The sequence below is a fragment of the Anas acuta genome, chromosome 1 (genome assembly GCF_963932015.1).
Source record: "Anas acuta chromosome 1, bAnaAcu1.1, whole genome shotgun sequence".
In the NCBI taxonomy this organism is placed as follows: Eukaryota; Metazoa; Chordata; class Aves; order Anseriformes; family Anatidae; genus Anas; species Anas acuta.
In genome coordinates, this window is record NC_088979.1 from 64,419,509 (window position 1) to 64,533,718 (window position 114,210).

Below are 114,210 nucleotides of genomic sequence, written 5' to 3' on the forward strand. Positions count from 1 at the left end.
CCAGACCCAAATTCACTCAGTAATTGGGCTTACACTGGGGGACTGAACATGTCACGAGTGCCCAGTATAGACGGGGCTACAGACAATCGTCTTTTGTACATGGTGTTTTTACAAATTAGCCCCGACCTCTGAATCATGCAAACAAAAAATTGGCCAACATTAAAGGCTGAGGCTTTCCAGAGCTGTCCAACCATATGTCCTAACTACCACATTTTTGCTACTTATACAGCTTTTCATAACTGTTTATTGTTCTGGGAAATGAGAAAGGACTGTTTACACAGTAGCTACAGGAACATGTGCCAAAAAGCCATTAACTCTTGGATGAACAATATTTTCGTCAAGAAACTGTGGGATAATTCTCGTGTCTCCTTTACCTAACTCTCTAAATTGTGCTCCTAGTCCCTGGTGCTTGGAAGCTGGGAGGCTTTGCATGGACAAAGGCAGATGTCGCTTGTTCCAGGAGACTTGACTCTCGCTGTCAAGTTATGTTGCTTGGCAGGAGCTGAGGACGTGTTGTTATGAGCTTTTTGATGTCAGGATGAATCCTCCAAATGCCAGCTTCTGACTGGCTTGGCATTAAAAACATAAAACCTGACTGGGCTCCATATCAAATGGTAAATCAGTCTGTCATGTCAGAAAACCTGGCACGGGTTTTGCTAGTATCCAGGCTCCATGCTTTGACCCACGTTTGCTCTTCAAATAAACTGTTCGGAGAAGAGCTGGGAGGTGACATGATCTCCTAAAGACTATTGATCCACCAACACTTTGAAAAGAAGAGGGAGGTGGGGAGAATGGGACATTCTTTGGGACTGTGAAAATAATAGACAAATCCATCAAAGAAATTGAATCCCATGGCAGATACTCCTGCTTCAGCCAAGAGGAGGAACAACAGATAATCTCAGTTTAACAGCATGGTATTTCTCCTGAGATGTGTGTTGCTGTGTAAAAGAGAGTTATTTGCCTGCATGTAGAGGTTGCCCAATGTTATTTCTTCACCTGCATGTATTAAGGAGGATATCCTTTTCCTCCCCTTAAAAAACACCTTAAAATAGTTAAAAGTGGTGGCCAAGGACCATGTCTCTGCTGCATCTTGCCCTGCAGAATCATAGCAAATTGCAGACATGGGCCCAACATTGGCAAGGAAGGAGGCTGTAATCCTAATTCTGCTTGGGCAGGTTTTGCTCTGCAGCTGAAGAGGCTGTGGCCATGTGAGCTGCTGAAAGACCTTTCTTCCATCTCTAATCTCTCATTCCTTAGATGTGTGAGTGCCCCCTGAACCAAGCACCACACCTCCCTTACAGCGGGCAGGAAGCCCGGAGAGGAGAGCTCCCTCCTGAGTTATGGGGCCCCTGCCCACACCCACTGACTTGTGGCCTCAGGCTGGTCCCCAACTTTGTTCTGTTCTTGCTGGGAAGTGTCAGCACCGACACTGCCTTCCCCCAGATGAAGTACTGAGGGGTGAAACGGGGCAGAACGAGGCAGACAGACTGCCCTGTAATGAGGCTGCACGCCTGGGATGGACGATCAGATGGATGGATGGATGGATGGATAGATGAAGGAGAGTTGGGACATCCACAGAGCAGTTGGCATTTCTTAGGGCACTTCTGGTAATCCCAGAGCCTTGGGGGATAATCTGACTGAGAAGCTAGAGCTGCTCAAAGCTCAGCTAAAATACCAAGCCATGGAATAACGCTGGTTCTTTGAGGGACCCGTGCAGGAGCTCCTGGCAGTAGGTGAGGGTATTTTGAGAGCTGGCAGTCCCAAAGGGAGCAGGCCAGGAGCACGGCCGCCCTTTCCATCGGGGCCTCGTGCTGCCCTATCTGCGATGCCTTAAAAGGCTGGTGGCACAGAGGTGCTGCGGTCCTTATCTCCTCCGGGTGGCCAGGGCTCTGGAGATATTATATTTATAGCTCATCTGGAGCACGGATGCCTAACTGCCTAATTGCTATATACATAGTGTGGGTAACCCAATAAAGCCGTGAGTCTCCGCTTTTGTCCCCGTCCTCTCTCACTCGCGGGCTCACGAGCAGAGGCACCACCAGGCTGCAGCAAGGTAAGGCAGTGGCTTGTCTGGCTTTTCACCGTCATTTGGCCCCTGTTCTCCTTTTCACCTTCCCTTTACAACAAGGGCTGGAGGTTTCTAGGGGCTCTGTTTAGACACCATAAGGGGAGGATTTCTTTCTTATGGAAAGAGGGGATTTTAGGATGTTTGTTCATTTCTTGCTGTCAGGACACATACAGAGTGTCTCACATTGTATTTCCAGACTGCTGTTAGGAATCAGGTGCTAAATAGCAGCTGCTCTTTAGTTTCCGCACTAATAATATGCTGTCATCTTTCCATGTTCTGAAGGAATACAACCATGTCTAACTATAGACACTTTCCTGGTTTGAATAGGAAACTGAGTGACTTCAGGCAGAAAATTTCTGATCAGTTATTTTGTGTTTATTGTGTGATTTCTTCCCCCTCTATCAGCATTTTCTTCTTTATGATGAATATTTGGAAAATGAATAGAGAGCAGGGAAAAAAGAGGGCAGAGGGAACATTTTATTTTTTTTTTCCTTCTTTGAGACCATTTCCTAATGGCCTTGAAATAAAAAAAAAAAGCCAAATTACGAGTGATGCTTGCTGATTTCATGTTTAAACAATTGCTTGATATGGATTACAGCAGCTGTGTGAAAAGGGAAAAGGAAGAAAAGCACTGAAACATATCTGGGTGTCAAAGCAGGAATTGTTCAGAAACAGACTGTAAAATAACATTAGCAATAACAACCAAATGCCAATTATCAGACCATTGTTATATTAAATTACTTTTAACCTCATCTCATGAGAGCATTAATTTTCAAATGAAGCTAATAAAAGAAAACCTCTTGGAAAAATAACATTGTTTGTGCATATGTGTACATGTGTTTAGATGCATCTACATACACAATTTTAACATAAACATCCCTATAAATGAAAGTCTCTTCCATCCAAGGACCTTAAAGTATGATACAAAGGTAAGAAATATTAATTTACTTGTAGCACAAGGACTAAAGCTACCGCATTTTACACAAGTATATTACTCTGCTAGGCAATTGAATGAAAGGAGGTTTTCTTTCAAATTGCTCAGTAGGCTTTGATATGACTACAGATTGCTGTAAGCCCTGGAGAGCAGGACTCAGACCTGACACAAACCCAAGTCTTGTATGAATGGTCACCTCACTCCAAAGTATTTAGGATTGGGCTCAATCCTTAAATGAAGTTTTGAAAGAAAAAGGACAGGCCTTTAGATGTTCCAAATTGCTGGGATCCACTGACTTTAGCTGAGATTTAGGTATTCACATCAAGTGTTGACTGGGCCAACAATGTGAAGTTGGACCCAGTACCAGGGTTGTGTCTCTGGCCCCACCACACAAGTACATACAATGCACCCTGCAATGCTCTTGGTCCACGTCCATGCCATTACACGCTCCTTGCTTCTAAAACAAAGTGACCACATCCAAAACAAGTCCGATGGACGGGGCTCACTCTCAAGCCATGCCGAGGTGGGAGAGCCCTGGCTGGAGTTTGGACAGCTGGACAGTGTGGTCAACTGAGTCTTTGTGCCCAGGACTGTCCTGAGGTCCTCTCTGATTTATGACCATAGATGAAGGCTCTGGGCATGCCTCTGCATGTCCAAACTCCAAACAGTATGTTGGAGACCTGCTTACAGGGTGGACATCCCCAGCTGGCATGTCTGGTCTGGCTGAGCTGTCCAGGCAGGGGCCCGTGACCGTCAGTGTAGACAGTGTCGAGACAGCAAGCTTAGGAACAAACTTGCTCTGTCTTTTATGTGAGGAACAGCACATAATTTAAACAGAAGGAAAAAAGGAGTGGTAAATACCAAACAGTCTGCACACACATCTATCTTATCTAGAGGCTTACTGAGCCCTCAAGGATGCCTTGGAAGGCTTAACTTCTTCAAACACCACTGCTGTTGCCTCTGCATGTTCCTCTGATCTCTGAGTTATGGTCTCACCACCAGACTGTGGTCTCTTCAGTTCAGATCCATACAGAGCTCTGATCTTCTCGTCCCCAGCACTAGTGAAATGGGTGTTGCAAATTGATTGGAGACCAAAGGTAGCACCTCTCACTGAAGAGCAGAGCATTGGCTCTGAGAGCATTGGCCACCAGGAGGTGTTGGGATCTGCCCCAGACCTACAGCTCCCCTTGGACTGTTTTTTTGTTGTTGTTTTTTTTGTTTGTTTTTTTTCCTAAGGTCCTGCAACTATGCTTGACTGTTAGGTTTCTGCAGTAAATTGTGCCATAAAGAAATTATCACAAATTATGCACAAAATTATCAGTTTTTAATAAAGTGGTGTCCTTGTTCTTTTCCCTTTCCCTCACTTCCCCCATGTTAAAATTTTTCCTGTGTCCTCATTTTTTTTGTCTATCATTCAAGCCTTAGCCTAAAACAATAAGAATAAAACAATTATTCTGGTTGGGCACTCAAATTATCATCACTGATGTATTGATGGTATTCCCTCTTAAAAAATAACAAGTAGAAGTAGCATTCCAATTATGTGCAGGAAAACATTTATTTTTTTTTTAATACTTTGGCCAAATATATTTAGCTTGAAAAAATTCATGAACATGAATACTAGTGCAGTGATTTTTCACTGGATTTGAATTTAAAAGTGAAATAAAACGAAAAGACCAAAAGCCTGTTCCCAAAGTGAACCCATTTTAAAAGCAGTCTTTCCAACAATAATACTTTGTTCTTACCTAGCATTTGAAAATATGATTAATGCATGAATATCTTTACTTTTTCCTTTCCAAACAGCAAACCATTAGAACAAGGCAGACCTTTGATTGCAGCTGGCAAGGGGCTGGGAGGGGGCAGACTCATTCAAACACTTCTTTAATACAGAAAATGTAAAAGGCCATTTTTACGAGGAAGAAAACCAGAGAAAGAAGGGAATGTGAATACTTATTTGGGGGTTCAGTTTTTGTCTTTTTTATTTTTTTTCTTATTATTTGTATAGTGCCAAACTTGTGTAGATTTTTATCAGCAAAGGGTTTTCACATTTTTCCATACCAGTTCTCCTTTTTTTTTTCCTTTTTATTATTTATATATATATATATGTATATATCTATGTACTGTTTAAGCAGAGCATAGGCAATCTGAATGTTTCAGACACTGTTGCACTGTTGTTTTTCAGTTAGATGAATTATTGCTGGCTGCAATATTTTATCTCTGACTTTATATCTCAGTGAGTACAGTTTCATACTGATAAATCTCAGGCAGTTTCAACAATGTTCATCATATAATACTGATTAGCTCAGAGAAGCATAGATCATATTACAGAGTCCCGTTTTTTCTGAAAGTAGTTTGAGCAATCCTGCCTGTTTTCACTCAACTCATTCTGACACAAACATGGAAGGAACACTAACAATACACATTTTAAAGGGATTCATCAACTTCACAAAATGTTTCTGCTGGAAGTTGATTTACTGGCTACCATTACAAATGCCACTGAGAAGTAGTGAAACTGAAAGAGCAGGAAGAAAAGATATTTTCCATCTATTCTGCTTTATATTTTGAGTAACATTTTGTGTGAAGCCATACAGGTTTTCTTTCGTAGTCATTATTTCCCGCTGCCTCAGTGAAACTTTCATATCAAAAAGAATGAGCAGAAAATGTTCTTTAAAAAAGGAAAACAAGTACATTTTCAAACCCCATTGTCATGGGAGCAGAATGGGCAAAGACATAGGAACAGAAATTGTTTCAAACAAATAGCAAAAAAGCCAGTGAGCGTTCAAATCAGCATATTCTCCTGTGAAGCTTAAGGGATTTTCACCAAAGTCTTACTAGAAATTTGCATATTTTCTTTTGGAGGGAAATAGGTAACAGTGACCCTTTTTGGTAGTCTGCAGCTAGGGAAGCAAAGCCCTGCTTTCCTAGAGATTACCATACGAAAACAGGAATATCTGCAATCCTCAGAAGCCCTCCCACCACCACACAGAAGCCCATTATTCTGTCATCTACCCCATTTTTTAAATTCTGAGCATCCTGATTTCCTATGCATTCCACTGCCTGTCTCAGTGCAACACTCCCCATGCCACTGGTGTTGGGTGTGTTTGGAAATGCAGGCAGAGAAAGCAACATGTCACTCCAGGGGCTAGGACACTGTTTATAATACAACGAGAAAGATGTGCTAACACTGGCATGGCACTCCTGGTACAGAACAATAAAAGACGGGAAGCTATCAGAATAATCCCTATTTGCAGAAAGTTTCAAATTCTGGGCTTAAGCCCCAGGTCAGGAGTTTGAATGAGCACAGGGTAAACACGCTCTGTGTTGGGTAATCATATGGCTCACTTTTCATACTGTCGAGTTGCTTCACAGCCTTTGTTTTATTTCATCTCACAACATCCTTTTAGGGGAGAAAAGTAGCACTTTTTTTCCTAATTTAGAAATGAGAAGTAAGAGCCAGGTCCAAAAGTAGACTCAAGTGTCAAAGTGCAGTGAGGATTGGCAGGCTGTGAGACCCAAATCGGGGCTGCAGTGACCCAGGACTCCAAGAAAAAAGTCTTGGTGAGAGAATATCCCTTCTTTTCCTCTCATCTGAATGAAAGTCAGTGTGAGTGATGTTGTGTCCAGCTCTGCACAATTCAGTGAGGAAAAATACAGCAGATGAATTCAGGTGTATGAATTCCACTCCTGGACATGCCTGCTTGAATTTGGCTACCCAAGGTCAGGTGTCTCCTGAACTAGACTTCTAGGTTCCCTCTAGATTCAATGAGGAAAGAAAAGTACATCTATAGGGCAGTTCATTTCATCCTCTATAGGTGTCTAATGAATCAGCCATTGCAAGTGCCTCTCTTTCCCTATCCACTATAGTGGGATCATAGACAGACATAGATTGCTAAAGTTTGGTCAGTTAAAATTTGGTGAAATGGGTACCACCATAAACTATTTGTACAGGTTACAGAGAACATTTTTTTTTGATTGAGGAATGGGCAGTGTTATCACGAGTCCCTGACTAGTACCTACAAACCCTCTCTCCCTTTCTACTTTTACAAACCAGAGTGCTGTAGTAATATAGACTGTAACAAGAACCATGTTAGGCTTACTTTTCATCTTTCTCCTTTGACATGTTTACTTTCCGTATTTCCCTGTATACTGATGAGTTTTGGGACACTTTCTGGAGATTCACGAGGCTATCCTGGTGCTGTAGAAACTCTTGAAAATCTGATTCCAGACTGCAAACTGAGACCCTGAGCATAGGAAGGAGCATGTCAGATGAATGGAAAGTGCTTCTGGTGGAGTCAGGAACTATTTTGGAAATATTCTGTTAAGATTTTTTCCTAGCTTTGTGGGACTGTAACAGAGTGCAATATTCTGTGGTAATGACTTTGCCTCTCAAAACAAGAAGGTGTAAGAGTTTATTCAGGAACAAAGGGTTATGAAAGAGAAGAGAGACCTAGAAGCAGAGACTGAATGGAAATGATTTTCTAGATCATTCATTCCACTAGCCCCATTATCTGCAGGGAGAAAATGACACAAACCTATTCAAAAACGTGTACTGACAATAGTTTTTTCAGCCAACATGTCCTGAATCTTTTTTAGTCCAATGCATCTCTTTGTTCAAAGTCAAAAGTCTCTGAAAAATTCAAAATTATGGTGAAAACATTAACAGCCCCTTACAGAAACTTTGAATGGTGATAAGAGGTTTTGCATGATGGTTGGTGTTTTCTTGACTGATGGTATGTGTCAGATTTGCATTCCTAATTATTTTTACTGATCTTCTCAAAACAATGTGACTACAGTACCAATGACAACTAGTCAGATAGGATACTGGAGTCTCTTATTTAGACTGACCATTTAAAATAAGAAACAGTATAGCACTTGCCTTACTCATGGATACTGCATATGCAAGTTTGTTGGTGAGAGAGTTAACAGGAAAATATTCAAACATTATAACTAATCTATTATAAATGACATTTGTCATTTCTTATTAGCACTAATACCAAAGCCATTTATTTTTAAACTGTTCCACCCTCCACCCAAAAATCTCATCAGTTTTACTCTGAGTGAGACCTCCAGGACTGGCTGCAGAAGCATTCCTGAGTTTCACGGTAGTAATGTTAATGTTTCTTTGTACACCACAACCTTAAACAAAACCACAACATTATTTCTAATGTTATCTTATTAAACTGTCATAGTTCAATAACTTGCAGATTCATAACCTCAAGATGATCTAGATTTATTAGTGCAGTTGGTGTCTTCTGACACAATTATTTGTTGCTGTGGAATACTGGTAGGTAAGCATAGGGTATGGTTATATGGACTAGAATATATGAACGTAGTATCTAATGCGATCACATAGTATGTAGTCACCCTGAGTTCTCCCTGTCATTGGCACAGGCAGAAGATTGCAGAATGCAAGGACAGTTTGTTCATCCGTCCTTTTCTTCTTAGCAGCTATCTCTTTGCTTCCAGTGGCAAAATACACACGCAGAGGTGCCCTCTCCCCTCACCACAAGCAGGAGCACCCAATGAGCATGCTAAGGATGCCTTGGGATTCACGGCCAACCTTCATCCCAACTATTCCTCCCCCTGTTATCATCGCTTCCTACTGGAGTTTGCCCCTTCTCCCAGCTGCCTGCTTTGGTAATGGTTTCCTCGTTTGTTGAATCAGAGCAGCAGGGGTAGCAGAGACCTAGAAGCCATACCTTCTTTCTGCCTTTTCCTCCTGTAATTACAAAAGCAAATGTAGGGTGGATATGCAGCTTAAAAAATAAAAAAATAAATAAAAAATTAAAAAAAAAAAAAAAAGAAAAAAGAAAAAAAATGCAAACAGCACTGGGTTCAAATACAAAGCCAGGAAGAGAAGCAGCATGGGCATGGCTGTAGAAGATCAATGGGCACCAAAGCACAGCAGTCGGGTTTTCCTCTGCCCTCTCCCATGAGAGAAGTTTTTGCTGCCTGTTGATTCTGAGTTTGTTGACAGACAAGCCAGCCCTTTCCCCCCTTCCCCTCTTTTTTTTTTTTTTTTTTTTTTTTTTTTTCTGGATATCCAAGTGTTAAGAGTTCTTCCCTGCAAATGAGCAGTTTGGATTCATGAAAATCCTCTGGATATATGGAAGAGCCAGCACCACTGTGGACAGGCTCTCCAGGAAGCAGCCAGCCAGCCAGGCAGTGCTCAGTCATGTAAGAGAGCAGCCCAGCAAGGACTCATTGGATTTGAAGGTTAGAAGTTGGGGATGAATGAAAGGACTAGTGCTCCTCCATAATGTGATTTCTGACTCCTCTCTGATAGTTCAAAAATTACTTGTCCTGCAGCGTGCAACGCATTGTCTTCAAGACAAGCCACTGTTATATGGCTGTGTTTCATTTTACTCACAGCATTTGAATTTCATTCACATTAAGACAGCAACTCCACCAGAAAGCTGTGTGAATACAAACTTGCCAGAGACAAACACAATCCATATGTCTACCAGGCTGACAATGGATAATATATTTTTTTGAGCTCTGTGTGAAGTGTTAGACATGAAATTCACATCAGCAACCAAATGATTGCTTTAATCCTATTATTTGAAGGGCCTGAACACTTATAGGGTTCAAAGTAAGCACAGGCCTAAGAGGATCAATAGCGAGGACTCTACTTCAAAGTGCACAATCTAAGCTCATATTTTGAATCATAATAAATGTCTGAGCCTACTTCTTTGACCCTCTCAGAATATGTGTCGTATATAGAAATGGAGGTTGAGCCGAAAAATATCTGTTGCCATACAAAAAGGATCTTTCTGCAAAACGGTGTGTTCCCAGTCATATTCAAATCAAAAAAGGGTGGCTGCTTCTACTTACAGAAATATATTAGGATTCTGAAGTAATATGGAAAGTGATTTGCTACCATATGCTTCTTTTGAATTCAAGACGAGGGGAATGGTCTGGGGAATGATGGGGCCAATAGATAACCAGGACATAAAAGGAGTCCTCAGGAAAGAGAAAGCTATAACAGGAGGGGAAAAAAAGGGGGGAGGGAATGTGCTCCTGTATTCATATTCACTGTGAGGAACTTGGAGAGTTTCCCACAGCAGAACACTACCCTGTGGGGATCATCAGAGAATCTATTTCAAGATGAAGTGTCTGTAAAAGAGGTATGGACCAAATAAACAAAATAAATAGGAAGGAAATGTTAGAACAACATGATGTTCATGCAAGACATCTGAAGGGACTCAGTGATGAAACAGCTGAAATAAGTATAATGCATGGCCTCTTATTCAAAATAAAACAGGCTTAGAAATGAGCACCTGAAAGTAGCTAATACAGTGCCAGCTCTTAAAAATGATTCCAAGAGAAACTGGGGGAATTAGATCCTGGAAAATCTGATAAATTTAGTAGAAATTAATACGCAGGATAGAGAAGAAGGATAAATATTATACATTGAGAGAAATTCAGTACAGCCTTGTAAAGGGAAATCACGCTCTACAAATCCATCAAGTTCCTATAAGACAGTAAGAAACATGCAGATGCAAGAGTCCTTTGGTTGGCAGTATCTTCCTTACTTGTGCTTTTCCACGTATGCAATAAGACCTCTCACCAAACACCTTTAAAAACCTGTAAGCAGCCACAGAATAAGAGGGAAGATCTCTCACAGATTATATAAAGTTGGTTGAAAGGTAAAGAGGCAGCTCTTGCAGTAAAAGGAGATCAATAGTGCAATTCTAAAGGCTGAGAAGCAGAAGGATCTTAGGAAACAGGGTGATAGGACACTGCAGTAGCATCTTAAACTGAATGTTGATGAACACAAAGCAGCACACATGAGGAAAAATACAACTTTATCTATAGAATAAATTTTCTGAGCTGACTACATGCTCAAAAACAGCCAAAAAACAAATTGAATGTTCTGGTCACATCATCTGAGAAAGTAAATTGTCATAATAGAAAAAGTTTGCAGAAGGAAGATAAAACATAGGGAGTGGGTTTCATAGAGTGACTACATAGCTTGGATCTCACCAGCCTGGGAGAGAGATAGCTGAGGGGAGGTACAATGAAGATGGATAAAGACATCAGCAGCTTTTAGAGTATGAATAAAGATCAGATGGTGATTATTTCTGCAAAAGTAAGACCTAGGGTGAATCAAATTAAGCTAATGGGTACTATGTTGAAAACAAACATAGAGATGGTTCTTCAACAACATAGAGAAAAACCATCTGTTACAGGAAATTGTAAGTACTGAAGGCTTTGAAGGCTTCATGGGATCAGGAGGTAACTGTGCAAGTTCATGGAAATAATATTCTGTATGGATAGTGACTCCAAATTGAGAAAACCCTGAACCAACCATTGCTAGAAGCATTGGGGGGGGTATTAATTGGAGATATGACTACAAGCTATTCTCACTTTCTTCCTAAAATATTTCTTAGACCTGAAGGCTAGGATAATGAGTGAGAGGAGCCCTACTATACAGTTATTCTCATATTGCTACAGCATGATCTTAATATGTGCAACTTACAGGCTCTGCCCAGTACTAGTCATTAGGCATTCATGTTAGACTGCAAACTCTGGTCTGAATGCTGTTTCCTTTCTCTCTGTGTTTTTACATCTATGGTGGATTATCAAAACTTATTTGCATTTGGCTTTGGAGGTCACGGAGGTTAAAGAGTCCCAACCTTAATCATTAAGGTCAGACTAGTCGACGATCTGCCAGGAACAAGTTAGGTGTTGTCAATCCTGCCTTGGCAATGGGTTAGATGAGTTCTCGAGGTGCCTGCCAGCTGCTCAGTTTTATGAACCTCAGTTTGCGCAGAAGCTCCCCTGGACTCTGACTCGCTGATAATGGGAAGTGGCAGCTACAAACGTTGCTGTTGGCTCTTCCTAGAGGGTTGTAAAAGATGTCAGGGACACAGGCAGAAAAGGCATTCAGGGGAGCAGGAGGAAATTACTCACTCAGAAGCAACATTCGGAGGAGAAACCTTGAGCAGTGGAGCAGTGAGAGGGGGGAGGATTCTGGAAAGGGGGCTTTTCCTAAAAGCACTGTAGCATGCTGGGTGCACTGAGGGGACTACCCAGATATGTGAGGTATTTCATATAGAATTCCTCGTCTCTTGTGCAATCAAAAACACAGAGTGATGAGTTATTTGGAACAATCTTGCTGTTCTTGTTTCGTGTGTCTGAAACAAGGAACTATAAATCATGATTATACTAAAATGAATAAATCCTAAATTAAGGGGTAGTATTTGCCAGTTCAGAAGACCAGCAATTACTGCAAGCTCTGTAGCAATTTGTCAGCTCGGATTCCATCCACAGGGGTAGGAAACCCAAAAGCCTCTTCCCATCTGTCATACACAGGGCGCTGCATAGCAATCAAGCTGAATTGAGGGGAAAGGCAAAAAGCAACAGCTCCTCCACACAGGGCTCTGTGATATTACCTGGGTCTCCTCTACAACATACAGAGAAAATACTTTGAGCAACAAAGCAGAGAACAAATGCTTTCTCATCTTCATTTCTAAGATGGTCATTTTAAATAAGGTTCTGTGTCTAGGAGTGACAGAAGAGTTGCATGTCTAAAGACCACCCAGCTCTTGTCAGAAGCTGTAGTCTTGAATCTGTGACATTCCCAAAACTCAGTCATCATGAACCAGGGTTTGTCTTAACAGCTACCAGATTCTTTAAACCCTAACCTACTCTTTGAAGCTTCCTCTGGTGTGCACCATCCCCTCCTTCCTTGAGCACTGTGACTCTTCTCTCCTCTGATTCCCTCAATTCATGCACAACCACTCATCGGTGTCAAGAGATCTTTGTAACCACAGCTGAGACAGAGTGAGTGCCAGCAACAAGGACATAGCTGCTTTCCTGTCTGTGTCATCTGCAAACATCCCTACATCTCAACAGTCCATGGAGAAAGGGTAACTAATACAGAGATGGAGGCAGACCACATGTTGGCCAGTGCCACATGGCCACATTTGTTTTGAGGCAACTTTTTCAGGAGATAGGTTTCTCTGAATGAAACAACAGCTAACTAGGTAGAAAAGAAGGTCATAATTAACTATAAAAATGGAGCAAAGTCTTTGTCTAAACTGATCATAAAGATCTAAACATAAGTAGTCTAAACTGCTCTCAGCACCGTCACAGACTACATTATCACAGAGTTAGCCTTGAAATTGAGTCAGTATCACCTATCTTATCACATAACAACGTCATCTTTCTGACGATAACATTTCCTATAGAAAAGCAGAAGTTTCTCAGTGCTACTGAGCTATGGCATCTCCCTCTAAATTCACTGCAGAAAATTGTTAAAACTGTCTGTGAAAACAATTAAAAACTAAAACATTCTTTTTTTTTTTTTTCAAATTAGTTTGCAATTTCTAAAGTATTACACTTTTCGCATTGTTTTAGAATAAACACCCAAATAAAAATAGAAGTTTTGCATCCATCCAAAGTAGACAGATTTCCAGCTCATGTAAAGGTCTCTGTTTGCTTTGGTTGCAGTGGACTTAATGGATTGTCTAAAAGTATCTATAATTTCTTCAGAGTCTCTGAAACTCTGACGCTTCTTACTCACTGGGTATTTCTCTTTCATCACCCAGGAAAAGGAAAATAAAAAAAAAAAAAAAAAAGATCAGAATATTGCAAAGAGACTCATGACTGGGATACTGAATGGGGAAATAAAATGTAGACTAAAGCCAAGCCATTTACCCTTTGTATATTTGTCGTGTGCTTGAGAATAACTACATATTTGAAAATATCCTATAAGAATGAAATTTCAGAAAGATTTAATATTGCCTGGTTGTTATTTCAGGTTTAATGAACTAAAATGCAATGTCTACATGAGTCTATACTACTTCCTAAACAACAGTGCCAAGAACAGCAGTTCTCCTAAATGCACCCTCTCGTGTTCAATGGAAGCTTGTGTTACACGGGTTCCAGCATCAGAAGAGGATTTGCTGAATTTTGATAAAGTAACATAACAGTTGTCAGATAAGATTGTGATGGGAGAAATCAGTCAGTAGCTTAGCCATTTTCAAGCTTTAAAGCATAGTTTTCCACCTCCCTTGCCCCCTCAGAGACATTAAATTTCTCTGTGACTCAACTTTGGGGAAATAGGTATATTACACTTCCAGACACCTTTTTCCACTATTTTTCTTGGTTCATTCATTTCAGCCAGAAAAGGAGATAAGTGTTGAAATGGTGGTTGCTGAGGCATCAACCTAGTAGCTAAAGTGAGATTTCTGAGGGATTAGTAAAATCACTGAGAAGTCCCAGTATGAGAAGGATACATTTTCCATCTCATTTCCTATATGTGAGGTATGCCCTTCTCCATATCGCATTTAAACCTGTTAAGGCACACAGTCAACTGAAGTACAAACAATAAACTCCACTTAAATGCTACATCTATTATGAATATCTAAGCCATAGGGTATGCTTCTGAATCGCAAGATGGCACTGAAAGGTGTTTGTGTTTTCAACCCTAAATGCAGGCTTCCTTTTAGAGATATTGCCTGATGAATTCTTCATTGAATCGTTTGTTGAATTGTTTCCACTGAAGCCTTGAAGATGGCTAAGATGGCTAATCAGAGAACCAATGAAGTTAAAAAAAATAAATAAATGTCACTAAACCGCTAGATTTGCCAATGGGGGAAATAGATGATAGATTAGATAGATAGATAGATAGATAGATAGATAGATAGATAGATAGATAGATAGATAAACTTCCCATTCCCTTCCCATACCTTTCCCACTGTCTGCCTGGCATTAAGGAAATAAATTTTCTTTCCTCACAATGGATTTAATACTAGTGGGAGAGAAGGTATGTGACTTTTTGCCAGTGAATAAGAGGTCAGAGGTTCCTCTTGCCATCTCTGGTAGTGCTTGGTGGAGAGCACCAAACTGTGCTGTCTGGTAACTCTCCCTCATCCCTTTTCAGTTCCTACTGAGCATCAGGTCCAATTGTGAGCACACAACCCCACAGATCATCACGTTATAAATCAGTAGAGGCTCTTCTGCCTTCAGGGACTCAGAGATTTGATTAAATCAGACAAAAATGATCTTATCTTCCCAAACTCAACTCATGGCCTGCAACAGTTAAGCTAAACAATTTCAGGTAGAAACAGTATGTATTTTTAACTTGTAATTGTGGAAAACACTACAGTGTATAACAGCAGGTCATGTCAAAATATCTCTGACAGAGTTGCTGTCTTGGCTGTTAGTGGACAGATAGGGAAGTGAAAATATCATGGAAATAGAAAAAAAAAATGTATTTAATTTGTTTGAATATTTAATTTGTTGAATATTTAATTTGATTTAGAAAGGTCTGGAAATAAACTGACTCAAATAGCCCAAATCTAATCACCTTCAGGGCTCATTTTTCTTCTTTACATACACTTCTAAAACAGAAGTGAGTTACAAACTACATCTAAGATGGAAATTAACAGTTTTTGTCACCACTGTGCAGTAATTTAAGCTAAAATAGAGAAAGATCAGGATTATTATTATTATTATTATTATTATTATTATTATGCATTAATCAAGGCTTTGTAAATTTCCTAACAACTCGCACAAGAGTGTATTTGTCCTGAAAGCTGTATTTACTATTTATATTAGGTGAAACTAAAGACTAGAAAGATTCAATGTCTTGTCCAAGGGCATCAGGCAAGTGATAGGACTGGAAACCCATCCAGCAGCTCTCCCAGTAAATGGTTACAACCCCATGGTAGCTCAAGGGCTCACTGAAAATTACTCCCTGTCTGGTTTAACTCATCTGCCAGTGCCAGTGCCAATGCAAGGGAACAGCCAGTGACACATGGCTGGGGAGAGCAGCAGCTTTGATTTAAATGAGCTTTAATTGCCATGGAATCAAGCTCCATAGTCCCTTACAGCTGTGGCTGCTCCTCCAGGGCACAATGCCTGAGCTTTGAAAATACAACTGTAAGGGCTACAGCAACATACAGACAGACCTTTGGGCATTGATGGACATCAGAATAACTCCCAATTGTAGAGGAGAGCTAGGAATGGCCCTTTCTTACCATTTTATTCTGTCTGTGCTTTTGGTAGATTTCAGGTAGAGCCAGGACATACTAATACATTCCACATCATTCAAAATCTGCCTGCCTTTCAGGTACTCAAGATGAGAGCGAGTATGGGTCGGGGTTCTGGCACAAGGGGGTGGTTTTTTGCTTTTTTTGTTTGTTTATTTGTTGTGTTTTGTCAGTTTGTGCTTTGTTTGGTTGTTTGGTTTCAGGAGAGACACTTAGCAAACCCATCTCAGGAAGCACTTTTTTACAGTGCAGGTGACTCAGATTGCCCAGAGAGGCTGTGGGGTCTCCTCCTTGGAGGCCTCCAAAAGCCGCTTGGAGATGGGCCTGGGCAGCCTGCGCTGGGTGGCCCTGCTGGAGCAGTGCTTGGACCTGGTGGCCTCAAGCATCCTGTGGTTTAGTGATCTGTACAGCTGCACCACTGCCCAAGCATGTGCCAGGACCCAGTGTCCAACACAAAAGGACACAGGATTATCTTGCATCATCTGGATGCAGAACAGCAGCAACAATATCTCAGGCTAATGGGCTTTACTTTCTCATCCTATTAGTTTCTCATAAGGCTGAAAGCCCTGAATTTAAAGCACCTCCTTTTGGCGTGCACCAGTCACTACTGCGGTAGCACCCTGGATTGCCTCCCCTCTCTGCCCCTCACGTGGCAGAGAGCAGACATCCCCCAGGTGCTTCTGATCCAAATTCTTCCCTCCAGGAGGTTTCCCAGGACCCTCGCTGTTTTGATTAACAGAATGTGTTTCTGCTACAGTGGTTGATATATGAAATTGGATTTTGTAGCAGAAAAATTAGTTCCTGGTTATAGGAGGATTAATGGCTCCCCTCTCTTTACTGTGTGCCCACTGGCAGGGCTCTCTGCTGGGTCCTGAGCATGTACCGAGACAATCTGTTCCCTTGGCTCGCTCTTACACAAGGGGCTTGTGGTTTCACTAATTTCCCCTGCTTTTCTTCTTTTTCTTCCTCACTACGGGGGGAGCTCACAAAGAAAGGAGGGTGGAGAGAAACAAGAAAAGGCTCCGAGTGCTCGTAGGAAAAGCCTGCACACTTGCTCCTCGTAAAAATGTGCACCTCTCCACGAAGGGGAGAGACAGCTTGTTTCACTCCTCTCTGGGCGAGGCACTGTCACAGCAGGCAAAATAGCCAAAGTGAATAAAAACTACTGATTTTAACCCAACGCTTCGCTTTCTCGGCCAGGTGAAGAGACTTACAAATGCTTGGCTTCGACTTGCTGTAAAACAGGATCCCTCGGCTTTGGCGAAGCCGCGTTATTAAATAAGCATCAGGGGTTTAAAGAAACAAAGGCTGGAGGAGTTGGTGGGGGGGAGCCTTATTTTAGGAAGGGGGCCAACAAAGCTGAGATGTTTAGGAGGGGGAAGTATCTACACCCTTGGAAGAGAGCAAGTGCCGGGTGCCAGCTGCAGAGAGCCTACAAGAACGGGTGTCTCCGATCCTTTTGTCTCCTTATATGGTAAAATGATAGCGAGGGGTTTCGCTGGGCTGGGGAAGGCAGCAGCCTGCTTCCACACCACGCTGCCTGCGGAGCTGAAATGAGAAGAGCTGCTCTGGGCAGGCACTAGGAAGCCCCGGCTGGCTGTACCGCTCTCCTCTGCAGGCAGGCCGGTGTGCTCCTCACCCGTTTGTTAATGGACGTGACCCCCTGCCCCTGCTCCGGGAGGTGACACTAGCTGCCCGCTGCTGCTCTGTAAGTAAATATCCCCTTTTTCCACCCCCTCCCTCCCCGCTACCCACTGCCTGTGCCTTTGAAGGCGCCGCTGGAAACAAAGGGTGCAGAGAGATGGAGAGGGATGCGTGATGTGGTACCCAGTGGGTTGTTGGGTAAGGAGGCAAGAAGAGGGATCGCCGGTCCCCCTTTCTCCTGAGCGCACAGCCAGGTTTGTGAAGAGGAGAAAAAAAAAGATGAATTCCTCATCAGAGCAGTTACTGCTGCGTGTCCGAGCTGATGAGGCACCGGGTCATTTCGTGCGTACCTGTTTTTAATGACTGCATTGTGCTGTGGGTGTAAGCCGCTGGGGAGGTCAGAGCAAGTCAGAGCCGGGCTCTTGGGTTTCGCACACCTCTGTGCACACTTCCTGCTTCCTAGCGCAACAAAGGATCATTTTTGCACTCCAGCAAGAGCAGATGCACATGAAACAAAGGTAGCCTTTCCTGATTGCAGGCAAACACTGTGGACGGATTGTGCATGGGAAAAACGGGGAGCCATCAGCACCATATTTCTTCTTTTTACGTGGTGAGAATAAATTAGAATGCAAATCCCAATTAATAGCTCTGAATCCCTTCCTTTCATGCTTCTCTCTTTGTGCCTGTGTGTGCAGCCACGATCATGTAGGTGCTTACTGTATGCCACCGAACATGGATTTCTCTGTGTGCATAATAAAGGAAATACTAACTTTCATTGTCTGCATTAGTGGCTGCTCTAAACTTCCTACTTCCCTAAAGAGATATGGCTTTTGTTTAGTTCACTCAATGCCGGCGTATTTCAGCTTTGCTCTGTACAGAGGCACACAAGAAAGCAAACCTTGTAAAATCTATACAGCAGCTGCCGTTGTTACTCCCCTGATGCCTATCTGGGGGTATATTAACTGAGATTGCTGATTGATCATTAGGTCCAAGGTCAATAGCTGTAACGTATATTGTTGGCTATACATATTTGTACACTGTCTTAAATAGGAGTTGTCCTAGAAGCGCCAACAGAAGGGTATGTATTATCAGACACTCACACAGATCACAGTGTGAAGGAATTCCGTAGCTAAGGTTGCCATTTCTGTTATGAACCTTATTTTCGTCTGTTCATACACTTACAGAACTCCCTGCTTTCTGGCTAAAGTCTTCTGTGTCTTTTATCAGCCAGATGGAAAACTTAGAAATTGATTGCTTTGGGCATTTGGATTTGAAAAAGAGAGAAAAAAAAGTCTTTTTATAAAAAAAAAAAAAAAAACATAAAAAATGTGCTTGTTTTCTGTGTCTGTACATATAACCGGGAAAATATGCACCCAAAAGACTGAACTCTCCATAGAGCCCATGATCACATCTAGATCATGTTTTGTGAAAATTTAAAAAAAAAAAAATCATATGAGGTGCTGTATCTATTAAAAAAGCAGCTCCAAACACTACCTAGTAGCACTACCATATCCAAAAGCTGGCCAGAGCTCTAATAAAACTGTCTTTTGCACTAGCCATAAGACAGATATTGATGGTTTGGGGCTGTCCTTTGGTGTCAGAACTAACACATGGTTGGGATGAGGTGCCAGCTGGAAGGTCAAAAAAAACTGCTGTTGCTGAGAAATCATGTTTGTGGAAGTTACCTGGGGTTCCCACTTGACACCTCCACCTGACTAGTGAGCCTGAGGTTGGGAGATGCACCAGTGCCTGAGGCTTTTCCAGAATGCTTAGAAGATCCCAAAATGGCAGAAGCATTTGGGTAGAATTCATTTACTTTTGGTTCTTACCACTCTGCTGAATGTGCTCCCAAGGGAATCAGCAGTGCTACACATGCAAGCACCAAAAACTCACTTCCAGGTGGTTGTTTATTTTATAGGACATTCTCATTATTTTCTGTGAGATCACTGCTATCGTATAGCAGCAGCTGCGTTGTTGGACATTATTTATGTAAAACTTCCACCATGAAGATCATGCAATGGCAATTTAGTCTTTATCTATAACTTTTATCTATATCAAAGTACTCAGATACAGATAAAGCCCTATTTCCTACCTAAGATAATACAGTCTCTTAAGGAAGTCTCTTTCCCTGAAATCACATCTTTCCTATCCATAAGGACAAACATCGGCACTCCCAGAGATCACACTTTGCACTAAAAAAGGTTTAGACAACTCCTTCAGTCACACTCAATGTAGTCCTGCATGTTCCTATTATGCTTTAAATATCAGGGGATTAAAATAAATAAATAAATAGATAAATAAATAAATAAACACAGGTCCTGCAATTGTAAGGGTGGATGTGATGTTTTTTGCTGCATTTCCTTGCAAATTCAAGCTTTCACCCCAAACGAAAATGAGGGGAGTGGGCTGTAAAGACCTATACTCACATGAGTGAATCCTGGCTCTGTTCCACAGGACACTGAGTCCCAGGTCTGAGAACCAAGCACCAATTTACCTGCTGTCATCCTCACCTCCTTGCCTTGCAGTGTGCAGGACATTCAGAACTCAAGGGGGGACTGGATTAATGTTAACACCAACAGCCAGAGGACATGGCTCCTCTATGAAAACTGGGCTGAAAACTGAATGATTGCCTGTTGCTGCTGGCCGTACACCACCGCTCATTCTAGGACCCTAAAGGCGAGCTACAAGCAGGTCTGAGGTGCATTTGTGTTGGAAAAATTGATCCTCAGTATCATCAAAGAACCTCTGTATGGTGTAGTGTTGTAGACAGTCACCTTACCGCATTTGGGTACTGCTGCAGAGATTGTGGAACTCATAATTTGCATTTTTAGACTGATTAATTTTAATTGTGTGATTTTTATGGTTCATTTGCATATGCACAGTTATTTGTGATGCAGATTCTTCCCAAGTGAGAGTGTGAAATGGCAGGGTAATGAAAGTTTTCATGGAAATAAATCTTGGATAAATTGACTGCCAATGAAGCATTAACATTAAAACAATGCTAATTAGATATCCACATATATGTAATCATAGAAAGGTTTGGGTCTGAAGGGACCTTAAAGACCATATATTTCCAACCCCCTGCCATGGGCAGGGACACCTCCCAGGGAACCAGGTTGCTCAAAGCCCCATCCTACCTGGCCTTGGACACTGCCAGGGATGAGGCAAATGTATATTTTGATTAGAAAATACTAGAGGCTTATTTTAAAGCTGAATACAATAATACGTCAACTCAAAAAATTAGTCTTCATTTTTTTCCTTTTTACATACCCTTCTACATTATATTGGCTAACTAGGATGATAATATTTAGTGTATATATAGCAAAACACTGTAAGAGGGATGTAAGTGAATGTAACACTGACATAAAAATTTTCACCTCTCCCTTTTCACAGCAAATTTTCAGTTTTGAAGTTGCAAATATATCAACCACAGAAGAGCAAGCTCTAGGGCTGCACATAAGTTTGGCAGAAAGCAGTTCTAGACCCTTGGCAAACATAGGCACGAGGGTTCAAAACTCATCACTCTTTACTTCGTCTTGCATAATAACAGTACTAAGTTGCATAAAAGAGTAAGATATTTGTAAGCATTTCCTTAGCCCTGTTTTCTCGTTGTTCTAAGGAACTCTTGGGATTTAGACCAGAAGTATCTTCAGAGACTAGGTCCCATCACTGATTAATTCCTCCTCCATGTTATGCAGTACATCTCTCCACAGTCCACCCAACATCTTCCTTCTTCAGTTAGGAAGGATCTCACCCACAAAAGGATTACCTGTGTCCTTGTCCCCAGGCTCACTTTGTCTTTCAGTGCTTGTTCCCAAGTCTCTCATGCACCACAGACACTTTGACTCAACATTAACAGCTGATGTGAGCTTTGCTCACTATGTCCAGTCCCTATCCCCAAACCCCAGCCAACAAACTGGACCAAACTGGTTTCACCAAGCTGTAACCCACCTATTTTTCTAAAATATGTCCATCTGAATGGGCATCACTAAGACTTATGTAGCCTTTTTTTCCCACATTTTGGAAAGCCAATGGCTCAGGAGTTTAGCAGAGAAGTATGGATGCCTCACAGCATCGAAGCATTCATTGCTACAGTAGTTTCACACAGCAGATGAAAGACGTGCATTAACTGTCCTCCACATCACCATGTGTGCCAGTTATCTTAGACAGAAAGGGCTTTTGTGGTCTTGACTTTGTAAACAGAAACAGAGAGAAAGAGACGGAGCTGCTTTACTAAAGTCCAGGACAAATAACAAAGCATTCTTCCTGCATAGGATCCTCCCAGTTTTGTTTCCATACTTTCTAGAAATAAATAAACATTATATATTTGGGGCAGTGTCCTATTTTTGTGTTCTGGATTGTTTTATACAGAATTTCAAAAATATAGAAAACTCAGAAATTTTGTTGCATAGTAGAACGCGATTTTTTTCTGGATATTTTTATCTTGGAGTCTGATTTCCTTGACATTAACAGTGCTCCTGTCAATACAAGAAAATGATACTTTTCTGGAAAAAATATACCTCTATTGGAGCGTAATAGCTGCAGTCATTTAGCTTAAATATTTTTTCCATAGGGTAGAGCCAGAGATAACTGCAGGTTTTATTAATTTTATACTATTTTTCTCCTTCCTCGCGTTCTGTTATCTGCTTAAATGATCTTACTAGAAATATGAATTTCTATGCTTAAGTAATGTCAAGTATTTGGCCTCTCTCTTTGGAGTAAGTCTTGTCTTATTCCACAAGAGAAAGAAGGCAGACAGCAGTTTCAAAAGGCTTTGAAATACAACATAAGAGCAAGCCTTTCCGCTTGAGCTGTGCTCTTCCTTGCTATGGTAGATGTAAGAGTCATGCTCTGTGTTATTTAAATGGGCTCCTTTTGTAAATGAAATGTATGCAGGAATGTTTGTAAAACCATACATCCTCTAGTCACTTCAATATCAACCTCAGTTAATCATAGTGTAAATTGTGTGGGGTGCACTGTCAAAGTACCAGTGCTCATTTCTTCTGTGGGATCTGTACTTACTACCACTGCTGCTTACTCCACAGCTGCAGGAATGGCTCTAAACCGGAGCAGATCCTTACTGAATGCCAAACACAACAAACCACGCAGAAACCACAACTGGAGTGCTCCTGCTCCACCGTTGTGACTGTACTCAGGCAGCGGCATTGAGAGCCCTCCCACACAAGAAACATTTTCTGTTCTTTATTATTATTATTACTTTAATGAAAGCAATCTTAAATAGCAGACTTTCCACTTTCTAATTCATGATGGGCTGACTGTGCTATCCAGACAGGAACCAGGTATGCTTTGGTTATCTGCACATGTTAATGCCGTCTGTCTACTCAGAAAATTGCTCTAAACTACTTAAAAAGAGACACTGGAATGTTATACCATAAGCAAAATAAGTCACCCGTGTACAAGCAAGGTGAGTTGCTGGAAAAAACTAAATGTGATTCTGAAGAATACTTTCAGGTAACTTTAAAAGGTCCATTAATACAGGTTTTGTTTGTTTGTTTGCTTGTTTTAATATTTAGTATGTATATAGAAAAGACTGGGTGGGATATTTAAGATCTGGGTAAAACTTTTATTTATTTTATTATTATGTTCAAATAGCAAATCAAGTTTTCCCTGCTTTTGCAAGGTAACTCATAGGAGATCTACAAATACCTTCTCTGAGCTTAAAATCCTCAGAAGCAGCAAGGGACACCTCTGTAATCAGATATTTCTGACATCCTAACCTTGACTTGGACACTGGTAAGGGCGACGAAGCTGGTGAGGGGCCTGGAGAGCAAGTCCTATGAGGAGCGGCTGAAGGAGCTGGGCTTGTTCAGCCTAGAGAAGAGGAGGCTCAGGGGTGACCTTATTGCTCTGTATAAGTACATTAAAGGAGGCTGTAGCGAGGTGGGGGTTGGCCTGTTCTCCCATGTGCCTGGTGACAGGACGAGGGGGAATGGGCTAAAGTTACGCCAGGGGAGTTTTAGGTTAGATGTTAGGAAGAACTTCTTTACTGAAAGGGTTGTTAGGCACTGGAACGGGCTGCCCAGGGAGGTGGTGGAGTCACCATCCCTGGAAGTCTTCAAAAGACATTTAGATGTAGAGCTTAGGGATATGGTTTAGTGGGGACTGTTAGTGTTAGGTCAGAGGTTGGACTCGATGATCTTGAGGTCTCTTCCAACCTAGAAAATTCTGTGATTCTGTGATTCTGTAAATCAGTCTGGACGTTGTTAACAGGGCTGATGTGGGAGAGCAATGACATGTTGTGTTACAAGGCCTTGATTTCTTGAAGACAAGGTGCCAAATCTTTTGATGGGTTTACTACAGGATTGCTCTTCCACAGCAACAAGAGAAAGAAGCTTCCACTTTTTCCTCAGCTTAAAAATGTCAAGAGAAAGAAAGACTGAAGCCAGATCTGTCTGAGCATCCTTGTCTCATTTACAAGCTGAGCATAAGCCCCAGACTATGGGATACAGGGACACACAGCAACTCATTCCCTACAGTAATTATGCCTCCCCTTTTCAGGGACATGCACAAAAGTGATGTTATGAACAGCTGCCACAGTAATAAGCTTCAGTGTCTCAATATCTTTGCAAAAGGATAACTCTTTTCTTCTCTTTAATGAAGAAATTCATCTTTACAGAGTGGTAGCCCAACAGCCACTGTCAGGGACAGAGGGCTTATGGCAGGAGAAGAGCAGATGGCTGAGCTTTCTATAGGATGAGCTCTGTGTCACTTGCATCTCAGCATCTGTCTTAGCTTTTGGAAGCTAAGGATGAAAATGTCCCTCTGTGATCCATGGAGAGACATTTACCTGCTCTGCATCAGCTGGCTTGGTTCCCCATGGCCAGGAGCCTGCTGCTGGAGGGTCAGGGATGCAAGCAACACAGAGGTAGCACTTGTCCCATGGCCAGCTGCAGATCCAAGCACACAGGTTTCCTTACAGGATCTGCCATCAGGGTGTCTGTGGGCACTCGTCCCACAAAGCAGAACATAAGCAAGCCAAAAGAAAGAGGGTTACTGCCCCTAAATGCGAGGCAAGTAAGGTTTAGGCAAGTAAGCCTAAACATGAAGGACTGTTTTGGATGTTTGTGGTGTGCATCTGTTCCAGCTAACTTCCACCCACTGAAGTTCAGGTGGATTCTGACTGCATGTTACATCTTTTTTCCACTTGCCAGTGCTACTGGCAAATGGTCATTTCTTTACTTCTCCTGAAGTAAATTCAAAAGAAATACACACACACACATATATATATACAGCCCTTCTTCTCTCCTGCCCCCCTGCATGACATTATTGCCTGGTGTGGAAAAATGATTAGCACTTAGAAGAGTGGTTTGCAGTTGCTGCAGTAAGATTGTAGATAATAAATGTGGCAATAGCTGCTAAGTTACAGGAAAATAATCACCTCTTGCCAGAAAGACCAGCACAGTTTGAACTGCTAGTTCATAGTCGCAAAGGATATCATAAATCTTTGCAATTTAGCCTTTGGAACATTAGCATAAATTGTTTCCAAATGCTCTGGACCTGCATGGCTTATGTCACTGGAGTTGCCAGACACAAATCTTCCTTTCTCAGGGGAAGGAAAATAAACAGATCAAAAATACTCCATGTGCACAGTTCTTCTGGGAAAAAAAAAAAAAAAAAAAAGTCAGGTGGGAGAAATGTGTGTATGTGTTGGAAGAAGATGGGTGTCTCCAAAGACCTTTTATTTCATGTGCAGGTGGCTGAGAGAACATCTTGCTCTTAGGGGCATAGGAAAACTCTAGCCCTATAGATCTGACCAAGGTCAATAACAAACCCCTCTTAGGCATCTACAGGTGGTTTAGTTCAGTATCTGCAAATACCAGTAAAGAGATCAGAGTTTCACTTCTTTAAATAAACTAAACTCCTATGTTTTTTAGACAATTTAGAGAACATCTCTCATTAGGCTTGCAAACATTGCTGGAAAAGGCATACATGGTCTGGGGCAGCTAGTCCCTTCTTCTAGTAGCAGATCATGTCAATTGATGGGGGAGTGCCACATAATTCCTTAATAAACCCTAATTTTTATGAGATAGTATGATAACTTCAACCATTGCTTCTAGTAAAATGAGCCTGTATGAGCAGAGAGGGGAAGAAGAGGAAAGAAGCACAGATTTTATTTCAGCCTACTACTTACTTTTTGGTAATTTTCATGCCAATTCTTACATCCTGGAAGACACTATCTGGGTAGTGCTAACATTTAGCATAAGCTGGAACTTCCCTTCTGGGCATGCAGGGGAAAGCTGTTTTCCTTTTGGAGATGTACTCGTTATGTCTAATGCTGTAGGAGGGAGACTGTGGCAGAAAAATCAATTTCTCCCTTATGCTAATGTTGAGAGCAATCTGAAATTGCATCAGTGTAAAATGACTACTGCAATAAAATCTAAAGACCTTGTGGTACTACAGAGAGGCATAATAAAGATGAGCTTCTGGCCCACAGAGCTCTACATTCAACAAGTATCAGCACAATAGGAAGGCATTAATCAATGGCAAGAAGGCTGAATTGCAATTTGTGCCTGTCCACAACTGCGAAAATAGACTTTTTTCTTTTTTTTTTTTGACAGGCAAAAGCATTGCTCAGTGTGATTTCACGTTTATTTGTAAAGCAACAGCGAAAGGATTCATTTGGCATTCCTACTAATATCCCGCAGATAGGCCCTCTGATTATTTTATATTTAATTTCTTCTCTCCAGAGAAGAATAAAACTGCCAAAATATCCTCAAAATATCACATAGTGGGTTGTGAGATTCAGTCCAAGACTCAAATCTAAACAGCCTGAAGCTTGGGATGCTTCGCGCTGAATTCCAGCTTTCTGAAGGAAACCATATGAACCTGAGTGCCTAACTTTAAGAGATATTGGGTCTGAAATTATTGCCAGATCCAGCAAAGAAGTCACGTAACTAAAACCAAAATGCAGATCTTGGAAACTTTCCTTTCTTGTCATTTAATTTCCCAGACCACTGGAGCTATGCCTCTAACCCTAACCAGAAATATCCCTTCAGGGTCTTCTCAGAGTGGAGTTCACCCCAAATCTATTTGGGACATAGGAATTGGTTCTGCCTCTCCCTGCTCTGGGAGGGACCTTGACAATCTCAGAGCACAATTAACAAAATCAAATCCCTTTCAGGATGTGTCTAGGTATTTTCCAAAATAGTGGCAGTGACTCTTCTTATAACAAGCAAGCAGTAATGCTTGCCTGTGTTCCTGTGAAAAAACACCCAGAAAATAATAGAGCACACAGGAACACCCCCGCGACATCGGAACATCCAGTTCAGATGTAATAGTCTTTGCTTCCAGTCACAAACCACTTCTATTTTACATTTGGCAGCTTTGGATGAAGAATAGAAATGGTATAAACCTTTAAGGGAATCGCACCCTGTATTTTTCACTCTTACACGTCTTCACCACACCAAGTTTTGGCTCTGTGGTATTGCACACCTAATTCAAGGCTAGGAAAAAAAAATAAATCTGAAGAAATGTGAAAAATGCAAGTCCATACACATTTCCTGCTCAGATTTCAGATTTTTAATAATGCAAATTGACTGTGCAACCAAATCCTATCATTTAAAAAGGTGATAGAGTCTGGTAAAAAGCTACAGATTTATGTCCTAAATACCTACCTTTTACAGAAAGCTATCACTCCTCTCAGACTCAGTCATACACACAACTTTATAATAGCCTGACTCCATTCATTTACCTGAAATTACTCCTTGAAGGGATTTGCTTGAAGCAAGTTAAGTCCTTTCTATTTCTTTCATGGGAAGTACAAATGTGTTATGTAGGTTGGGAATGTAAATGGGCTCAAAATGGAGGGGAAAATAAATCTACCAACACCGACTAAATGTTGTGGCAAAGACTTCACCTCCACTTGAAGAGGAGACTAACCTGCAGGAAGCAGGTTATGAAGGAAATACAGCTTTGTGCCAGCCCTGTTTCTTGCTCTCTTTCCTTCTGCTGTCTTTGCTAGCCACTGCTGATGAAGATGGGCTACAGGTGAACTTCGGGTAGTCTCTGCACTTCTTTCTCCAGTGTAATTCCTCTGATTTTCCATCGTTTCATTATCAATCCCTATGGTCCTCTTTAATCTCCAAGGACCAAGAGCACCTAGCGTACTCCCAGCTTTCCTTTTGGATAAGGAAGTTAACTAGTGCTTCCCCACAGCTTCTGTAGGGTGAAAACAGCTGCACTACTGCTCCTTTTGAGTAGGTCATAGCACGGATGACCGGCTGCCAGGATTTGTGTTCCAAGCACTTTGGGGTGTTCAGTAGTTTCCCTGTCCTTTTCCTTTAGCAGTCACCTGGAGCTCAAAAGGCTTCCCAGCAGCTGAGACATCACGTACCTGCACCACACATACAAAAGCTCTCACCTCTTAGGCTTAGTGAATACCTACACAATTCAGCAGCTGACAGATCATCAAAAATAGAAAGCCTTCTAGCCACCAAATCCACCTTTGCCCATTCGGACCACCCTACAACCTTAATCAAACACCAGCCACAGGGGATATAAGATAATAAGAACTGAAATCCTGGAGGAGAACTAAGAATTTCAGAATGCCCTAAGGGTGGCTCCTCCAGCCAAAAGAAGAGGAAAAACTCCAGGATCAAGGAACCCATGCCAAGAACACTAAGCAAGTAACAACTTTTTGTTTAAAAGTGAGGGCTAAAGTTGGCAAAAGCACTGCGGCTGCTGTGAACGTCACTTGTGTGTGAAAGACAGAGATAGCCACTTAAACCATTAGTACCCGAAGCATTTAAGGCTTTATAGACCAAATCTGGCTTAACAGGGAGCCCAGGCCTGGCAGGTAGTGAAGGTCATGCAGTATAGGTGGAATGTGCTTTCTGCCTTGGAAATTCCCCTTCCTAAACAGGCGGCTGTGTCCTGCTCCAGCTGTAACCTCTGAGCAGATTTCAGGTGTAACACACACTGAGAGCCTCAGGCTAAGAAGCTGATGATTCCAATTAAACCCAGACCCAAAATAAATTGTCCCAGGCAGTAATGAACATTCATGCAAGTAATCAAAGACATTCATGTCATTGTTACTTGTGTGTGCATCCAAAATATACTGGAGACATAACAAGACCAGAGGAAAAAATAGCAAGTGACCCTGATTCAGACAAGATGACCTTTTGCATTTTCTTCTAGTGGCTTTTTTCCTTCCATAAACATTACATGACATTTGGTTTAACCAGGGTAGCTAGCTCATGTTCGTGTCCCACTAAACCACAGCAGCTGGATAACTCATTCAGGGGCATCAGAGAAGACTCAGACACAAAACTGCTGCTCCCCCCAGCTCCTGCTGCTAAGAGCACCCACAGTCCCACATGTTAGCAGAGATGGAGGGGTAATGGCTCTCTGCAGAGCAATGACTGTTTGCCATGGGCTCATAGAGAATACAGAGAAGGAAAGTGCAGAAGCACATGGCAATGGTGTTAGATAGCCCCTGCATGACTAAAGTCTACCAGCAATGCAAAACTTCTCACCTTACAGAAGAGATGCTGGTCCTTCTGGAGATTAGCTGATTCATCCTCTTAAGATTCTTGGTTTCCTCCATCCCCTACAGAGACAACGTCTTGCATTGGGTCTGTAGGTCAAACTTACTCGATATTCCTTAGGAATCACATGTGAATTCTTCACAATCACGACTTACCCATTTTCCTTTCTCTGGTCTCTAACACTAGCTCTGGTCAAAGACATGTCAATGGTGGTTAAAATAGATGGGCTACAGTCTTTGTCCAGGGCCAAAAGATTTATAGTTTTATTCTATTGTGTTGATTTATCCGATTGAAATTTGAATTTGATAAACTGGAATTGATAATAAAGCCTTCTTGGGGGATTGGGTCAACGTGCTTAGTCTGATAAATGCCTGTTTCTTGTCTTTGTGGCAGAATAGCTGGACTCCAGACACCAACATGACCGAACGCTTTGACTGCCACTACTGCAAAGAGTCCCTGTTTGGCAAGAAGTACATCCTGAGGGAGGACAGCCCCTACTGCGTGAAATGCTATGAAAACCTCTACTCCAACACCTGTGAGGAATGCAAAAAACCTATTGGCGCTGACTGCAAGGTACGACAGAGTTGTGTCTCATCATGGAAATCTTGGCAGAGTAATATATTACCCCACAGCTGCAAGGACATCCCTCATGCTACACAGAAATGTTAGGCTCATCCTTGAGTGCTTAATTCACTGATGTAATGAATGAACGATTTGGTCCTCAAAGTACTAGACACTTCTTTGGAACCAGCAGGAATGGAGGGTGCTTCGCACCTCTTAAAACAGAGTTGAGCAACAAACTTTCAGATGTTTGTTAATTCAATTTGGAAGGGTGCCCTGAATGCCCAGGGCCTTATACAGCTGGAGGGCATAATGCACAGGTTGAGAGGAGTCCTGCTCTGAGCAGCAACAGACCCAATTTAAAGTACCAGAAGGGTTTTCAGGTGAAAATATTTGATGTTAAAAACACATGTAATCCTTCAGTATTCCCCAAAGTTAACAGGTTAAATTTAGTGACCTTTTTCCAAAGGTAATACAGCACTGACATTTAACTTTATTATTTAGGATGGAGAACACTGTCTTTATGTGGGAGCCTTGTGTCTGAAGCATGGTGCTATTAGCTAGAAGGACCCATAAGTTTATCTTGATGGTTATGTAGGGTTTTCTTTTGGTGAAAAAGTGTTTTTTTTCTTGACCCCTGTGTCTGTTTTTCATCACTTCCAATGGCAAGACTCTATTATAAAACATGTTAATAGAAATTGAAAAGCACCTCTCTTCCTTTAAGCCATGGGATGATCTCATGGCAGAAAGTCTCCTTAACTCATTAAGAGAGCCCAACTGGCCTTGGGACCAGGTAGGACCTTTAAAGGTGGCAGAAACCAATTTTTCTTGCCTTTGGATGGGACAGAGCTAAGCTGCTGCTGTCTCTGCAGTGACCACAATTAATTGTCATCAAGAGACAAGACACACTCAGAAAAAGATGCCAACTCATGGACCACAAAAATCTGGCTAACACTGACCAAAGTAATAAGTCAGTCAGAACAAAATTAGACTTCTAAATGGAGAATAATGATAGTGGAACCCAACTAAAGATTACATAGGAAAGAGCAGAGGCCTCGCTTGTTTGAGCTATGCACCACATGGCAACACGTACCTGTTCTAAATGAGGTGTGACTGCCTATTTTCCTTTTAAATTACCCCAAAGAAGTGGAGTTCACACCAGTTTTACTCTGACTGAATGAAGACAGATGATATTTGAGGCATCCAGTGAAGTGATGGTTGGACTGCTATGGATGGATTTCATCCCACGTACACCCTCCCTGCACAAATTTGACCTGTTCAAAGTTGGCCAAGAGTTTCACTGGCAGCGTGGGTTTACATTAAAACAGTGATTTACGTTGCATGGCCATAGGATTCTTTTATTTCCTTCATTGCCGATCCATACCTCTAGGAACATGAATTAATTCATATTGCTGGTACTACCACACTATCGTTACTTCAAAGGCTCAGAAATATAAAAGTATATGCTTATCCAGATCAGGAAAATTTGATTTCTTCTCTCTTCCAAACTTATCTATCCTACCCTATTGGAAAATGGGTGGGAAAGCCCCTTTCGGAAGCCTTAAAATGGTGAAAATGTTTGGCCATCATGACAGAGAACTGGCAATAACCCATAAGAGGCTATAAAACTGCCAGTTTCCCTACAGCTCATAAATATGCAGATTAGAGAAAAAATACAGCTGGCCTGACCTGGAAAAGCAAAATATTTCTGCCCCATTCTAGAATGTGCTTTTGTTTTAAGGTCTCCTTCTAATCCCCTGAGAAGATATTTCCATGTGTTGATATTCAAGAATTTCAAAACTTGGACTGGCTTCAACAAATCTCGGACAAAGTATTCAGGAATTAATCAGGCTGAACTTTTCAACCCAAATTTATGTATTTAGGGAGTGTGGGTGTTATCCGATATACTTCATTTCTGTATTTTTAAGCAAAACACACTCTAATAGCAGATAAAACAAATACAACAACAAAACAATAATTTTCTGCAATACAAGAATATTTTTATATGTAAAGGACCAAAACTATATGTGGAGAACCAAAACGAAAAGATAGTAAATAAAGATTTCTTAAAGAAATTAACTGTGTACCAGAAAAAAAAATGCATCTTTTTGTTGTTGTTGTTGTTCGTTTCTATGACTGCTGTGTGTGCTTGCAAATAATCCTCTATGCTATAGCCTTTCAACCTGCTGACCAATTTTAAGCAAATTTTAACAAATGGCTAAATGTCCCTAAGCTCTTTGAGTCTTCTGAAAATGAAATATGTTGTGAGTATTAAAAAAGAGATCTGAATTCCTCCCATTGAGAGGAAAACTAGAGTAGTTTTTCAAGTACAGTAACAGACTCTAGAGAATACATTTAAGAGAAAGCCCTTAAAGGTTTCTCAGCCACAAGTTTCAGTCAAAGTTTGTCTATGATTGAGCATAATTGAACCAGGAAACACAAAGTCACAAAAATCACGCTTCTTCTCCTTATTAAGCTATATATATACACACATAAGCATCTAAACACATAATAGATATATACACATTATACACATATACATATATGTATCTTTTCACACACTGCATTTGCAGTACAGTCAAAACATGTCATGCTTGTGAATAAACCAGTACTCTTACTACAAGAACAAAGTAGACTCCATACATATTAGCTGTCCTGACGTAGCCTTTATTCAGCTGTAAATTTTAGAACTAAAGCTTTATGAAGTGAAAGTGTTATCCAGAAGGGTAGCATCCAAGCCTCTGTTTCCTCCAGGGGCACCCACCCTTACATCCATCCACAGGACAGACTGAAAAGCCCCAACTAGCTCCCACCTCAGATCCTCCTTTGCAAGTCCCTTCTTGGCCACCGCTGTTTCTCTGCACTGAGAAGAGCTGAAATTAGATCTCATCTCCAGTGGGGATGCTCCTCATTTCACCCTGCAAAGAATTACTTCTTGTGGGTGGCTTGGCTGTTTCTTAGGACCTGCAAAATTTGAGACCAAAGACTAGGATTAAGATTCTCAGAGCTCCCAATACCCAAAGAATGAACTCTTATCTGCAAAATTAGGTGCAAAGCAAGAATTAGCTTTGATTAGATTGTAAATGATTACTTATTGTTGTGAAAACTACTGTATGAAAGACAGCAGAAAAACAGTGAACAGAATCTCCTCTTAGTGGACAGGAGCAATCCCCTAACCAGCCCTCCCACTCAGGAGCAACCCTCCTGCAGCTGAAAGGGCTACACCAAAGCAAAACGGGTGGTGACAAAGAGACAGCCAGCTCTCCAGCTCCAGCACTACTGCGGTGTCTTTCTTGCTGTGTTTCAGCACTGGTGCATAGCATCATCTTCCCTGGGTTACACTGAAGCTTCATATACCGAGTGGTGGGAGGCACTGGCAGACAGACAGCCGAAAAACACGATGCCATGTCTCTCACAGCTATTACACATCCTCCATATGCCAACAGGTCCTAGCAGAAATTTGCTCCTTTTAAGCAGAAGAAGTTGGCATTTTGATGCCCGTGTCCCTGGTGAATGCTCCCTACGCCCACTGTTTCCTTGCTTCTTTCTGGAAATCCACCCATAATGTTCTCATTTGCTTAACTGCTTAAACGTGACTTTTGGTTGATTTTTGCCTTTTTTTAATAGTTTCTTTGCAGGCCCTCTCGCACAGAAACCATCACAAATACAGGAAATACCTCCAGTAATCAAGTGCTTAATGCAGACCACAAGCTGGCCTTGGCAAGCAGGAGAGGGTGAAAATTTCCTCCACAAAATGTGAGAACTAAATTAAAAGTGGAGCATGAGATAAACTACTTTGGCAGCACATAGGCCAAAAATGAGTCAAAAGGGTCAGTCTTACATATAAACTCAACAAAAAATATAGCATCTAATGACGTGGATCAGGAAAGGATGAAAAGTTGTCCTAATTTTTAAACTCTCTTCTGTGTTGCAACACTTCCTCTGTGCACTGCTGAATATCAGACTCACTGTTGTGAAGAGGAATGGTGACAGACCATTAGTCTCTTGTCATATCACTATGGTGCTGGCTTCAGTAGAGTGCTGCTTAATTTTACCTTTTCTAAATGCAATCTTGATGGGGAATTAACCAAAATTTTATGTTAGTGTGTGCATGACCATAATTTGTACAGATATTTATTGTAGTACCACATTTTCCCTGCTTATTCTTCTGAAAATAGCATTGTTACTAGCAAGAAAGTCTGATGTGTGCTTTTCATTTATGAACAAACATATACAGTTATTCTTCTGGTAATGATGCCTCTAGTCTCCTTCTTCTTGTTGGGTCCCTGTTGAGAGACAGTTCAGGAGAAAAGGTAATTCATAATGGCTTATGGTTGCTTAGACCTACAATGGTCTAAGACACGATGTATTTGTAGGATATGAGGGACTGAAAACAGCTATCCTGACAAAGTTCTCTTTGGAGATGGCACGATGAAAGTCAGGGAAAGTAAAATTGTTTGAAAAGCACCTGAGGTCTTTTCAAAACTGTAGTTTCAAACCTATTTTGCAAGAGATGACCAAAACGCTTTGGATATAAATAGGGTCCACATTAATGTTTCCTTATGCCATGTTCCTACTGTCAGTCATCTGCATGTGTACAACTCTTAGCTCACTCTGATGTGTCTTGGAGAAACATCCAAGCATTTGCCACTCATTTGGTCCCCCCAAGGAGAACTGAGCTGAAATTTTCAAGAAGCAGATTCTCAGATCAAGCTGAGAGATGTACCCATTCAAATCTGAGTAGCTTCAGGTCTCGTTAATCTAGTTATGCTTATACTCACGCAAATCAGATAAGGGAATTATTATTTTTCACATTCAGAAGAAATATAACTGAATGAAGTGCTAAATATTTCTTCCTGCAAATTCAGCTGCAGGATTTATTGTAGCTCTTCAGAGGCAGGCATTGCCCTCCTCCCCCTCTGTTTTCACTGGGAGCACATCTGGAACTAGTTTGCAGCTCTCTGCTCCTCAGCTGCAAAACACTTGCCCGGGACAGACCAAGTCCACAAGCATCTGTGTGCATGCATCTCTCTGTATGTAAACACACTTCCACTTCTGAAATGTCAATCTATGGTAATTCTTCAGGCTGTTATCTGTGCTTGTGTGTGCTTTATCTGACGAGAGCACGTGGCTGTCAGTTTTCATAGCCAGATGCACAGATTGATGGTAAAAAGTCATTCTCCAGATTTCTTTTAGGAAACATAAGAGGATTCATTAAAAACTAGTTAAAATACGTCGCATCAGGGACTCATTTCTTTCAAGCTGCATAAAGCAGCTGAGAAGTCACACTCATCAGTATTTTAAGGCTGCACTCTAGTTGTGAGTCCACAATAGCAAATGTCTTTATTAGTTCTTCCTGGAAATCCATGCAATAAACAGTAATTACAAGTAAATCACTTGTGTCTTCCGCTGGAACAGATTTGTTTATGTTCCTGTCAGCTAGCCTAACCTCGAGTAAATCTAATGCTCTTTCAGCTTAACTGAGCACCAGCCTAATAGTCAGACAAGCTTGAAGTCGTCTTTGCAGATGCAGCTTCTCCAGTGTAGAATCTGATCTAGATCGATAAATCTGTAATTTATGTGCACACCAACAGCTCCAGTTGGATATGCAATGTACTGACATAGACAAAACCTGATAGCCACCAACTTCATAGCACTGACCTAAGAACAACCATGAAACAACTCACAAACTGTTTCATCAGTACCTTGAACTTCCCTGCTTCGGATGGCAGATTCAGAGAAAGAAAGCAATAACCATTTCACCTGGCCAATGCTCTGCTGCAGGCATGTCCAACCCAGACATCCTAAACATCCCCCACATTCGATGACACCAGCTGTTGCAATCATCCAAGCTAGCTAAAGATTATTTGCACCAGTCTGGATCTTGCTTGCTTTGGGTTGTGGCTGCGACTCATCACTTTGCCACGATGAAGTGTCTGGTACTGTGACCTGCTCCAATAGTGTCCATACAATCTGCCATCGTGATCGATTCAAAGATTAAACATTGCATCAGCAAAAGCTAATCCTCTTCTTCATTATTCCCCTGCAACAGGAAACAGACCTTCTGCATGGTATAATTTTATTGATTCAACAAGGCAAAATGAAAGGAAATATCAGTGTGTGAGTTTGGGATATAAAAATTAGCTTGCAGAATATTGCAAAATACAGAGAAAGGCAGAAAATGGGAGGAAAAAAAAAAAAAAAAAAAAAGGAACCTATCCTGTTACAAGAGAAAGAAAAACAGATCTGTTGTCATTCTGTTTTCTTGCAGGCAAATTTCTTATTTTGGAAAACGCTCTTGGCTATATGTTATATTTCTCCAATGAAAATATTTTTCTCCTTTGAGATCAGATTGAGGCTATTCAACTTAATTTAAAGAAGAAAAAAAGTTAAATAACTTCTAAACAAGATGTGGTTTTTGTTTGTTTGTTTGTTTGTTTTTTAATTTTGCTATTAGAAAAGTCTAAGATTTTCTGGTCAGAAATCTGGGTTGTTTCAAAAAGATTTCCTTGAAATAAATAGACAACCTGAGTAAACAACTGTCAGAAAGCTGTACAGTAGGAAGCTTAGATATTCTCTCTCGGGCTGCATTCTCAGAGACAAAAGACGTATTGGACACTACTTGTTACTCACAGTGACCTAAGAAATCTAGGTGAGCAGCTCAGTAGTCCAAAGAGAGATTCTTCATTTCGCAAATTCTTCTGAAGTTACTATAGTTTAGCACATTACTACGCATCCGCTGAGCTATGCAAAAACTATTTCAGTGTTTCCTGTTAGCTATTTTTGAGAACAAGGATCCTGCTGACATAACATGTTGCTATTTTAGGCTAACCTAAATCCACAGTATTTGTTTGCTCTGGGCTGATTGCGTGTTTGGAGTCACCTGTGACTATGCTTACATGGAGCAGAGTAGGTCTGACACAAGCTATTGTTTCCATTCTACTTTATACAATTAGGGGAAAAAAATAAAAAGATATAAAACTCATTCCTTTCCTTCAGTTAACCAGGGCAATTCTGTGCTTCTAATTCATATATAGCAGATCTCAAGCTTGAACCTGACAAATTATTTCTGCTGAATTTTTATATTTCCTACTCATGACAACATGAACACACCTCACAGTCCTGCCTCAAAATGAAGCCTACAAATTTAGGGGTAGATATCCTTTCTTGCAATGATCTGAGCTTCATTTTGTCTGAATTCCCAAAAACACTGTTTAAATGTTACTTGATTAGACTACTTTGAATTTTAAAAGACTCAATGTACTACCCCTTTAAGTCATAGTTCTTAGAAGAACTTTTTTGGTGTTGGTTTGTTTTGTTTTAATTTTAAAAAGTACCACTGGGGAGATATTTTAAATACTTAGGTGCTCCAAGGTGCTAATCCCTTGGCCAGGAGTGTTCTGGATCAGCAGCTACAGGTACGGTGTGGTCTCATCTTCCAGAGCGTTCGTTCAGTCTCCAACAAAGCACCTGATTTACATTTGAAACAGAAATATAAGACTTGGTAAAAATCAGTCACAGCACACACACGTGCACACCTTGGTGTAAATCTGTTGAACTATCAGAAAGGGAAAGGGATTTCAGTCCAGAAACGAACAGCTATAAAACGACCTAGAAATTGGAAATACTTAAGACAAATAGGGGGAGTTGTAATATTGCTAAAGTTAACAAGTTCTAACCTGACTCAAAACCAGGACTTTATTCTCAGAGGAAATGCCTAACTGAACTGAAATTTAATTCAATTGACCTTCAATTGAGAGAGGGTTGACAGTTGTCATCAGCTGCTTTTGGTAATCATGGCAAAATAAGTTCACCTTCATTAGAACATGCTGTTTTCTTGAGCTGTGGGAATAAGCCCTAACTCCTGGCTGTGATCCAGATCCGAACACGTTTACATGCTCTGAGCTTCCAGTTGTGCAAATTGTTCGTTCTGTTTACTCTGTGGTTTTGGATTTCTATAGGATCTGTCTTACAAGGACCGCCACTGGCATGAAACCTGCTTTCACTGCTTCCAGTGCAAGAACTCATTGGTGGACAAGCCTTTTGCCGCAAAAGAGGAACATCTACTTTGCACTGACTGCTACTCCAATGAATACTCTTCCAAATGTAATGAGTGCAAGAAGACTATTATGCCAGGTTAGGATGCTCACTTTTGGGACTGAGGAAAGATCTGGTTAAATATCAAACCCAGTCTTGGCAGTATTTGTGGTGACAAATGTTTTTTTCCATGACTCTCTCTGCTAAGACACGGTGAACTTTGTAAGATACGGTTGAATCCTAAGTTATTTCCATGACCAGAACCCATAGTTTTCATAATGCATCTTGTTAGAATTTTTATATGTGTGAAATGGATTGTTCTTGAAAACTAGTATCAATTTCATTTAGTAGTTTTATTAATGGGATTTACAATTCTCTTTAGAAGCATTCATTGAAAGGCTTTTGATGGGTGGACAACTCTTCTGTCTAATCCCCCCTTTGTACTCTGTCTCAGTTGGCTTTCCATGCTTGAAGATCAGAGGACACTCACACAGTTTACTTAATTCTCAGTTTAGTTGTTTTAGGTAAATACTCTAAATTTAGATTCTGCAATAAAAAATGAATAATTGGTCAAAATATCTGTAAGGTCTTTCTTGAGCATAAAAGGTATAAAAAAACAGGAAAACAGAAAAAGACTCACTTGCACATGACAATAGGACAGCACTTGATTTTTAATTGATTTGATTGATGATTTGAGGGCTTAAAGTGGAAGGAATATTGGTCCAGCAATAAAACATTAAAAGGCAATTTGAACAATCCATATGCATGCTCCATAAAGATTACCAGTTACTTTTTGCAGTAAATTTTTTCCTTGGCTGATTCTCGCACCAGTCATCCTAGACAAAAGCTCAAAACCACAACTTTCTTTGCACACCTAAGGTGTTTTGATAAGGGTTTGATGAGAGCATAGGACATATAAATAAGAAACAGCAAATATTTATAAAAACAGATAGACGTCCATTTATCAGTATAAACATCTTTATCTGAGATGAGAAATATTTTATTTTTATTTTTTTACTATTTTTAAAGTTTGCTCGTACAGCACTCCATGTTACTCTGATCACCAACTGGAATATAATTCGTTTTGAAAGAACCAGTAAGAGGCTGGATACCCTTCATGGAGATTGTTGATGCTACTCTTGTCCTTTGCTTTGCTCCACTAAACATACAATTTAGATTTAATAAAGCATTATAATGACAAGCCCATTAAATACTAAATAATTACAAGCTTGATCTTTCAGGCCTTCTGCAAACTGAGCTCCCACTGACTTCAATCTAGCGGGTAACAAACAGGGTTCCCCCTGCCTTGTGTTTCAGTGATAATACAAACCCAAATAATGAACTGCTAAAAACGTGTATATATAATTCTTGGCTATTCCAAAAATATGCATCTATATCTTTTCCCAGGATGCCACTCCTCCAAGAATTCCTTTTGGTATGATATAAAGAGTTACCAGCACAGGGAGTGCATAATTCTTAAAAGGTGTCCATGAACAAAAAGGGTCTGCAATACTCAAGGCAGAAAGATGAGTAACAGTGCACTTACTACATTGCTGCAAATGAGATCTTTAAAAACCAAAATTGCTGAAGTATGGGCAGAATTTAATGAGACCAAAAAAAAGAAAAATAAAGTTATGATACTGGTAAACAAAGGGGAATTAAAATTTGAGAAAAGGAAAATGGTAAAACTTCACCCTGTGGTGACTGGGATGAGGAGAGTCGGCAAAGGAATTAGTGTGGTTCATCATTAGCCAACACACGAACAGCTCGTTAGTCTCCTAAGAACTTGGTATCGTGTCAACAGACAGAAAAGCGGATTAGCAGTAAACGTCTCTCTTCTTTTAAGGAGAACCTCTTACTGTCCAAAATCTTAAACTGGTACCCCATACCTTGAGAACATAGGCTAGCCTCTGTCTCATAGCTGCACTGCTTTTTCCCTGACAGTCAGCCACTGAAGTAGAGTTAAAAACTGCATTGGTCTCAGCCAGGAGTTCAGTTTGTGTTCTGGTCTCATTACAGGCACACGGAAGATGGAATATAAAGGCAACAGCTGGCACGAGACTTGCTTTATCTGCTACCGCTGTCAACAGCCAATTGGGACAAAGAGTTTCATCCCGAAAGACAATCAAAACTTCTGCGTACCCTGCTACGAAAAGCAGTTTGCTATGCAGTGCGTCCAGTGCAAGAAGGTAGTGCTCTTATTTTCTTCACCTAAAACACAAGGGATTGAGCTCCATCACATTTTAAGTCCAATTAGGTAGAACATCATATTTTTCTGTGCGTGGGAGTGAGTGGGTGAGTGTTAAAAGATTCGAAATCAACTGATTTCAAGAGATGATATAATTTCAGCTCCCATCCTGCACCAGGGACAACATTTACTCAAGTTTTCCTTTCTTCTGTCTGAATATAAATCTAATTACCTTTACTACCTCGTAGAAGCTTCAAAAAATTGGTGAATGGATAGGAGTTTCATACCTTAAATCTCCCTCCTAGAGTCTCATTTTAACTCCGTTTGAGAACAAGCTCCTAAATACTTTGGAAAGAGGCAAAGACAGATGAATGCACATATTAAATTGCATGACCACACAGAAGATGGATTTACCAGGGAATCTCCCCTTTGTGAAGGCAGGAAATGAAATTAAAGTCACCATTTTTACAGCTTTTTAGGAATACTCAGGAGTCAAAAGAAGTTTGGTTTGTCTAAAGTCAGGGGAGCTGTTATTATAGGCAATGTCTAGTTATAAGGAATAAGCCCAGACAAATTATGGAGAATCAGGAAGAAAAGATTTCAGGTAAAATTGAAATAAAGCAATCTTTGCCAAGGGAAATAAGGGGAAAATTAAAACACACAAGGTAGTTCTTTCACTATGAAGAATGGGACAGGTGAAGGAACAGAAATGAGACAAATCCTTGCACATGAATTTAAAAAAAAGACCTACAAAGACCAGCTTCAAAAACAAAGAGCACAATTCAGAGTGATACATAGGGCTTCTTTGTATAAATGGGGCAATTACAATGAATCACTTGTATGTTCTTCTCAAGGTTAAATTCAGCCAAAATTATGCTTTGCTGCTGTTAAGCCTTTTTTTCCTTCCTCCCACCCACAAAAACCTCATCGCTCTTCCTCTCTACCAAAGATACAAAGCTGCCACCCTCAAGAAAACACTTTGTCTTACTTCTCATAAACAGGCTATCACTTCAGGAGGCGTTACTTACCGGGAGCAGCCCTGGCATAAGGAGTGCTTTGTCTGCACTGGATGCAAGAAGCAGTTGTCCGGACAACGCTTTACCTCCAGGGATGAGTTTGCGTATTGCCTGAGCTGCTTCTGCAACCTTTACGCCAAAAAGTGTGCTGGATGCACAAACCCGATCAGTGGTAGGTCCCTCGTGGCGAGTCACTGAAAAACTATCTCATTTTTTTCTGATGAACTGCTGCTAATATTAAAAATGGTTCGTTAACTTATTGTGACTAGCTTGAGAGAATCAAGACACTACACAATTTAGGATTCGTGAACTTAAATACTTATCATGCCTTCCAAGTGCCTAATAAAAAGTGGAAGAGGTCCTTAAATTGAAGTTTTCTCCTTTCCACCTGACTTTCATGAACCATGGTGGATGCACAGTAACAGAGTTATGCAGGTAGTGGGATATCCATGTTCTGTACGGCATTTCACTTGTACTCGGGAGAGGGATGGATCACTGACCTCAGTAACAGTCTCTCTACCAGTAGCTTCTAACTGGGTTATACCTCATGTTGTAGCAAAGTATTGCTTCCCAGGACAGCAGCTGGGAAATTACAAGGCTTTCCAGTACAATGGTAGTCAAAAGATCAAGTGCTTACGGCTTTACCTGTGAAATACGTAGCATAAAATTGTAATCTCCTACATGTAGTAATCAGCATTTAACACCAAGGTTGCATATCTGAGTTATATCTGAATCATTTTCGCATGATAATATTGCTCTGCGCCACAATCGTAGATGCTGATTTGCGTATCTCCTAGAAAGGTCAGTGCATAACACCTTGCTTGTTGTTACCTGTTCACTTCAGAGGCACTTCTCTTCTGAATATGGCAGTCCTTTTTCATACGCTGTTTTTTTCCCAATGTTATTACAAATGGCAACGCCCCCCAAAAAACCCTCTCAAGTAAGAGAGATGCCCAACCGAGTCCTTTCATTGACTTTCAGCTAGTCAATCCCTCTGCATAATATTCAAATTGCTTATCATTAAGATTAAGCAATAATTACTATTACAAGAGACATTAGCCCATTTTCTTTTATTCTATACAACCTCTATATTTCCCATGACAACCTCCACAGCCTCACACTTTTTTGTTTTTTGTCATTTGCTAACCTTCTTTTCTTGAAGCACCCTCCCTGAAATCTGTGAACCAAGTCGTGAAGTAGCCTTCCTAAGTAAGGAAAGGAAGTAAGACTTCCGTTCTAAAGAACTTAATGCATTTTCACAAAACAAGATTAACTTACCCAGACATCATAAATGTTGTGTAAATAACCACCAGACTTCTGTAATTCAGATGCAGTTGCTTTTCTTTTCTTCTGCTCTGCATTGTAGTGCCATCCTGCTGTCAGCTAAGGGCTGAGCCTATCCTTAAATGTTCATTTCTGCCACCATCCATAACCACGCCAACAGTCTAGCTCACGAACTCAGCTGAAAGCAACAGAACTGCTTAAGGATGAAAATCCTTCTTGTTCCAGAGCAAGGGTGACAAAATTAGCACCGCAACAAACAGAAATAGGTTCAGCATAATGGCATTTTTCACTGCTGTATGTCAGATGTCCACAGCTACCCAGAAGTGGAGTCTGAAATAGCATCACTTAATGGCTAACGCGCTACTCTTCCCCTGTAACAGAATGCTTTTGGTTTCCAAACAGGTCTCGGAGGAACCAAGTACATCTCGTTTGAAGAGCGGCAGTGGCATAATGATTGCTTTAACTGTAAGAAGTGTTCTCTCTCGTTAGTGGGCCGTGGCTTCCTAACAGAAAGGGATGACATCCTTTGCCCTGAATGTGGAAAGGATATTTAAAGCTCAAAATAAAGAGGCAGGGAAGAGAGGCAGAAAGCCGCGCTTGCAATTTATAGCCTGAAACACACAGATGTTTGGAGCTAGCTTTGCCCTTCCGTGTTTCGCTATACTATTAACATCACTTAACCTTCTTACTCAAACTCTGCAAGTACAGAGGGAAAACAACTTCGGAATCTCTAGTAGCAGTGATGGTGTTTTCTGTAGCTAACTAAAACTAATGCAAAACCTGAGATATAAAACCATTTGGGTGTTACTGACATACTACACTTTTTTTTTTCCCATTAAGTATTCCAGTTTAAGCATCTGAGTTAAGTTATGAGCAAGTGAAACAGTCCAGTGATTACAATGGCCGCACGCAATAAATTCATAGATGGGTATTCAGGGTGAAGCCCCCAGCCTGCTGAAATTAATGGCAACCACCACTCAATTTCAATAAGGCCGTGGTCTCACCTCAGTGTTCTTGAGCTATGTGACTAGTGTGTGCTGTCAAGTACGTAGGAAGACTACAGGCGTAGAGGGTGTGTTAATGTACAAGGATTTGTGCAATGTCGTAAAGAGATAACGATAAAACAGTTGAAGTGGGAGTGCTTCATAACATACACATTTTATTGCATGACTAGCTGATCATCGTGTGAAGTACAAGCTCTGATTGACAGTGTCAGTATTACATTTAGTCGACATTACACCGCACATTGTATTTTTCAAAATAAAGTCATTTAAAACAAAGCTGTTGCCGTGGTTTAACTGCATTTACACACCAGATATTTACAAATAAATTGCTTTCACAGTCTTAAGAAACACAATGTAAGAGCCACACAGACACAACCCTTTTTGCATGCCCAAGTCACTATGAAATTGTGGAGTTCAAACAATCCCTGTACAAGCCCTGCTGATACAGCAGTCTTCTACTAACTGCAGTCACGGGGAAAGTTATCAGCAAAACCAAACTATGTGAAAATACTGACTTGATTGCAGCTGATAGAAGTGTGCTCATAGGCTCTGAACTCAAAACCAAAGTATTCTTTCCAGCAATCACGCTTAAAAAAAAATCAAACAACATTTATCTTTGCAAAGGTCAGAAGTTTATCTTCTGACTGGGACTTGTTTTATTATGTAATTTGTAATACCTTTTTCTCTAACATCATTTCTGCTACATGTTTGCTACAACAGCAATAAAAACTAAGATGACACAATCCATGGGACGATAAGCATCTTCCCAAAACACAACGTGGCCATGTTATGCAATGAATTAACCAAGTAAACCTTCCCCATGGAATTTGCTTGCATCATGGAAGAGGAGGAAAGTAACATCACTTTTCCAATGGGAATCTTTCTTTGCTCTGAGGGTGGTGAGGCCTTGGCACAGGCTGCCCAGAGAAGCTGTGGATGTCCCACCCTGGAGGTGTTCAAAGCCAGGCTGGATGGGCTTTGGGCAACCTGGGCTGGTGGGAGGTGTCCCTGCCCATGGGACAGGATGGGGTTCCAACCCAAACCATTCTGTGATTCAATGATCTTCAAACGTGCAAAGCAGAATTAGGAGTGTACTTGCTGCGTGTAACTGGGGAAGGTAAGTTTGCTCCTAGTTCCTGCCACCATTCTTAAATTCATCTTTTTTTTTTTTCCACCAAGTGTACAGTAGTCACAGGTCGTTCCTCTCTCATTAATTCAACAAGCTACATAGTTGCATTGGATCAGACTTGGTTTCCTGTACAGTTTGAAGAACTTTGCTGTCTGCTATTTCTGAAGCACGCACCCTCCTAACCTGATCTCACCAGATAATTAAAATCTGTCCTGTAGTGACTTTGTTCTGTGATGAAGGCTGCAGTCAAGAACATCCATCCTTACATCCACACCTCCTAAAGCCAGAGAGCGCCCACCTCATTTAGCCTCTTCTGGGGTCCTGCCGGTCTCCCACCACACTGCAGCTCCACGCTAGTACTTTGCTGAGAGAAGGACTGCTGCTATCTAAAGCAGCAGCGTAGGGCAGTAAGAAAAGCGTGGCTTGCACCCTGCAAAAAAGGTTACAGCAGAATGTAAAATGGTCCCAGCTTTGGGGAAAGGTAGGTGAAATGTGGCAAAGCTAGAAAGAGCATGAGCCTTAAAACAAGACTCTTACCATGCACCAGCAGCATCAGGCTGTCATTCCAGTACAACGCTGCAAAGCACTCCTTAACAATACCAACACACACACACTCTTCCAGCAACTGGAACTACAACAAAATAAAACCTAGTCTCTAAACCACTGCCAAGAAGCCACCCAGAAAACAGAACTCCTGCCAGTTACACTAGTGCAAGGAGCAGCACTTCACCTGGTAAAAAACACTGTTAAAACTCAAAAGTAGCCATGGAGCCTTCTACCCTGTAAGTATTTCTTAAGTTTTAGTCACTTGAATTCCACTGAAATGTAACTGCATAAAATGGACCGGTCTAATTACATCGTAAAAACAAGTCGGAACTACTTGGTTTGCTTTTAATTGAATTTATTTAAATAGGATAAGGCTACTTAAAAGACAACTCTTTACATACAAAATGTACATTACGTTAAAGTTTGCTGTACTCAAGTACAAAAACTGCACAAGTGTTTAGTAAAAGGGAAACAGCACACAATATTTCAAAACACACATTCTTACCATTTTACAGCATTCAAGAAGTGCCTTTTATGTCACAACAGTGAATGGACAACTGTCAGTAATGAATTAAGCTACAATTTTTGGTTTCAGTACTAACCAATTAAAAAAAATGTAAACAAGCCTTCAGATCACTACTGACAGCTTATTTTAGTGAGTTAGCTAAGTGGATTCAGAAGTAGATTTTTTATTTATGTTTTACTAAGTCTGGAAGTACTATTGTTTTCTACCATCCATATATTTAAAATGGATTAGGCTTCATCCTGAGCCACTGAGATTTAATAAAAAAAGTTGCCATCAACTTAACTGGATGCCTGCCTTATAAGGCACTACCAATAATCCAGGTAAAATCTCAAGTTTCACAGAAAACCAACATCCACCTTACATGATCATAAGAAGGGAAGAGAACAAAATATGTATTTTTTAAGAGTGCAACTACATACGCTAATGCTCTCAAGGTGGTACTTAGTCTTCCTGACCCTTTCCCTCTCCAACTGTTTGTAAGCTGAGAAAGCACTGGCCTGAATTCCACAGGTTTTCCCCATATTTTATGAGCATGATTATAACCAGGAAAACAAGCAAATCTGCTATATCGGCACATTTTTACACTTACATGTGTATAAAATATGCCTGTGAGTATTAGAGAACATGGCACTAATCCATTCACTACTTCCTCTCAAAGATTCGTATCAGACAGCCTAATAACATACTTCCATCTGTGCATTTCTTATCTCATAAGTTAATAAGAGAAACTTCAATTTGAAGTAATGCTGTTAAATAGTTCATCTCTTATTACCAACTTAACCTGCCCTGTAAATTCTACACTCATGTTCTGTGCAACAAAAAGGAAAAAAAAAAAAAGTGTCTCAGAATAGCTTATCAGCAGAATAGTCAGTTTTCTCATCTAAATTAGTTATCTTTATGAAGCCTAGAAGGCTCCTGGGATCGCTCTGAATATCAATAACTATTTTAACTATTTATCCAGAAGCGGAACAGAACTGAATCTTACTGAAAACAAATCAAGAATATTTATGCATGTGATTTGTAAGGACACGCAGGAGATGAACTATAATAATCTTGAAAACTAAAAGTGGAGGATTTGGTGTAATGTAATATTACCACCTTTTAAAGAGGGAATAAACTGTTTGGTGTACAATAGTAGACACTCTTAAGGTGACTGGTGATAATGACTCCAGATTTACAACAGGGAACCTTTAAACTTGTTAAAACTTCACAGCAATCTGAATCCCTGTAAGGTTTAAAAATAAGAGTACCTAAACTGTTCAAATATGACTTATCTGTTTGAAAACATGGAAGTAACACTTATGTTTGGAGCACCGCTAGCTACTTCATGGCCATGTAACATGCTGGATTTTCTTTTTTGCTTCCGTAGGCTTTAGGTCATTCTGCAACAGAAGAAAACATACAAGCATTCTTAGATATATTGCACCAAGTTGATATTAATAATTAACTTGAAATGTTCAAACCTAGTACTATTGCTGTACTCAGCTACTATTTCTCAGCTACTATGTACTCAGCTTTCTATTGCCATCTTGTGGAGAAAGTTGAATATCACAGAGATAGAGAAGAAGGAAATAAAGCCCATTAATTTAGCTACATGCAAATCACATACATCTTTTGCTTTTCCTTAATCCCTAAATGGGTTAGACAGAAGTTAACAGGCACACATTAGAGCTTTAGAACACCCTTTTAAAGTTCCTTTAAATTGTCTTCTTAAAATACTTTCTAAAATAGGATTGTGTAAAGAAAATAATCAACAGAATTAGAAAATCAATTCACTGTCGTTAAACAAGAAATGTCAGTAAAAAAAAAAAGGAAAAGTAGGTCTTGCTTTATAATGACCCATATAAAAATGTAAAATAATTGCTGAAGCCTCTTTCAATCCCCGCTCCTCCGCTCCAAGAAGCCAGAAAACATTAAGCAAGCCTAAAGTAAAACGATGGGAGATTTAAGTGGTGAAATAAATACCTTTCATCATCTAAAATAAGAAAAATATCTGAGAAATTAGGGCTTTAATAGTTCACACAAAGAGAGTAAACACAGCTACATGACTTTTCCAGATCATTTTGAAAAACTAGTTTTGGCGTGACCTAGAGATCTCTCTTCTCCTTAGGAGCTGAAGAGGTAGCAGTTGACAGCAGTCCTGGGTGTCTTAGCCACTGAGAGGTTGTAACAAATTAATCAGAAGGATAATTCTGCGCCATTCTGCACGAAAACTTCAGTTTCTCTTGGAAGTCAAAACCCAATCACTTTCTTGAAAAGGCAGCTGTCATTACTATCATTATACTAAAAATACACCAGGCTTCATAGGCTACAGGCATTGGAAAGGATCGCCCAGGGAGGTGGTGGAGTCACTGTCCCTGGAGTCAAGGAAAGCTTGGACTTGGTGCTTAGGGACATGGGTTAGTGGGTGACATTGGCAGTAGGGGGATGGTTGGACCAGGTGATTTTGGAGGTCTCTTCCAACCTTAATGATTCTATGGTTCTATGATTCGGCCATCAGCCAAGTGTACTGCTTCTTCCTGCCAGTATTACTATTCAATACTGAATTCTATAATTTCAGACAGTGAAGTAACATCCATTGGACACACTTGCCTAATTTCAATTTTTTTTTTTAACCCACGTTAACCAAGGCATATGACTGAACTTATCTGTACTTAAACTAGACAAGAAACTGGCTAAGATAGAAAATCAAATATCAGAAGCCCTGGCTTCCAAGTGTCAGTAATATAATGGCAAACTCTTAAATGACACTACGTCTGTGAAATATTCAAGTAAAATATAAAAAAAGCTGTGAGGTGTATGCCAAGCAAGTTTCAAAAGCTCTGTGGGTTCAGATCTAACCAATTAAGAAGTTCTAAATACTAAAATAAGTTAGTGGTATTGGTAGTAGGAAACACCTCTCCAGCAAAAAAATTGATTCAGTGCCATAGCTATGTTGCTTGTAAAAGTTGTTAAAACTGTCTTTCAGAACAGTGATACGTTTAGGTGCTTGTGTTTAGCAGAACTTTGATAGAACCTACCAAACTACACAGTAAGGATATTACCTGCATTCCTTCTTGTAAGAATTAAAAAAGAAAAAAAAAAAAATGAGAGAAGTAAAAGGCAAAGAAAGAAAAACAGCAAAGGAATTAAAAAAGTGAAAGGAAGAAAAAAGGATTAATAAAAAAATGACATGAGGCAATACTGAGGAAACAGAAATAAGCTGTGGTGTCCAGAGAAAATTTCAGTCAATGGAACAGTGTAACGGTGTGCTGCATTTCTAAAGCTCCCCCTGCAGTTCAGTCAAGATCATATACCTCTATATCCTCCTTTGAAGCCTAGACTTGTTCCAAGTATTCCTGTCTTTCAGTGGAAACGTAAAAGACCCCTTGCATTTATTTAATACATTTGTATTATGAATGAATACAGTGCAAATGTAAGACTTATCCCTACCTTGCAGCTGCCCCATTACTGGGCTCTGCTCCTTGCTCTCCATCAAGAACTTAGCCTAATAACACCTTCACCAAAATTCAAATACTGCTGCATCTTTCTCCTCAACTTGTGGCTGTGTTCAGCACCATTACTTCCACTTTCAAAGGTCCACCCTTCTGAAGTCGCATATCCTGCTTTAGTTCTTCTCTCATCTCTTCGGCTTACCAGCCTCCTTCTGCCTCATCCATAACATGGATCTCTTCTCTACCTAGTTTCATTTGCAGCTGAATCTAACTTACAGAAAAGAGGTCACTATTTAGTGTTATGATTAACAAATCAGTGATAAGTTTTCTACTTGAGAACAGCACCCTCCTGTTCAAGATCCCAGCACATCCTTCTCATCATCTTATAGAAACCCAGGTACCTGAGCATGATCACCATGGCTCAAAATGAGCACTCGACCTTTGTCCTCTCACTCCAACTAGCACGGTTTGTTGTTGCTCTCATTCAGACCCGCAATCTAGGCAGCTCTCCAGATTTTCTCATCCAATTCCTACCTCTAGCTTGCCAATTCCTATGTGAGATTTCAAACAGATGGCCTTCTTCCTTTAAGGACACATGCTACAGCTTGCAGCATCTCACTTCAGTTCCTTCAACATCTCCTCCTTCACTTTGACAAATGAAAGCTTGTCTTAATCATTCAAGTGTGATTGTTACAAATGTTATCATTCCACTTTTTTCTTCCCTACTACAAAACAGACCAGGCTGCTCTTGTTCTCTAAAGCCTGTCCTCTCTCTCAGACCTACAAGTAGGGTTATTTTTGTTTGCTTTAGTTGACCCTGCTACCAGCACCACCTTACATATTACCTACTTGCTCATTTTACAATGACATGCATGTTTTCTGCAGAGCTGCCTTTAACAGAAGCTTCCCACAAACAAGTAAAAAATACTTCATTTTTTTCCTGCTGGTCTCTCCCAAACCAGCTACTCCTTTCTAAATACTGTACTATTACTCCAACATAAAATAATCCTGGGAATTCTTACCAGGTTCTACCTTTGGTTCCTTCAACTTTCAATAAAAATAAACGTACGTGAACATACGTACCGGCAAATCAGAGTCTTCTTTTGGAACAGATCTCTTTAACTTCACAACAGTAGCTCCTGCTACTGGAGTCAAAGGGTATGCCTTCAGATTAGCCAATACACTGCTATTAGTCTTTGAAATATTGTTCTGCTTAGCCTCACTATTCCTCACTTCCAGCTTAGCGTCCTCTGGTAAACTGGAGGCTGAAATGTATGATGAGGCATTTGAAGAAGCTGATAATCTCCTAACAGTATTGGTGGTGCTTCCAGCTGGGGGAGGTTTTAGGCGATCGGTAGCTCCGTTTTCTGTCTTCTTCACTTTTATGCTTGTGCTCGTTGAACTGCCATCAAATACAATTAATGGCCGTTTCCTCAATCCTTCCACCGCTGTAACACTGAAAACACAAATTGTAAAATGATCACAAACACAAGCCAAATTGCTCAAAAATAGCATACCCAAGACATAAGCAGTAAAAATGACTTTAATCTTGCGTAAGGTAAAAATACATTCCAGAATACTGTCCTTAAACTCTTAGCTGCCCCAAATTTAAACAATAGGAAAAATTCCAAAATTCAAAGGGGCGTGGGGGTGTGTGGAAGAGTATGGGGCATGCAGGGGATCAACAAAGAGGGTTGAGTGAGGAACCTTCTAGACAGGCACAGTTGTACATCCTAAGATTTCACACTTAACTTATACCACTGTAGCTCTTCCTGAAAAGCAAAAGACATTAATAGTCATTAAGTATTTAAAAAGTATTTGAGAAAACGTGAACCACCTTACAAGAACAGGATCTAATATTCTGATGCTTATAAATCTCCTCAATTCAATACTTATTCAAAATCGTAGTGTTAAAACAGCCTAAGGAACTGTGAGATGAGGAATGAAAACGTTAAGCAAAAAAGAATGCATACTTGTTTCTGAAATAACCTGTTGAACAGGAACCCTAAGCGGATTTAATGCCTTTTGAATAGTTTGTGCCTTCGTGTCTAGTCAGAGACGGCCAATTTAGTAACAACTGATTTATGAAAAAAAGAATACTATCAACCTACTATTAAAAGACCAGTATCAGAAGACATCCTGACTGGCAAAAAAAATAGAACAGTTATCATACCTTACTCTACATAAATTTAGAGTTTTAAAATGTGTTGCTTAAGAATGGCAAAGATGAACTATTCAGATTTAACAAAAAAAAAAACAATTCACCATTAAGTCATAATATTCCTGTTTAAAAACTTCAGTTTTCAGTACGCACTTACTGTTTAGCCATCTTGCATAAAACAGGGGAATAGAAGTTGAACTACAGGGTTTTCAACAGAGAAATACATTCATTAATTTGACAATATTGATGTTAGATATATGTACAGACTTTAGAAGAAGCCACAAATAGAGGTTTCAGTTGTTTGATCTGAAACATTAGATTAGTAGCTGCTGAAAACTTCACATGTTAAAATAAGAAATGATACATCTCGTGTACAATTTCTGTCAAGACCAGGGATTTCTGGAATGAAAGGAGTAACAGTTCAGGGGCTCACAGAGCAAAAGAAAGTTCAGCTTTTCTTCAGATTTGCTTCTACCTTACTACCTGTTCACAACAATACACATCACACAAGCCTCCTCTTTTTTTATTCATCAGCTTCCCAGAACTGATAGACACAAAGACCTTAACAAATGTACCAAATGAAATTAAGGGATCAGACAGCTCTTTGGGTTGTATCTACATAACTGTGGTCTATAGAAGAGCTTCTACAAAACATGACTAACTTCCAAGGAGCGTTCAGACAGACAGTAGATAAGGTTTCACTGAAACAATAGCAGTATTTAACATATCTGTTATATTAAGGAGTACAACTTCACTTGAAAAGCCTAAAAAGCTGATACATGCCTCAAAAATAAAGCATGATACTCTTTGCTCACTTTGGCTTTGTCTAAGACTTAACACTACAACAACAACAAAAAAAAAACATTCCCCAGCAGCCTTTTTGGAAAACTAGTTTATAAACTATGTGAAAGAGGGGATAAAAGGTATAAAATACCTTTTTTCAGTCACCTTCCTTAATTTAAAGTATATTTTTCCCCCTCAGGAGATTTTTTCTTTTTTTAAGTTAAGCTTTAAGACTAGTAATTCAAGAACTATGATTCTACCTGGATTGTTATCTATGCTACTGAATTTTAGAGTTGTAGCACTTGTACAGGTGACCACATGCTACAATACAGATAACACTCCCAGAGAAGCACTTTGGGCAAGTTCCAAAAGAAAACTGGACACCATACCATCAAACATTGTCACATCTAATTTTTAGATAGGTGGCTCGCAGACAAACACAGAACCTAAGGTGTGACATTCGTTTTATTTACATTAAATAGAGAATGCTTAAAAGCTTCAGAGTAGGACTTATGTTAACCAGCACTCTTCTGAGGGAGGATACTGAAGCCATAACAGCTGAAAATAAACAGTTTGAGATGGTGTTCCTTTCCACAAGACACTCCGTGAAACCTAAATTTTAATGCACATCTCCTAAATTCTGGGGAAGTGCTCAAACCACACTATAAGCCAAGCTGAATGATGGGCATGCTCTAATCCTGATGTTTATTGTGTAGTGCATGGTAAAGAACTCAAGATTTGCTAGAGGAAGCAAGAACTTCTCTACACAAGCAAGCAGGGTTTCTGCTTTTTCAAATGATTATTCAGATCACTCATGCAGTCAGCTCTGGAACAGCTCCTGACCATGAGGACAATTGAACAAAAAATTTTCCTTGTCTAGCCCAGCCTGGCACTTAATGTAACACCCTAAAACCAGTGAGAAGTGTAGGTTTAAGGTCCTGGCTCCTGATTACTCTAAGTATCCACTCTGCTAAAAAAAAAACAGGCAGGTGATCACCTTGTCTGCTAATGTTTTAGAAACTGGTCACGAGTGCCACACTATATGCTGAATTCAGTATTTTCAGTGCATTGGCAGTCCTCAGAGGATGCTGAAGTGGCCTGTCAAGTGACAATGAAAAAATTATCAGCTCTACCAAGGCCATAGCCCAGAGCATGCACAGCCACAGAGCTCCCAGAGCATGAGTGTGGCTGAGATTCTTCAGACTCCATAGCACTTCAGAAATTACACATACATTTTGAGATGCAAACAGTATTCCTCCTTCCAGCAGTCAAGATGCTCTTACACATGTTTCTGCAAAATAGCTGTCCCTAAACACAAATACTTTCTGAAATGTTTGAAGTTGGATACAGTGCATTTGTTCTTATTCAGTATGATTGCCTGCACACTCGAAATTCAGAAATAAGATGTTTCAACTCTCACCTCAGATATTACATTATATTATTGAGGTATAACATGATACTGCAACTCAGCAAGTCTTTTAGGACATGCCAGCGATCACCAGCAGTAAAACTAAACACAGTCCTCAACACTGAGTTTTAAATTTCAATTGAAGTTATTAATGTGTTTTTACCTCCTATCTGCAGCTATTAGAGGTATGCAACTACACACCGAGCTCTGCTGAGCGTCTCCAAGCCCTGCAGTAACCCGAGCATGCTCTGGAAAGCAGAGCCTTCCCACGGTGGAATGCAGCAGACAGCTCCTGTTATTCAAATGATGAATCAGCTTATCTGACTTTGAGTAAGTAATTGTACTTTTAGTTCAGTTTATCTCTGACTTGCACATAACTTACAGCCCCATAATGGCCTCGGATTTTCTTGTTTTGAAAAACACAAATGCCAAGGTCTACTTCCGTGTCTTCACAATGGCATGACACCAATTCTCCTTAAGCTGACAAACACAGCTATGAGGAAAACCATACTGATTTAACATCCACAAAGATCACCAAACTTCCATGATTCTTCCCATGACCATACTGTAACTGAAGTTTTCTCTGTGCAACTTTTACGTGCTGAACTTCGATTACCTGCTCCTGGTTCTCTGGGAGCAGCAAGTGGAAAAGAAAAGCAGACTGGTGGATTAAAGATATCTACTTCTACTGACCATTTCCCTAGTAAAAATAAGTTTGACCCTTACTGAGTTTTACTGCACCAAAATAACAGCTCCCAAACTTACTCTACGTATGATGTAAGGATGAAGCCATTCTCCCATCTAAAAATTAACACAGCTGCCTTGTCTCAAAAACATCCTCCCTGCTATCTTTAGTTCTCTGATAAAAAATTCTTTTGCACCTATTTCAGCACACTAACAGTGTCTTATTATTTGAACACTAACTTCATGCTTTTATCTTCAAGTCACAAACGGACCACTCTACAAACAGGCCTTTTAAGCACGTGGGGAAAAAAAGACATAACAAGACAAGTCAGTAGACTTTTAAAGCAGACACTGCTTTAAAAAAAAATCACTTGCCAGAATTTGTTTAGTTCCTCCTTGTTCGAAACCTCTGTAAGACTTATGAAATTATGAAAATATGAAACAAGATGTAATAGTGCAAAAAGCACAATGAGAATTTCTGTCCACCATTCCTTTAGCATTTACTGATGGAGCTAAATCAGACTTGCCACCCATGCACGTCAAAGTTAAAGTCTTGGGCAGGGAGGAGGTTTGGGGAAGAAAACATCCTGTTAAATAAGCTTCCGAGGAAGATTTTGCTTTCTGATCAAATCCAAACATAAAAGGTTTTGAACACAAGGCAGAATACTCTCAGAAAGGAGGCGTTAGTTCTGACCTGGACACACAAAACTGCTGCAGCACACATTCCTGACTCAGCAGACCAACCCCGTTCAGTGAGCAATCACAGTTAAATATGCTGCTGGTATTTGTCTTAACACTGTAAACACGATTATTATTATTTAACAATTATAAGGTGAAAACAATCATGATTTTTTTTCTTGATAAACTATTTTGAAACATAGCAATAAAAAGCAAGTACTATAAGCTAGATGCCATTAGTAACATTTAGATGACAAAAAAGATCATCCTTTTTCCCTATTATTGGAGTAGGAGGATCCAACACTTCCGACATAGGCTATGACAGCATTCCTGCTAAACTGTAACAATGTTCAAAACTTGTACAAGTTTTAGATGTCAGCCAGATGAAGACCAAACTAACTGCATTTTCCTAAGTTCTCCAGATCTATCCCATTGAAAGCCAGATTACCTTTTATTTTCACTTTTCAGTTCATTTTGCTGTCTTTTCTTTTCCATCATTTTCCCCCATCGACTTTTGGGTAGGTCACGCTGAGGCAACGGAATGGCATGTTGAATGTAGAGATCAGTGAGGCCATCTTTGTCCATCTTCACATCATTTTTGACAAGGATGTTCTTCTGTGGGGAACAGAACAAAAAAAAAAGTGATTATTGTGACAAATTCAGAGCAAAAACAGTGGCCAAATTTCATTTTCAAAAGCCATTCTGAAGTAGTGAATTTGGCATAAATGCCAGGGTGTCAGTGCTGAGGGGGCTGTAGGGGTGACCTCCATGGGAGGCAAAGAAATGCTCTGTGCCAGTGACAGCTGATAACTCTAAAAACAACTCTGAAAACAACCCACTGCACACCAAAGCTTCAACCAAGCAGAGAAGGACACGGTGCTTCTGCTCAAATAGACCTTTAATGAAGGGCAGCAGCCACTTGGGACAGGAGACACAAAAAAGGACGCAGAGGAGAAAGCACATGAGGAGCTTTGTGAAGAGATCCTCTCCCTCCTCGGACAAGGAACTGAGAAGGACTGACAGCAATCCACATCAGAAAGAAGAGAAGTTGAGACCAGGAAGGGAGGAGAGGTGTTTCCCTGTGTGTTTGTTTAATGGTTTCTTTCTGCCGTTTCTTACTTCGTATGCATTTTCTTCCTCTGTTCCTTGATTCTAATTCATTTTCTTCTGCTCCAGAATGGGTTTCTCCACAGACCAGTCTCCATGAGGTTTTTCCTGCTCCAGCAAGAGCCCTCCACAGGCTGGAGCCCACTCAGAGGCACATCTGCTTTCCAGAGCCCATCACCAGCCACGTCCCCAAAATCAATTTTTCATGAGTCCTGTTTCCCCATTCTCCTCACATCTCCTCATCTCTCTACTCCTGCATGGCCTCTCTGTGCCTCCTGCTGCTGCCAATCTTTGTAAAGCAGATTTGAGCAGTATCACGTGTTGAAGTACCACTGGTTGAAGTTTTGGTGTGCAATGGGCTGTTTTCATCACTGTCTGACAGCTGAACCTAGCTGTGACCGGCACAGGGCAGTTCCTCACCTTTGCTTGCACAGATAACCTCCACAGTCCACTGCTATTCAAGGCCTGCAAGTTTTCCCAATAAAAATAGTTACACAAGAAAATGAAGTTATGATAGAACCACTGTTGTTAACCAAGGTTTTCTTGCACTCTTAAACATGTTTCCCTACATCCAACTACAAAGCCAGAGCTCTCTTTTGTACCTCCAAAAACCAGGCAACTAGAACATAAAGCAGTTCAAATTCCCAGATGCGGAACTCTGCTTCTGCACCAGTTCCCAACATGTGAGTTGCTCAGAGAGACTTCTTGTCACTGTCAGTTATAAAAGCACACAGATTTTCTTTCTGATCATACACAAGGTTGTGAAAACAAATTTTGGTACCTTCTACCAAATTTATTAAGAGAAAAAAAACAGTAATGTCACGCAAACACAGGCCACTGAAAACAGGTCAAGTTTCTGCTGCTCCAGTGAGCAGCAGAAATGTTTTATAACTTCTGATAGGGGCTCAAAATTCGTACACTGTTGTGCACATAAACTATGTGAACAAGAGCATACAAAGTTGAGCAATCTCACGTAAAAGCCTTAGAAGATTGTTTCATTCACCTAACGTTGCAGATAAGGCAGTAGCAAGTACATCAGTACTTCAGTACATCAACTGAAGCTACAAAGTGGGCTATAAGTCACTTTCAAACTCAGATTTTTCAATAGCATGCAGTTAAACATTATCTCTGCTAACTGTGAAGGACGTGTTCCCTTTAGCTCACTGAGTATGCATGCACCAGCCTTAACAGAGGAGATCGACTGTCCACAGGTAACTCTACTGTTGTACGTAAATGCTGCCTCACAGACACACACAGTTTGATAAATTATTCTTTAGCAACCACAGGAGCAGGGTTCAGACGTAGCCCCTATGAAAACAAGGGGGGCAACTCTCAGGCTGCATGCCTCTTTTAAGCAAGTATCCAACCTACAGAGCACAACATTCCTTTTTGTTTTTTTTTAATTATTTTTTAATTATTTCTTCCCTGAGTGCTTCTGGTGCGCCCGACCGGCGAGCCCAGAGAGGGGCCGGGACAAACCCTCCCACACGGCAACCGCTGGGGCCCGAGGCCGGCCTCCCCCCCCGGCCCCGGGCAGGGCCGCGCCCCCCCTGCGGGGCCGCCCCACCTGCTCGAGGGTGAGCAGCAGGAACTCCTCCGAGAGCAGCTCCGGGTGCAGCAGCAGCTCCGAGGCCGAGCGCCCCAGCGGCCGCTCCGCCGCCACAGCGCCCGCCCAGCCCCGCCGCTGCGCCGCCATCTTGTGCCGCCGGCACCGCTTCCGGCCGCTGAGGGGCCGCCGGGCGGGGCTGAGGGCGGAAGTGGCGTCAGAGAAGGGCGGAAGGGAAGGGAAGGGAAGGGAAGGGAAGGGAAGGGAAGGGAAGGGAAGGGAAGGGAAGGGAAGGGAAGGGAAGGGAAGGGAAGGGAAGGGAAGGGAAGGGAAGGGAAGGGAAGGGAAGGGAAGGGAAGGGAAGGGAAGGGAAGGGACCTCGAAATCACCGAGTCCAACCTCTAACCTAACACTAACAGTCCCCACTAAACCATATCCCTAAGCTCTACATCTAAACGTCTTTTAAAGACCTCCAGGGATGGTGACTCCACCACCTCCCTGGGCAGCCCATTCCAATGCCTCACAACCCTTTTGGTAAAGAAGTTCTTCCTAACATCCAACCTAAACCTCCCCTGGCACAACTTTAGCCCATTCCCCTCATCCTGTCACCAGGCACATGGGAGAACAGGCCAACCCCCACCTCGCTACAGCCTCCTTTGAGGTACCTGTAGAGAGCGATAAGGTCACCCCTGAGCCTCCTCTTCTCCAGGCTGAACAAGCCCAGCTCCTTCAGCCGCTCCTCGCAGGACTTGCTCTCCAGGCCCCTCACCAGCTTCGTCGCCCTTCTTTGGACCCGCTCAAGCACCTCGATGTCCTTCTTGTAGCGAGGGGCCCAAAACTGAACACAGTACTCGAGGTGCGGCCTCACCAGAGCCGAGTACAGGGGGACGATCACCTCCCTAGCCCTGCTGGTCACACTGTTTCTGATACAAGCCAGGATGCCGTTGGCCTTCTTGGCCACCTGAGCACACTGCTGGCTCATATTCAGCCGAATACATCCAGCTCTTAAGATAGTTGTATTACTTATGAATTCAATTTTGGAATATTAACAATAATTTAATTGCACAAGCAACGTAACGTTTATTTACATCCACAGAGTCACAGTGATTTGGGTTGGAAGGGACCTCAAAGCCCACCCAGCTCCCCCCCGCCATGTGCAGGGACACCTCCCGCAGCCTGGCCTCGGGCACCTCAGGGCTGGGACCCCAACGCCCACCCTAACGGCCCCCAACGGCTCCAACGGCCGCCCCGTCACGTGACGGGAAGGCAGCGGGCGGGGCGGGGCGCGGTACCGGAAGCGCGGCGCCCGCCCCTCCCCTCCCCTCCCCGCGGCCGGCGGAGCCCCAGCGAGGCCCGGCCCGGCCCGGCCCGGCCGCGGATCCCGGAGCGGCGCCGCCCGGCGCTCGCAGGTGGGTGGGGGGTGAAGGGGGGGGATAAGGCCCCGCGGGGCCTGGAGGGGGTTCTCTCGCCGTGTGGTGGCCGGGGGGGGTTGCTGGGTGCCGGGCGGCAGAGGAATTTAAAGCCCGGGTGAGGCTGAGGCTTGAGACGGGCAGGGGAGGCACATCCTAAACCTGTTATCTGCTGGGGAAATATAGGAAACGCTTGGCTTGAAAGACCACGTTATACTGTAACTTATTTCTGGATATAGTCTTGCTTTGGGCTAATTTCAGTGTCTGGTAACTCTTGAATTATACTTCACCTTATTAATCTTTGGAAATTTTATTTATTATGGTTTTTAATGTTACCTTGTAAAAGCAACTCTTTATTTTCACATATAGTGGTTTGAAACAGAATTCATTTTTACTACTTGTATTTAATTTCAGGATGATTACAGTCGTGCTCTGGTGCACCGAAGTTTCATTAGGCTGCCCAGGGAAGTGGTGGAGTCCCCATCCCTGGAGGTCTTTAAGAGACGTTTAGATGTAGAGCTTAGGGATATGGTTTAGTGGGGACTGTTAGTGTTAGGTCAGAGGTTGGACTCTGGGATCTTGGAGGTCTCTTCCAACCTAGAAATTCTGTGAGTCTGTGATTTGATGTTTTATATCTCCACAGTATGTGTGGAGTAGGAATAATTGTGCGTGTTGTTTCTCAAAGCCAACACCGAGTGTCTTGAATGGAGAAGTGGTTGTTACAGAGCAGTCCTGGCATAGTGAAGGGTGACTAATTTAGGTCAGCAGTTCTTCATCTGTTCTTGCGAGGGCTCAGCACAGGTGTCTGCTGGTTCCATGTAACAGCAAGACTAGTCTGCAGCACAGCAAAATTACATTGACTGGTTTCAAAACACTGATAATTGCTTCATGAATTGGGTCTATCCCTTGGCAGTGCTTGGTTGTAAAAGGGAAGGTCTAGTTTGCAGAATGTGAATATTGTAAGTGCTGCTTAGCACTTAAAAACAATCTTTGGCAATGGTTGTGATAGTAGTGAACAAAAACTCCTCTAATTTCAGTGCTTCTTGAGCTTAATAAGCACTGTATGGGTCATACTTCCAAACCACATGTGTGGCCATGCCTAATACTTTCTAAGTCCATAGTTTGGTATTCAGTGCTACTCACGCATCTCTAAAACGAATGCTTGATGGTATTACCAAAAAAAATCACAGTGATTTTCATGAATTATTTTTCAGGGGCTTGAAAGTTAATTTCACTTCTTATTGTTGGAAAGTCAGGAATGGAAATGTGTTAGATGTGTTATGCCTGTGGTATTTCACTAGAAGAGTTACTAATAGGACTAAATTTTGTCAAATAAAATGTAAAGCAACACGAGACATTAACATGTAGCACTCAACTTTGTAGCTACTCTAGAAGCCTAAGAGCCAAAGTTTGTTGTTTTTGTTTTTGTTTTTTTTCATGTAGAGAAGTTGTTTGGAAGCCACAAAGTAGTACTAGGAAGAACTGCATGCAGTGCCAAAGTATCAGGGAGCCAGCAGTGGGCTTGTTCCTTGTGGAAGAAGCATTGCTTTCAAAATATCTGGGTGCTACTGTGAATCTACTTCAGAACAGACTTGAAGTGAGAAGTCAGTTTGAGTCAGTTCTGTGGTTATTAACATGCTCGTTCTGGTTTGTGTAATCTGGTTGGAAGCAAGAATGTAGCCCATAAAAAGAAAAAGCAACTGTGAAGTTTTTTTGGTACTGGTAAATGTTAAATGGCTGCCTCTAATATTTGATGGTGGTGATTTGGTAACTCTTTTCTTCCTTACTCAGATCACCCGGAAGACACAATGAGTGTGAAAGCTTTCAAGCTCGTTTCTGCTGTGGAACGGGAGGTGTTAATGGGAGACAAAAATCACATCAACATCGAATGCATTGAGTGTTGTGGAAAGAACCTCTACATTGGAACCAATGACTGCTTTATCTATCACTTCCTGCTGGATGAAAACCTATCAACAGCTGGAAAAATAACTTTTGCTGCCACCAAGCAACTGCATAAATACCTGGGCTTCAAGAAGCCCGTGAATGAGTTGAAAGCAGCATCTGCACTCACCAGGCTTCTTGTGCTGTGTGACAACACTATAACACTAGTTAACATGATGAACTTGGAACCTGTCCCCACTGGTGCTAGAATCAAAGGAGCTGTGACGTTCACCTTAAATGAAAACCCTGTGAGTGGGGACCCTTTCTGTGTCGAAGTCTGCATTATCTCAGTCAAGCGACGGACCATTCAGATGTTCATGGTGTTTGAAGACAGAGTCCAGATCGTGAAGGAAGTGTTTACCCCAGAGCAACCCTGTGCCGTGGCTGTAGATGGCTATTACTTGTGTCTTGCGCTTACTACACAGTACATCATTTTGAATTATAATACTGGCGTCTCCCAGGATCTATTTCCTTACTGCAGCGATGAGAAACGGCCGATTGTGAAGAGGATTGGCAGGCAAGAGTTTCTGTTGGCTGGTCCTGGAGGGCTAGGTGAGACTGAGGTTATATACTTCACTTTTGTTGGACTTGAGAAGGGAAGCTTAAGCAACCATTAGTATTATACAGAACCACAATATTTTTCTTCACATTCATACTGGAATGTTGTGATTCCAAGGTAGATGATAATAGTACTAAATGTTACTGCTCTTCTGCCTTCCTAATGCACACAAATCAGGTTATTTGTATTTTAGTCCTGCCTGTAGAAAGCTTTATGTCTGTATAAACAGATAACAAGGTAAGTAGAGTCCTGCAGGACAGAGTGAATAAAACTTGGTTTGTGAAACTTCAAAGGCTGGTAGCCGGCCTGCAGTGACTAGATGCACTGAGTTTGAAGAGCCCCATGTTGCTATGAATTATTATTTTTTTTTTTTATTTAGTGTAGGCAAGCTGTTTTTTCCTGTGCTGCTACTCAGAGTTTGTACAACTCCCTTCTAGAGACTGTTACAGATTCACAAATAGGCATGTTTTATTACAGCACTAATGAGAAAAGTTAGTGGAACTAAGCTGCATCCCAACTCCTGCAGAAGTAAAATCGGTCTTAACTGTAGATCTTGTGACCCTGGACAGTGTTGTTGCTTATTTTTTAGTAGTTTTCAGCTCTGCATTACAGAAAATGATTAAATATTGCAAAAATGAAGTTAGATCATGAGAGATAATGCTCTCATCTAACGGATGTTTGTGAGGGCTAATGCTGCTGCAATCTGTCTAAATCAACAACATGCTGTAAATTCAGTAATCTTGAGCTTTTTTTGGGAAAGCTGCGATATCCCAGAGCTGACCAGATGCAGAATGCTTTCATGCTGTTTGCTGTATGATCCTGCATTTAAGAGGTGCAGTTTGTCTTTCCTAACGCATTAGGAATAACGATGCAAAGAGATCTCAAACATTTAGGTCTGTAATTCAGGGATCTGCGTGTTTTTTAATAAATTGCAAAGGAAATCAATATAAGCACCTAATCACATTCCTGAATTTTCACCTCGTGACCAGATATACATCAACTCACCATTTTCCCTTGAAGGAAGTAGGTATGCATTAAAATATCAGTTTATTAAAGATGTTCCAAGATGAAATTTTTTCAAACTGAAAACTGTAAATCATCTTGGTTACATGCTTTATATTAGAATGGTTTGCTATTTTGAACGTGGATGTAAATTTGTGGGTGTTAACTTTCACAGCACTACTAAACTGGTTAAAATTCATGACTGGATTGTCTGGAAGTATTCCTTTTTGGTGTACTTCTAGGGAGACACGGTTCTTACTTTAATCTGTATTTTTATAGGAATGAAATCAGATTCTGTTCCTTTGTTTTCATTTTTTTTAGAAGATTAGATACGTTCTCACAAAATAGAAAGCAGAATTATATTTAGTTAGACTTTTGTTTTTATCTGTTGTCCTGGAAGAGCTATCCAGTGAAGACCTTTGTTTACAAAATCCAATGTGCCTGTGTAAGTAGATCATCCCGAGGTTAAAATACCAGGTATGTGATACCTTAAGCACTCTTCTACATTCCTACACAAATCTATACTTCTGTAGTTCTAGATGTGCTGTAAACTTTCTCTTTTCCTGTAATGCAGGCAAAATCTAACTTGAGCTATCAGACACCTTACGAAGACTGCTTGCTACTGATCGTATAGTATTTTCTTGCCAAACTCAGTTTGGCAAGATAGTTTTTTTAATCATCTGTTTTCCATTCCACCCTCACTGTAGTTTTGTTTAGTATCATCCCCCTTGCTGTTTTTCCTCAGTAAAATTCGTGGTGTCTTTAGCAATAGTCTCTGCAGTTGAGAAGGTAGGTGAGCACCTTTATAAAACATCATTGGCATCTTGGCATTTGTGACAGGCTCTTGCTGTTAAGTGAATGGACTTGAAAAGACTTGATGTAAATCTTAAATACTCATTTTGGTTTGCTTTTCTACACCTTATTAATATGCATTCATCTGGCATTTGGTAGAGCATCTCTATTAAATTAAATTGGTGCTTAAAGGGTGGTGGTCGGTGTCATGAGGAGGGTGCTAATGGAAATAACATGGGTGGTGGCGCAGCCTGCACCCACAGCAAGTTTGCATGTGATACAAACATGGGAGGAGTGGCTAATACAAAAATGATGAGGTGATTGCAGCATCTTGTGTGAGGAGAGGCTGTGAAGCCTTGGGACTGTTCAATCTAAATAAGAGAAGGCTTGGAGAGATCTTAGTGGAATATATGGGGAGGATAGTAAAGACACACATCAGTCTCTGCTCGGAGAGGTAATGGGTACAAATTAAAATACAGGAAATTCCATGGAAACATGAGAAAATCATCCTCATTTTGATTGTGGTCAAGCTGGAACTAGGAGAGGATGTGGAGACTGTTCTCTGAGGTACTTAAAAATCTGTCTGGAGGACGTCTTGAGCAACCTAGTTGAACGTGCTGGGAGATTAAACTGGGCAATCTCCAGAGGTCCCTTCCAAATTCAACTATTCCATAACTTTAACAGGCAAAACCGTAGATTTTAAATACTTAATTTTAGTTTATTTCTTTTGCTTTTCTAGCACAAACTCTTCTCACTAGTGTGTAGTTTGAGGGGTTGTATAGTGACTGAGCAGCATACAACTGGACAACCGAGCCTTGTAACTTAGAGCAAGCACGTGTGCTAAGCAGAACGATTGATAAAAGGTTATGGAGGGGTCTTCTCACAGTTGATACTGCATAAAGCAGAGTGGTCAATGGTAACAAACATGTCCCCTTCCTGTTTGCAGCCACTTGTAGTATTCCTCATACTGTCAACTTTGATAACCAAAAGTTCTCACATTAGATTTTTTAATAAGTAAAGAATAATGCTGCTTTCCATACTTCACTTTTTTCAAATATTTTCACTCATAAACTTTTTCTTTGAAAAACAAAGCCTACAAAGTCTATTGTACAAAGCCATGAGTAACCTGATCTAATTTGATTCTGCTTTGAGTGAGAAGAGTTGGACTGGATGTCCTCTGGAAGAACTTATATTTTTCTTTGGTTCTGTGATTCTACAAATTTCTAGATCTCTCGGTGCTAAAAATAGCACAGCTGTGTTTTGAGCGATTTCCTGTAACTTTTGGATAGCATGTGCGTTTTTAATACAGAATTGATCAGCGACTTCATCTTTCATCAGTTATATTCCTGTACTTAGCCAGAAACCACAGCCTTTTTATAGTTGTAGTGTTTGTTGTTACCCTTAGGTGAGAGCTGGCGTAACTGGAAGGCATTAAAAATGGGTAGTACAGTCAGCCTTGCATAATACTTCACTTCTGATCCCTAAGGTTATTAAGATCTATAGAAGAAAATTGGATTGTGTATTGTGGTATTTTCTGCAAGGTGCTCTGATAAAAAAGCTGAATCATTATAGTGTGAAAGTAAATAACATTATTTGCTAATAGGTGTGAAATGATGGCTTAGTCTAGCACCCCTACTCAAAGGAAGAGTCTGATCATTTCAAATGTTCTCTAAAGGATTCAGAATCTTAATTTCTATACCAGGGTTCTGTAACCATCTACAACCACATTTTTTTTTCCCCTTCCCTTTCGATATGGCCCTCCTACCCAGCTACCCTTACCTCATTATCCGCTGTTTGGAAGAGCTTTTGTACATTGAATAACATAATCTTTTAATCTCTGTTCTTTAGAGCTCAGACTCATTCTGCCAGCTGTCAAGTGGCTCATTCCTGCTGTAGGACAATTTCCATAGTCACATTTTGAGTGTAAAAAGTACTGACTCTAAGTGGTTTTCGTTCATGTTTAAAACTGAAATTTACATCATGCTTCAGGATGGCTCATTGTCAAAATTGCTGAACAATGTTTGTAAATTCAGACAGGGATTTTTCTTCAAGTTAATCCTAGAAGTCTCAGGAAATAGAATTGGGGAATACCAAGTACAAGAAATAAAAAGGCATATTGTTCAAAAGCAAGTCAAACTCTCTGGAAGAGAATAGACAGGAAGTGGTAGAGAAAAACACAAATTAACTGAAGATACTGGATTTAATCTTGTTACATTGAAGGCGTTGGAACTTGTGGGGATCTGGGGGTCGGCCTCTTCTCACAGGTAACTAGCAATAGGACTAGAGGGGATGGCCTCAAGTTGTGCCGGGGAGGTTCAGGTAGGAAATGAGGAGCCATTTCTGCTCAGAAGGAGCAGCCAGGCACTGGGACGGGTTGCCCAGGGAGGTGGTGGAGTCACCGTCCCTGGGGGTGTTCAAGGAGAGGGTGGGCCTGGTGCTTGGGGACATGGGTTAGTGGGTGACAGTGGTGGCAGGGGAGTGGTTGGACCAGGTGATCTTGGAGGGCTTTCCAACCTGAGTGATTCTGTGATTCTATGATATTTAAGTCTAATCTGTGCTTGGCTTTTGTGAAAATGTTTTATACATAACCTCAGATTTTTTTCGAATGATTGATTGCACCTTACAGGAAGTGATTCTTTTGAAGAAACTCAACTCTCATCCTGTGAAAATTTTGCAATGGCAAAAGTGATGAAGTAAATAACTGTCTATCTACTAAAATCCTCTTCAGACATGCAACGCAGCAAAGAATAAATATTCCTATATTGCGGGATAGGTCAGGCAATATAGGAATATAGGTCAGACCTGCATCTCTTAAGACAATATTTTTTGTACTGTTTGAATGTTGGATCTCACTAAATATTTGTTGTTTTGAATGATTTTGAACATGGCATAATTCTTTAAACTTTTTTTTTAATAACCCAAATAGTTCTTGTTAGGTCTTTTCGGTATTCCTCTCTTCATTTCTCATGGTGTTTGTTTCTGTGGGTAAAGGATAAAGCAAAACTTTGAACAGAACAAACCGACAGGTGTGTAAGATCCAAGGAGCTATGATGCGCTGTCATTGTGTTATCTGATACTGCATCTGTTCTTTTGGGCCTGTTGTTTCTATACCCTGGTATCCATACTGGGAAAGGGAGGGAATAGTCTTTGATCAGTGCAACCATCAAGCTTTTTTTTCTTTTTTTTGTAGGCATGTTTGCAACTGTGGATGGCATTTCACAGCGAGCCCCTGTGCACTGGTCCGAGAACGTGATTGGAGCAGCTTTGTGCTTTCCCTACGTTGTTGCTCTAGATGAGGAGTTCATTACAGTGCACAGCATGCTTGACCAGCAGCAAAAGCAAACCTTACCTTTTAAAGAAGGACACATTCTGCAGGACTTTGAAGGTATTCCAAAGAATGCTTTTTTTGTAATTCTGGAACAGTCTCAGTGTGGGCACAGTCACTTCCATTTGTTCTTCTTAAACAAAATATCTAGCAAGCATGTTAACCATTGTCACTTTTCCCTTGCAAATACATTTGTGATTAGATTCCTGCTGCTTGTGCCTATGGTATGAAAAAGTGTTTGTTATCCAAAATTCAACACTTCTAGCAAAATGTATGACAGTTGTCAAGTCCATTGTCAGATGGACTTGTGTGTGGGCCTAGCGTTTTTTCTTATAATTTATTTTCTCTACTGTATCACACTATTAGCTTTATGTTGTGTGAAGGAACAGTATTAGCTTGGTGTTATGAGTCTGTAATTGTGAGCTATGAATATCTGTCCACTGCTTTTCCTGGCAGTTGTAACATCTTAAAATTGTTCTTTTGGGCTACTATCTAAAATATCTGTTGAAGGTTCAGAAGTAGGTATTTATAAAGAATTTTTAAACAGAAATATGAGAATTATGATATTACCTGAAAAATACGACTCTAAGTGTGGAATACATTGCATCACTTTTTTTTTTTCCTCTTTCTAGGAGAGTTACAAACTCTAGTACTGTGAACTGTGTGTTACTAGTTACCTTTGATGTACAGCTTACAATTTCCTAATGTAAGCCTGAGGAAGTAAACTAGCAGCTACAGGTCACTGTTGTCTTGAATCTGGGAAATAGTTTTACAGTGGTGACCTGTACAACCTTGGCTGTCATCTCCTATGATGAGCCATTTCATTTACTTAGAGTGAACAAAACCTGCTGTAAATAAATAAAACTCTTATATTTGTGTGAGGGCCAATTTACAGGTAATCTGTACTACCTGGTAAATATGGTAACAAGAAATACAAGTTTTAAAACTTTAACCCTGTTTAGGTTATTGTATCTTAAATAGCAAATATTAAAACTTATTTCTAAAAATCTTTTTTTTTCCTGCAGAGATTATAAACTGAAATATGTCTGTTTGCTCTGTCCAGGAAAGGTGATTGTTGCTACTAGTAAGTGTGTGTATATCTTGGTGCCGCTGCCTTTGGAGAAACAGATTCAGGATCTTCTGGCTAGTCACAGAGTGGAAGAAGCCCTTGTCCTAGCAAAAGGAGCTCGAAGAAATATTCCAAAAGAGAAATTTCAGGTCTGTCCTTTAATTTTCATGAAAATGTTAATCTGCGGTGGGGGCTATGTGTGTTGATGGTCAAATGACTGTAGAAGATGGGAGAGGGATTTACGTTGAAAAGAAATCTAACTAATATGTCTTATGGTTTCATCCTGAGGAAATAAATGTGCAACTGAATTTGTTTGTTTGTAATGGCCATGATGTTTGCAGGGTTGAATGCTGCTCTTCTGTTGGTTTTGGTATTTTTTTTTCTCTTGTGTACCACTAAACAAAACCAAAAGCTAGGGATAGGAAAAAATCCTGCAGTGCTTATCATTCTGTGTTCAGTTGTTAGTTGCTGTTTTTTTGTGTAAACTTTTGTGTAAAGGTATACTTTACTTCCAATCAGAATTTTTAAGTTTGACTTTGTATTGGAAATTCTCACTGTGCCTTAAACTCCACAGTATTACAATTTCGAAGTTAAGTGATGGGAAATCTAAACCAACTACATCCTAGTTCCAAGCTTGTACTGGTGTGTAACTGAATAGTTAAGATTTCTGTGCAGCAAAAGAGTATCTTACCGTAGAATGGTTTGGGTTGGAAAGGACCTTTAAAGATACCTAATTCCACCCCCGCCCCTCCATCATGGGCCTGTATGCCACCCACTAGATCAGGTTCCCCAGGGCCCCATCCAGCCTGGCCTTGAACACCTCCAGGGATGGAGCATCCATAACTTCTCTGAGTAACCTGTTTCAGTGTCTCACCACCCTCTGAGTGAAGAATTTCCTCCTTCTCTGCAGGGCTGCTCTCAATGAGTTCTTCTCCCAGTCAATATTCATGTCTGGGATTGCCTTGTCCCAGGTGCAGCACCTTGCACTTGAACTTAACCCTCGTTAGGTTCATGTGGGCCCACTTTTCTAGCTTGTCCAGGTCACTTTGGATGGCATCCCTTTGTTCTGTTGTATTGACTGCACCACTCGACTTGGTGTCATCTGCAAGCCAATTCCTTTTTGGGGTAATGGTCCACTCTTCAAATCTCTCTCTCTCCAATTCGGAGGCGAGGATGTCATGTGGGACCAAGTCAAAGGCCCTACGGAAGTTCAGGTAGATGACATGCGTCAGCCTTCCCTTGTGAACTGATGCAGTCACTCCATCACAGAAAGCCACCAGATTGGGCAGGCGCGATTTGCTCTTGGTCTTGTGTGTGCCTTAACGTTGCTTCCAGGAGGATCTGTTCCATGATCTTCCCAGTCACAGAGGTGAAGCTCACAAGTCCGTAGTTCCCTGGGTCCTCCTTTCTACCGTTTTCAAAAAAGGGAGTGATCTTAGTAGATCTTTGGTTACTGAGTTTTGTAGTCCTTTCCTTCTGCCTCGGGTTTATATTATCATAGATATGCTACTGGATTTATTCCTATCTGTGATTTAGAGACTGAAACTTGGATGAAGTCGAATGAAATCTCTGTAATATAAAGGAATAATCATTTTATTCCAGAGCAGTGTTGTAGAACGTGCAAATAATTCACCAAGCAGGTGAATGAATCTTTGATGGTTTCTTTCTTTTTTGAAACTATCTGTAGTCTACAGGAAACCTATATGCAGAGCTAAAATTAATCTTTTTCTATTTTCGGCTACTTCAGAGTGTTTCATTGCCCTCAAAATGGCATCTGTTGCATTACTTCCAGCTGAAGTAATTCCAAAATGAATTAGTCTGGCAGGATATATATATCTTAATTTTAAGAAGATTGTAATTTTATTCTTATTTCAACATTTAAACTTTGTTCAGTGCCTTTGGAAGGAAGAAGTCAATAAATTAAATGAAAATGTTAGGGATTCTTAATTCCTCTGTAGAATGAGTGGCTGGGAGGTTGCTCTGCAAGTTATTTAAAAAAAAAAAAAAAAAAAAAAAAAAACTTGGCCAGAAAAGCACTTCCCTCCTTTTATTTTTAGTTTTATCTTAGTACTTAAAAAGTACTGAAGCATTTCAGCAAATTCAGAATTCAGTTTTTCATTGCCTCCTTGTGTCCAAGTTTTCCTTTGCAATCTAAAGAATCAAAACAAAATTCTTCTGAGAGAACAGAATATGTGATTAAAGGTCATCATGCATAGGCATTAATTTTCTAATTATTTATTTCCAGTTTATGAGTATTAGCATGGAAGATGTCTCTTCTTTTTTTTTGTCGTTGGTTGTTTTTTTTTCCCACAAATTTATCTGCAATTTATATGAAATTGATATGGAATCTCATTACTCAGAAGTTTTCTTGCTTTTAGGATTTTTCTGTCTTTAGGATAAGTCACTTTCTGCTTACGTGTACATTATGTGCACTGAATGTCTTACTTCCTGAAATTACTGTTTCCTAGAATAAGTTTTTTCTTACTTTATGCTTTTAAGGGTGTTCAGTTACTTTGGGTTGATGCTATGGCTGAAAAACAGGAAGCTATTTACTTGTATGCAAAACAACCTGTTGTGGTTCTGAGTTGTACCTACAGACTGATGCTAACCAGCCTAAATTGATAGTCTCCCATTGACTCATATTAAAATGATTGAATTTGGCTTAGCTGTTGACAAGGTAGTCCAATTTTTCAGAGCGCATCAGTAGCTGGAAATATAACATGTTGAGGTTGCTTTCTAATGTGCCTCTGATAATTAATGCTGTCATTACAGGTTTGCTACAAGCACATCAGTCTTGCCTTTACTGTAGTCTCGCGTAATATAAATCTGATGGAGTACAACCAAATTACATGCCTTGCATGCATGCATCTTTTGTATAATTTCTTTGTCGTACTTTACCTGATCACATAGTTGCTCCTTTTCAACTTCTGTCTCGTAGATATCTTCAGGTATCTATTTTGCAAGCTTTACTGATTCTTGAGTAGCTGACAAATTCTAGGATTTATTTTGCCATTTTGTACTAGCAAAGGTAGGAAGATCGAGGTATTCAGTTAAGACACTTGATCCAGGAGCTATAATTTATCCTTACAAAAGAGCAATTGTAACTTCTTGATACAGGTAGTATTTTGTACAAGGAAAACCTGTTTTCCACAAGCTGCTGTATTTTCCCCAGGTTGGGATGGCTTTTGTTGTCTACACGTAACTAACTCAGTCAAGAGAGTTCTTGAGGGCATAGGGTTTTTTCCTACAGTTGAGTACTGCATTGTTGTTGCATGCATACACAAGTGCACGCTGTCTCTCTTTGTATTAGCAGAAATATATACATATTCCAATAGCGCAGAATAATAGTGGGTTGGAAACAGTAAAGTACTGCATTCACAGAACTGTTTGTGCAACCAGTGTTACTGGAAAGAAGGAGGTCAAGCATTAGTAGCTCTGACCTGTTGTTTAACCTATAGCCCCTGCAGACTGCAAATTTCTCTGCTATATTACATGGAAGTTTCTTTGTCTTCAAACATCAAGAATTATTGTGAAGTAAAAACTGCTAAGCAAAGTGGTGCAAGGAGATGGCATTGCTGGATATCATGTCGGAAGAATACAGAGGCCTTTCTACCATGCTACCATGAAATGACTGAATGCTACTTATTAATTTTTCAGGACAGCTGAAGTTTGCAGAAATCATGGTTGATGGTAGTGAAGACCTTGGTTAGATTGACACACACCTTGCATAGGTATCTCTTTTTTTGCCTCTCATTTTTCACTAGTTTCAAAACACTTGTTTAACTGTACACAAACCTGACCAGAAAGCTAAAGTAACTTCCTACAAAAAATCTTTTTGCAATCTTGTTGGTAATGCTGATCATCCTAGAAAGACTTCTTTTAGCAGCTGTGAGAATTAAAGCTTCACTACAGCCATTGCAGGTTCAGCAGTCATCTTTGTTTCCTAGTGCTTTTTCAAATATGAATTAATACAAATCTTAATTCAGTTTCTGTAGCTAGACTTTTGTTCTCACCATTTTTTTCTAATGTAAACTCAGTCAACAATACAGAATTTCCCTAAAGCATTTCAAGTCCTATAGTTGCCCTTCAAAAATGATAGGGGAATAAATAATGTGTTGAATTTTGATGGATTACAGCTTAGTACCTTTTTAAAAGATACTAATTACAATATTATGGCAGATGAGTCTGGAAGAACTCATTCTGGAAGATGGCTCTTCTATTGTAAACAAAAATTAAGTGTAGCTGGCATATAGATGTAGCTTGTTTTTAAGATTCTGGGAGAGACTGTAGAATTTTCTACATCTGTTGCTTCCATAATCTTCAGCATTTGACATCAAAATGTCTTATGATAAACTTGGCTGAAAATCAGCATGGATACTTATCGGTTTATCTTTCAGAAGTTGGGAAAGTCTCTGCCAGCCAGGAGACATTTTCCAACCCTTTCGTGCATGACTTCAAGGGACAAGTGAAGATGTATTAACACTTAAATGAAAGTGAACACCCCTTAATCAGTTTAAATTTAAAGCTGATTTCTTAGGGCTGTACTTAAAACGAACTCATTGACAGTTTAACTTCTATTTGAAAAGATTGCTGTACAAGTAAGGCAGTGTCTTCAGAGTGTTAGATCAATTCAAACTTAATTCCAATATCCTAATTCATAATGTGTAAATATTAGCAGTCCCTCCACTGGAAAAAAATGAAAAGACTTCAAAACAAACCCTTTTGATTCTAGTTTCTTTAATAGGATGAAAAATGTTTGTATTGTAACCCTCCCTAGCAAGTCTGAAACCAGATTTTGAAGTTTCCTGGTGGAACAAGGTGCAGGTAGTTGATGGTAAAGGATTTCAATCTGCATCCTTAGGCAGTAACCAGAGGGGTATTCATCAGTTCACAAATTTGGATTCATTTGTTTAATACCATAGCTATAAATGCAAAATATTTTATATATTTTGCTTATGTATTATGAGGCAGTTTTACTTTATTACTATATTTAATTTCCCTTTTAGCTTTATTTAATTAGTACAGATGGATATATAGTATAGTAACATTACACATATGTGGTGAATTACTGGTTTTTATTTTCTTTGTTAGATTTTTCTGAAAAAAATGCACCAGGTAACATTTCTCTTTATTTTCCCTTTTCTTCCTGACACTGGAGAGGCAAGAAGTCCTACAGCCTTACAGATCAATAGGTTTTAATGGTTTACTAGCGATCAAGTGTTTCCTTAGGATTATCCATTAGTGAAATATGCACAGGCTAAATGGACTTAAGCTGTTCTCTTAATCGATCCATGATTTTTAATCAAGGTGAAAAATCAGCAATTGGACTATCAGTCTACCCTGCTTGGGGCCTCCCTCTTTTAGCAATTCCCGCCTGGAATTTGTTCATAGCAATAGTATTGCTATGTTGGTAGGTGTTTTGATTGTAGATAGGAGCCTATAGTTAAGAACAACATTCAGGTACTGTGGTAGACATCAGAAAACTGCATATTTATTCATGGAAAAGGTGGAGGAGAAAATGAAGGGCATGTGGATTTGGCTAGCTGGCTGTATTTGCAAAATGCAAGTGTTGTCACAAATGGTGGATTCTTTCAAAACACTGTTTAGCTTCCTTTCAGTAATTCTCTTTTTGCCATTGGAAATATTTGAGCCACATTTAATCTAGTGGTAACTAACCATTTATATCGAAGGGAGAAAAACTCACATGTAAAGTACATCTCATGTTCTTTTTCAAGTGATTTTTTTATAAACTTTTTTCTGTTGAGTCATGATCTTAACCATAAAACATAACAACACATTGCTGTTCTTGTGCTCTACTTCTGTTTTTCTTACTAATATTTTATGTATGTTTGATTTCTATATTTTATAAATTGAACTGCTTTAAAAGTATTTTTGAGAAAAGGCAGAAAATCACAAATACAATCATCTGGGAAAGAGGCTGTGAAACTCACCAGCAAGGCTGCTAGGGAAGTGGGGTCAGAAGAGGAGAAAGTTGGATATTTATGGTCAACTGAGACCCTTGAGTTTGTCTCGTCTTTGTCTGCTGAATTATGAGAACTTTAGAGATAACCATCAGCCTTCATGTTTGCACATACCACAAGCAAAAACTTCAGGCAGGCCATACTGATGTTAGAGAAGTTATTTTTGAATTAAAAACAAAAAAAAAACCTTTAATTTGCTTCTCGTTGACTTTGTTTTTAGTAAGTACTAGTGCATAGTGTTGTATTTACACATCTGTAAAAAAAAAAAAAAAAAAACTCAGTCTGGATAGCAGATCCTGTGTATGTTCAGTTACGTACAGTAGAAAATGTGGAAGATAAAGGCTTTATTTTGCATTTAACTTGATGGTCCTGCTTGAAGATGACATGTTCAGTGATTTTATAAGGTACTTATTACAGACATTACTAGTAACATGTAAATAGCTCCTTACAAATATGTTTTTTCTCCTCTTCTCTTTCATAGGTAATGTACAAACGAATCCTGCAGCAAGCAGGTTTTATACAGTTTGCACAGCTTCAGTTCCTTGAAGCAAAAGAGCTCTTCAGGTAATTGTGTAACAAGAAATTTATTATTTTTTTTTTTTAATAAGGAGATAGTATTCTTGGATTTAAAAGCACTTAGTCACTTGAATGTTTTTTAATGCAGATTGGAGATCAGTGTGGTTGGGAGAAAAGCAGAGTAAGACTGAAACGATTTTATATTTGAAGAGTTAATGCAACTGATTCTTTCGTATGCTAACAAACAGCAGCATTAAGGCTCTAATAATGTATTTTGATTGTGTAGAGATTTTTTGACTCCATGCTTATGAAGGTCAAGGCATTATTACTGAGTGTGTGCTGTGACGTGTTTTCTTAAAAATAAAAAATAAAATAACAAAAAGTTACAATGTATATACAATTGACACAACTACACAACTGTAGTTTTTATTGAGAATGATGCTACTGAAATTGTTTTTAACACTTCTTCTGGAAGTCTGTACAGATCTTCCCAACTCAGCTGTTTCAACAGTCACTTGTTCATACAATGACCTTGGTAATTCACTTTCACTCCATAAAAGCAGTCAAAAATGCTGCTTGGTATCTTTATTTTACCTGATAATTTCATTTCTGCTAGTAGCACCTCATTCTGTGCAGGGAGGCTGTCCAGGGTTACTGTAATCCATGCTGACTACATAATTTCAGCAGATAAGAACTCTCTTTGTTTAAAATCAGTTGAGAGCCTATGGAATAGAATTGCTATGGTTAAACAACTTGCTGTAGGTAGTAAGCTTGTATGTTATAGGGGAGGAAAAAAAGTTGTCCTTGGGTTAATAGAAATGTGTCAAGGGAAGGGAAGCTTTGGGCAAAGTTACTATTGGAGAAGGGATTTTCCACTTTACCTACAGCTGTCCGGGGTAATGGGAAACGCTGGGCTTGAATGGGTAGCATACACTGGGTGGAAATTGGAGAATGACAGGAAAGGTCTGAACAGCGTCTATGGGCAACTTCTGGCCACAACCGTTCTCTATATTACCTTGTAATTTTTGGCATTAGTGAGCAATTTGCAATCTTCCTTCCTCCCAGTAGTCTTCCAAATACTGGACTAAATCACTGCTGTGCTGTGTATCTGAAATAGAAGTACAAGCTTTATAGTAAGGAATTTTTATAGTAAGGAATCGTTTAAAGATTCCCACAAAGCCTTTCCATGTGACTTTCCAGCAGACATCTTGTTAGTGTGGCTAGTCTTGGTAAAATAGCTTGTTGAGGTTACATTAGTTGTAAAATTTCCTCATTGTCTGGGTGTGCCCAGGTGGCCAGAATCGTATAGCAGTGTCTTGACTGTAGCTTGACCCTTCAACCCCAACTTTTTCTATCTGTCTGTTCCATCTATTCCACCATGCCTGGCAGTGATTCACTGTAGAATCTAGTCTGAGGCTTCTGCCTTGCTGGTAGTGGTTTGAGGATCACTTAAGCAGTGAAAAAGGAGAAATGTATCCTGCAGGGAGCTTCAGCACCTTGTCAAAAGAGGGGAGATGGAATAGCCAAGATCAGTTATTCAGCACCCATCCAGCTAGCAGTCCATCCGACAAATGAGCTTCAACGAATGGTATTGTGCAAGCTTCTTTATCAGAACAAATGTGTTTAATGAGAACTTCCTGTCCAAGCATGAATTTTGGAGCTCAGTCAGCATCCTGTGGTGTTCCCTTCCTCTGAAAGTTGCTATTCCAAAGCAGAACAGCTGTTCACAAGCTGCTAAAAGTCTTTGCTGGGGGGAGAAAGCACAGACAAGCATCCCTTCTGACCAGCCATGTGTAAGCCATAAGTACTTGGGTGACTGAAAATTCCTTGTAGAATGCAGGATCTCTGATTTTCAGTCCAGGCCATTACACCCAGTTCAAATAATATCTGGTTATTCATTGACTGAACACTCAGACAGTCCTGTTCATTTAAGGCTTGTTGATATTTGAGGAAAAACTGGGAAAGATAATGGCAATCCACACAAACACTTCCTCCAATCTCTGGGTTTCTCTGGAGCTATTTCAAGCTAGCATTAGTCAGAAATACCTCGTGTTAAAATGCCAAAGGGCAACTTGATGTCTGTCTGAAGAAAAGATGGATTTGGCAATGAAACAGTGGCATCAGTAGCTCCAACAAACTGGTGTGATGTGGGGCTGCTTCTGGCCAAGTTTCATGTGAGATCATCTCATTCCTCAGAAAATGTCCGAGTTATAAATCAGCTGGGGAAATAATTGCGTTGGACTAAAGGTGTCATTTTCTTGCACCAGTAATCCTTGGTTAACCTTGTCAAGATACTTATTTTATGCTTAATGTCATAGTTCTTAGATACCAAAACCTCTAGGAGGAATGTTTTCCTACCGAGTTCCTTTAGGTTATGCTGATACTTCAAAATATCAGAGAACGTTGACAAGAAGGAAGGAAGTGCTGGCTGTATTGAAACTGAAGTAGTTCAACAAAGGGAAGAGATTTTTTTTTTTTTTTTAATTTTTAGCTGATTTTGTTAACCTTAAATTGAGTGCACTGTCAAGAATAAAACTTTTTTTGGTCTGACAGATTCAGTTGTTGTTAGCACCATACAATCCATTATAACTCACAAATCATGCTGTTTCATGTTGCTATCATTGGGGGTTTGCATGCAGTTAGACCAAACAGCGTGTTTAGCAGGCTGTTTACTGAGTTCCAGTTATTTTGCTGAGATGTTGGTGGTATAGATGCCCCAGGGAAAACATTTCTCTGTGGTATTTGCTTATGTCCTTTCACTGGTTAGATGTTGTTTACATCTGACAGATATCGGAATTTTTCTAAACCTTGTTGTTTTTAATAAATCAAAGTATAAATTATTTTTTGGTAATATTGTCTCACCTGGGAAGAGATATAGATGGACTTCTAGCTAAGAAGCTAGCTTTCCTACAGCAAAAATGTTTAAAAAAAAAAAAATGCTGGTAGTTATACTTGGATACATCATAAGTAGGATTTAGTGTTAGGTGATGTAGGACTTAGTGTTCGGTTTGCATCTTAAATGTGATTCAAGGATATAAGCTTCCATTGCAGCTAGTGACATCTGGGTAAAACACCAAATTATGTAGGCTCCATTGATATCTTTGATATCTGTAAATTTAGGAGTTATAATTTGGACCGGAATTTTCCCAGGTCTTGTAAATTCTGCCTACTGTGCAGTTTGTAATCATAAACCCAGAAAAGACCTAATGTAGAATTACTCTGAGGGAAGTTGTATATTAAGACAAATCAAACTGTCAGTGCTAAGAACCTATTTTTTACGTTTTAGCAAGTGGCTAGCTGTATGTGGCTAAACCTTAGAAGCTGAAAACTCAAACAAATATTCCAAGGGAAGGTGATATTTGTAACTCTCTTATATCATTTCCTTTGAAGATAGTGGAAAAAGCCCAAGCCAAAACTTGCAGCTCTCAGGAGCCATGAGCCTTGAGGTGAACATTAGTCAGTCAGGCACGTGGGGCTGTTTTTCAGCATTTGCTATGTCTCTGAAGAAGTCTGTTCTGAGTGATGCTTAGCTTTTAAGGAGGTTGCCTAATTGCCAGTTAGCATTGCTGTGGGGAGAACAAAATTGTACGATCTGAGCTCAAGTCAGACCTGCTGAGAGAGCCACTGGTGATTCACAGCCCAAGGCATGGCCTAGCCCACATTGGAAGCTGGTTTTCATTCTTCTTCTGGAAACAAATGGCCATTAAGGCCAGAATCCATGAAGCTCAGAGGTGAGGTAACTACTTCCTCATTTAGGAGAAGTTGGATGGTAAGGTGAACAGGTGCAGAGCCTCAGCAAACGTAGAAGTTGGAAAATGTTTTAAAACTTGTTAAACGTGGCATGTTAAATCCAACACTTTTAACTTCTCCACGCTTGTAGTCTCCATCTAAGCTTAGGCCATCTCCAAGTATGTGAGAGCATGCCAACAAGGAAACTTGTCCATCTGTACTTTAATTTCCATGGATTTATCAAGACTCCTACACAAATTTGGAGTGGACTTACGATGTTATTCAAGTTATGGATTAGCTTTGCGTTCTAACATTAAATCAATGAACAACCTTGTAGGGAAAAAAGTCTCTTCTTTATTTAAATACAATTAATTTACTCCTGTAAAGCATCTAATGTCATATTACGTAGTGGTCCTGAAGTTGTCTTAATTTATGTGGAGTAGTTGAATTAACCAGAGCTGCAACTACATTAATCTAAGTCCAAATGCTCTTTGAACTGTCAGATCATACCACTGTCAAAACTTGTTATTTCCTGGTTATTCTGCATCTTTAAAAATAAATCTCATCTACCTCTGAGTTCCATGTAATGTGGATCTAAAGCTTTCAAAACCAAATATGAAGTCTGAAATAAGGAATTAAAAGGAAACCTCAACTGCAGGAATCTGCAAAGTAGACATGAACACTGCTTCTTAGTAGAGGCTGGCTTTCCTAGTGTAGAGGGGTTTTTTTAGACAGTAGGAGCTCTGTTTATGAATTAGAAAAACTTTCTTTTCAAACCTCTTTTCACAGGAAGGTTTGTCGTATTCAGATTTTTCTCTCTTGAGGACTTCTGCTTTCTCTGATGCTGTTTCCATGCGTTGTGGTCACTAGGTTCTGGAACAGGGTGCTTACTGTTCTTAAATTTCTTGCTGTTGTTGCAGTCTCCCAGAATTTCATTCTTCTGGTACAGATTTAGTAGCCAAAGGATACTCTCAAATAGCTATTTAGAACTTTAAAAAATATATATAAAATAATAATGTTGCCATGGAGATGCTTCTTACCAGTTCATATTTCCTGGATAGTTTTGGAATAATTACTCTGGCAAGAATTGAACAGCTTGAGGCATACCACATTGCTTTCCATGCTTCGGAACAGTAAAGGAGGGATTAACCCACCTGGTAGGATCACAGAATGGTTGAGGTTGGAAATGGCTTCTGAAGGTCCTTACTCAAGCAGGGCCACCTAGAGCAGGTTGCCCAGATCTTTCACACTTGATTGCCTGCAGAAGGTAAAAGTCTTCCTGCTTCATCTGCTTCCGTAGTTAGGACTTGTTTGCTTTTGGGATACTTCCCAATCACATTTGTGAAGGGAAAATCTTTCTGAGGTTGCTGATCATTGGATAGATCAAAACTATTTCAGTTTTATTTGCAACAAAATAGTAACTAAACAGGATTTATTTTGAAGAACTTCAGAAGTTCCTTTTGATTTTTTTTCAGCAACAGTATCTTCTGCAGTTCAGGACTATGCATCTTTAAAGATCAATTCTGAGTAATGAATTTGACAGGGAACTGAATCACAACCCCTGGTTTCTTGCAGTTCTCCTATAGCAAAGCCTAGGAGGAAGAATCATTCTAGCTGTGAAAATAAGGAAGGTATTTGCCGCATGAACAAAATTCTGTTTTATTCTTCTGTCACAACATTCACTCTGTGAATACTTGAGGAGTTTCTTCAGTGAGGTAGAAAGAAAAATGTTTTGGGTAACATATCTGTGTTACAGCCTGCTCCTAGATAGGATACCCTACACATGTGGAGGGAAAAGCCTCTCACTAGTATCTGACATTGATGTATGCCTGACACCTAAGCTTGCAGAATAGACTTCCTCTTACTGGTTAGCAGGATGCATGATTAGTACCCACAGTTCATTTTCAGAGCCTCCTAAAGAAGTAAACTGAAAGACCAATCTGGTGTATTTCAGAGGTGGGGAAAACATTTTCATCATCCAAACGTGTTCTGAAAGCTTCAGCTCTCTAAGGGAGACTCCTGTCTTCTACAGAACTACATTTGCACAGTCTTTGGCTTGCCTGAAAGGGTTCATTGTCTCTTTTTTTTGTGTGTCGATCAGCATATTAACTACCATAACATATTGATGAAATCTATGATGCTGCTAGGAATGGCACTAGGCCTAATCAGACAATTTTTGTATATGCCACCAGATATATGTAGGATGTCAAAAGTAAAAGCCTAGCCAGTCTCTGAATTCTTGATACTCTAGGGGCATAAAAAGAATAACAAATTTGGGTAGAAATATTAAAATAAATAAATAAAATAAAATCCTAATTTATTCTAAAGATCCTTTCTCCAGTGTTGACATGTTAGTGTCCTGACTCTAAAGCACATGTTCCCAGAATGTTACATTTTTTTTGTGCCTATGTATACTTTTTCTTTCTTTTTGCTTCATCTAGTTTGACACTGTAATTGCAGAAGCGGCCAGCTTGACGTCCGGGAGCTGATCTCTCTCTACCCCTTCCTGTTGCCTACTTCCTCTTCATTTATACGGTCTCATCCCCCTCTGCATGAGTATGCTGACCTCAACCAGCTGACCCAAGGGGACCAGGAGAAGATGACAAAATGCAAACGATTCCTCATGAGTTACTTGAATGAAGTCCGCAGCACTGAGGTTGCAAATGGCTACAAGGAAGACATCGACACAGCTTTACTCAAGTTATATGCGGAGGCAAATCACGAAAGCCTGCTAGATCTGCTGGTTTCAGAGAACTTTTGTCTATTAACAGATAGCGCTGCCTGGCTGGAAAAGCACAAAAAGTGAGTGGATTTTTTGAGTGAGGTACCTTTGAGACCAGGAGAAAACACGTTTGTCTTAAACGCTGTTGAATTTTAGAGCAATGTGTTCAAATCCTTTCAGTTTCTCCAACTTCAGGTCCAAAAGACATTTTGGTCTGACTTGTGAGCATTTACAAATTTAAGGGGAAAGGTATTAATTGATAGTCTGAAGTAATGAAAATTCATTCTGTCCTATGCTGATAAATACTGTTTTTTCCCTGAAACTTTGTGTCCAACACAAAAATAAGTTTTGATATGGATTTGGTTGGGGGGATGGGAGGACAAGCAATTTATTTGCTCTCATGATAATGTGAGAGTTAAATAGATGCAGTAGCAATACTCCTCTTGATGTCTTGGACAGAAGGAAAAGATGCCTCAAAACATGTAGAAACTATCCGCTAACTAGTAGCTTTTAAATTATACTCACTTATTCAGGGAAAGAAGGCTTGCTTTTGAATTTTGAACACCCACTGATTCACTAAAAGGACGCTGCTTAAGATGGCTGCAAGTGACTTCAATTTAGAAATACACGTGGGTGGAGAATTGGGTGTTAGTCATTAAACAGGCAACACCAGATAGTAAATGTGTAAAATATTCCAGTCGTAGGTAGTGTCTCTGTCTTGGATTTAATTTCTTTAAAACATGTAGTACAGTAGTAGCAACTACAGCGGTGACAGGGAGCGTTTAATTGTGATTAGATTTAGAGTGGTTTCGTTTCTTCTAGGTGTTTTGTTGAATCCTCTTGGCATGCATGCTTTGCTTGGCAAGCTCTTGCAAATATGAATTGTGGAAAGTCATTTTGTGGAAACAGCCATTGTAGAACTTCAGCTTCATTTGTATTACAGGACACAAAAACATCCCTGTGTGGGTGTACTGTACAAAGCTCTTCCTTGCCTGACTTGATTTTGTGTTGCACTAAAGAAAATGTTTCTGATAGTGAAACAGAGTTTTAAATAAAAGCATCATATGAATTTGATTTTGAAGACATGATTAACGATTGGTGGAATACTTATTTGGAGTTGTTAGGTGTGTATGTGAAATTTGAAGAACAGCAAGGGAATCATCTCTAATTTGACAAGTAGTTTGTCACTGTTCAGGCTGGAGCTAGTAGCTAGAAACTATCTTTAGGGAGAGAAACAGACACTTTTCTAGGACAGAACTTCTCTCCTTTGAATGTAGGCACAGCTATATTCATGTCACCTAGAATTCCCACTGTAAAATACTGTTATATTCCTTGTTAATCAAATAATGGAATTGGTAAGGAAGATCTAGAAACTTTAATACTGTTTTCTCTTTTTATACAGGTATTTTGCCCTTGGTCTCCTTTATCACTACAATGGTCAAGATGCTGCTGCACTTCAGGTCAGAATAAAGCTTTTAGTGTCATCTGTAAACCACTCCAAAATCTTACCTCTGAGATAAAAAGCTGAAGTGCTAATTTCACGTTTTGGAAAGTGATGTGTATATCTAAGAAACGTATGCTAACACTTCCTTGAGTAAACTAATGTTAGATCTGAAAGACTCTCAGTTATTGAAGATGATAGTGATTTGCATCCTGTTCTTAATCATAACTGTTTATATCAGAATGTTTGTACTTAAAAAAAAAAAATGTACAAAAGCACTAAAATCATCAAGATACCATTTCAAATGGTGTTTGAGGGACTTCAGGACGTATCCTGTGCTGATCAGTCTGTATACAAGGAGCAGAACAGTAGTGTAATCTCATGACAGCCACTGATAGCGACTGGGAATTTGTTCACTGCTCATCGCCAGGTTAGGATGTAACTTGCAATATCAAGTTTCAACTGATCTAGTAATTCCTTTAGGGACCCCCTTCTGATGTCATTAAGACCAGTGGTGGATTACAGACTGCAGACAAAATAGCTTTGTTATTAGCGTCTAAAAAACTTCATCTAGAAAGATGTGCTTGATCAATAAATAACGCATATCTCAGGCCATATCTAGTATCTAAGCAGTTTGCTGTGAGGCTTTTAGAGTGTGTTTATTGCAGTTACTGTCAAATGTATTCAAGACAATTAAATGTAAATAGTAATTTCCTGGGCAGAAAGATAGTAAGGAAATGAACCAGGAAGGTCCATTGTTGCATACAAGATACTTTTCTATTTGTTTCAAGGAGTAAAGTTTATTGCTAAACTGGTCTGCTAGATGTGGCAATTCTTACACAAATTAAAATTAGAACTAAAAGGAAATCTTCTCACATGGTGATTAAAGTTCTTCAGTCAAAATAAAAGAAGAACAATATTTTTTTTCCAACCTGTTTGAAACATTTGCTTTTCTTTTGCACTCTCCAAAAACATGAGAAGTAGACTGTGTACCAGAGAAAAGGACTCTTATCAAAAACTTTCTTTGTTGGTGTACTTCCACCTCAGTTCTTCTACTAGTCATTCTCAGATAATGAGAATCCACACATAATGGGGTTGGAACTAGTTGAATATGGCAGGTACAAGAAAAGACTGATGGACAAGAGGTACGAATTTAGCAACCAGTGTGGTCCCTTACAACTGATGTTCCTAGAAGCCCTTTCTAATTGTACAAGTACCAATGGTTGCTATGAAATGTTGTAGTAGCTTGCATACATCTCGAGTTAGAAGACAGTACCTGTTTTTAAGCACTTGAATCTTTTTTTTTTTTTTCAGTTATGGGTGCAGATAGTTGACGGAGACATTGAAGATTCTACACGTTCAGATCTCTATGAATACATAGTAGACTTCCTTACGTTCTGCTCAGACCAAGATCTAGTGTGGAAGTACTCTGAATGGGTTTTACTAAAAAATGAAGAGGTTTGTAATTGGTGTACTTTTTCCAGATCATCATATATATAATGCTGCAGAAATGTTTGGCTGTTGAATAATATTCATATCATCTTGGTAGCTGATTGGACTGTTTTTGCTGAATATTTAGTAACTAGTAAATAGTAACTGATAGAAACCTAAGTTTTCTTCTCAGTTTTTCTAAGTCCCAATGTTAGCAATCCCTATGCTGGTGATTAACTGCTGACTCTTTTTCTGGAAACAAAACTTAGGTCATTCTGAACCGTCTAAACAATGAAAGATACATAATCTTTTTTCCCATTTCTAAGATAATTCTTAGATCTTCAAAAAAAAAAAATCACTGAAGACGTTAGCTGCTGTTGTTTTTTCATCTATGAAAGGATTTCGGTGAAGGGTACTATCTGTTTACATTATAGGAATTATAGAATAACTAGCCTTCATTCAAGATAACTTCTCACTGCTAAACAAATTAACTTACTTAAAAATAGAATTTTATAACATCTGTTGCTGTACTGTGCTGTGAAGTGGGATGTTTTATGCTGAATTAGTCTGTGCTGTTGGAACTGGTCACTACCTAATCTAAATTAATTAAAAGCTCAGTTATTGCGTGTAATTACCAGATTTCTCAACTCTGGTTTTGGTCGTTGCAGAAGGCTCTTAAAAGTGATGATATACACAAAGGGAGAAGTTTGTAAACAGTCTGGTCTCCAACTTACGCTTTATTGTTAAAAAGGACTGAAATCCCTCGTTCTGTTCCAGATCTGTTCAACGCTTCTTGTAGGCAGTAGAGAGTATGCCTAACATGTAACATATATAACGTACACATATAGAACAATATAGAATGATACATTGTATTGGCAATGTTTAGAACACCAAATGAGGTAGGGGAGATAGGAGCAGGTAAGATCACATTAAGCACAAAGTAGTGTAATCTTAATGGTGTGAGTGAGTTTTTACATTGTCTGTTTTCTGAATAATGTACTAACTGATCTGATAGTGCAATTAAGTAGACATTTAAATCGTAATAAAATAATTGTCAGTGAGCTCCTAAATACAATTATCTCTTTCTAGGTTGGAGTACAGATTTTTACTAAAAGGCCTGTGGAAGAACAAGAGAAAAACATCAATCCAGATGATATCATCAGTTGCCTTAACAAATACCCTAAAGCACGTGTTAAATATCTAGAACATCTTGTATTAGAAAGAAAAATAGAGGTGAGTCCTACAAAAATATCAAAAATAGTTTACACTCTGAATCCTATGCATGTGGTGAGTAACTCTGAAAATAGCCAAATTCTAGAAGAAATGCACATAATATGAAGGATTTTTATATCAGTGTTTCTCTTCTGAGTATTGTAAAGTTAAACTGGAAAATGAGGAGCTGAGATGGGCCATCTGTTTATAACTGTTCGACTCATGATGGCAAGGCGGTTGCCTATCATGTGTCCGTTTTTCTACATCTGATTCTCACTTGTTTTTCTGTGTCACTGATGAGGCTCAATCCACAAACAGTGATTTAAGATATTTAAATCAAAATTTCTCTGGGATGCTTGCATACTAAGTATGGCACTCACTGAGACTGAACTATACATCCTCAAATAAGGAGTAGTTAACACACAAAACTTTGAGCCACCTACAAAGTGCATGGGAGAAGGTGAAACATAAGAGTGTACTCAGTCTGTCAGAATTGACTGCACTAAAAGCCATATTTTTTGAAGTATCATCTATCGCTTTCAAACATCTGAACTTATGGTGGTGTAGTTTCTCCATTAGAGAATGTGACTGATTTATAGTTTGCTTTTTCAAAAAGAGAAAAATGTACATCTCCAATAAGATCATAGAAAAACGTCTGAGCAACCACTAATCCTGTTGCACAGTGGTAGTAATGTATTAAAATTGCTAATTCAATGTATTAAAAGTAGGTATGTTTTATTCTTCTGGAGTGATCTGAAGAAGAAATAAAATTAAAACATGCATTTCTCACTCTGTAGAATTCCAAGCATCTCTTTGTTGAATGTCCAAAAGATGTGTTTGCTAGTTGAAGTGACTATTATTTTATTCTTGGTTGCTTTTTAAGTATAATACAGAGGCAGGAAAGCGTTATAGTACTTGGATATGAGACATTTTAAGCATAAGAAAAGTTCCTTTATCAAGTAATGAATATAAAGAAATAAACATTGAAGAAACTCAGTAAGTCTGACCAGTTCCTGAATTTACGTTCTTAAAATATACATACTAGATCAATGGTTTCCCTCTGCTGTTGCAGATATTCCAGATGTGCTACACTGACCAATTAATGTACTATTTCTAATGTTATGAATATTTTAAAATAAACTTTTAAATAGTCTTATTACCACCTGCTAGTAAAGGCTGAGTAAAGTTATATATATACACACTAGAGTATTATGACTGCTTTAGTGAGAATGTTTCAAACAGTAGTCAAATCATCAGCTTGTTTTGATGACTATGAGGTAATGAATAATGCAGAAAGCATTGTGCTGTCAGAGTGCTTGTCTACCTCTGGTGGTGGCTTTCTCAGATTTTATTGTATAAATAGAAAAACATATCTGAATATGGTAAAAACTGCATTAAACCATTTTTTTTTTAAACTAGGGAAAATAGAGGAGAAGAGTAAACATCCTTGTACTCAAAAGAGATCTGTTTTACTGCATTGACTTTCATTAGATGAGCTTTTGAAAGGAAATAATTTTTGCACAAGAAAAGCTATTTATTAATCTTTTTACTTAAGGTGAAAAGAGGTTTAGGAATAAGATATCATATCTGTATTTCAGAAATACCTGACTTGTTGATGTAGAGAACCCAGTATTGTACATAGAGCATATCCTGTCATGTGAAGCTGGTATGAATAAGTTGTGTATTTGCATGAACAAAAGACTTCTGGATTATCTGAATTAACTGAATGAACTTAAACATTTCTATGTAATTATGTACATATTCATTGAAGTGTTACGGGGAGGAGGAGTTGGATTTGTAAACTGAGCTAACATTGCTCTTTTCATTTGTAGAAAGAAAAGTATCATACTCATCTAGCTGCATTATATTTGGAGGCAATACTTCAGCGAAAATCTGTGACCATGGATAATTGTACAGAAACAACTGAACTTCTATCAAAACTACGCAGTCTTCTTCAGAAATCTGATCTTTATAGAGTTCACTTTATTTTGGGTAAGACACACTTCTCTGCAACTTTGCTTCCTGCTGGAGCTAACATACAGCGTTTATAAAGTTCTCTTAAGGATTAAAAAAAAAATAAAAATTGAGGTTTCTAGATGGTAAAACTATCGACCAAATTCACCTATTTAAGGTAATTCAGTGAAGACAGCAGCTGTTACCATCACCTTTTGATCTGAGTTCATGAATTAGAAAGGCATGTTTGCCACTTCATCAAACACAGAGCATGTAACTAGATAGAAAAAGTATCTTCATACAGTACCTTCTTAATTTCCTGCTTCTTTTTAATGATGTGCATGTAACATGACAATCTTTTGCAAATGGAAAAGTTACAATTTTGTTAAGCAGTCTGTTTCTTAATTAGTGTGAACTATAGAAAAGCTTTGAGGAGTGTGATCACTAGAACTTTTGTTGTACGTAACTGCCTCCTGCTGTGAAAACTGGGTTTCATGCTGAGCAGAAAAAAAAGAGGATCCTTTTTTAAGTGAAAAAGACAGTATATACCTTATTTGTAATATAAGACAAGCAATGGTTGAGGTAAAATACCTCTGGCCAGTGCTTCTTTGCCTTGCTTGTTAATGTACTTTCCAGTGGTTGAAAGGGAAATGCCTTGTTGTACTGAAAGATGTGAAATACTTTCTAAAAGTCAGTGAGAAAAATCTGCTGGCTGTTGAAATAGAAACAGGTGAGTAACAACTAAAATAATGAAATAACATTTACTGCCTCCTTGCCTTTCAAGTTAATAAAATACTATATAACAATAATATACAAGTATAAGATTCTGATGGAAAGTCTTGCTCTTTTTTATCTTTAATTTTTTAAGAGTAAGAGCTGCAACGTGGATTATTCTCTTGAAATCCATGTCTTTCAGAACACAGATTTATTTACTTTTTTTGTCTTACATAATGCTTGTGTGTGTGTTCCTTCTTGAAAAACAAAATAGTTTTAGGGGAAAAAACATTGTATTTCCATACACATACTTAGTGGGAATTGATCTCTGTGGGCTTGTCTACCTTGAATTTGGGAGAAGCAGTAGTGTTCTCTCCTCCACTGAGCAAATGTTCCCTTGTTTCTCATTTAACAGACAAAGTCCGTGGCACAGACCTTCATATGGAAAGTGCAATTTTATATGGAAAACTAGAAGAACATGAGAAGGCTTTGCATATCCTTGTCCATGAGTTGAAGGACTTCCATGCTGCTGAAGAATACTGTATATGGAACTCTGAGAACAGAGATCTGCAGTACAGACGGAGGCTTTTCCATATGCTGCTGTCGGTATATCTAAATCCAGGCGCTTCGGATTATTCACTAGTCATGGCTGCTGTGGATCTCTTGAATAACCACGCTGCTGAGTTTGATGCAGCTCTGGTTTTGCAGCTGCTGCCTGACAGCTGGTCAGTGCAGCTCCTTTCCCCCTTCCTGGCCGGAGCAGTGAGGCAAAGCATTCATACAAAAAGAATGACTCAGGCTGCACTTGGGTTAGCACAAGCTGAAAACTTGATCTACAAATACGAGAAGGTAGGTTTTTGCTTTTAACAAAGGTGTTTGTACCAGAGGCACTTTGAAGCTTTATTCTGTATTTATTATATATCTTAATTATAATCAGACACTTGAAGAGTTAGGAGAAAGGTGAGATCAGGTCCTTGGCAATTTTAATTGGTGCATTTATAAGTGTGGTTTTTTTTTTTGCCATGGCTACTACAGTCAATTTTATGCTTTCTCAGTAAAACAAAAGGGGAGGTGGAGCCTTGAAATAGGAACAACTTCGAACTTGTGGACTGAATGAAAATGAATCTGAATCTGAAACTTCTGGATTAATGAAGCTCTTTCAGTTGTGTTGGTATTTTTTCTTTGGTTGGTTGGTTGTTTTGTTGTTTTTTGTTTTTTTTTGAACAACGGAGCATTTTCTTGCTAGGATTGAGCACTGTCAGAAGTTGCAAGAAAGCTTGGCATTAACGCACAGCACTTGGCGTTAATTAAAGTTTGTCAGTCTTTGCTTAGTGATGAATTCACTTACGAAGCATTTTTCTATTCCAAGCTATATAACTGTATTGCTTAAAGTTTCCAGTGGATTTTTGATTTCTTTTTGGTCTAATAAAAGTTTATCCAGCTTAATCTGTCTATGATAAGCAAACCGAGTATCGTCACATTCTTTCGAATTGTCATGTGTCCTTGTTTAGGAAGCTGTTGCAGGTTTTTAGCTATACTAAATGTGTGAGTGCCTTTCTTTTGAAAAACAGTTTAAAAAGGGAGAAGCATGGAAATAAACCAGCATGAATGTGGAAATTTAATTTCAAGTTAAATAGTTTTAAAAAGCTAAATCTTTTTTTGCCATTTATGTCATTGACCGTGTTTGTAATGATATGTTGATGTTACCAATGATCTGTTGTGTTTTGTTGTGTTTTTCTTTTTCTGCATCTTATTTTCCTTTCTTGCTAGATTCATGTTTGGAATTTTTTTCTTTAGGTCAAACAAAAAGGAACTCCAATTCTCCTTTCGGACAAAAAGGTCTGTCAAGTGTGCCAAAATCCTTTCTGCGAGCCTGTATTTGTAAGATACCCGAATGGGGGTATGGTCCACACACACTGTGCTGCAAACAGACGTCTGAATTCAAACATGGCTCATCACTCTTCCACCTCCAGCAATCAGACTTGAAATATGTTCCAGGTCCCACAAGTTCCCATGACTTGCATCCCATTGAAAGTGGGCTGGAAAAAAGAACAAAGTGCAGCTACTTTAAGTATAAATCAAGATGAACAGATAGTCCTTGGGTTAATGGGAAGAATTTCATAACCATAAAATACGGCCACTTGCCTTCTCAATTTCTAATGAATGTAGATATAGGAAAAAAAGTTCACTACCACAGAGAGGTGTAAATATAGGCTCTTCTGTATATAGTAACAAACAGACAAAGAAAGCAAGCCTTTTCTTCACAGTAAGGATGAATGTCATGGAGACAAGGTAAACAGTTATTTTCAGAAATGTCACTTTGCACTGAATGCGGTGTTGATAAATGTGTAGAGGTGGAGATGGCATCTCTTGAAGTTGGAATTCTTGGAGCATTACACGACAAGACTGGCATAATGCAGCTGACTATCAGGACAAAACATACTTTGGTTATGATGTTTGCTGCAGCATGTCCTCTTTTGGATTCTCTTCCCCAGGATCACATTATGAACTTGTTCTTTGCTCTACGAGTCATTGGCTTTTGCACTTTTTAGTACTTTTATTTCCTTCCCCTCTCTGCTGTACGGAATTTAAACTTGAGCACTGGTTTGTTAGGTTTCTACTCCTACAGTTACTGTAGTAAACTGAGTGGGAACTGATTGCCTTGGTCACACAGCTGTGCTTGGAAGAAAAAAATGAAGTCAGATTGTCTGGTCAGGCTGTAGTCACTTTTATATGGGGAAGATACTTTAATATTGATTTATTTATTAATATGCAAATATACTGTACATACAGTTGAATAAATTGATCTTATCATAGAGTTTCCTTGGAGGATAAGCATGTAGCTGATGCATAAGCATATAGGTTACATGCTAAATGTTTGCTATAACATAACTTAAGCAGATTGAAACTCCACAAGAATGGGTGTTAGTACCTGTGGATGACTTTGTGCAATCAGAATCATGGAAAGGTGGTATAATTGGGAGCAAATCTACAAAGATGCACTACAGGGGTACTGGATTTGTTGTAGTCTACAAAATGCTCTGTAAACTAAAGCTTTTCAGACAACGAAAAAATATTTAACTGCCAGGATGAATTGTTTAACCATTTTAAAGCAATTTAAAAGAGGCAGCATCCCACAAAAAAAAAAAAGTTTGAAAATGATGACTTTAAATAAAAGTTAAGAATTTCAAAGTCAAAGCATTTCTTTCAATTTTTTAATGCTCTAATAAATAGTGAACAGCATGCAGCTGACAGTCAGTAGGGCTTCTTACTGTTTTAGTGTTCCAAATCAGAATTCAGACTTCCCGCAAAGTGGATCATCTGCATGATATCATCTAGTTGCGGTCTCAGCAGAAGTCTCAGAAGTGTTATAAGGCTGTTTCATAAGCCAGCCTTTCCATAAACATTGCGTTGCATCCAGGAATGGGCAACCAGGCTGCATCCAGGATATTTCTTTCTGTTTGAAGTAAAAGCCCTTTGGATCTTTCTCTTTCCTGAATCAGAACTCAGAAAAGTATAGCCATCATGTTGGGTTTAAAAAAAAAAAAAGTTGTTGTTGTTTTTTCTCTTTCTACATTTAGTGAAAAGCACCTTCAAAAAGGACATTCTTTGTCACTTCTATTATGAGTGATTATCCAGCGTTTAATTGATACGAGCAGGTTCTGTATCTTGTATTCATGATTTTCAGTTATCATGTATACAAATAATAATGATGACAGACAAATTTGTAGTTCCCTATCCTCAAAATATTTGCTGACAGAAAGGCAGTGACCTTCCAAAGATCTGATAAACTTTGCGTATAGTAGCATGCTATTCATAAGAATTACTTTATTTTGCTGCAAGCATCCTCAGTGTGCTCTTCATTCTCATCTAATAAGGAGGTATTAAAGCAAACATCACTCTGCACGGTCAAGACTAATTCTGGCTGCTAGGTAGTGATGAACAAACTTAGTCTTTGTCAACTAGTGTTGCAATGGATTAGAGATCATATTATTCCAGACCACAAGAAAATTCTTAATTGCTATTGCATGAAAAGGTAAGGCTGGAAAATATAAACTGTTTATATTAATGATTTTTCATTTTTTTTGCATTGGCTAAAACGTAGCAGTAACAAGTGTCTATTTCTACATACATAACTAATACAGAAATAGGAGTAACACAAGGTAACGTGTCTGCAAACACTGATGACCAGAAAGGTGATTGTTGAAAATGGGAGATCTAATCTTTTAGCCCTCCAGGAATGGGGACTGGCAAAGGCATTAACACTTCTTTCATACATTGTTGGCTTTTTTTTTTTCCCAGATGAGTTTTACACCATCATTTGGATGAATTAATATGAAAGTCCCATGGTAGCAAAATGAAAAAGCAAAAAACGAGCATGAGGCTAAGGTAGAGCAGGGCAGTGGCAGGTGAAGGATGCTGCCGCAGTGTGCGTACAGCACTTCAGCAACTAGGGCAACTAGGACATCGCATGATCAGAGGAGATGGCAGCCTATGTCAGAGCAGTGTGTGGGATGCTGTATTTTATCACCAGGAAATTCATGGAAGGTGTCTGCACTTAAATCCTCCTAGGAGGACAACTCCACCACCTCTCTGCGTAAGAACTTCAAATTGCAGAACTCGAGTTTGTTCCTCCATTTCTTAGCGCTGTTTGCTCTTTCTTGTTTTGTACACCTGAAATGCTGGGACAGCGTTGCTGCTTTGGGAAGTTCTTCTGACATGGCTACAGCAGCAGTGGGGGAACAATAATCTGGTTGTTAATTGCCAACTAGATTAATAAAGACAGGAAAGAAAATAATTTCATTGACCATCCTTCTAGATCTGAAATTGAATGGACTTGGGGCTCTGAGAGGTAAAGCTGTTGATTTTTTTCTTCTCTTTGTCCAGCTAGGGGATGCAGCCTGCCCTTGGAGAAAAGAGGTTGAGGCAGAACATTTCTTCTTAATTTAGCTCTTGGTAAAATAGTTGTTTGTAATTGATCTTCGGATTTTTTTTGCTGATGAATGTCCTCAATTTTGTATGTGTTGAAATCCAAACACTAGTGCAGAATTTTTTGTAATGTCACAGTGTGACTGTGATTCAGGGCATAGCAGGTGAGGTTAGTCTCTCTCAAAGATGCTTTTTCAGGTATTGAGACTCATTTACCACAATTTCTAATTAAGGAAATACTGCATTTCTGACTATTTTTAGCCATCCTCCGTTACAGTGGCTGACATACAAAAAGCACTTCTTAAACCCTTTTATTTCTTTTGTATATCCTCTTTTCCTCTCATAAACGTTGTCTATTATCTGTGTGTATGCCATCCTGTGCGGTTTTTTCCTTCTCGAAGGCAAAAAGAGGAAAAAAGTTGCCCAGAATCCGGTGCTGTGTTCGAAGTAACAGCTGTACATTTATGACTAGGGAGAGTTTGTTAGGTCTTCATTTCTATGATTTGAAGAGTTATCATGTCAATAATATTATGAGAATAATGGGCTCAAAGTCTGGAAAAACATCAGCAATTTTTCTTTATACAGAGTACACCAGCAGAACCGATGAAGTGACTTTTTCAGGCAGCCTGTCCTCCAGTGGCTCCATTGTGCACAGGAGCTTAGGCTACAATGAGAACGTGGTTTTACTGCCCACACTCCAACCTCCGAAACCTATAACCTGTATTACCCAATTAATATTGGTTTCCTAGCCATAAATAAATTGACATGCGTGTTAGTCTGGAGAGTTCTGGATGTTCCTTAGCACATCTATATCTGCTCAATAAAATACCACTTAGTTACATCAATGAAATGAAACATTTATAATGTCAACTGGAAAGGTGGTGGTGGAGATGGAGTGTATGTTTTGAGACCTTCATTACATATTTGAGCACACAAGCATTATCTTGATTCTGCTTAATCTTTATAACAAAACCTGTTATTTGCAAGACTCCTATCCTGAATGACATTAAAAGATGTTATTTTATACAGTTTAATCAAGAGGTAGCTTCATTTTATTACTTTTCCCAATTTGCTGCAGTCTTTATTCAGCATAGACCTAAGTCTTTTATTACATCCTGCTGTTTATAATCGGCAGTAACCGATACATTTTCATTGTGAGCTCTCCTCCCATTGCATCTATTTACTGTTTTTTCTCCTGCTGTACAACACTTTGGGGCTTGTGCCCTGTGAACACTGATAATTAAATGTGCTGCTATTTTTGAAGGAAACAAAGTTAATGACATTCTACAACGGTTGATTATAAAACTGAAGTTCCCCTGCAGTAAATTTTGTTCGGATGGAAATCTGTACTGTTAATGCTTTCTGACTTAATGGTTATGTTGGTGAACATATACAGCAGTCTGTGAAATGTACAAATGTATAAATATGTTGATTTTTAATAAATACTTTTAATTATGTTTGTCATTTATTCCTAGATAGATACACAATAGAATGTGGATGGCTAAGTGAAAGATAAAGGTTTGGTTTTTTTTGTTTTTTTTTTAGAGGTGGATAGAGAATTTAGAGAATTCATTGGGGTGACTGACAAACAAAGGTGGTTAAATGAGAAGGCTGAAGTCAGCAAGTACAGAATGTTTATGAAAAAACAGGTGCTCTGTTTCACCAAAACTGGTAGATTTGAAGTTTCAAGTGAAAGTATCTACTGCTCTTCTGGACTTGGACAACCTTAATTTGCCTCGCTGTGGCCAAAGTAATCCCTCCTTGGATTAAAGCCATCAGTTAAAGTGGGGGATGTGTGGGCAGGGCAAGGACTTCACCCTCCTTTACACCAGTCCTGGAACTAGTCCTGGTTTAGAGGGCAGGAGAGGGCCAGTATGACACTGCAGGACTCGATGAGGAAACTCTAGGAAAGGGATAGTAAGGGCTGGGATAAGCCTGTGCATCTCTGGGGGAGACGGCAAGAGAATCACAGAATTTCTAGGTTGGAAGAGACCTCAAGATCATCGAGTCCAACCTCTAACCTAACACTAACAGTCCCCACTAAACCATATCCCTAAGCTCTACATCTAAACGTCTTTTAAAGACCTCCAGGGATGGTGACTCCACCACCTCCCTGGGCAGCCTGTTCCAGTGTCTAACAACCCTTTCGGTAAAGAAGTTCTTCCTAACATCCAACCTAAACCTCCCCTGGCACAACTTAAGCCCATTCTCCCTCATCCTTTCACCAGGCACGTGGGAGAACAGACCAACCCCCACCTCGCTACAGCCTCCTTTAAGGTATCTGTAGAAAGTGATAAGGTCGCCCCTGAGCCTCCTTTTCTGTAGGATCACGGAAGTTCTTAAAAAGGAAGAATCTGTCTTCTAGGACATACATATGGGACCTAATTCAGCTGCTCTCTAGTATTGACCTTGGGTATTGCCTCCTTGCATCTTTCCTGCCTGTGATAGTAGAAAATCTTATATGTGACCATACTGGCCTTGACTAGAAACCTAGGATGCGGTCTTTTCCAAGTTCAAGCTTTTTGCAGGAGGATCCTGGAAGTTTTATGTGTGAGCTCAGCTCAAACCTCTTGGAGCATCTTGGTGCTCAGGCAGCAGAGGACAGGGTAAGCAGCAGGAGGAGGTGGTTCTGCCAGGGAACATGGTGCTAATAGTGCTGCAAGCATCTGCAGGACACCAAAGGCAGGCTGGGCACCGTGTAGCTAGGGAGCTGTCAGGGTAAAAATACAATAAACTGAACAGCTCTTGTTTTGAAATATGTGCCTGCGTTCATCTGGTGAGGTTTCTGCAGCTTCATCAAGACACATTTTGCTGAAGCAAAGGCTTTGGGCGTCCTCAAGAGGCTCTTACAGAGGTGTGTGGGATGCAAGGGTTGGGGTGCAGCATGATGCTGAAAGGAATTAAGAACGTTACTGCAATGAGCATCCTTTGTTGGAATTTCAGGCAGCAAGGAAGTACACATTGGAGAGCCCTGGTTCACGTTTCTCACAACCGTCCTTCCAGTCAGGGGAGGAAAGGCAATGCGAAGAGTTGACTTCAAAAGAAAAAAAGAAAAAAAAAAAAAAAAAAAAAAAAAAAAAACACAGTTGTGGCTATGGCACAGCAGGAGTTCAGCTTGTTTTGTCTCTAGACAGTGGTTAGAAAATGGTCCACACTAATCATCCAGATGGCAGCTCCTTCCAAGACAAATAATCAATACAGTGTAGCTGACTTTGGGCAGAAAGGAGCCCCAAAGGTCCAGTTCACTGCAACAACCCTAGCTGCAGGACAGCGCAAGGTCAGGGAGGCCAGGGCTGCCAACAGAAAGCTGATGGCTGAGCACACAGCAGGTTTTCCATGGGTAATGAGGCTGATAGCAGTGCCTAAAAATCCAATAGCAACAGGGAACATTATTATGGCCTGTGATTGCCAATAACACCCTGAAGATACTGCCTGGTATTTGCGTTGAGTGGGAGCTGACTGTCCCCAGTCTGGGTTAAAACCAGAAAAATTTAGGCTGTTTGGGTTCTCCAGAGATGGTGTTGTCCAAGCCCAACTCAACGCAGGGTCAACCTGGGTCAGGCTGGTTGTGTTGTTTCAGGCCATTGCTGGTAAGATTGAAACTGGACTGGGAAAGGCCCAAATGTCTTCTGCTCAGCTCTTTGCAGGGGAAAGTAATGCTTAAGCATCCACAAGAGTCTGAGGTATAACTGGCTAAAAGCAGTCTCTGTCCTGGAGGATTTTATTATTTTATTTTTCACATACTATAGGATTGAATAAAAAGGGAATTTCTAGAAAAGAACAAGCTACTTTGGGATTTACAGGAGCAGTAGCTGATGACAGCTTCTTGTCTGCTTGGTGCTTCTCTGACTTCATCACCCATGTGACAAACAGCAAGTGCTGATTTCATGCAAAACAATACTCTCAGACAAGGTCTCCTGAATCGAACTGTCTTCTGAACCAAAGGAAATGGAGTTAAATAACACATCATCTAAGCGTTGTGTGGGGTCGGACCCATGACAAAAAACATAAAATTTCTTTCAGGTAGTTCAGGTGGTCCTGGCAAGGGAAATCATAAAAAAGCAGCAACTTTGATGTGTTACTTTTACATATCATTTTTTGCTTTACACAACTGTCCTCCTTCTATCTGAGTGCTGTGACAGTGGTGGCACTGGAAGTCTGGGGTCCATGAGCCACCTTCCAGCCATGCACCATTGGAGAGAAAGAGCTAGCACTGGCACCTAGGCAGGCACCTCAGTTAGAGGCAACCACCCTTAGCTGAGGGGCAGAACATGCCATTGACATCCTTCACTTGGCCTTTTGTGGTGGATTTTCTTTCACCCAAGTCCAGCAGCAGGCAGGGAGGCAAGTCAAGGACAAATACATTGTTCCTCTTAACATACGCTGACAAAGGGCTGCTCTAAAGCCCTGAGTCCCACAGCACAGCCAAAATAAACAAAAGTTTGTCCCACAGGATCTAGCCTGCTTGGTGAAGAGGTATGTGTCACCTGGAGGCTATGTTAATACATGTCCATGTTTTTCATTGCGTGTGCTTTACTATAAGAACATTTTGGGATGTGTTTAGCACTCCCTTCCAAAAGATGAACATATTTTTCCCCTAGTATAATGATGGAGGATAACCTCTCAGCCTTACCTGGTGCTGGGCAAAGCACAGGCATGGTGAAATTACATCACCAAGAGCATCTCTCCCTCCCCACTCCTTGTGTGGGTTCACCTTCAGGACATCACAGTTGGGTTCACTGTCTCCCATAACAGTATTTTGGGGTGAGGTCTTTGTGCAAACTCCGTTCATGCACACCTAGCACTAAAGGTTCATTAACTCCCACTTTCCGAAACTATGCAAGCTGCATGAACATGATAGTGTTTCCTGTGTTTCACCTCTTAAATAGTGTTTTAAAAAATGTCACCTTTTGTTCTTTCATTAACAGCAATTTAGAACCACTGAGAGAGGAAAAAAAAAAGACAACGCAGCCACAGAAAATGTCAGGAAGCTCATCCAAGGGGCCTAAGATCACAAACTTGAGTCAAAAAGCTAACACATCCCAGAATAATTTTATGTTTTAAGTATTTTAACATTGTATGTTAAAATTATGTAACATAATAAGTATTTTAACATTGTATGAACTCCTGTTGCTCCTCTTCCTCTCGCCTCCCCTGTTCCCTACAGCTCACCAAGACTTTGAGACCTGTGCTGCCCTCTTAAATGCAGCAATTTTCTTTTGACTCCTACTTTTCTATGCTGATGGCTAGAAAGGGCCAGGGACCATCCCTAACTATCTCAAGACATCTCTTAAGGCAACTGTATCAGCACTGTCTACCTTGGCGATATAGCAAAGTTTTGTCAGGTGAATTCATGAGAAAAGTGACTTATTTACAACTTCAGCTATATATAAAAAGGACAATAACAAGCTTATTTGATAAATTTGAAACAGACTTAATGCCATCTAATTACTGCACCTGTACCAAAAGGCAGAAAGAAAAATATAATTAAATTCCAGAATTAGACAGAAGGGGGGGGAGAAACAGCCTAATAATAGCTCCTTCACCAATAAACATAAAGGTTATAAGTGGAATCCCCAGAATTTCAGAGTCAAAATAAAATTGTGAAAGTGAAAAGGTTAAAGGCAGAAAAAAAAATAATAATCAGGCAGCCAAATGTAAATAATACATTAATCATGCACATCTGCTGGGGCTGGCGAGGGAAGGCTTGGCTGAGCAGCTAAGGCGGCGCGGGGCTTCGCCTCACCCCAGGCTGGCAAGGACCACAGGAGCAGAGTAATTAGAAGTAGGTACTGGGCATAGCTCCTGTAGGAAACACCGTGCTAAAGAGGGGAAAGCATATGGCAAGAGGCAAAACTCAGTGGGTGATGGCTAGGCGTGTGCCCATGGAAAATCAAGTGCTACTGCACTGGTGAAAGCTCTGTGGACAAATAGCTGCCCCTGTGACAAGTGACACAACAACTTCACTTCAGTGCTGATCTTCTCCAATTTCCTCCTTGCAAAATAAATTGGCAGGGTCCTGACGTGGAAGAAAAGGATGACCTGTCTTCGTGTTGACATTAGCATTTTAAGGCAGCTTGATGCATTCACTTAGGATAAGTTTATTATTATTTTTGTTGTTGTTGTTATTTTGTTGTTTTTAATGTCTGTACAGACAGCTGATGACCAAATCACCTGTAGTTTTTCAGGACGTGAGCCATGATCAGCTGTGGGTGTGCTGTTTTGCCCAGCCAAGGTATCCCCCTGAGAGATGCTGCTCACCACATGCAAACTCCTCGGCTCTGGGAGCTGCTGCCAGACAGGCAGGGCTGTTTCTGCTGAGAGACTGGCATGGAGACACTGGAAGCTCCTGGTAGCTTGTGCACAAAGCTTCTCTATTTACAGCATTAAACTCTTATGAACCCAACACACACCAGAGCTAAACAAAACTGGGGCAAGCATCCTTACAGGACTGTTTTAATACCTTGGAAACACACAGTTCCCACTGCATATAGTAGCTATTACATCTCTGCGGTGACTAAAGCTGAAGAAGAAAACATGAGTGGGCCTGGAGCTGATTTTGCTGATAAAATTGCTGAGGCCTCACAACATTAGCACTGGAGAAGCCAAAATCCAGCCCAGGCTACCACCGCAGTCTACTTCAATTCATATAGATTGGATGTTTCCCATTATTGCCTTCAGACCACTTTTCCTTGATACTAATTCACATCAGGACATTTTTCCCTGCTGTTCTTTTATTATTTATAAGCTGAAGGTTCTCCTGAGGGGCACAGTTTGTCTGCCTTGGAACAGATGATGTAGAAATCTTTGCTCTAGCCTGCATTTAGCAAGCTGTGTCTGTCCTGGGTGTTCACACTTTTCAGTAGAAGCCTCTGCTCTTACAGTTATTCAGCCAAAAGGGTCAATCCAGCATATTTTAAAAAGGCAATTTCACCAGTAGTCCATTTAATTTTCTTTAATAAATAAATAAATAAATAAATAATTTTGTACATTGACATCCTGGATATGGAAACAGAAACAACTAAAAAACTTTTAGCAAATTTCAGATAAACTCAGGAAGCAGAAAACAACTTCTACAAGACATATGCAGATACCTTTTAAAACAAAAAGATTCTGTGAAAAGCACTGCATTGAGCGTTGAGCATTGAGACGTTTAGATGTAGAGCTTAGGGATATGGTTTAGTGGGGACTGTTAGCGTTAGGTCAGAGGTTGGACTCGATGATCTTGAGGTCTCTTCCAATCTAGAAATTCTGTGATTCTGTGATTCTGTGATTCTGGATCCCAGAGAATTATGTTTATGGAAATATATTATAATAAGTAACTATAAATAGGAACTCAGAAAAGTGAAGTTTACTATTTTATATGAATTTAAGTTCAAGGAGTAGACAATATTACAAGGGGAGAATTTACTTGTACTCAAGGAAAGTGTTAGCAGCTTCTGAGGTCCCTTCAACAATTTTGTGTTTTTGTAGTTTAAGAGGTAAAAAGAAATGACTGATTGCCTGAGGATTTTTTTTTCCAATAGGATTAAACACAAAGCAAAGATCTCTTCTTTCTGCAGGGTACGTGGAGCTGAGCATTGCAAGAACCTGTAGAGGCATGAAAAAGTTAGGTTTTGACACAAATTTCACAAATTTAGCAACTCCCCCTCTGTCAACTCATACTGGAAAGTGCCCATGGGCAAACATTTCCAGACCCATGGTGCAGACAGACTCCAGGCTGCAATGCAGCATCGTCTGGCCCCCACAGCACAGGGAGCGATGGGCACATTAAGAAATGCTCTCTCACACCTCGTTGCCTGTGTCCTGGGGTGGCTGCTGCCCTGGTGGGTGCACTGCCATGCCCCTGAGCAATGACCTCTGGAGGAGGCAGCACACTGTTTGCCATCCCCAGCTGCACAACCTCCCAGGCTGTGCATTAATCCAAGAGTGTTGTGCATTAATCCACATCAGTCCTCTGAAACATAGCCAGGCACAGCGTGGAGACCATTACTTACTTCATCTCTAGTACCTTTAGTTTCAACAAACAGAAAGCTAGATACAGTGGTTTTTCTTTAAATCCCTCGTGCACCATGGTCATAAACTGCCTTCCAAGGTGTCTATTAAAATTAATCATTTCATTTCCCAATACTTTGTAGCACCAAGGTTTTGGTAGCAAGGGGGGTTGCAGGGATGTCCTCTGTGAGCAGCGCCCAGCAGCTGCCCCACGTCACATCAGAGCCAGCTCCAGCCAGCTCCAAAAGGGACCTGCTGCTGGCCAGTGATGAGTAGGGAGCAACACTGAGTGGGCCTCTGGGAGAGCAAATTGAAGGAAAACCTGCTGTGCAACAGCAGCTGGGAGAGAGGAGTGAGCAGCAGCCCTGCAGCCCCCAGGTGAGTGCAGCAGGAGGGCAGGAGGTGCTCCAGGCAGGCAGCAGCAGTTCCTCTGCAGCCTGTGGAGAGGCCCCTGGTGGAGCAGGCTGTCCCCCTGCAGCCCATGGGTCCCACATGGAGCAGATCTCCACGCTGCAGCCCCCCCATGGGTGGAGGAGCCCCCAGTGGCCTGGAGGAGGCTGTGGCCCATGGAGAGCCCCCACAGGAGCCACGGAGAACCCTGATCTAGCAAAGCACTTACACAGAAAAGCAATGTGCTCTTACAGTGCCTTAATGATGGTTATGGAGATTTTGTGCTACGGGAGGTAAAGAGCTAGATTTGGGAAGGAATAGGAAGGCCTTTGGCATAAGAGCAGTTAGTGTGTTTTTGCTGCAGCTCATATTCCCTTCAAGTAGTTTGAGCAACGTAAGATAAAACATTTTTACCTCCAAATTTTCTAGATTCCTGAAACATGAAAAATGTGAGGTTGATGTTCAAGCTAGTTATTGTGCCTGAAAGACACATTTGAAACTGCCAAGAACCATCTCAGGAAACAATTCTAGCTTTGAACTACAACATAAACAAAGAGACAATCAGGTTTGTCTCTGGGGGAAGGAGTGTAGTGATTCTAAAATTGCAGAGATGTAGTCCTGCACAGAAACGGCACTGCACTGCAGGGGCACCTCAAGGGCTGGTAGAAGGCCTGTGAAAGTATCCTTGAACTTTTTTTTTTTGTGCTAGGACTAAGAAGTGTGCACATGTGTCAAATTAAATGACGAAAGTTAATTTAGATCTCCCTGATAGTATGCAGGCATAGTAGGTTTCAATCTCCAGGATAGTTTCTCTACTAGAGCTTGAGGGAGATCAGACTGTTGAAATTGAAAGCTGTAAAGAAGCTTCTTTTCTACCTAACATATTAAACAATAATATGTATTTAAGAGATACCTGAATTTATTAACAGATGAGGTTTGATTATAATGCAAGCAAGTCTTACTTGAAAAGCTATCTTAATTTATTCACAAATAACAACAAGCAACAGCAACAAAAGCTTGACTATGTAAAGAGTTGATGTAGAAACTGTAATAATGAACTAGTGAAAAATAACACCACTAAAAAAAATACAAGATCCTATACATAGAACCTCAAAAGCAAAGCCTTTTTGATTATTTTTTTCTTGGTATTAGCATTGCTGTACTAAGCTAGAAGTCTTTTCCAGAGAAGTGAATTTATAGGTTGTTATAATTAATCTGAAACCAAAAAGGTTTTTAGTTGAAGATTCAGAATAAAAAGTATCCATATCTGTTCAAAAGATAAAGGCCAGCACACAGTCCTGAGAAGTTACGCTGAAAGTGTTAGTGCTATAAAGCCACAGATGAATATTTAGCTTTATGTTCTACCATAGGGTGGCAAACTGATGATAGTAATCATGGAAAAAAACTTTGGTGAATTGCAACAGCCATGTTCTTAGTGCAGGGCTTGGAAGCCAACTTCACACGCTGCACCTATCCAGGAAAACAGTAAAATGGGATGGTGTGGATTTGATGTGTGTGTGTGTTTCTCTTTTCAACAAACTAAAGAGAAAAAAAAAAATGTGGTGAACTAGTTTACCAGGATTCTGATTCCCACTGAAAAACTCATTCAGAGAACTAAGAATTCAGCCTAACCAAAATAACAGGGGGGCTTTTTTCTTATCAGGAAAAAAATAACATTATATACATACATATATATATATATATATATATATATATATGTATGTATTTATATACACACACACTAATTTTTATGACTACATCACAAGCAGTTTACATCATTAATATCAGTGTAGCAGAAACTCATTTCCATGATGCTTTACTACTACTCACCCACTACAATTTTATTTTTAACAATAATACCTAAAACCTACTTCTCTACCTGTGTGAATGCATAGCAAACCTCTTCTGGTAGCTCCATTAACCTCTTCTAGCTCCATTAATTTTGCCCGCTCTTTCATCACTTTCTCCCAAGTCCTTTTGCTTCACTTGTAAATAATTCCCGGTGGAGGATGGCCTATGCTCGAATCTCGCTTTTCATCCCTGAATAAGGGTCCATGCAAATTAGATCTGCTCAGCTGAGTAAAATCCAGCTTGCTAAATACCGGTAAAATTATGTCATGGAAACAGACCCCCATAACCTGCCTTTGCTTTTACCCACCACTTGTCAGACACGATCACAACAATAGCAAATTAACTTCAGAAAAAAATCCTGACAGGGCAAAGATACTCGGGCAATATTCAAATGAACCACTTAACCTTTTGGTACTAAAAGCTTCCTGCAATAATGAAACATTAGTCATTAACTAAATGTGCTTTGTTAAATATTAGACAAGAGAGCACATTCAATTTAGCTCTCACATATACTTAGCGATAAAGAGCCATCTGTGTTGAACACAATCTCCAGGACAGGAAGTGTGCTGTGAATGGCACTCCAGTCTAGCAAAGCTCTGATGTGTGGGCAAAAATACACACAACAGCCAGCACATCATGGAAAAAAAAGGCAATCCGGAATGGAGAATAATCATATTTATGAGGTTATTCTCCCCTCTCGGAATTATCCATTCTGTGCAAGCACAAAGGAAAGACGGATTAAAAAAAGAAAAACTCCACCTAACCATTGGGCAGACAAGGAAAACTGCACAAAGTAGAGTTGTTCTTGCAAGGGCTGCAATTCTGTCTCTTGCTCCTGCTCTGCCATGGCATGAGGACTGTTGGGGCTAGATTAACACAATGGATAATTAGTCTCCTAAATATTGATTAGACACCCAATGCTGAAATTGAAATGTTTACTCCCATTTGCTAAGCAGTGATTTTTCAGTTCCTCACTGCCCATATTTCTGTCAGAAAACATGAGCACAGCCACCCAACAATTGGAACAGCAAAGATTTTATTGAACAGCAAACTACCCCATGAGGCAGCTGCTCTGATTAGGCTAGACCTCCCTTCTCTCAGCTCCGGGGCCTCCTCCAGAATCCTCCTCCTGGAGTCTGCTTGTAGGCCCACAAAGCCTAGCTAGGAAGAGCTGTGAATATTCTCAGCTGTGGTGCCCAAGCTAAGAGATCTGGCTTTAAACCTCTCCTCTACCTGAGGACAGCCCCTGAAGGTCTGTGGACTGCTTGAGAGAAGCTGTGAACCTAAAAAGCCTGCCTGCTATCATTTGGATAATGGGATGGGGCCTTCAGCTCTACTGGAAACTTGTAGGGATCCACAGACCAGGAGGGAAAGCAGTTTTAAAGGAATGATATTGCTCTGGTGGAGCCAAAGGCACCCCACAGCCCCACACCCTAAATCAGGTCGGAAAGCTGCCTTCTGGAGTTTCCTCTTTCCACACACACAGATCTCTGACTGATGAACCATACATCTCTGGGGTGGCTAAAGCTAGGAGATGTGAATCCCCCCCCCAAAAAAAAAAAAAATTGCCAACTTAAAAATTTGCCAACTGTAGGCATGCAGGCCCCAGATTCCAAAGTGAGAAGAAGAATCCCACTCGACAGCACTGTATTTGAGACAACTAAACTGGTCATTGTGGTCACTTTAGTCATCAGGCTTTGCCCTTACTGCCCATGAATTGGCCCTAAAATGATGATCAATGTTTCTTTTAGAACCATATTATCTGATGTGATGCTCCATGTCTCTCTTCTGTGTGCTTTCATGGATTATTCACAGCATCTCAGTCCTTTAACAGCCGACAGTTTGTTGCGCTGGCCAACAAAGCCTCCATATGGCACAAGCATCCTAAGAGCAGCACTCCTCTTCCTCCTTGACCTTCTTTAACACTTACTCGTTCCTGGTTCACCTGTGCTGAAATGCAGTTGGCAGTTTGTAGCTGGTGTCAGTGGGCGCTGCCTATTCTCCTACATTTGATATGAATGATGAAACATCCTGACAGACCTCCACTGGTCACCTGGCAAGCTCTGGTGTTAACCAAAAAGCACTTCAGTATATCCTCAGAAAAAGGTTCTCCATTCTAATTTGTCTGAATGTCATTAACTATATGATAAAATAAAATAAAAATAAGAAAATAAGATGAATTGATGAGTTGTAAAGCAGTGTTATTTTTTCTTTCCTTTTTTTTTTTTTTTTTTTTTAACGTTCATATTAGTATACCCATAAATCCATGTTAAAAGAAACCAAGAATGCCAAGAAACATTATTTGTGTAGCGTCACATTTTTTCAATTGCTTTTTTATTAGTGCTTCATAAGTATTCAGAAAGTGCTTTAGACATCTCCTGACCAACACCCAGTACAAGTGTCATCTTCTTTAGCTTTAATGATATTGCTCTGGGCAAGGGCAACTATTTCATATCTTTCTGTCAAGATAAGAAAACACATAAGCAATAGGATTTGAAAGATTTCAGCCCTTCTGGGAATCCTCCCTGTAAGGATCACTACAGCTGAATGTCTCAACAGGAACAGCAAGGAAAAACGTGTGTCAAGAAGAACAAGGTCTTACAGCATATTATTATATTTTTAAAAATTATTTTCAAGTCCTTTGGACTCAGAGAAATGCTTTTACAATTTCTACTGAGTCCTTTAGAGGGCTCCTCATCAGCACTTGAAAACGCAGCAAGTTCTTTAGCTTTACAAGTCCCCTATTTGTGACATAGATTCAAACATACAACTAAGTAGTTCATATTCAGAAAACAACAAAACAAAGTTTTTTTCAGGAAGAAAACTGTGTTTTACCAAAGGAAAATAAATAAAAAGAAAAAAAAATCCCTGTACAGTAAGCCATGATTTCTGTGTATTCGAGGTTTCTGTGTGAGTTAGTTGCCCCGTTCCTTTCAAAGACAGAGATGATCTCATCTAAATCTTGCAAAATCTACAGAAACTTTGCCAAGGTGTATCACAGTAGTGTTTAACTGGTGTCTTCTGCTGGAAGATGCCAGATGTAAACACACACATCTTATAAGCAGGTGGAAAACAGATGTTTTACAACAATTAGTCCTGAATCTCTCTTCTTTTCTTTCTTTTTTTTTTTTTTTTCTACTTCTCCCATACTTCTTATCTATAGTACTGGCTGCATAAGTCACCCTTGCCAGCCACAGTGAAGAGCTGAGAATACATTAAATGCCAAAGAGTGAAGATGAACAGTCCTTGTCACAGTACATTATGATATGATGATAGTGCTTTTTCTGAATTGTTCCATTAGAAAAGCTATTCTAAGGGGAGAAAAGATGGTTAGCAGTCAAAATATTAGGAAGAATTCTTAGTAAATGCTGCCTTTAGAAGTCTACCAGAATAGCTATTGAGATTGCACTTATATAGAATAATAATAATAATAAAAAATAATAGTTTTATTCTGATATCTATCTTTAGCTGGGTTTAACTGAAAAATTCAACCTATATTAGTAATTTATAGATCAACAGAGCAAAAAGGAAAAAAAGATACATTTTTAGAAGTATTCATGGTTTTGGCAAGTAATAAACAATTTCATTAAAAGAAACTACCAAAATGTATCCGTAACTCAGGACACCCGTACATACTGAGAAATACAAGTGGGAATTGGCCTGAAGAATGAGAAGCTGTGGGAATACTACCCCTGATTCAGCCACAGATGTACAACTGCATGGTGTGGAGGCAGGACTTTGGACCGTGAACAGATTTTAAGCCTAAAAGGGTCCACCTCAGGTGAGAAATGAGCAGAGCTTGTTTTAGAAATTCACATGGTGTCAGACCCACAAGTTATTTGGGTTATGGCAACTGCTGTTACAGAGGCATGAATCTGCATGCTCCTTGACAAACTCAGTGCAGAGAGCTGACATCCGACCATCAGTTGTCTTTGGAAGTATGTTATTTCAAGGGATGGGAAATCAATCAGGGTTACGGTTCATAACTTAGATTCTGAGTATTTCCCCCATTTCACAAATCAAACGCTCCCAGATCTGTCAGTTTAATGCAAGAGCAGAAAGTAGGCTGTAACTCCGGGGTCCTACCCTTCACAGTTCACCTTACCCTACAGCACCCTCCTTCAGAGCCTCCTTGCAAGTCTCCACAGTTGACTTTGCAAAGCCTGTTGGTTTCTGCCTACTCTTCTCACTGACTGGCAGAGCATTGTTTATGCTCATTAATTCATAATCATGTACAATACCTGCAGAAGTGCCCTCCTTTTTCTACCCGTATTCAATCACTAGTGGTTTATTTTTTTCCTGGCCCACTCTATTCAGCACAAGGACTGTCCCATATATTGTTTCTGAGAACAATTTTTGGCACTGAATTTTGGTTGAACGTGTTCACTTTCCACGGGGACTTTCTGTCCGGGCCTTCCTGGCTCCTTTTTGAAATTCCTATTAAAAACAGCAGGCTGACATTACATTCTGGCAATTATTACCGACAAATGCTTCAAATGTTAATGTCATAATTGCATCACTGTTGCAGCAGAGAAACAGCACACCTCAAAGAAACCAGGCCAGCTGGGCTGGGGAAGCAAGGCTGCCCTTTCTCTTCAGAAGCAAAGAGTTCAGGCTGTGTGGTCGCTGCCAGCATGGTTTAGTTCAGCAGAGGCCAAGAGCCATCTCCTGTGACCCTTCCCCGATGAGGTCTCAACTGCAGATGCACAGACAGCTGATGGAGGCTAAGGGCCACTTCCACAGTGCTCTTCTGTGAAAAAGCAAGTTTGTCTGTATGCACACATACATACATGCACATGACATTTGTAAAGGTATTCACACCTGAGTTGAGTTGTTCCTTCCAGATTTTGAATCAAGCAATTTAAAAACCACCACTTTGAGTTGTTGAGATTGGCTTAAATAGGCACTTTTCATTTCATCAATACACGTATGACATGTACATACCTTTCTTTATGTATTTATATACACCTACATAACTAATTGTTCATGATGTCTGATTTCTACAGGCCTATGAAACAGGCATCATGTGCTCGTCTCAGTATTATAACAAAGTTCTTCCAGATTTTGGGGTGGGAGGGGTGGGGAGAAGAGAGGGAAGGAAGAGAGAAACTGCATGTGAACATTTTTGTCGAGGGAGATTGGAGGCATTTGAGGGACCTTTACAAAAACCTCACTTAAGAGACCTCTTGTTCGTCTTGCGAACAGTACAACAACAGCTTGCAGGAAATGATGATCATCTCCTACTACCACTTGCTGGTATCCTATAAAATATTCTTTTAAAACATCTAGTGTGTTGAGGTGTGTCAAGTAGCTTTTTCACCACTCGACGTGCGATAAACAGGATATCTCTCGTAATCAGAAAATCTAAAGCGTAGGGAATGTAAAGATTAAAAGAGCAGTGTTTTTCTTTAAATGAATGTAATCAATGCGCTTATTAGTTTGCTGCGGCAGAAGGAGAGAGTGGGTGGGTGTTTCAGAGTTGGCACATGTCTATTTGGCACCAGTGAATAGCCTGAGTGTTTATAGAGAGAGCTCTGTGGAATCCCTAGATTCTGCAGATTTCCTTACCAATTTTGTCTCAGATAATTAAGGATTTTAAATAATAAAAGAAAAAGTTAAAGAGGAAGTACAAGCTCCAGCTGGATCAAATAAAAAAAATAAATAAATAAAAAAGGAGGGTTTTTAAATTCTCAATATTGCCTTAAAACTAAAAATCAGCACTCAAGCACAATTTGGCTCTTAAAAGTAACTATGGAAAACTGGCACCTGCTTCCTCAACAGATCTACTCGCTGGATGTATCCACAGCTATATCTTCTTAAACTAGTGATTAAAAAAATTTCTACAGCTGCTGGACCTGCGAGACACATAGCGTGGGACAGGCTTGAGCTGGAGTCTTTCTGGTCCATACCTGGCTGAGCTGACCTGAGTCCCCAAACGCAGTCTGGTCACTCTTCAGCCGTGTCGGGATGTAACCGTGGCACCCACCTGGCTCAGGCAGAGCTCTGGCTTAGACAGAGCAAGCACGTTGCCTGCGGGAGCACACTGCTGCAGGCAGCAAACCAGCCATAGATCTTACTTGGACTCTCTAAGGGAAACTTGGATGCTGTCAGAAAGCCCAAGAGCTAAACGGACGTCCAGTGCAACTCCAGTCACACTCTGAGTATTACCGCACTCCTGCAGCTCGTGCTCAGGCTGTAAGCCGTTTCTCTGCAGTCACATACAAGCTCTGTAAGGGAGCAGGACTCACCTATTTCCTATGTCCTAGCGCAGCACAGTAAGAACTTAAACTATCAATCATATTGCTTGTTCTAATGCATGTAATATATTCATAAAGTACCTATGTGCCTATATATGTATATATAATTGTATACATATAGTACATTGATCACTTGCAACTTTACCATTTAATGATACTGTTTGATTGTTCACAATCTATTTCCTACTCTTACTGTGACTAAAAGAGGTCAGTACTCTTGGGTAATGTGTTATTTTGTCAGTTATGTGAAATGAAAAGCTAAGTAAGACCAGCAGCAATTCAGAATGATAACTTTGGGGAAAAAATCTATATATTACAGAAATGTGTCTTTTTTTGTTTGTTTGTTTTGTTTTGTTTGTTTTTTTGTTTGTTTGTTTGTTTTTCCTACTCATTGGCTTACAGATTTAGATGAAATAATATTCAGAAAAATATATCATTTTAAAATGCACATCTATTAGGTACACATTGCCCTTTTTTATTTTTAAAATGCAATAATCAGAATGTTACAATGAGCCACTAAGACCTGTAACAACAACATGTGCTAGGTGCACAGTCATGATTCCTGTACTGCAGCTGTGTCATACCTCCAGTAAGGAAGCTCTCTCCTTTGAAGCCAGCTCAGACACTGTCAAACCTCTTTCCACCTCCTCACTCTCTCCCCATCCCTATCCACTCATTTAAAAAAATTAAAAAGTAAAAAGAAAAAAGTACTTTTATACTCTCTCCAAGAGCCACTTATATCAGACCTAACCACCAATGCCATTTTGAAATAGTCTTTGCTTTAAGGCCTTTGCGCTGAGCTCTCTCCTCATGTAGAGGCGTCCTATCACCCAGGAAAATGTTGGTAGTTATCCAAACAGGGGACGTCCCAAAGGCATGGCAAAGCTGGCGGCTCTCAAGGATTTAGGTATTTAGTGCTGCACTGAAGGGGCAGACACAGCTCCAGAGGCTTTGCCAAGTTTATGAGCCCCACCAGAGCAACCTCAGAGAGTGGAGGAGCCTCTTGACTCAGGACGTCTCTGCCTCATGGGAGGGAGGTGTAGAAGGGGTGAACCTCAACCCTGTTCACTCTTCCCTGGGCAGGCAAATCTGAAGTAGCCACGGAGGGATGGCAACCTACAAACTGAGATGTGCCCTACTATGAGATCTCACAGAGGATAAAAGTCCATAAAGGTTCATGAAGTCGACAAAATTTCCATTGACTTCTGATGAGATCCTGAGTGTAGCACATGGCTGGATATTATACTTGGGCAAGGCCAAAAGAAATATAATCTGGAAGAATTGGGCTCAGGAAAGAGGTTTTTGCTCCTTCTGAGCTGTGAGATACAGTCCAACCCCCATTCTACATCCTTTTTCAGTATGCATATTGTCTGGCTGGAACGCTTTACATCATACCCTTCAAAGCACTTCCACAACTCTTCAGATTTGGCAGCCACCATTTTCTCATGCTCTATTTATTACTCCTACGGTTTCCATGACCATCTATTACAAATAACGGCCATGGACAGCACTGTGTAGGTGAATCACATTAATGTCGATACCATCCTGCAATTGGGGTGTGCTAAGCTGCTTCTTTGGGAAGATCCTCCCCCCTCCTATTTTGATTTTTCTGCTGCTGTACTTGATGACTAGCAATAAAAATGGGTAAACAGAGATCCAAGGGAAATGAAACTACATCTGCTGAACATTCAGAGCCAAAATACACAAGGTGGATAATTTGCATGCTCTATGTAAAAAGTAGTTACGCAGCTTTCTTCCTACTCTTTACATCTCCATAAAACATAATAATGGATTTCTAATTATACATCCAAATAATAGGCAAGCTGCAAGATGCTGGGAGAAAATTGGAAAGGGGGAAAGAAACTAACCAAAGGTACAGATGTAAAGAGGGTAGTGACTTTTCTATAAAGATGCTGTAATGGCTGCTAAGTAGTCATTTTGAAACAGAAATTTTTAAGTGTCCTAATAGGAGTTTTCATTTTCTGACAATTTGCTACACAGTTGAGTGATGTCAGACAACAATCTGCAATCTACTACAATGACCAAAGAGGAACTGTCTTCATGCCCATTAAAATATATAATTGATTCCTAAATTGGCTCTCCACAAAAGAAACCAATCAGATTGATGCCAAATTCAGGCAGCAGATAAAGTCTTGACAGTTGAGATTAAGCATTTGATAGACTTGATGCTGAAGTGAAGCACATTTGTAAATGATAAGCTCCTTGAGGTAAAACCAAATTTACAGTGGATTATGCAACACTATCATCCTCGTTTTGTTGGTGAAAGATGGCATTCAAATCGGCTGCGTTGCTGCCAGGAAGGGGCTCGTTGCTGGTGCAAAGCATGAGAGCCCCTCTGTCCTGGCTGCAGGGGGACAACCCAGCTGGCCTGCATCCTGCTCACCTCTGGAGGGTGAGACAGAGTGAAATCCCAACGGGTTGAGGTGCTGGAAACCAGCACCCATCCCTTCCTCAGCTAGTGATAGCGTGGGCTCCCTCCCAGCACCTACCCAGCCTTCAGCAGCCAGGAGGGCTGGCTCGTGGTCCCAGCACCTTCGCTGGCCTTGCTCTTATTTTGCCTCCTGCCTATTTTTTAATAGTTGTTTCCTACCTTGGGATATTCTTCTGGGGCAGTCTTTTTCCAGGTTTCTGGTCTGAGGCATCCTATGAGTCTTCCAGAGGGCCATGCACATGCTTTGCACGCTTGCCCCATCAGTATCAACTCCGTCAGCACACCTGATGCTTGCCCAGATGAGTTAAGGCAGAGATTACCTGGTAATCTTTCTGCTGTAGCAACAAAGAATCAAAGTTTTTCTGATGATATTTTCTAAGTGTTGTTTTCCTTTCTCATTTTCCTTCAGTCAAATAAAATCATTAAATGTCCTTTGCAACTGGAGTACAAATAAGTTCTGCAGCTTTGGAAGAATGTACTTTGAGGGGAAAAATATGAAAAAAAAAAAATGCATGATTGCTTAATCTTTGAAATTAAATGGAGTTTCAAGGTAATGTTGGGGAGGATTTGGAATGAGCCTCAAAGTGACTTTGACAGAAACTCTGCGAGGGAGCTGACTATTATAGCCAATACATCTCATCTGTTCTCCTAGCAAAGTATTAGCTACCAGAGAGCTATCTTAGGCAAGATACAAGAGGAACCCTTGGCACAAAAATGTCTCTGACAATGGATGTCAGCACTTGTGTCAAGGTCTCACTAGTGAACAAGCTTTTAATTTTTTATTTTTTTTTTTAATTTAAGTTTTGCAACTGTCACTGCCTATATGTGATCCAGCATCCAAAATACAAAACATGTAAGGTTATAGTTCAAAAGGTACTACCTAAATCCTGAAGGACCGTTCTGGGACCTGAAAGAAGGCCTGTACAAAACTGGCTTGAGTTTTTTGAATCAATTCAGTCCTGGTACTACTGGTGTAATCATCTTTGTCTTGGCAGCATCGTGTCTCACCTTGACTTACAAGAAATAGCAGTTACTGAGGGGAAGTGCAACTAGGCAGGCAGGCACTGGGCACCAGTCTTGAAACAGAGGAGATTTTGCTTTTGTTGATCTCACAGGACAAATGGCACTTTCAGAAGAAAGTGTTAGTGTATTATCTTCATAGCTTGCAATTGCTTCCAGGATGCACTCACCGGTTTAAAACCCAGGGTAGTGAAACACACCACACCACTTAATTTACATCGTTTACCAGATGAGCACTGTCGGCATCTAAATATGACATTCTTTGAAATGATACAGAAACAGTCAGCACACATTCTGAATGCCTTAAAGATTTAGCACATTGAACTACAGACTTTATGAGCAAGAACTTTATGAAACTAACCATAAAGATGAAGCTTGTACTAGTTACATACATAATAAATACTATTTAAATTGACAGAAATCAGTATGCACCTTTACATGAATTTAATTGTCTAAACTCCTACTGCTTTTTAGTTCTGCTAGCTCAAAAATGTTAATTCCTTTAAAAGATCCAAATATCCAGGACAAACAACAGTATAGATAAATCAGAAGAGATTGAATTAATCCATTGTGATATCTGTAACATTCACAAAATAATCTATCTTTTCATGTTTTTTTTTTTTTTCTATCTAGGCTGATCTCTATTTCTGACACTGGACCAAGAAAATGAAAAAAAATACACACAAAAAAAATTTCCCTTGCTGATGACTGACAATGGTGTGCGTATGGGACATCATGCATCACCATCCAATACTTCCCAGAGAAAAGAAACGTTAAATGAAGTGAGATAAAATGGTTGCTTAGCTTCACTTTTCAATCACTGCTGCCTATTTTTCACACGCATTATTGAGGCATCCACTGAACTTTGACTACTGGGACATTCAGTAGGACACCAAACGCTAGGACAGGGCATCCACGTTAGTCATTTGAAACAGTTTGGGTATGACTAGCCTGACTGGGAGACTGAGGTGTAGTGTCACTTTCAAGTGTTGTATTTTAAATTGTGATAAATACTCGACCTGATATGACAGTAATTTAAAACGTATCTCTGATTTTTCTGCTATTGCAAATTTCATCACCATCATTAGTTTGTGTTCATTATTTTCAGCCAGGATTCTATAGAGGAAGTAGAAGTATTATTCCCAGTTTTTATACTGTTTATGGCCTTTGAAGAAGGGACAGGACAATGACTTAAACATAAGCTTTGAGAAAAAAAATCTTTAAATGATTTTTTTTTTAAAAGAACAAATTCTCTCAATGTTCATGTGATGTTAGCTATACTGTAAAATCCCTCTGTCCACTCTAAAGATTCCAAAATGCATCAGGATTATTGCTATGCGATACCAAAGATCAGAACTCCAGAGTTTTCAGAGATCACACATCAACTGCCATGCCTTAACGTATCATCTGAAATACTCACTTGAAGGTATTAGTTATTATCTGAAACTAGGTTGCTGAAAACTAGCATTCTCCCACATTTATTTCTCACTAAAAATTGATTCTCTTGCCAGAAGAAAAAAAAAAATCCTGGAAGGAAAATCTGAATCTACCCTTTAGAGACCCAATACACTTAATCTGTTTTTACAAAAAGTATTTATAGGGAAGATCCATATTTCTTTCCAAAATATCTACATACCACTTTTGAAGACAGCTAGTTTCATTAGGTTGCAAACTGCTCCATCTTGTGGTAAAACAGCAGCACTAATACAAAACAGGAACAGCTTTATACCTTTTTATTGTGGGAACCACCAGCCAGAAGGAAATGTGAGAATTACCAGAAATCAATTGCATTGATGTATTTCTTTTGTCTTGCAGCCAATTTCCGTATCTTACCTCAAAGCAAATCATCAATATGATGGAAAAAAAAAAAAAGCCATATGAATCACAGCACACATTGACCAGAAAGCACAGAAGGTTTATTTCTTCCTTATGCCTGCATTCAGAAAACATTTTAATGTTTTAAGTATAAGTATCTGTCACAGTCGGGATACTTTTTCTGAAATCTTATTGGCAAGATAAGTTGCTCCACACTGTGCAATCTGATGGCAAGGGACACATTAGGAAGCGCCACCAGCCCCCGCTCCTGAGTGACTGCAAGATGGGAGACCGAGTTTACCAAGCTGGTATTCATAAGAAACTTACTCACATGTCTGTGGAATTGCAGTCTGCTCTTAGTAACTAGTTTTCTAAATGCTAGTTGCGTAGGTACAGCTGTTTTCCAAGTGGAGGGATGTGACACTGTTCACTGAAAGATCCCCCAAACATGGTTCATAC

The 114,210-nt window shown here is 40.1% G+C and overlaps 4 protein-coding genes across 12 annotated transcripts; 2 read left to right on the forward strand and 2 right to left on the reverse strand.

Moving 5' to 3' along the window:
- Positions 1–1,894: 1,894 nt before the first annotated feature.
- Positions 1,895–43,520, forward strand: FHL2 (four and a half LIM domains 2). Of its 6 annotated transcripts, none has more exons than XM_068679760.1 (7): positions 1,924–2,053; positions 17,622–17,711; positions 29,548–29,727; positions 37,677–37,851; positions 39,772–39,941; positions 40,942–41,128; positions 42,643–43,520. In XM_068679760.1, the coding sequence occupies exons 3-7, from the start codon at positions 29,572–29,574 to the stop codon at positions 42,792–42,794; spliced, it is 840 nt and encodes a 279-aa protein (XP_068535861.1). In that variant the 5' UTR covers positions 1,924–2,053; positions 17,622–17,711; positions 29,548–29,571; the 3' UTR covers positions 42,795–43,520. The 6 variants fall into 6 exon arrangements, with proteins under 6 accessions (XP_068535833.1, XP_068535844.1, XP_068535861.1 ...); XM_068679769.1 differs by having other exon boundaries at positions 29,553–29,727; XM_068679732.1 differs by lacking the exon at positions 17,622–17,711 and having other exon boundaries at positions 1,895–2,053; positions 29,553–29,727.
- A 1,737-nt stretch (positions 43,521–45,257) lies between these two features.
- On the reverse strand, positions 45,258–57,443 carry C1H2orf49 (chromosome 1 C2orf49 homolog). Of its 2 annotated transcripts, XR_011095798.1 has the most exons (5): positions 57,268–57,443; positions 55,042–55,208; positions 49,963–50,335; positions 48,878–49,146; positions 45,258–46,827 (listed from the first exon to the last, which is right to left on the reverse strand). XR_011095798.1 is itself a non-coding variant. In XM_068679785.1 (4 exons), the coding sequence occupies exons 1-4, from the start codon at positions 57,394–57,396 to the stop codon at positions 46,771–46,773; spliced, it is 726 nt and encodes a 241-aa protein (XP_068535886.1). In that variant the 5' UTR covers positions 57,397–57,440; the 3' UTR covers positions 45,258–46,770. The 2 variants fall into 2 exon arrangements, 1 of the variants encoding a protein (XP_068535886.1); XM_068679785.1 differs by lacking the exon at positions 48,878–49,146 and having other exon boundaries at positions 57,268–57,440.
- Positions 57,444–58,502: 1,059 nt separating this feature from the next.
- On the forward strand, positions 58,503–93,437 carry TGFBRAP1 (transforming growth factor beta receptor associated protein 1). Of its 3 annotated transcripts, none has more exons than XM_068679797.1 (12): positions 58,503–58,655; positions 60,447–61,148; positions 66,140–66,334; positions 67,338–67,492; positions 73,806–73,888; positions 80,030–80,371; positions 81,694–81,751; positions 83,047–83,190; positions 84,253–84,396; positions 86,208–86,367; positions 87,458–87,891; positions 88,840–93,437. In XM_068679797.1, the coding sequence occupies exons 2-12, from the start codon at positions 60,464–60,466 to the stop codon at positions 89,026–89,028; spliced, it is 2,589 nt and encodes an 862-aa protein (XP_068535898.1). In that variant the 5' UTR covers positions 58,503–58,655; positions 60,447–60,463; the 3' UTR covers positions 89,029–93,437. The 3 variants fall into 3 exon arrangements, with proteins under 3 accessions (XP_068535898.1, XP_068535909.1, XP_068535920.1); XM_068679808.1 differs by lacking the exon at positions 58,503–58,655 and adding an exon at positions 58,691–58,773; XM_068679819.1 differs by lacking the exon at positions 58,503–58,655 and adding an exon at positions 58,780–58,922.
- Positions 93,438–94,387: 950 nt separating this feature from the next.
- GPR45 (G protein-coupled receptor 45) lies at positions 94,388–96,763 on the reverse strand. Its single transcript, XM_068670941.1, is given in 5 exon segments — positions 94,388–94,800; positions 94,803–94,956; positions 94,958–94,995; positions 95,040–95,370; positions 96,605–96,763. Coding segments are annotated over 5 exon segments (798 nt in total). The 3' UTR covers positions 94,388–94,684.
- Between the last annotated feature and the right edge of the window lie 17,447 nt (positions 96,764–114,210).

Bases quoted from the DNA above. Each gene is read 5' to 3' on its own strand.
- FHL2 (XM_068679732.1), top strand. From the start codon at position 29,572: ATGACCGAACGCTTTGACTGCCACTACTGCAAAGAGTCCCTGTTTGGC. The intron at 39,942-40,941 runs GTAGTGCTCTTA...TCTCATAAACAG, and splicing joins AGTGCGTCCAGTGCAAGAAG to GCTATCACTTCAGGAGGCGT. The intron at 41,129-42,642 runs GTAGGTCCCTCG...GTTTCCAAACAG, and splicing joins ATGCACAAACCCGATCAGTG to GTCTCGGAGGAACCAAGTAC.
- C1H2orf49 (XM_068679785.1), bottom strand. From the start codon at position 57,396: ATGGCGGCGCAGCGGCGGGGCTGGGCGGGCGCTGTGGCGGCGGAGCGG. The intron at 55,209-57,267 runs GTGGGGCGGCCC...TGTTCCCCACAG, and splicing joins TGCTGCTCACCCTCGAGCAG to AAGAACATCCTTGTCAAAAA. The intron at 46,828-49,962 runs GTACGTATGTTC...CTTCTGTTGCAG, and splicing joins AAGAAGACTCTGATTTGCCG to AATGACCTAAAGCCTACGGA.
- TGFBRAP1 (XM_068679797.1), top strand. From the start codon at position 60,464: ATGAGTGTGAAAGCTTTCAAGCTCGTTTCTGCTGTGGAACGGGAGGTG. The intron at 67,493-73,805 runs GTCTGTCCTTTA...TCTCTTTCATAG, and splicing joins TTCCAAAAGAGAAATTTCAG to GTAATGTACAAACGAATCCT. The intron at 86,368-87,457 runs GTAAGACACACT...CTCATTTAACAG, and splicing joins TAGAGTTCACTTTATTTTGG to ACAAAGTCCGTGGCACAGAC.